We start from the raw sequence: 110,415 nt of genomic DNA, 5'->3' as shown, positions 1-110,415 counted from the left end.
TTCCAAAGCTTCAAGAAAGAAGAATGCCATGATTGTTTACAAACAAAAGGAGGTTGAGCAACAAGCTTATAGTGGTAATTGGCCAAAAGTGCTTTACCTTGAAATATCATGTTCTTGTTCCCCACCTCAGCCCTATGTCTTGCAAGCATTGCACATGAGCTCTTGCATCAAGAAAAGATCCAATGACTTGTAAAACCATGGGAGCCACTTTTGCTTTTCGACTACAATCATATTCACAATGACTTTATAAGACCACATAACATGCACTAACGATGATTCAACACCACCCAAAAAGTCACCCCCTACACTGCATGAGACCCAAACAAATATTTAACACCACCTAAACTGCCTCACCTTCGAGTTCCACTGAGCTCATCATAGGAATATCCCTAGAAAAGAAGAGATGCAAAACAATTGAAACAAACATTAAATTTCCTTCTCATAAGTTATCCCTAATATAGAATAGTATAGAAGAACTGGAACAAGCATTAGAGTTCCTTATTCAGGATTTTCTTTAATGGCTGGAATGTGAGCAGTAGCCACTCACAGTTCAAACCTAACTGCAGCAAATTAGCCATGACAAATATAAAGAGAACATCTACTCAAAACTGCAAGGATGTTTTCTTTTGTTATTGCAAATGCTTTTCAAACTAGCCCAGACAATTTTCAAAATCCTGCATTGATGACTCGAAGACATTCTTCTCAGTGGACTATCTATCATAGCTTCAGCTTTACGGCCCAGAACAAAAGGCTCTTTAAAAATGATAAAAGAAGCCTCAACAAAGCAGGCCACCATGTTGACTGTCAATCCGTGACAATTTCCATAGTACATTAATGCCATCTCCTTGTCGAGAAGTAGATGGATCTTAATCTTAAAAAAGACGAAACAAAATGGAACCGGTAGATAATTCTAGACCATGTTGTCAAGACAAGGACATATACAACAAAAAATAATTTTACAAAAATATGAACATCGGCACCAATGGAAAACAAGCAGCATATAAGCAGGTTACAAGGGAAAAAGAAAAGGTAGTCAAAGCTCTGAAAGGATGGCAGGAATGTAGTGAGAAAGCTCAGCTGTAAGCGACTGGAACCCGTTTACAAGCTGCGTATGGAAGTCCTGATCTTCTTCACCTATCAGTCTAAAGTGTACCCTGATTGCACGTTTGCAAACAGCCATAAATTCAAGCAACGCGGCAATGAGTTGCTGCAGTTCTTGCGACCGAAGCCTTGTAGCAGGTTCACCAGATAGAAAAGCTTTGCAAACACTTAAAACACCGCTGTTCACCTGTATCAAAAGGTCCAGAATACATCATCGAAAGGATGTCACGTGAGAAGAAAACTAAATATCAACAAACCAAAAATCTATACAATCAAAGCATACAGATTGAGACTAACAAGACCTACTATAATCTATAGTGACCAGGAGACTTCAATCAATTCCTAACAAAACAAGTACTTTTACCTGTAGCAAAACAAGCAATCTATAATCTGTAGCAAAATAACTCGTTAAAGAAAAAATGTTTTACCTGCACAGCGACACTGCCTTGGAGTATCCTCTGTAGACTTTGAAGCCTCGGGAGATGGTCACCTTCCGAGCTACGAGGCTCTTCTAGCTCGTTTCTTAATGCCGCTGTCCTGGTTTCTATCATTCCAATTGCATTTTCTACAGGAGAGAACTCCAAGGATTCAGACTTGACAACCAAAAGCCTATTCACCAAAGCAGGAAATGAGCCCTCTGTTTGGAGCACTGTTCGTCTCTTCCACTGGTCCTCTAGGCCTCCTTGTGTCTTTCCATTTTTTGTAAATGGAGTATCAAACAAGAATCTGTCAAAAACTCGGGCACGTACGCTACCGGTAGACAGAGAGAAAATTCTCTCCCTTCTACTGCCAAGGTCTTCATCCTCCATAACAGGATCCACAGCTGTAATTTGTAGATAACAGACATCAGGCTGTAACTCTTCGGCATTGACTTGTCGAGAATCTGGTATGATATGCAAGGTATGACTGCCATCCATCCTGGACTCGTATATGTGGCTTAGTTTTTCCATTATGTCACCTAGACGAACATCTCGTGGCTCCCGGTATACATACTCCTTTCTATCTAGCTTTCCAAATCGATTTCCATAAAATCCAACTCGGTAATAGGTAGCATCTATAAAGGGTATCGGACTCGACTCTTGCTCAAGAATCGAGTCATAGATGCTTGCAAGGGATGTGTGGCATTTTGCGAGTTGGCCATATGCCCTTCTGCTTTTATGGACTGGAATTATAAGTTCCAAAATATTGGCACAAAAATGATAAAGCTCAGCTTGCGAGAAAAGCTTATTTGCTAGCTGAAGGTATTTAACTGCAGAATCAACAGTGAGCTTTGATGCACCATATCCTTCCACCTCAGCAGCAGATGCCTCAGCAGTAACTGCACTGCTGACCATTGGGCAGATCTTACGCAATGAAGCCACATGTTCTCTGTTCCAAACTGCATCATTCCTTCCAACAAGGGCCTAAAGACAGGGACAAGCCAGAGAGAACACAAAGATAATAACATGAAGCTGCATAAAGACAAATGAGGTTACACTTCAGAATCCTCACCTGCATAATGACACCAGCAACAGCTACTGCACATTGAGCTGCTTCTGCCCATGATTGCATCTCCTGATGAGCATCACACAGATGCAGTAACCACATAATGTGAAGATCAGGAACAGATGCATAAGCCATTGCAAGCTTATAATAGCTCTCGGCAGCTGCATATCTATCTACAGTCATAATAGAAGCCTGCAACCAATGAGAACTGCATGAAACCTAAAGATAGGACTTCAATAATCAGGAAGACAGGAACACAGTTTCAAAAAGCAATTCCAAGTTGTAATTAATGATTAGCAAAATATAAGCCCACTGTAAAGAGTAAGACTGGATAAAAATTTAAAGCGAGAAAAAATATTTATTGTCCTGACTATCATTAAAATTTTGAAGTTAAAGAACAAAACTACACTATGAGACAAGTCAAAAGACATTGAAACACTTTATTCTTTTCCCATGTTCCCTCTGAAGTTACAGAAACTTTACAGTTTAACAAATGAATATTTGGTAACTTGAGCATCAAAATAATTCGAAAAAAACATTAACGTAAAACATTAACATACCACACATGTTTAACATGGGCAAGATATCCACATTAATTCTAGATGAAGCAAAATGTTAATTTCATAATAAGGTTCCATGCTAAAATAATACATATAAATTTTACCAGAAGTGCATGTTCAAGGCCTGCATCAAGTGCCTGAAGAAGACTGTCCGATAGATATTTGACCTCTGACCAAGACCAAATATTATCTGTTGAACATTCTGGAATTGCCTCAAGTGCATTGCCAGGAAGTCCACAATCATTTATTAGTTTTATGGTCGTACTTTGATCTGCCATTTCCTCCAGTGATTTTCTGAGTCGTCGAGCTTCGCCACTCTCTTCAAGAGAACCATTAGGCCTCATCTGACTTACTTGTACATCAGACATCAACTCTGACAAGGTGATTGTCAGCATGACCCTCAGCCGTGTTGTGTTCGTGAAATAGTAAAATGAGTTCTGTAGGCATAATGTAAATATTCATATTTTATACTTGATGCAAATTCTTCAGAAGATGTCATCTGAAAAAATCAACATCCTTACCCTAACAAGTATCTGCAGACCAAGGACAGCCCTTCTCCTGATGGAGTCATTGCGAAAAACTGCAAGCCGTAGGAGGTGAAATGCAACTTGCTTCAAGAAGCGATCATTGTCTCTTGCCATCAGTGTTGCACCATGAACACTGAATATATGGCTGAACACAGGAAAGAAAGCTTTCCAAAATGCCAATGGTTGATACCGAGAAAAGAGGCCCATCAATATAGATGTGATACAATCTAGCTTTCCATAGTCAGTGGCAATGCTTTGAGATGCTGCAGCAACTGAGAACTTGTCAATAATCTTCAGAACCTGAAGGCTGATTGCAGTGCTCAAATTTTCTTCCCAAACTTCCTGCAATAAATTTGAAGGTGTAAAACCCATTCTGTGATTTTGGAATTGAGAGACATTAATTCAAGAACCTATGAGATGTACCAATTTTTGCCTCAGTATAGGATGGAGAGACTCTCTTAAAGCTCTGGTTGTAGCTCCAACTCTAGAAGATTGTGCTTGTGCAAGAGCTTCCCTTAAAGAATATGGTTGGTTAGGTGAGCTTAGCTGAGGACTGACTCTGTGCCACAAATATCCATTTTCAGGTGTCCCCTGAGGAAGCAACACATAGTCATAGAATTCAATGGTCAGAAAATAAGGCATCATCATTACTAGAAGATTAACTGAATTGGTCTTGACAGATATAGCACACATTGCTTATATTTGTCAATGAGCTTTGTACAAGCCAATACTTTTTAAAAATTATGTGAAGTAATGTAATGTCCATAACTAAAATGAACTTTGTGAAGTAATACAAGACAACAATTAATTTTCATGAGTAGCAGTTATAAATGGAATGTGGCTAGATTCACTTAAGATCTTAAAAACTACATCAAAATTAAGCAGACCATAGCAATAAAGCATGTCCATACAACATTCTGAGATTCAGATATCAACGTCAGATTGATCAGATGAGAAAGTAAAAAGGTAGGCATGAGAGTAAAACATAGGAAGTAGGCATTACAGATGACGTCAATTTCAAGCAACTAATATACTGTCAGTTTGCTGAGCTACAAAGACTGGCCTCAAAAGTAGCCTGGGCCAGACAACAACCTCAATGTCAGACATCAAGAAATCAGGAGAGAGAATTAGAAATGAAAACATATGTTAGCAGTGGAGTCAGACAAAGAGAGAACTGTTCCACGCTTTCCTCTACCCGACTTCCCTCTACGAGAGAGCTAATACCCCAGAAGCCCATTCATTTCACCTTTCTTCCAATTTTTATCTCTCTTCTCTTCAGATGATAGTGTCCTTCATGCTTGTTAATTGGCCATCAGAGGCTGCTTCACATCTTGCTTTTATTTTCTTTTGGCCCTGAATTAACAATGATGTGATCCAAGTTTGGTAGTCGAACACACGACACTCAGGCTTGCATGTCAGTCTCACTGATTTTATGGTGGCATAAAATCAACCATACTCTTGAATCTGTCACCATTGATCTGTCAGTATAAAATACATTGTAAAGTAACCTACAATTAAACTTGCAAAGAACTACATTGACATAATCTTGGGCCTGTCACCATTAATCAGGGCTGGTTCAGAATAGTTACTTGTAGCCAAAATTCTACTTTACAACAAGAAGTTGACAAAAATGATAACTAATTTGTATGACCACACCCTTTGACTATACAAATGACTAATCTTTGCCACGCTAAAACTTTCTTTGTGCAGTAAAATAATCAACAAAATCTGTGAAGGTCTATTTTAGGTGAGCTTGAGGAGATGAGTCAAAATTAAAACAACAAAGTGCATGAAATTAACGAATAAATACTTATCGCTCAAGCTAGATACCAAATTAGAGAATATAAGGTGCATATTAACTGTGTAAAAGTGGGACATACTCTAACTTCTTGACGGGAAGCCTCAGAAAGATACGTATTAATTGCAGGGGAAAGACGATCAGAGTACTTTGGAGAAGCATGTCCTTCGTTGTCAGGGCTGCGTGAACTACATCCCAAAAGCAAGCTGTCTGCTGGCTTCTTATGCTACCAGATGAAACAATAAAAAGTGAAAAAAGTGGAATGATGCACATTACAACTAAACTCCCATCACCCACCCTCCAACCCAACCACAGGAAAGAGCTCAATGAAATAAATAACACCAGCAAAGAAGAAAAAGAAATCGATAGTTTTTTCTTAAAAGAGCAAATGAGTGGAAAATTTACAAAGTAGGGAGGCTAAAAAACTTTGATAATGTTGGAATATAATTCTAAAGAAGCAGCCAGGCTAATTGAAAGATGGACAAGCATGCATCACATTCAAACAGCTACCAGCTCTTCTGAACAACAAGGAAAAAACAGTAATGTGGTATGTCTACAAATCGGGAGGGCTTAAAAAAATAGTGAAAAATTTGCACTGCGGCTGAAACGAGAGCTACTAGATCTTCCCATGACAAACTTATGCATGAGAAGATGCAATACGAACCTCAAAGTGCAAAAGACATTCTTCAAGGAGTTTGAAAAATAATCTGGTTCGAGCAATACTCTGTTGCCATGCTTTAACAAGTGATGGATCATCCAAATTCCTTACAATTTGCAAAATGACAATTAAGACCTCACGTTTTTCAACAGCATTTAAATTATAGAACACGGGCATCTCATCTAGTATCTGCAATATATAAAAGAAATGGTGTTATCACATTGGTGATCACAAATATGGCAAAGAAAAAGGCAGAGCCAGAGGATCATATTCTGCAGAAGCTTTTTCTTTTTATTTAGTAAAATTTTAACACAGAAAACATGAAACCATATACCTCAGCTATTAGAATTAAAATTCTTAACAATGCATGCATGTTGCTACTAGAAAGATTTATTTGTACCATTCGCAAAGCCTAATTCAAAATAGAGAAAGTACAACTTAATACAGAAATTGCTGTATTGTGAACATGATTGACCAATCACAAGGTAATTGCCAAGTAAAACAAAAATCATAGCTTCAAGATCATAAATGATTGAATAATCACTGCAAACACATGCACACATCAAATATCTTTGAACATTCACCCATGTAAAAAGTATTGTTTGCCTTACTAGTCCGTACCGATGTACCGACTAACTATCGGTATGGTACATAACAAACTGTACCAAGCTATACCGAGCATACCAACACATGGTACATGAGAGCGTACCAATGTACCACCTATACCGGTCCCCTGTAGGACTAATACATACCATCCATACCGAGTGGTACACTGCAGTACAGCAAAACTTAGTAAAAAGAACATAAAAATAATAGGTTACAAGTTGGACTTAAGATTTTCTCGATTTCGACATAAAAACTGCAGGTGGTTATCAGCATAGTCTATAATATCATACAACTGTCACTTCGGCGACATCAAATAAAATTAGAACGAGATGGAGAAGATAATATCATAAAACTAAGTATTAAGAGAAACAGGCAAAATCTAGAAAAAATTTTAAAAGAACCGATCCACAAACTGCCACAAGGGTTTTTTAAATGATTTCCAAGGATGGCAGTAGAGGTTGTTTTAGTTTTGTCATCAATAAAAGAGAAAAATAGACAAAAATCACCAAAGTGCTACAAGGGTTTTCATACTAAAATCTCCCCTAAGGTTGACAGTAATAAATTCAAAAGTTATATTTTGTAATTATTAACAAGGTCGTAAAAGGGAATCAGGGCCCCATATTTTGTGTTATGCATGTGATTAACTATTCTTCTGGAACAGGTTCAACATCACTTTCCTTCACATAGAATACATACAAGCATTTATAATAAAACACACTGACACAAGTCATGTAACATTAGTCACTATGACAATTCAGCAGGTTTCATGCTTGTGAGTGGACTCTACTATGAGTGTTTTCCCATTACACACGGCTACGTTAAAATCAAATACAGAATATAGATAACTAGTGTCAGGTTTGTAACTTATAAAAAGTGCTCAACAAATATGGGCAATAAGAAAATTTTTCATTAGTACTAAGTACTAACACCGTGGCTATGTCCATAATTTGGGCCAAAACTGCCTTGACGATCAATAGATTAGGCTTCCCCTGGAACAACAGCATCAAGATTCACCTCTTCTTATTTAATAGGCTGAATAGCATGCACTACTCAGCGGATTCAGGTTTCTTGGGAGTAAAGTATCAGCTAGAGCACAGAATGGCTTCAATGATGCTGTGCTTGAGGAAAAACTAGGTACCCCCCCTAAAGTAAATACAAGTTGGACCTGAAATACCTAAGCACAATTGGTTATCAGATCTAAACAACATGGCTTCATATATCAGTTGAACCAATACGTACTGACTGAAATTTACTGGTTCAACCCCAAACCAGTTCCAAACCATAGAGGTTGGCATCAATCAGTATTTAATCTTTTTACTTATTTCTGACATACAAGATAGTAAAGGTCAGTATGATATACACTAGTACCGTACTAGTCAACTGATAGCCGAAACCATGGATTGCAAAACCATGGAAGTTCATACTGACCAGTGTTTACCAGTCCTAGGCTCCTAGCGTGAACCAGGATGTGGACTGCCCCTTTTCGGGTGTCCCAGTCCCCTTCTTTTTCACAATACCCTGTGCATAGGTTTTCTTAGTATCTTCTCACATGCTGCAGATGTGCAACTCCTCAGACACCACCTGCCTGCCACCTTCCATTGCCAGACTGATATATCTTCAACACGTCATCCTCCGTCTCCTCTTTCCAATCAGAAATTTGGTACTTCAGTACATGCCAACCGAGTCATACCAGTTTAGCCATGGACTGATACAGATCCAGTACTGGAAATTACATTCCCTTGTCGAAATCATTATCGCACTGGTATTCAAATTTTGCTACCTAAACTCCATAGATGCTCAGTTATATTCAAGTTATCGAAACATAATACATAAATTATTCTATTTATGAGTCAAAAGCAACCAAAAATTGCATATACTGACAAAGATGAATCTACAATGAGTAATTTTTTAACAGAGCAAAATACAGTGTTTAAACTCTATTCAAGCTTCTCAAGCAACAACCCTGAAGAAAAGCAACGAAATAAAAAAAAATTGTCTCAAATAACACCATGCTTAACCATCAATGCAGTAACTAGTCCTGGACTAGGATACAAGTTTATCTAAAGAAGAAAAAACTACCCAAAATGGAGAAAATGGAACAAGAAAGTTTGGCCATTTACCCTACCTGACCAATTAGTGGGAAATATAACTGAGCTATATACAACTTATCCTCACTTTTTTGGTAACGAGAATCAAACTCATGCTTGCACATTAGGACCACCAAGATGCGAGCTGCCTATGTTGACCAATACAAAAGTTTTAGAAGTTCAACATTGTAAGGAGAACCTGTTAAATCATCCAAACACACAATGCACAACATCCTACCTTTGCCCGTTGTGATAAATCATCGTGATCCAAGGTGAGGAATATTTCCTGAATTAAAACGGATGAGAGATAATTTCTGTTCAACAAAGAATTACGTGAGAACCATCCACCAACAAAGGCAAAATGTAACCTCTAGAAAGGGCACCTTGAATAAATTGTTCACATTTGAGAAAATTTTGACCTTAGCATATATTTCATTAGTAAGTAAAACAGAGAGAAAGGTTAAATCAGCTAAGAAAGTTCAAAGGAGAAATGGGCATAAAATCATAGTAACTATATAAATTTCAAATGCAATAACCAATCATGGTTATAATCATGGTGTTTGAAAATCTATCAAGATCACAATATGTCCCAAGCTTTTCAGAGATGGTTCATCATAGTTCATTAGCATATAACTTCTTATTCTGGGTAGAATATCACATTTAACACATTCTGATTTTTCACAAGTTGGATAAAGTCTTGATACACATTACAGCCAACAATAAGAACATTTAACAATGGGACCAATGCATCTCCGTGCATCCATCAAAATCTGAGTAATTTTACTTATACTGTGTGTGCATTTGTGCAAAACACATACACATCTCGAAAAGTAATTTAAGTTGCAAAAATCAAAAGGTACACTGATAAAATCATAAAAACAAGAACCTATTCCAAAATGTTCATTTGGGATTTCTACAATTTTTTGCATTAGTGCCAAAAACAAATGCATAGTTACTTTAATTTCCAGAAAGATATTTATAAAAGACACGCCCCTAGCATTAGCATTCTTCTGAATATGAAGCATAAAAAATGTTAGCAGTACTATAGACGAATTAGGATTCAACATGTTAACTGCATTAACGACTATAATTACTAATTGGACAAAAACAACTTCCAAATCTACCTATCTGAAGGATCTCTCCCAGGCATTTCCACAAAGAGATCATGATCACATATTATTTGCAAGAAGGTCAGTTTGCAATCATGCAAAACTGATTGGCAAACCCCAGCAAACTTGTCCATATACAATGAAACCTGGAAAAAAAGATCATCAGCCTAGATTCTAAAAAGCTTAGCTTGTCTATCTCAATATATGTCACAGCAAACAGAGTATAGATATCAGAAACAAGTTATAGCACGTCCATTTCAAGGAGCTACTCATGTACAACTTTTGGCCTTTTAACAAAAAAAAACCTATATTTAATAAAGCGAACCTTGCAACAAATTATGGAGATAAGATATGCATGAGAAAAATAAAGAAATAAACAAACATCATCTAGAATGTCCTACATAAAAGACTACAAGTCACCGGTAAATAATCAATTGCAGAAAGAAAGTGATTCAATGGTGGTCGAGCAAAGGAAATTGTAAGGCAAGAAAAGATTTAGGCCCTAAAAGATAGATTGATTTAAGCAAAATAAATTTAGTGAGAATAAAAAGGAAAACAAAAAAGTGAGAAGATGACTTTCCTTGCACTTTGTACAGGAATGCATTTCTTTAAATGTAATTATGTATTAAGCATTTCAAATTCCTATAATTTCCCTTTCATAGATATAATAGTGGATGTATTTTCTATTAATTAGGAGTCAGGACTCCTCATGATAAAGAAAAAGAGAAAACATTTACACTGCACTTAACTTTTTCTATCATCTAAATTAATGAAAATAATCCAACATAACAGGACTCCTTCTATGGCAAGAGACAGATGCTGAGTTTCCATTCAATCATACACCATACTTGAGTTCATTTAGGATTCTTAGGGGCTATTTTCTTTGATAAAAGCCAAAGTGACCTAAACTTAACTTTTGTGAAACACATGTTGTGTTTATATGAATTAAAGTTACAAACAGATTCAAAGTTTGTTATGGCACAAGAGAAAATAAGACTGTGTTTACACATTGCTTTCACTTTCTTGTAAGTAAAAACCTTTCTGTACAAAGTCAAAATTGGATAGTCATGTCTTTGAAGATGTGCAGTTTCATTAATATATGTCTCTTTCACAAATAACAATCGTTAGTAGATGCCAGTTCAGGTATAAGACCACACTGAAAGAGGCACTTTCATCAACAAATGGAACTAAAACTGCACTAAACTTGGGTCGTATCTAATAGATAACTGAGTTAAATATCATCTTGTGAAGCTCTGGTATAGCTTTTGGACATTTTAACAATATTTACAACAACAATATCTCTCTTTCTTTCTTTCTTTCCACCATCAAAATTTTGCTTGGGAGGCTTCTACTTCTGTCATAGTGAAGTAACCCCAGTTAAGAGATGAAATCCCTAAAAAAACCGCTACATAACTTGAGACCTTTGGGCAGGCTTCCAGAGTACTCAATTGTTCCAGCAACACCCATGTTTCCCACTATTTGCCATGGTAGCATGTATTTCCTTTTTCCTGTTTCTAATAATCTGTTTCTATTATATTTGAAGGCATTTTTTAATAACTTCATTAGTATAATGGACTCCAATAAAATGTTCCCGACTTCTCACACCTTCAAGCTTGATTAATTTTCTTCATTCACAAACATAACTTTTTAGCAAAATGTGTATGAAACAGAAAAGGCCTTGCAACAGCCCGAAAAATGTCAATGATATCAACTATAGAATAAGATATGCTTTAAAAAACAAATCCTATCAAGGAACTGCAAAGTAGAAGATAACATACCAGTTCAAAAACTTGGCGTGGCTCAATGATCGACAACAGATCATAACAAAAGAAAGCCAGACTACTATTCAAGCGTTTAGCTAAGCTTAAACCCTTCTTGCACCGTTCATGAACCTCTGTTAGAAGGCAATCATAAAGCTGCATGATACATCGGAATACACCTTCCTTTAACTGCAATGGTGGAATGTCTTCACCTAGAGGAAAGGAATCATAAAGTAAAAATAAATACAAGTGAATAACACTAAACTCAAAACTCAAAAGTGAACTGCTTGTCACATACATCTCCATCAACACTGATATTGAAACCTTTAATGCAATAAAGTGATAGGATTATATCTAACTTTGAAAGAAAAAATGTGAAAATATTCTTGCAGTCTCAAGAATATATGTAAAATTTGAGTTTGAAGAATTATTTAATGCTTCTCAGTGGCAAAAAAACAGTTTTCCATTTTTGTGCAAAAATTGTAAGAAGACAGCCGAACAAGAATCACTAGATGCTTTTTTTTTTTCAAATGAATACCACCTATATCATTATTGTACCTGAAGGAAGACTGTGGTAAAAGAGACGATTTTGTTCTAATGCCATTGACTTTACAATCAACTCCAAAAAGAACCATGCCATTGCCAAGACATCATCATAAACAGGCCCGACTCTATATCCCTTGGCCTGTCAAACAATAAACAAGAGAATTCATAAATTAATAAAGATTAAATAAAGCATTATACTAATCTCACAAAAAAGTGCATCCAAAGCATAATTACAATCAAGGATTTTAATTTCAAATGATATCGCCCGTAACAGACGGTAGCGATCGATTTCGACCGTCGCCACTCACTACGGGGCGGTATCAGCCTAGCTGCGGTGAGGGAAGAAGATGCGTCGAGGGAGAAGGCGCTCGGAGAAGAGGGAGAATCGGGAGAACCACGACGCTTCCCGATCCGACACCGCCTTCCTCGACGATCTCGATCTAGGAGGTAACGGAGAGGTGACAGCTCGGCTTCTTCTTCGCCGCATTCTTCGCCGAAGGCCGAAGACGTCTGCGGCCTTCAACATCTTCGTCGAATGCCGCAAGTGAGGAGAAGATCACTGTTAGAACCCTTGCAGATTCTAAACTTGGGGTTGATCTCTTTAGGAGATCGGCCTCCTTGGAACTCTATAGGGGTTCCTCCCTCCAAGTTGCTGCTCAAAGGCTGCAGAAAAGATTCATCTATTGCTTATCAAAAGAGAAGGAATACATGGCTATTTATAGGGCTTCTAAACCCTAACTCCTAATAGGACTCATACTTAAGACTCTTACTTCTAACCAACTCCTAATAGGACTCCTAGTCAAGACTCCTATTCCCTTACAACTCCTAATTCTTCTCTAAGAAAACACCTCCTACATGAATGCCCCTCTCAATTAGGACTCTCCTAGCTAGAGTCCTAACAAAATGTCCCTCTCAATTAGGACTCTCCTAGCTAGAGTCCTAACAGTTTTACATGAATATCCCTCTCAATTAGGACTCTCCAAGCTAGAGTCCTAACAGACCCGCCCTCTTCAAATCAGCCTTGTCCTCGAGGCTAATGATTCATGAATTCTGGGAATTTGATCTTCAAGTCGTCATAGTTCTCCCAAGTGGCATCTTCTATTGGTAGGTTCGCCCATTGTATTAGAACTTCATTAGTGGGTCGTCGTCGTCGAGTCACGATTCGTCGATCAATAATGGCATTTCGCTGGGTCTGGAGTTCTCTTTGGGTAGTCATATTTGGTGGGTGGCTTTAGGCTGTCTCCAAGCACATATTTACAACTGTCTCGCCGTCGATTTGTGGGTGATATGCCATACTCCTTTTCAATTTAGTACCCTTATAGTGTAATTCTTTTGAGTCCCAATTGTAATGAGCCACGGAGCTTGGTGCTTCCTCCAATTTTTTTATAATCTTACTAGTCTCTGAATCTTCCTACCATTCCATCTTAATATCCTCAAGGAAGTCGCTGGTCGGAAGTGAAACGGTCGAAACTTCAACTTGCTCGGGTAGCTGCGAAAGCGCATCTGCAAGAACATTCTCTTTCCCCTTTTTGTAAGTTATTTCAAAATCAAATCCAAGAAGTTTTGTTACCCATTTTTGCTGCTCGGGGGAAGATATCTTCTGCTCCAAGAGATATTTTAGGCTTTTATGGTCGGTCTTGATTTGAAAGTATCGCCTGATCAAGTACAATCTCCACCTCGTTGCTGCGCGCACAATGGCGAGCATCTCCTTATCATATGTTGACATATTTTGATCGGAGGGAGATAATGCCTTGCTAGTGTATGCGAGTGGTCGACCATCTTGCATGAGAATGGCTCCAATTCTGACTCCAGATGTGTCGGCCTCAATAATGAAGGGTCGGTTGAAATCTGGTAGTGTTAGCACCGGCGTCGTCGTCATGGCTGCCTTAAGTTTGTCGAAGGCAGCGGAGGCTCTGTCCAACCATTGGAAGACATCTTTTTCTAGTAAGGAAGTAAGTGGTGCACTGATCTTTCCATAATTTTTCACGAACTTGCGGTAGTAGCCTGTTAAACCTAGAAAGCCATGTAGCAATTTTATATTTCTCGAGGTCGGCCAGTTTTGCATTGCTCCAATTTTGAAGGGGTTCACTGCCACACCTTCCTCTGATATGATATGCCCAAGATATTCCACCTTTTGTTGAAGAAAGCAAAAATTCGTGGTTGTTGTGTGTTCAAAAGGTGGTTTTCCGTATGTCTTCTTCGCATGCTCGTATTTGATGATACCCGGATCAAAGGTCCAGCTTTGTAAAGATTTGTGCTCCCTTTCATCTAGCAATTCATCTACTATTGGAATAAAGTATTTGTCCTTGATGATTATGCCATTGAGAGCTCGATAATCAACACATATTCGCCTTGTTCCGTCCTTCTTGCGTACAAGTAGCACCGGCGAAGAGTAGAGGTTGCAACTTGGCCGAATAACTCCTGTTTCGAGCATCTCTTTTATAATCCTTTCTATTTCATCCTTCTGGAGATGTGGATACTGATATGGCTGAGCATTTGCTGAAGATTTGCCTGAAAGAATCATTATACAATGATCATGCCGACAGGTAAGAGGTAGGTTGCGCGGTTCGTCAAATATATTTGAAAATTCAGCAAGCAAAGGAAGTAGATTTGGATCTTCAAATTCTATTGGCTCTCCCTTAGTTTGCTGCTCAAGTTGTATCAAAAAGCCGCTGCATGCTTTATGCAAAACATTCTCCATTTGTTGTGTGCAAATCGTTGTTATGTCGCCCCCACGTTTCCCGTGCAATGTCACCTGTTTCTCCTTACTATAAAATTTCATAATTAGTTTCATAAAATTTCAAGAAATATCACCTAATGTCGTCAACCATTTAATTCTGAGCATGGCCTCATGATTGTTAAGAGGGAGAAGGAAGAAATCTGCAATTATCTCTTGATCCTGCAGCAATAGTTTCTCCTGCAAGCGCCTATGATCACAATTCAAAATCCGTCCGTCGGTGACCTTAACATCAAACCTGCAGCGATTCTCGATAGGTAATGATATCCGAACAGCAAGCTTACTATTTAGGAAGTTAGTAGTACTGCCCGTGTCGATGAGAACAGTGATTGGTTGTTGTTTGAGAAGGCCTCCAATTTTCATCGTTTGCGGGTTTGAGTAGTCAGCTAGTGTATGTACCGTAACTTCAGTCGGTTGTGGCTCTTCTTCTGCATCTTCTTCTTCATGTTCAAGGCTCTCTTTTGGATGTTCAATGACCTCTTCTTCTATCGGTTCAATCATAAGAAGTCCCCCTTTACGACAGCGATGCTCACGGCTCCACGGCTCGTCACAATGCCAACATAACCCCTTCGCATATCGCTCCCGAAGCTCTTCTCCTGTTAACCTCTTTGGTGCAGGGACTTGGTCGACAGTAGGGGGGGCTGAGGGCTTCAATATTACTGGTTGAGGAGCGACCCTAGTCCTCCGAGCTTCATGGTTCAATTGCTCCTCTTGATGTCGTGCGAAAGAGATGGCTGCCATAAGCGTATACGGTTGTCGCGCTTTAACTTCTCCTCGGATCTCCGGCTTGAAGCCCTCAATGAAGGTCCTCAATAGCTGTTTTTGAGACCAATCACGAGTTTGATTAGATAACCTTTCAAACCTGGTTTGGTACTCCTGAATGGTGGAGGTTTGTTGGATCTTTGCTAGTTGTTCGTCAATATTCTCGTAATCGGTTGGTCTGAAGCGAATCAGCAGTCCTTCTTTGAATTGACGCCATGAAAGGACTCCATAAGTATGTTCAAACCAGTCAAACCACTGTATAGCATCCCTTCAAAATGTATAGCTGCAATTTTCACCATAGATACATTCGCGGTTTTGTGGTACCGAAAATATCGCTCCGCGCGCGAGATCCAACCAATCGGGTCTCCTTCTTCCCATCTAGGGAAGTCCACTCTCATGCATGGATAGTTGGGGTTGGTCATAGAGTCTACCCTCCCTTGGAAGTCATCTCTTCGGGCTTGGTGTGATTGGGCAAAGCTTTCTCCTTGATATGATTTCTTCGGGCTTAGTGGTCGGCCCAATCTGAGTTCGGTAAAGAGCGTCCGAATCTTATCCTCCATTCGCGCCTCCAAGGCTTCGAATTTAGCATTAATTGCCTCCTTAGATGCCATAGTATATAGCCCCAAATCAATGATGTTAAGATCTCTCTTTTGCTGTTGGGTTAAAGGCATGTATAGGTTGAGAGAAGTGATGGTCGAAAGTGTTGGTGGATTGGTGGATGTAGGCTGCGGTTTAGGCTTGTTTTGTGGCTGTTTTGGGTACAGTTTGAGGGTGTGGTTTGGTAGAGTTTTAGGGCTGTGGATGAAAGTTTTGGATCTGTGGTAGATGGTAGCAAAGGTTTGACAGAAATCCGTGGAAGTTGCAACAAGTATGTGCTGTCTTGTAAGAGCAGAATTGTCGTCGAAGAAACAACGGTTTCTCAACGTAATTTCCACCAAAAACTTGAGAGAATTGAGGAGGGAATTGATAGCAAAATCACAGTTTATATGACAACAAGGATATCTAATTTAATCAAGAAAATTTCGGCAGTATAACAACAAAGAAATTGGTGCAAGTTGCAATTGCAGAATTATCGTCGAAAAATTTCAGCGGGTTACGATGAAAATTTGTTTTTAGAGATGAATTTCTTAATAGATCAATCTTAGATGGAAGCCAAGATAATCTATGAAGTGTATAAGAAATTTCATTCAAAAAAGATTGCAAATAGATGGGTTAAGGCAACGATATACAGCTGAAATTTTCTGCAGCATAGATTTTCAAGTGCAGCAGATTGGACATAAAAGATCAGTAGTTTATATTGAGAATTTTTCGATGAAACCAAAGGGAAATCTACTGTTAGGAAGTGTCAAAGATGTCATAAAAATTTCGTAGAAATTTGGATAGAAAAAGCACAGTAGCAAGATCAAACAGATGGTGCTATGCGGCTTGAATTCTGCAATTCAAGTGCAGCAGATTGGACGTAAAAGATCAGTAGTTTATATTGAGAATTTTTCGATGAAACCAAAGGGAAATCCACTGTTAAGAAGTGTCAAAGATGTCATAAAAATTTCGTAGAAATTTGGATAGAAAAAGCACAGTAGCAAGATCAAACAGATGGTGTTATGCGGCTGGAATTCTGCAATGTATCTTTCGTCGTAGAGATGAAAACTTTGTGACGAAAAGTTTATGCAGCAATATAGGAACGACTTTTTTTTTTTGGATTTTTGAATAAGGATAACTAAATTGCAGCAGCAGTAAGGTAGGAAACCAGAACCTGTTGCAATTCACGGAAAGATCAAAGGATGATCCGTGGTGGTGGAGATGATGACGGAATTCGGTGACGATCTTTTAAGCAATTGTGGGAATTGCTTTGGATGGTTGTAGAGGGTTGATGGATGGCTGTGGAAGGGCAGCGAGACGCCAAGAACGCTGCTCTGATACCAGGTGTTAGAACCCTTGCAGATTCTAAACTTGGGGTTGATCTCTTTAGGGGATCGACCTCCTTGGAACTCTATAGGGGTTCCTCCCTCCAAGTTGCTGCTCAAAGGCTGCAAAAAAGATTCATCTATTGCTTATCAAAAGAGAAGGAATACATGGCTATTTATAGGGCTTCTAAACCCTAACTCCTAATAAGACTCCTACTTAAGACTCTTACTTCTAACCAACTCCTAATAGGACTCCTAGTCAAGACTTCTATTCCCTTACAACTCCTAATTCTTCTCTAAGAAAACACCTCCTACATGAATGCCCCTCTCAATTAGGACTCTCCTAGCTAGAGTCCTAACAAAATGTCCCTCTCAATTAGGACTCTCCTAGCTAGAGTCCTAACAGTTTTACATGAATATCCCTCTCAATTAGGACTCTCCAAGCTAGAGTCCTAACAATCACGTTCTTCTCCTTGTTTGACGAGACAAGGAGAAGAAAAAGAGGCGACGTCACCAAGGCAACGTACACCTCCTTTTTCTTATTATATATTTTTTATATTCATATATTGATTTTTATATTATATTATATATATATATATATATACACACACACACCGAGCAATACTGATGTATCGCTCGATACGCTCGTACTGTACCATACCGAGCAAAGCTTGATATGTCGGTACGATATGAAATTACGAACCTTGATTACAATTGTGATATAAAGAGTGAACTCGAAGACTTTAAAAATTCTACATGAATTTTAAGTTCAGCAAAGAACATAATTTTGGAGGTCATTCTAATTATTCTGTGATTAGTTGTTCATACTCATACAATATATGCATTTAATTCATAAATACATCAGTGTCAAGCGTGAGTACCAGGCTCATCATTTCCCTATAAAGAAGTCGCATAGACAAAGTCATTGGAACATGGATGAATTGTTATTATATAAATTTTCGAACAAACAATTCTATGATAAAAACACCCCGAGGTATTACTATAGTGCCTATTACAATGTAACTTCCAACCGGTATACTCAGCATAATTCTATGCTGATTATTGAGTACAAACAAAACACAATTGCTAACATAAATGCTATATATTATACAGAGTTACAGACAACCAATACGTGCCCCCTGATCTTTCCAAACTGAATCAAAACCCTATTTCATTTTCGCCCAGTTGGGCTTGGTCATTTAGACCAAATGCCAAACACCCCTAGTTATATGGATCAAATTTCCTATGACTTGTTATATTAGTAGAACTAAGCAAAATAGAGACTCCCCTAACCGCAATAGTTCTCTCTTCTTTACAACCCTGTTAAACCAAATAGCAAACCGAACCAAAAGGTTTAATTTAGCAATAAATTGACCTGCCACCAAATTGATTATACTGGTAATTGGTGTTTGGTTCAACTGCCCATATCTTTTTTCCTTTTTTCGCAAATGGCTAAATGAATTGTTTCAGAAAACAAAATTTAGCACAATTACAAACCTCCAGAACCTACCAGCAATGAACAATTACACAGAGCAGGTTTATGATACTTCACAAGTCTGACTATTGCAACTACCATTATTATCTGAATGCAAACCCATAGTGGAGAGGCCTGAGAATAGTATGATAACCAACCGTCCATTGGGTTTTTGTGTCTCCTTGATCACATGAGATAGAGAACGAAACTTAAAACAACTCTTTACTTGTATATAACTCGGAAATGCAAGATCTATTGCTGCTCACAGTTGTCAGTTTATACATATCATAAGATCCAGCATTAATAATTCAAATCCTGTATGACTGCTAGAATTTAGTCACATAGTCCAATCAGAAGAAAATATGAGTAAATCTTGACATTAAATTAAAATCGAGTAGTTTATGACTAATCCAAACAAAAAAGTTCATTCCAAGTTTAGAAATTCAGAAATTGTAGCTTTCATCTTACACATTGCTGGCTTGCTCACCTTACCAATGAAGAAAATATAAATCATGGACCAAGGAATGGAGAACAATAAAAGATGAAAGACAGCATACTACTTGAAGTTGCATCAAAAGTGAGAATTTCTCACTCCAAAGGAAAAAGCATATGAGATGTAGACAATATTTCCAAACTCCACTATAATGAAAGCACAGAAACATGCACAGGTATAACAAACATCACATAATTTAAGAGGAAGATGTAATATGGATTTATTTCATAGGCAAGTTAAAAGATTAAGCTTCTGTTGGCATCAGTTACAATAGGACTTGGAAACCAGAAGATAACTCGTTTCCAAGAGACTGCGAAAGAATGACTCTAAGATGAACAGATATGCTCTGTCCCAGGACATTGAAGCATACTTGGACATACGAATACCCAAAGAAAACATACCTTACTACGTGCCAAGCTGCCCCACACTGTAGATAAACCAGGGTATACAGGTGCTTGCCTACCGCCAAAGTCATCAAAAGCATAGTCAACATATTTAACTAGAAAACGATTTCTGTCAGCCCCATCAGATGACTCTTGTTGTACCCTGCATGGTGGTCATTAAATCAAAAGTAATACTTCACATATGTGACTTCAAAAGAAATGAAAGTGGTATCTTGTATTCTATTTGCAAATGATTTAATTTATTATCAGTTAACAAATACTCCATATTCAACTGATGAACCTAATACAGAATAGAAATTCAAGAAATTAAAACAATGAACAAAGTCTAGTGCAGCCAACAATCAATCACAAGTTGCAGTTCAGAAGTGCCTACGAGGTTAATAAAAAAATTACAAGCATTTTCTACATACCAATGTGTATGAATAGACATACTCATCCATGAGGACATAATATGAAATTATGAATCATACATGCATCATGTACATTTATGTATCCCAAGAGCCAAAATAGAGATAGATATATCAAATATCATCTTGCTTTTCTGAGACTAATTGACTTGAATTAGCAAGCATATTTGAGTGGTGGAACATCTGGGAGTATCTATTTCAGGTTTAATTTATGGATGATTCATCCTCTTGTTTACCTTTTAACTTCTTTAATATCAGCAAATTCTTTTCTTAATGAAATGAAAATGTTTGTGCTTAGAATAATGAATTTTTTTAGCATACATTGAGATAAAACCAAAAAATAACACTATAGAAAATATCAATGGAGATGCATACCTGGTCAAAATATTGACCATAGCCCGAAATGCTGCAACCTACAAAATTAATAGTAAAGAAACAAGAAATTGCAATCAAATTAATTCCAGGGCCAAAACAAAAAATAAGAAAACTTGTACAAAAAGAAAATTGGCACTTAGCTACAACAAATTTTGAGGAACCAGATGACCAAAGTGAAATTTTCGTCTACAAAAGATGAACAGAACCTGCAGGGTTTCCCCGCCATCACCAATAAGATGAAGGAGCAAGTTGAGTATTGGTTGGAGAAACTGCAGTAAGGCGGTAGACTCAACATTCTTCAAGCTGTTAATCGCCTGCATAATCAGCATATAAATTGTGGCCTTAGGAGAGAAAATCCAATTAGATCCTCAGACTAATGATCGACAACAGCAATACATGTGACACTCATACACCTTTTTGGATGGAACTATTTAATAGTTCAAACAAAATGGAATTAGTAATCAATTGATCAACACAAAAATCATATGTAACCATAGACACTAAAAGTTGTCCAGCTATTTAAGGCGAATCCATATCTGTTGAAATTTCCTTCTAAGGCCACTTGATCTTGAAAATCACCCTTTTTAACTTCTCAGCTATTTAATAGTTCAAACAAAATGGAATTAGCAATCAATTGAGCAACACAAAAATCATATGTAACCATAGACACTAAAAGTTGTCCGGCTGTTTAATAAGGCGAATCCATATCTGTTGAAATTTCCTTCTAAGACCACTTGATCTTGAAATCACTCTTTTTAACTTCTCAGAGGGAGTGCAGAATTGTTTATATGCAGTATGCACAAGAGGATGTTAAACTAAACAGCCAGGAGAAACTTGGTTGCAATGCCAACCAACCAATAATGAGAAATCCACATAGTTAGCTGGTTCAAGTTTGTGTTATATGGCAACAGTTATCAGATGATTGACATGATTAAAACCTTATTAATAAATGAGAAAGTCAAAAGAGTTCTTAGCTCTCATTAATGACGCCCATCAAACTAACAATATTACAGAAGGTGACAGGAGAATTTCATCATTCCAACTAAATGATATTGAGGTAAATTTTACAACAAAAAAATATCAAAACCTTACATGTTATCTAGAAAGACGGAGTTATCAAATTGCTAGTAGCCCAATAAAGTTCAGAGGAAAGTCAAAAAATAAGGATCCTCCATGATCTATCATGTAACTGAGTAATTCAAAGCTTCTCATAAGCCAACCTATTCAAACTTAGAGTGTCATCACACTCCCAACCAGAATTTCAGAATCCTGTCAGATTGATACCTATTGATCGATATTTACTGGTGTAGTAAAACAACAATATTGGACTATATAATTCAATATCAGTCATGTCTTTTTTTTTTCAAAACTTTCAATGACGTCGAGCGGTAAATGTTGGTATGCAGTCCTGTATACCACTATCATACCCATCCTACAGGATTTTATAGTCTTGTATACCACTAAGTCCCTATTAAAATGGCCAATTTTTATTTTTCAGATAAGATAATACAGAATTACAAGATTTCCTTACAAGTAAGGTTTCTTTCCATAAAATCTTTTAGTATGATTGGATCTTGAGTAAAATATGTTATAAATAGTAGTGAAATCTTGAGTCATAACATAATCTGATGACTTATGAATTGAATATTTGGGTTCGTTTGTGGCCTGACAGTTCAGCTGTTCCTCTTTTCTCCCTTAAATAGTAATCAGAATTGAAATCCAAACAGGGATTAAGTGAACAATTACCGAACATCATCATCATGAAAGTTTCAAAGGTAGAAACTAAATAAAAAGCACAATAAGTACCTCAAGAAGCTCAGATCCCCAAGGTGGACTTGTCCGAAGATTATGCCGATCATACTCGAGAAAAAAGTCACGAATTCGTTCATTGACGGGAATCAAAGAGGAGCACAGCCTTAAACGTAATCTGAAGACATTTTTCCCATCCTCTAGAAAGTCCAGTCTCTCCTGAAAAGATAACCCAAAAGTTAAAACCATAAGGATAAAGTATGAATTTTCAATTTATAAAGGATCAACAAGCCACTTTGAGAGAATCAGCACATTTAAAACAAAAAAGTGTCTAGAAAGAGACATTTGCCTTGGAACTTCCCCATAATGAATGTACAAGTAAAATAGATACCTTGCTACTATCTTGGAGATAATGAGGAACTAGCTCTCTCAAAATAGGTAAAGATACATCAGACAACAGCCTGAAAAGGGCAAAATCAAACTACTTAAATGATGAAAAGCATTCTCTCATCTCAAAGGAAACACAGACACATACAAGCAAACCCATAGTTAAAATTTGACGATATGGCACACTCATTCAAAATGGCAAAGAAAATGAAAACAATCCATAATATGCAATGTTTCAATCAACCCAAAACTGTTTACAACTTTCGAAGGGTAGAACACCATAAAAGCTGGTATAACAACTCCTGTGTAATGTGAACACAAATAAACAAAATGAGTATAAATGAACAAGTTCGCAGATCTTGGCATCTGCCTATCATACCTAGTGCTTCATAACTTGTTAAAAAAAAGTTTGATTACCAAGAGTTGCTCACTGCAATTCCATGCTGCCTAAGATTAACCCAGACATGCGTGTAAAATATTTAATATCTATAAAAAACCATAAAATCAACTGCATTTCATTTTGAGAAGGAACCACATGTGAATTTATTCATTTAACAATGGTTGGCAGGATCAGGGATTTCTGGACTAGTAAGGTTGATCTGGATTGGAATATGCTGATATCAAATGCAGATAACACCAATTTTTAAGGGGGAGCCATCAGCTTTAATAAGAAATCAACCATAAAGGAAGCTGATCCAACCAACACTATTGATCACAATGTTTTCTAGCCAAACTCAGAAGTCCAGGCAATTTTCAGATATTCCACAGAATTTTAATCCCATTATCTGATTTGATCAAACCACTTCTCACGATCCTAAATCTGAAGACCAATCCAAAGCACAACCTACTGAAAGCCAGCTCTCATTGGATAAAATTAGTAACTTCTTGTCAGATTACATGATGCACATGGATCAATGACCAACTAGCTCCAACCAAACAAGGGTGCATTGAAAAAAGGTCCGAGCCCATATGATACTCAATCAGACTACTGATAGTTCAGCGATTGAAAGATCACATTTGTGGTTAATTGAGTGCAGTTTGAGCCATGTAAGTTTAGGATTTGAATAACTCCACTAAGCAAAGTTTTTTTTTACTTTTTTATAGTACTTTCAAAAAGACTTTTAGTTGTAATGAATTAAGTGCAGAGTCAATGTAGCACAATCTCTTAGAGATATTTTAAGTAAAGGCATCTTTTTAGTAGATTATTTATTAGGCATATTTGCCAAAAAAACCATTGTGTATCTAAAATCTAATATAGCCTGTCACCACAGGCCTCAAAGATTTCACCTTCTTTAGCTACATGGATTTTTTTTTCCCAACCTTTAGTTTCATAAAGGATAACATACTTGAAATATTTCATTGTCACGATGCAATTTCACACACTTTTCTCTGAGCCTTCTTTGGCTATCATCCATGATAAATTTCCTTCCACTTAACTCACTTTTCCTTGCCAGCACTCTACAAAGTTTGTATGTCATATGTCTGGTCCACCTTAGTGTCTCCATCGCAATCTTTTACCAAGCCCACACACATGGTGCTTGCATCAGTAGTTGGTAAGCCAAGGTGAACTTTGGATCCTTAATTAAAACAATCAAATCTAACTTCAATATTTACAAAAAAAAATTACCCGTACGATAAAGGAATCAACCCCAGCATGCATATCAGCATCAGCATCTATCATTATTTATCACAGATCTTTACACATTAGCACGTACATACGTTTCCATCAAAGAAGATACCTTCATTTCAATAAATCTTGTGTTAGACACACATATATTCAATGCCAGTTTAAACCAAATGCCTTCGTGTTCCAAATCAATTCATTACAATGGTTCAATATTGTATTTCTTGGTCACAATGGGCTTATAATAAAATTGCAAATCACAACTTCAAACACCAAATAACGTCAGCTACACCATAGCCAATATACAGGATTGTGTTGTCTCACCCAAAATAATAGTTTAAGAGCACAAGATACCAAGTAACTAAAAGTTCTCAAAACTAGATAGGGAAGTTTTTGCTCTTGGTGTTACCAAGTCAGTATCATGGTGTTACCAAATTTAGAGGAACAACTGGTGAATCCAATTCCACAAAAAGAACATGTAGGCATCAGTTGTACAACATTACCACCGCCAACTATCACCTTTAAATTATATTGACATACCACCCATAATGACATTGCAATATATAAATACTAATAGATGCAACACTTACTGAATGTGTGTGGACAATGGAAGTACAGCATATCCAATAATTACCTGCACGTGTAAGCAACTATCAAACAGAAGTACATGTAGTTTGTTCCACATGTCAAGAAGTTATGTAGAATTCACATAAAATCAACCAAAAAGAATGATAAGCACGTACAGGCTTGGGAGCTTCAAGTTTTGTTTGAAGATCAACATGAAAAAAAGTGAACAGAAGATGATGCTGGGTTGTCAAAAGAGCAGGGAGACAAATTTTTATCTCATCATGATAACAGGCCATCCTAGCACCAACTGCAATTTGTGTATGAGCACATTTTTGAAGAGTTGGACCTAAGTCGTTGGGATACACAGCCTGATCAACAAAAAACAACAGCAGCACATCAAGCTTAAGCAATGTGAACTGAAATTGATATGACGAACCAAGTCAGTCTCATCAATACAAACCTCTAATGGCTGCTTTCGTATGTCAGCATCATCCTTTCTCATCTCGACTTTTATAAACAAATTTCTTTTGCGGCTCAAGTTAACAGTCAAGGGATACACGTGTAGACAATGGAAAAGTTGCGAGAATGGTTCATTTCTAGTCATCATCCGAAAATCAAAAGCTTGAAACTGCCACAAAACAAAATTTTGAAGTGATTTCATTAATGCAAGACATCAAAGTTAATAAAATTCAAGCTTAAAAGGAATAATTACTTAATTCTCTGGCCCTGAGATTAAAGTTAATTTACAAGCATTAAAAAGTTCCGAAATGGGCAACAGCTTCCTATTCAGAAAGAAAGTTCCATACAACTTGCCTTGGAAGGAAGCTAGGAGAGGAGGCAAAGAGTATAATAAATATAATTTGAAATATAGTTCATAAAAACAGTAAAAATATTTGCACCTTGTTTAATGTTCTAAAAGTCCATGATGGCAGCAATAATTACTATGGCAGTTCAGCCAGCAGCATACACAATCTGACATGCATCAAAATTTTTGGAATTTTAAGTTTGTAGCAGACAACTTAGCAAGCCGAGGGCTGCAAATGACATATTATACACATATTCCATGTAACAACCCACAAAAAACCATGCAAGTCAATCAAATATAGTGCCCACTTTGTCATAAATAATTAGATTTCAACTGATAGGATATGGTTATCCAGCAGACAGATGTTCTTATCTATCTGTGCTTGTGTTTGTATGGGTTAGAAACAAAGCAACGATAGTAATGAGTAAACCACAAATGGATTCTAGGATCACTTCCTTGACAATAATAATCTAGGGCATGGAATATTCCATTGTTTTTGGTGATATTTCTTCTATTTTGTTTCTTTCATCTATTATGATATCTAACAATTACATTTTCCACAAATCCTACGTGAAAAACATCAATAATGATCATTATCAATTTGACTTTATTCAAATTCGTAAATTAAGGTACTGGGCTTTAATGGGCTCATGGCATCTGTTATAACCCTGCTATATACCTCATATAAAATTAACATCTCATTATCTTCAAGAACTCATGCAGTTAACTATTCAAGCAAATCAGTGTAGTGTTTTTTCAAAATTTGGCACCAATTGACATTTTTAATCCTTTAAAATAAATACTTCTCTTCCGTCCAAGAGCTGGTGCCACTCAAACTCATGAGACCAACAAACTAGTCCCATGAAACTGCTGTACTTCTAGCTTAATGTCCTGCATCTTAGCCCACATAGTTTCTCTGGATGTAGAGGCATGTGTGGATCCTCCTGTTGTCATCCACCAACAATTCCAATGCCTCATTCATAACAAAATATAGTGGCTTGCATTGAGGATTTAAATCTCAATCCAATACCAGTTTCAGTTATTTGTCATATGGTACCGATCTACCGAGCGGTATACTAACTCATGCCACCTGATATCACTATAAAATACAATATAAATTAAAAAATACTACCAGCCCTTGGTTGGGCCAGCAGATACTGATCTGTACTGACTAGTATAGCTAATATTTGATTCCTCCGTTTGCCTTCCCGTTGATCCAGTTTCCAAAGCCATGCTGTCCTTGGATCTTAAAAATGGCATGTTTCCAATCAGCTTAACCCCTTGACAGATTTGGTTGCTCATATTACTTCATTCATAGAGTTGCACAGAGACTTAAGTCCATGGAAAATGGCAAACCAATACAAAGCAAGACGATGGACTTCAAATTAGTACTCCAATATATATTACCCTGTGTTCCAGGCACATCGTACTAGACAAGAATAAACACGATGCTAGAAGTTCACTACATTAGTCCACTCTATTATTTTCTTATTCTGGACTCCCACAATCTCCACCAAAGCATATTCTTCAAAAACTCTATATTGTAAAACTTTGGAGGATGACAAACAGATCGACAACCAGAACTTTTGATGACAATATTATTTTTCATAAAATTAATAAAACAACAGTAATTGAGTGAAATCTCCAATAATTCCAGATAAAGCTTCCTAAAACAAGTTCATCCAGCAAGTCAGTGGTAAAGCAGTACTATTGATCATAGAAGGATAAGTAGAACTTGACCAAAAAAAAAACTTACATCATCACCAGAAGAGTCAGGATGATCTTCTCCCACCGGTGTTAAAGCATTAACACGAATGTCTTTCCGGTCAATGCCAATGAACTTCGAATGACTACTCCTAGATCCATCCAGACCATTGACGTGATGCTTTCCAAAAGAAGTTTCAGCCTCATTTGAGTCAATAATCATACTTCCTCCTTCAGAGATATTATCAATATCAACAGAGTTTGCATGAAGCTTTTCAACCTCCAATCTCAATACACCTTTCACAGGCTTATGTACCTTTCTCTTAGGGTCCTGAGAAAAACAGAAAAGACAAAACAAGGGCTCACCTTGAATGAAACCAATAAAAAAACATTTAAAAACATCTGAAGCTACCCATTTTCATCCAACGCCTCAGAAAACTGTATTTGTCAAGCAAGATATCAGCAAACAAGATCTTAAAGAGAGCTCCTTTTTTTTTCTTTCAAAGCACTTAGAAAGATATGCTTCTACAGAATTCCTTCTGGGAAAATACACTTGAATGCTAAATTCACTACAAAGCAAGAAAAGCGACAGGCCAAGATACAGAAGTGGGAGAATAGGATATAAATCCATCCATGTAAAAAAGTTGTTAAGCAAACCTAAAACACAGACCCACTAGAAAGATTTCTGTGGCAAGTTGTCAAAAGAAAATACCAGAATTCATCATTACATGCGTTAATATCCAAGATATGTCGGATTTTGCAAACGGTACCACATCACATTCTTGTCTAAAAGTAAAACCTAGTCTAATACAAGATATACAGTGATACTTGGAGTGCAGAAGCTGACAAATTCAATCTATATTTCAGGTAACCAATTCATCATTTCTTGACTGTCTCTTCTCAATAAGGAATGCAATTTCATCTGGTTCGGTATGATACGGCAAGTATTTACTTGTCTGACCACCAACCGGCATCCAGACCAGTCCAATTTTGGGCAGTTCAGCACAATACAAGGCTTACTGCATGGTGAGCCCAGTAAACCTGGCATTAAGGCCTGTGAACAGGGCTTACCACCCAATTCAAGCATGACAATGGGCCTGGACCAGGTAAGCCCAACTCATTTTTAAAATTTTAAAAATAAAAAAATAAAACTTAAGTCATCTCCTGTTCTCCCACGTGTCCGAGTCCACCCTCGCCTCCCCACTTGCTGCCTATCCCTGGCCACCCATCGCCCACATTGCTCACGTACACCTCCTCCTCCACCGCCTCCTCTTCTTCTTCCTATTTTTCTTTCTTCTCTTCCTCCTCTTCTTCCATCTTCTTCCTCCTTTCCTTCATTCTTCATCTTCCTCATTCCTCTTCTCCTTCTTCTTCCTCTTCTTCCTTATTCTTTGCCTTCCTCTCCCTCCCCCCAACAATTCATGGTACATTCTGACATACTGACACATGGTATGCCGGTCGAACTAGACCTAAATTGGTCCGGCCATCGACTAGCAAAAAGCTGGTAACCGAAACGGTGGACCTTGAGTTCTCATTATGTGGGGATTTACATAAATAAGCTCTTCAATTCATCATAACACAATAATCAAACACCAAAATTATTTATTCATATTGCACTAGTATCACAAGTACTTGCACGCTCAGAAAGTTTATACACATTGAATCACAAAAAAGAAGAAAAAAGCATGCTATTAAATACTTCAAGGTGCATATTGAGAAAGATATTCCAATTAAAACTATCAGAAAATAAAAAATAAAACTATCAGCAGATTTGTGCTGAGAAATCACCTGAAATAAATCCTCTGTATAGCTCTCTTTAACCTTATTTATGTTTGATATCTCTACAATAACTGAGCTCCCACTTGAATAGTGGGGCAATTTGCCATCCAAAGTCATTTTTGAAACATGCTCTGCAACACTATCTTGAGAGCTTGACCCAGATACACTGGGAGCAAGAGGACTACTAGGAGAGGCAGCACCACCAGCAGCAGCAACATTGTTGTTTTCAAACAGTGGAACAATGGTCCATGCAAACGATTGTCTGTAAGGCATGATACGAGACCAAACTTGGAGCTTCTGCTTTTCTCTTTCTGCCATGTGAACCTGGCACATAAAGTAACTTACATTTAAGTATCAAAAACCCTTCATTTAACACTAAAGCACTACAAAGTCCTTGAGATTGACAGAATGATCAACATAAAGTAACTAAAAAGTACAAATGAAGATGGGTATTTGGTAGTTGATTCTTTAGCACTTATCAACATGAAATTGTTTTGAGTATGACAATATCTTTTTAGATTACATTTTAATTCCTAAAAAATGTAAAAAAATCATATCATAAATTCATTTTAATCATGTTTAACAAAAAATTGTGAACAATAGCAACACGATCTATGAGACAAAATAGTAACATATTATAGACCTTAACTTACAGGTTCCTTGCGAGAATAAACAGATGCTGTAACCCCCCCTTCCTCTGTAGCAGGCTTCTCAAGTTGGATGAGAAGGCAAACAGATGCTGATGGAGCATCTAACGAGAAAACAGCCCGACGTATCAAAGAAGCATTAACCTACAAAAAAGAGAGTGGGAAAGAAATCAACCTTCTGCACAGAGAAAAGGAAGCACTGTCAAGATTGACATGGAGAATAATAACCAGACAAAGCACATCTTACATCCTGCCCTTCGGTAGGTAAAACACAAAAGTGAAAGTCCTCCGACAACTTTTCTCTCCTATCTCTGTTATATAAGCAAATTGTTCCATAGAAAGGCTCTACAAAAAGAATGGCAAAATGATCACCATACAGTACTCAATTATTGAAGATGGCCTTTATTGAGTATATATGTATAATTGCATATAATGGATTGTCCAATAATGTGCAGAACGATACTCACCAACCAATCCAGCTTGAAATGACAATGACAACACCTTCACAGTTATCTTCAATCCACTAAAGTCAACAACACAGATTTACAAAACAAGGGCCAAAAATGAGAAGCTTAATAATGCAGATTTAATACTAATTTCTAGAAGGCCTTATATATCGACCATAAGTTACAGGTTTTGGAGCAATGTAAACCTGCTATGTGTTGGAAGAGTTTCAGGAGTTCTTTGACCAAAAATCAGTGACCTTTCATTTTCCCAGTCAAAAGCTGGCTCATATGCCGGCAGTGGAGACTCACCAAAATGCTGGAGAACAAACAATGACCATAAAGAAAAGAGATGCTTAACAAATAACCATATTCCACCAAATGCATAAAAGAAATCAATAACAAACATAAAGGCACACTTTTGACCAGCACTTCAGGTAAATATAATATCATGTAGAGAAGGCTGATCTGAACTTTCACTCAGCAAAATTATAATATGCAGAAAGTCAAAAGTCCAAACAATATTTGAAAGAATATGTTAAAACTCAAAGACCATGATGACCTGAATACACCTTATTACACGATTTGTGAAAGAGAACTTCCACCCTCATTACTTCTAGTTTACTAGCAACTAGTTAACCAGTGAGAAAGAATATTATGTTTTGTAATTCTCGAAGGCATATCTGCATACAGAAATGCACTGAAAGAAAACAGAAATAACAAGATAATAGTTCATTCACAGTTTATGCTTTCTTGCTTAAGAATGCAAATCCTTATCAAGGATCATTTAGTCCAGAATCCTCTTTCTCCATGCACAGGAACTTTCAATATAGCAGTGACAGTTTGCAACACCAAAAACTCATAACCACCACTCACCAATCCCTACCATAAAAATTACACCATAATAGGATCCAAGTTTCCAGGGATTTCCACTGTATCGTAAGCAAGGTTCGCCATACCGATGTGTACCGCCCGGTACGGGCGGTACGTACCGGTCCGAGAGGCGACCGGTACGCGGACCGCCCTCTACCGGGCGGTACACCAAAAAAAGCCTGTATCGGGCGGTAACGGTCGAAATTTCGACCGTTACCGCCCGGTACCATTCGGTAACGGTCGATTTCGACCGTTACCGCCCGATACCACTCGGTAACGGTCGAAATCGACCGTTACCACACTGTAGCAGTGCTACAGTGCTCCAACGGTCAAATTGACCGTTGGAGCCATTTCTCCTCCTATTTAAACTAATCTTCTCTCCCCTATTTCATTATACACTCTTAAACTCTCTCTCAAACATTTCTTTTCTCTCATAAACTCTATAAAACAACGATTTGTGAATTCAATCGAGGTAAATTTGGGAAGATTAAGAGGAAGAACTTTCTAATCAAGAGGTATGAGTCAAACTGCTCGAGGAACTACCGATACCCAACGGTCACACTCGTCCGCCCAACGTGCAAAGGCAAAGGGGAAGGCAATAGCATCAAGTTGCATCGTTGGAAAGAATCGAGTCGGGCGACGAGACACCTTCACAATCACATTCTCTTTCTCGTTCGGTCCAGAGACATGACAGCAACACAGACAGCAGTGCCTCAACAGATGATGGCGGTGATACCGGGCAGTCGTTGGTCTCGTCTGCACAACTTGAGGGTGGTGAATGGACTGAGGAGCAATATTTTACACATGCCACTCAAGATTCAGATCATGGAACTCGACAAGGTACTGGTTAAGTTTATGCGCGGAAGGGAAAGGAGAAGGGGAAGGCAGTGGATGAATATGAACAAATGCGACAGAGCATACATGATATAGACACAGAAAGAGACTCATCGTATTCACAGCCATCGTATTATGAAGAATCATATGGACAACAACAGTATGGTGATAGTTGGTCATCCTTCTCTGAGCAACAGCATGATACAGAACAACACCAATATATGCCTCAAGAGCTGCCTCGGACAAATATGATTTATGACGATCAATCTACGATCAGTATCACATTGATGCATCAATGGCATACGGTGTATCAATACACTATGTCATGGGATCAATTTCATGATTGGGTCCAACAAAAGTATCATATTGATATGTATCGGATCGAGGACCCCGATCCACCACCCGTGGAGGCCCGTCGTTCGTTTTGGTGGTAGAATTAACAATCAGGTATATCTAGATATATGATTATTTAATTCATTTGAATTTTAGAGTTTATATTGTAACAAAATAGTCTAACAATTCAACTGATTTTTCTATAGATATTTCAATCTATAACGAGCTGAAATACGAACCTCGAACAAGACTACCTCAAAGCCCGAAAAAGATATGTGATGCTATTTTTATCAAATTTACATTGATTTTGCTAAACTTATACTATTACTATATTTATTTGTAACTTGAAAACTCTATCCTAACTTTTTTTTTAATTTTCAGGTATTTTCGGAGGGATAAATCGGTGAAATCAGGTGTACCGAGCGGTACACCTCGGTATACCGCTCGGTACGCCGTACCGTACCGTACCGAGCCAGCGTCGAAACGCCGATACGGTACGGTTCGGCGAACCTTGATCGTAAGTACTAACCAATAGACCAGGAAAGGACCACCCCCACCCCCCCACCCACCCCCACCCCCCGCGCGGGGGAACCCCCCAAACACCCTAACCAAAAAAAAAAAAAAGAATATATATATATCATTCTTTAGATATAACTCAAATGAAGATCATTTCACTATCAAATTCTCAAAGATTGTAATATCTTAAGTTACCAAAAAGAGAAAATAAAAAAATGAATGGTTGAGACTCTTTCAGTCTTCAGGTATCAACAACAAGGTTATGTTAATTATCCCATGATCATTAAATGACTGCACGTGTAGGTCGCAGAAATACATGCTAACAAACCACCAGAATATTGTGCAAGGTGCATTCTACATATATAACCAGGTGTGACTAAAAGTTAAAACAAGCACAGACACCATGGAATAAGCTTGCATGAATCAGCAAAATGATTAGAACCATGCACATGATCACCATGAGAATCACAGAAAGTGCAGCAAGTGATACTCTAGTGTGGAATGGAGTGGTTACCTCAGGAATAGATCATCCCCTACATGAAACAAACTAGATGGAAACAAAGCATTGAAGGAATGAGCATGATATCTTTGTTTATTTTCTAATGTTGTTCATGGGAACACTAAAAGCTACTTCAGTTAACCTTTCCAGCTTGTTCACCGAATCAACTAAGGTGTATGACTAAGCTTTCAACAGCTTTTACTCTTAAGCTACAATGTGAATCCCCACTCTAAATGATGAAAGAAAGCTTCAAAATAATTCAAAAATACAGGTTGCCATACGATATTAACAGCAAAGAAATTTGATTAAAATACAATATTCTGAAGCCATATTCCTGGAGAGCATGCCTTACATGCCACATGATTCTCAACCCTAATCAATGGGGCTTGCAGCTAAAATGGGTAGCAAGCCAGTTCACCTTATGGCTAGAAAGACGATAGACTGTTAGAAAAAAAAACCAGTTACTTTGACCAACACCATTCAAAACAAACTTTAGGTGTGGCTGAGCTAGATCTTACCAGAGACACAAAGAACATAAATATAACTATACTACATGTCAGTAAACTCCTTAAGGCATCATATAACTTGGTTGAATCTTATATGAATATATACCTCTACCAATTTCAACATAGAGCAAGCCAGTCTCCTATAAGTGCACAAGATATTTTCCAACTTGAATGCCCGAAAGAGCAAAGAATGAGTTAGGATATCACTTGGAAGCAATCTTCAGTAGAGTTCAATGACAGGAAAAGGTCCATACAGCCAGACCCAACTAATTGAAAAGGTATGGATTTATGTTGTCCATTGCTCTCCAAAGGAATCAAATAAGCAACACCTGAATCAATATCTAAAATGTTATAAACATGTTCCAGATATTTAGGAAGCGGTTTTGAGACATCTGCAAAGACCAGTCTAACTAATTGTACCCAGCTTTTTAATTTTGACATTTTCCTTTCTGCTGAAAGCTTAATTGAAGAAAAGAAAGCAGCTCAGCAATGTTACAAGAGATTTTTGTGAAAAGATAATAGAGTAGTCCTCACCTGTATGCTTAGCTCTAAGATTGTCTTGAAGATACAAACCATCAAATCTAGAAGTTTCACATGCATTGTGACAAAAACTTGTCTATAATAATGCCCTGGGTTTCGACAATTTGAAAATTCTATTTATAGTAGACCAAAACTGATAATGACATAAATTCAAGAAATAGTGAAATAAGCATGAACAGGAAGAACCTGCTCTTTGGCAACAAGATTGTAAAACAAAAAACATTTTTTCCATGACTAAATCGGAACATTATCTAGTAAAGCATAGATCTAGACCAAAATTTACAAAAGGTACCATGTCTTGGGTTTTGGAGGATGACTTATATAAGCCAGTTTCAGGTAGTTGCCTGCCTGACGTACTGGGAACATCATCATCTGTAGCATCTTCAGTCTTAGAAAGCCTTGCACTAGCAAGGCGTATTTCTGTAGCAAAGATTATAAAAATTTTAAAATGAAAAATGAAAAGCAAATTTATTTAGTTAAAGGATGTACCAGTTTCTATATCTGTATCAGGCCCTTCAAAGATCTGACTTTGAAAAGATGGTGTTCCAATGCCTTCATAATGTCCATACTTGTTTTCATCCACCACCCAATCAGCCTTATAGCACTGTACCAACTCATTCAAATGTGGCCACTGGTCCATGTTTTCATTTATCTGACAGCAAAAAATAGCATGTTCTTCCTCACATGACAACAGAACTTTGTGCCTTATATAGTGCGGTAACAACAAACAATAAAAGCACATATTAAATTAGAAAATTCATCACCAAATTGCAGGATTCATAACAAAAAAGTTTCTTGATATCATAGCACATGCCCAGCACTCATCATTACTCGGTTAAACATCAGTATGCTCAAGTCAGTTGCCATGGCTCTCTTGCAAATAAACTTCTAAGAAATTGTACTAACACCACAGGTTGCTTGATAAGAACAGATTTTTAACGGCAAGTATTGTAACATCTAGTATCTATTAGTAAAGGAAAACAAATCTTGAACACAGATGATAGAAAATGTTGATTATCATTCTTGCTGCCAATTTCATATGCACGATCAAACAGTTAAACTTTGTATCACCAGCTCAGGTCTCAATGCATGCTTTGGCAAGTTAGTGAATAGTTATCTTATGGATACTATCGTTCAAGAATGCATCTATGAGACTGCATATGCAATCACGAAACTGCCCCTCGTAAGGCTATACAGCCTCAATATGCCCACTCATTGCATATGTGAAATCTACCCTGATGACAATGTCATTTCAACCATCACTAATATCTTGGTACCTCATAGAGGTCTATGATAATCTGACAATCATCGCTCATATCATTACTCAATTTTGATAACTTCTCGCCCAGTCAATTTCTTAAACGAGAAGAGATGTTATCATCCAATTTTTTTATTTGATCTTAGCATTATTTATGAATATTTTAGACCTGGTTGTATTTTTGTTTAATACTTAATTATATATTATTATGAATATCTTAATAGAATTCATACTTATGTACACTGCATAAGAGCTATGTGGCAGCAGTATAGAAAAAATTATATACAAAGACACTGAATCAATCTGTTTCTCGCTTGGATCTGGTATAATAAAAAAAATTCTAGCAAGCAATGTGAGCAATTAATCAATGAAAAGATTAGACAAACCAAAGGTTCCAGCTCTGGATTAGCAGCAAACAGTGGGCGTGGTATCCTTTTAAAACGATGGCCATTGCTTGATGTATAATCTTCCATCGCCTAGATAAGCATTGTTGAGAATGTCACAAACATACATCAAAACAAGTTAATGATTTACCAAAAAAATGATATAAATTTATATTAAAAAACATAAAAATTCTGCCCCATTTAACATGTTCTTCATAGAAGAAACTCAAGAACTATACAACTACCAGCCTACCAGGCTATAATTAACAAAGAGCTTTTGGTACAAAGTGTTTTTAAATAGGATTTACTCAAGCTCCACTCTTTGTCAAAAGATTGCAACATCAAGCGTAACAGAGATCCAGACTTGTGGGAAATGTTTTGCGAAAAGCAGAATTTATATTTTTTTAATAGACAGTAACAGTAACCGTAGAATGAGCACAAAGAAATGTCAGATGAGATATAATTTTAATTTGAAATTACAGATTCCTCGAATCTCACCCAAGTTTGTTTCAGCAAGGGGATACAAATTGGTCACTAGTTTAAGTAGATTTTTTTTCTTTTCAACAGAGGAGAGTTTCCAAAGGCAACCATTTTTTATCAGCTCTATAGCTAACTGAGCATGCAGTCCACATTTTTAATCACTAAATGCTTTATTAAAGATATCAAAACTTGCTTTATCAAAGCAAATGTTGTTTTCCATCAATTTCTTCAAGATGCATGTCTAATTCAAAATTGGAAACTCTTCAAGTAACAAGCATATGCATTATATCACATGAGGTTGACACAGATAAACGATGAATATACAATTATAAAATACTACATAAATTCAGGTACCAAAGAGGGGATATGTGTTCAAGAAGAAATTAGGTCAGAACGAGCCATCCATTTATTTGAGAATAGTATCATCTTGGAAATGATCCAAATACCATGTACTAATTTATGAGAATGCATCCAAGATTTTTGTAGTAATATTATCATACAATTAGTTAAAAAATAACCATATTAACACAAATGATATTGAATATTTTCAAGAACAATAAGGAGCAGGAAATGTAGCAAGACATGGCTGCAACAGAGTTTGGGGGGAGACACATCTGTGACCTCTTTGTATGATGCAGATCAGCAAGCTAATATCATCATCTTACCACCTCCACAGCCACACATTCAATCTTTTGCAACATTTCCTAGCATTGATCTGTGCAGTCAAGGTGTTTCCATATTGGCAATCCTGCTAAACTAGTTCTCATATAGATCTTAGGAGTAACAAGATCAAACTTACCACCATTTCCCAATATCAAGATCTACTAATTCACCAGCTTACCAAATTTCTAGAACCCATACATCAAAACAAAGTTATACTTTGTTGCTCGTTTATACTTCTTTTGGCATACACTTTTATTCTTCAACTATCATATTCTCACGGAGAATGGAAATGACAAAAACCCTGCATAGCGCCGGTGGTTGAAGGGGAAAATTAGTTAATGCAGAACTTTTTGGCAGTCTCTTTGAAATTCAATGACAAAGATATCCTAACACAGCTCTGATCCAATCTCCAGATACAACATTCATGAACTGCATAACCACAATAAGGACTCGTAAGTAGGTTCTTTCCCTTAACTTTTTCTATTTTGAAAATCTTTTATGCCTCTTTACATACTCAGACATGCAACCATATGAAAAGATTTATTTGTTATATCCATGCATAACACCATCTTTCATCTAGAAGCTGCAAACATGTCATGGTGATCATTTTCGCTCAAGTCACCATACCATATTTGTGATGCCTCAATCATATAATAGCCAAAAACACTTGATGAATACTAAGGGTCTATGTGACCAGCTCTAAGAAGCAAACTAGTTGATATATTCACACAGAAATGCCAACAATGTGCTAGAATAGATCTCTTAAACTAATTCTTGATGCTTAACCTCTCCCTCCTGCCCCTCTTTCTACAAATAGGATCTCTAAGTCTAACACAAACCATTCTATTAAAGACCAAACCTTCCAAAAAACAGACTACCACCAGATTTTTATTGTATAAAGTATATCACAGTGACTACCCCTCTCTCACTACCTATCCCTGTTTCTACGAATGTAATCTTTCATTCAATCCAAAACACTCTGAGGAAGATTAAACCTTACTACGACCGCAATACCAGCAGAGTAGTACCGTATAAAGTATATTCTTAACACTAAGACTTTCTCACTCTCCCTATCCCTCTTTCTACAAACGTGAACTTTCAGTCTAACCCAAACCAGTCGGCGAAAGATCAAACCTCCCGAGGCCAAGAACACCGCCAGAGTTGTAACCTTTGAAATATATTCTCGACAAAACCCTCTTTCCGCCCCCCCCCCCCATCTTTCTTTGTACAAACATCATCTTTCGGTCTAACCCAAACCACTCGAGAGAAAGATCAAACCTTCCGAGAGCCAAAAATACAACCGGAGTCGTCCCGCACACGGTCTACATTGCCTAGTGTTACAAGAACAGGTTCAACTAAGGGAAGAGCAAGAGAAAGAAAACGAAAGAAGAGCAATCTTAGAAGAAAAAACACCAAGGAACTGGAAAATAACCCACTAAACCAAACAAAGATCGAGTCATTCAAGCAGTTGGCAACTCCGCCCAGCAGGAGCCAAGCCTCGGAGCCCAAGAAACAGCGGGACACATACCACGGCAAGCGAGATCCCGCTAGGGCATCCAAGAACCGCAGATCCGGCCGCAGGAACTTCACCGCGGAGGTTCCCCGAACCCTAGGAACCCGAATCGACCTCCCGGACAGCAATGCCAGAGGGGGAGGGGGAGGGCGAGGGGGAGGGGTTGGGTTTGGGTTTGGTACCGGGGAGGAAGAGAGGCAGGCAGGTGTACTGTGGGAGAGAAAAGAAAATATAAGGAAGGTGGATTGGGAACCCTATTTTTGCATCGCTTTCCAATTCGTCGAAACCCCGAAGCTTTTTGTGTGCACTGTTGCGAACGACACCAATTACAATAATAATTGCCTACGAGTAGCAGCAGCTGCTGCGAGCAGTACGGTGAGGTGTGTGCAATGATACTAATAATATATGCGTTTGCTTGGTAATAAAAATACTTGAGTCCAAAGAAAAGAGAGAGGAGTCGTTTTGCTTTTGTTTTGGGCCCCCCCCCACACACGCAGAGTCTTGCGGTTAAATCCCTTCGTAACCCAGCAAGCGGGTGTAAAGTCGGTAGCTTTTTGGCGTGGATGAGTTGGGTGTGTGGGCGCCGTAGGTGGGCGTGGGGCCCGCGACGGGGCATGTGAGCGGTGGGGGCCAGCTTCGCCATTTTTTTCCCAAAAAGGAAAAATGAGACCACAGATAAATATTTTTAAAAAAGAATTATTAACTGATAAATATATTAATTGAAGAAAATGATGAATAATTACAATTTTACGTGTTTTATTTTTTTTTGTATTTGTGTTTGTTTGTTTGACCCTTAATTGTTCCTTTTTCTTTTCCCTGTAATTTCTCCCCCTTCCTCTCCAGATTACACTCCCAAGTCAACTCTGGTCAAAATTGCTGACCTTTACATTACCCTGAGAAATCCATCGACGGTCAAACTCGTACAGGAGTATATATACGACGTCTTGGCACACACACACACCATTTCCGATCCTACATGACTGTGGTCCTCTTTTTCTTCTCCTCTTTTACTTCTTTACTCTCTCTCTCTCTCTGTGGAAACCTACCCGTGAACCAGACATGTGAGCAGGCACTGTCGTGACGTACCCAGCTCAGACTTATCTTTTCCTCCCTTGCCTCCGTTGTGGGCCAAAGCTCTGATGGGAATCATCGCTTTCGGGAGCACCATGGATGAAACCTCTCCGGTCCATGCATTGTTTGCAAGCCAAACGGAGGAACCATGTCTTCCTTGACATGATATTTGACAGCCATTGCAAGTATGTGTGTGTGTGCATGAAGAAGAAGAAGAAGACATTGACCACCTCCATCACAAGGCTTCAGTTTGGGAGAGAGGATGGTGTTGATACTGACATGTTATAGCTACGGCATACAAAACTTTGGCAGCTTCGAAGGATGTCCAAAGCCATTGACTGCAGCTGAAGTACTTGTTTCTGTTCATGTTGCAGTTAGCATTAGCATTGAGGATTAGGTTCGAGCTTGCAGATGCATAGCTTCAGGCCAGAAGCATATGCAGCACAAAATCTATTAAGCTTGGGAAGAACCTTTGATGGAGCTCTCTGTTCATCTGTTCTCGAGTTATCAAGATCCTGCTATTCGATTCTCGATAAGTGAATCTAACATAACTAATATAAGAAATGTATTAAGAACAAAACCATTATTTGGAAGAAAACAAAAAAGATTCCCTTTTTCACTCATTAATTGCTTAAAAACTTAATCTAGGATAATGAATATGGATCCCCTGGCAAAGGATGGAGCCAAGACTGATCATTACTGAGGGGCCAACAATGGATTTGCCACTAAAATAGAAATCATGCATTTCTGTCAGTGAAAAGGAAGAACAAGTAGTTCATCTTGGTTGAACTCACAATAGAAAAAACAGGGGAAACCAGCAGTTGGGTTACATACGGCAACACTTGTGAACAATTCAACAATCGAGGCATATCTTCTTCTTTCGTAATGTCCAGTGTATGTGTTTGCAGCTGAATCGGATGCAGTGTCTATAATTTCAGAGCTAAACCCTCTTGATCTCGTCAGGTTAAATGGATCACTCATCCAATTAGATTAGAATAGCTATGCAAAATTGGACTGCTTCAGTGCAGCATTGTGTACCTGATCATATATATGCTCCTCGAAAGAGAGCTTCCATGCTTAACACAATCTCAAAGAGAAGAAGGATATCTGACACTGGATTTGTTAGGATCGATGCATCATCGGTCATATGTTCAGCAAAGGGCCTTTGGAGAAGAATCACATGTGGGCAAGGAAGGAAAAGTTTCATGGCCCATTCTAAACCTCAGTTTTCCATGGCAAAATTGGCTTTAAAGGTTGGAATCTTTCTTATTCATTTGTTTCAAATCTTCTAAGCTATTTGTTTAAGCAATTAATTTACTTGTCGGCCTCCATAAAGAGATTATTTCCTCGACTCGAATAGATGCTTAAATCTGGAGAGAGAGGGAGAGAGAGATCCATAACTATCGAGCATTGACAGTCATAAGTCAGATTAAGCCGTACTAACAAACATACTAATCATTGAGCTATCACTGCATCTCCATAGCGTGATTGACCAAGAAACAGAGAGTTTCCATCTTCTTTGAGAGATCACAGGCACATGACAATGGAGATGTTTGACGGGCACTACTACTGATCACTCGCCTACTTTCTTGTGCACTTTGTTCAGCTGTGGTCAAAAGAAGCCGCCACTACAGAGCTTGCTTTGTGCCAGTGGCCAAATTCTTTCCCTCCACCCGGCACTCAAACCTCACTCCATCAAATCAGTATGTGCTTGGCAGCAGATCAGCCTATTCCGATGCTTTGTCACAAAGGGGGAATGCCTTTTAAGATGTTGAATGATGCGCACGGTTCAGAATCACAATTTGCATCTCCCTCGGAAGAAAACAAAAGAGAAGCTCTTTTCAGTGTACCTAACAAGTCAATGTACTGCAAAGTAGACGTAAGAAGAAGAAGAAGAAGAAGTAGGAGAAGAAACTAGCTGGCAATGTGGGTTGGGCAGCAGTCGATTGGATCAATGGCAAGAAAAAAGAGCCAAAGAAATCTCTTTTCTTTCGCTGCATGTGCTGCTGCATGAGATCTCCCTGCATGGCACAAGCCGAAACCTAAAACCAATCTCCGATCATGCACGTAAAGGCAAAGCAAAAAGGAGGAGTAGTGTGTGCTTCGACTTCACACGGTGGTCTCTCCCTTCTTCGAGCTTCTAACACGGAAAGGGAAATGGCATGACGACCATCTGTGCAAGTGCATGTGTTCTGACTCTCACTTTATTCTGAGCGCGACCTCTATCTTTTCTTCAAGTACTCTTTCTTCCTGTTCTTCTTTTCCGGTTGATCTTGACTGGGATTTGATCACTGTGGCTTCAGCTTACGCTGAGGCGAGGATGTCACAGTCCACTCCATGCTGCGAATGGAGATGAGCATAGTGTTCGTCCTCATCCTGTCTGCGATCAGATGTTTACGTGCACCATGGAGAACAGTGATGAAGCTCCATTCATGAGGTCCAGGTAAGCGCAGTAGCCCCAAAGTCATCAGAGGATAAGGATCAACCATCGGAATCCAATACCAATGCAACACAGCTCCAGTAGAAGTTGTGGGGGAAGAAAGAAGAAGCATTGTGGACCTCAGATTTACATGATTCAGCATTGCTTTGATGGTTTGTCATGCTTTCTCTCACATTTTTCCAAAGAAACTCATCAGAAAATACAAAAAGTGCTTATTTTACACATTCCCTGTGAGATGATTAGATTTATATTCATTGGATGAATTCCTATATTTTTTACTAATATTCTAATTCATGAAAGGATAATGACAATGATAGAGTAATGGTTGGTACAAGATTTACATGATTTGATTTTTTTTTATTTATATTTTAAAAAATCATGATATGTTAATAATAAATACAACGAATAAGATTACCATTATATTTTAAGTTAAATCAAATTGAAGTCCACATTATTTAGATGATTTTTTTAGAAAAGATCACCATTTTTGTTTTTGTTTTTAGTCGTAATAATAAAAACACTATAAAGTTAAAATATGTTAGAAACCATTTGATATATGATGATAGGATTCGAATAGGTATTTATAATAGTTTAAGAATACCATCGCTTAAATATGAATCGAAAATTAGCTTGTCATAATATTTTAGTCACGACAATAAAAACACTCAAATGAACTCCTAACATCAACCATACGCCTAAAAATATTACATCGTAATAGTCTTTAGGTATGGCAGATGGTAAGATGGATATTGATATGTTCTTATGACAAAACACCAAAATAAATAGTTTTTAGTAAATCAGTGGTTCCAAAAATGATGTTATATAAAATATTTTTTTAATATATATTTTGAAATTAAACTCACGATTTTCGATGTTGAAAACAAACAAAAATATACTAATTTGATCATTTGAGAATTTTTATCCTTTTATCCTTTGTAGAAAAGAAGACATGGATACGAGATAAATGATATACTATAATAAAATTCTCAGCTTTGGATCATTGATATGAATTATTTTCACTTGTAAACACAATAATACTATCGATTTGGATTAACGATGAAACTTAATCGTATCGTGAGCTAATTTGTTAAGCAAAATAAGAACAACTATAATACATATTATTTTTCATCCTCTAAAGAACACTAAAATTTGGTTAGTAAAACACAGCAGGTGTGCAGGAAAGGTGAGAAACTCCATCACAATTTCTTAGCCATATAATTTTGCATGCCTAATTTTCTATTTGAACTTTTTCCCAATTCTAATGTAAGAATAGTTGGATTCGATTTAACGAGCAAAATATGCATGCTCCATAAAATCCAAATTGTTGTCAATTGTCATCTCCTAACATAATATAAATACCCAACAAATCTTTTATGATACTTAAGTGAAATATCGATTAAATGTCGAGATTTATAAACCCAAATGCATAAAGAAACTTATACTTTGCTAGTTGAAAACAATTACACACTTCTGTTGGTTCTAATAGAATCGTGTCAATATGTGATAGTTATAATATAATTGATATCATCACTTTCTTATCGGTCACATGACATTAGAATATCAAGAATGTATGCGAAGCTAAGGTGTCAAACACAATATTAAACGGTCGATATGTGAAGTTAAGATATCGATCATCGTAATATTAGAATATCAATCACATAATATTAGCGTGTCAGAGGACGTAACATCTCAACACATCATGATAACGATCATATTATTATTATTATTTTATATTAAAATCAAGTATAAAAAAGATAAATCTGATTATTGGCTTGTATATCTAATACATTTTTGACCTATCAACATTGTTAATAGACATTTATGCAGCATATCACACACACACACACATATATATATATATATATATATATATATATATATATATATATATATATATATATATATATATATATATATATATATATATATATATATATATATATATATATATATATATATATATATATATATATATATATATATATATATATATATATATATATATATATATATATATGAAGGCTTTTATGCAACCTCTCTTTTGTCTTTGTCTTAAATGTAAAAAAAAAAAAAAGATAAATTCTTGAAATAGCCCTCGACACTCGAGATATTCCCGAATCGGTCCTAAACACCATCCCCCACTAAAGGACAAAAATGGGCCACAATAAAGCCAGCCTTCACCCCCATCAAACTTAAGCTGAGACGACGCGGAGCGCCATGTCCAACCCGGCGTCGCTTCCACCCGGATTCCGCTTCCACCCCACCGACGAGGAACTCATCGTTCACTACCTCATCAACCGAGTCTCCTCCTCCCCCTGCCCCGTTCCCGTCGTCGCCGAGGTCGACATCTACAAGCATGACCCATGGGACCTCCCCGGTTTGCATCTCGCAACCTCACAAAAAAGGCCACCGACACCGCGGCGACAAACTGTTCGACGTTTTGTGATTGTGCAGCCAAAGCGACGTACGGCGATCGAGAGTGGTACTTCTTCAGCCCGAGGGATCGCAAGTACCCGAACGGGCGCCGACCCAACCGCGCGGCCGCGTCGGGGTACTGGAAGGCGACGGGCACCGACAAGGCGATCCACACCAGCAGCGGGAAGAACCAGAGCATCGGGGTTAAGAAGGCTTTGGTGTTCTACAAGGGGCGGCCTCCCAGGGGACTGAAGACCAACTGGATCATGCACGAGTACCGCCTGGCTGAAGCAGCTCGCAGCAGTTGCTCCAGGCCACTGAAGTCGAGCCACTCCTCCATGCGGGTATGACCGAGGACTTTTTGCCTGAGAAGAAGAGCGATGCCCAATTCCTCTGCTTTTTCTCATGTCTTCTTGTTGCTGTTCCAAAAGTACAGTTGGATGACTGGGTGCTGTGCCGAATCTACAAGAAGAACAGCCATCTGCAGCCCGTGCCACCGCTGGAGAACTTCGAGCGACAACGCTCGCTCAGGCTGCAGGAATCTTCGTCTGTGTCTGATACCCTCGAAGACGACTCCACACTCTCACGCCTGTTCGACACGATGACCCGACCGGAGAACACCTCTTTCGTGGCTCAACCAAGATTAACTCGGTTCTCGACTGGTAGCAGCAGCAGAATCAATGGCGACACCAACACAGCTCATCGACAACAAACCCAAACGGAGCCATTCGTCCCGGCGACTGAGAACTCCATGAAGCGCATGATGGAATGTTATTTAGACAGCGGCAGACACTTCTCCGGACAGTTCGATGGCAGCTTACTCGAGCAACACTTGTTCAATCAGCAACTGCTGCTGAACTCTCACTTGGGATTGCGTTGAGCGAGCTTCATAGCTTCATTAGAGCAGAGAAAAAAACGTGCCTTCAAACCAGTGAAACAGTAGAATCCTTTGAGAGGGAGAGATGAGGGAGGGAAGATACCGCAGACTAAACCAGTAAACCATTCACGTTCCTGTAAGCAATAAACCAATCTGGAACAGCTTCTCATTATGATTACTATCAAGAATGTTATGGTTGGCTCTTCCTGTCAGTGCATCAACTTCCATCACAAGCTGGGCTTGAATCTTCCAGCTGACCTGTGCATGATAGAGAATGCTAAGATACATATACTGAACTTGGAGATCAGCTCAAATTTATGCAGCAATCGACAAGAAGAACTTTGGAAGATCAAAAGGCCTTTCCTTGGTTTAATAAGTGAAATAGAAGCTGATAAAGACCACGATTAGTTCATTAGTTTATGCTTGAGATCAAGTTGGTATTAATCTACACAAATGCCAAATACCTCGATGCATGAAATCGAGATTCCTATCTAAATTTGGCCTCGAGAAACATTCATCCCTCCACTGTAGAACACAAGTAGAGATCATTTTTCGCCACGGAATGTTCATGAGGCAATTAAATAAACTAGAGAATATACCACGGAATGATCATCTTTGTGCAGGCTCACCAGTCATTTATACACACTCAGTAGGGAGGTTATACATATTCAGTATGGAGGATTTTTCTCAACTGCTGAGAGATTTCCTCAACTGCCTTGAGGAAATCTTATCTGCTTCTCAACTGCTGAGAGATTTCCTCAACTGCCTTGAGGAAATCTTATATGCTTATCATGCCCTCGCAAGATTGAGCTTCCATCAAGGATGCCGATCTTGGACCGATGCGATGAAAATAGTTTACGGGCGAGAGGCTTTGTGAGTGAGTCGGCTAGTTGATCTGCTGTATGTACATGAGAAACTCGGAGTTGATGTCTGGCAACTTGATCTCGCACAAAATGGAAGTCGATGGCTATGTGTTTCATGCGGGAATAGAACACTGGATTGGCACATAAATAAGTAGCTCCAACATTATCATAATATATTGTAGGAATAACCGTGGAGTTGACGTTGAGTTCCTTGAGCAAATTTGTGACCCAATTGAGTTCAGCAGCGGCGGTGGCGACGGCACGGTATTCAGCTTCAGTTGTAGATCGTGCAACCGTCTTTTGTTTTTTAGAACTCCAACTGATTGGAGTAGCTCCAAGGAAGACAATGTATCTGGACGTAGATGTTCTATCATCAAAGTTCCCTGCCCAATCAGCATCAGCAAAGGCATGGAGATGGAGTGAAGTATTTTTGCGAAGAAAAATGCCATGATTAAGAGTCCCTTTAAGATACCGCAAAATTCGTTTGACCGCAGACCAATGCGTAGTAGATGGTCGATGCATGAATTGCGATAACTTATTGACGGCAAATGAAATATCTGGACGGGTGAGAACCAAGTACTGTAAGGAGCCAAGGACTTGTCGATACTGAGTCGAATCTGTAGCAGGACTTCCATCACATAATTTAAGTGATTCACTGGTAGAGAGAGGAGTTGTAACCTCTTTCGCATCCTGCATGTTTGCCTTTGATAATAAATCTTGAATATACTTTCTTTGTGATAGGAAAAGACCTGAAGATGTAAATGTTGCTTCCACTCCCAGAAAGTAGCTTAAAGTTCCTAGATCTTTGAGGGAGAATCGATCGGCCAAGTGCTTTAGAAATGCCTGAGTCTTCAAAGGATTATTTCCTGTGACAATAATATCATCCACATATACTAAAAGATATATTATGCTTCCATTGTGCTGGCAAATGAATAACGAGGTATCAGACTTTGAATTGATGAAGCCAATTGAGGTCAAAAACGAGCTAAGCTCGTTATACCAAGCCCTTGGAGCTTGACGAAGTCCATAAATAGCTTTTTGAAGTTTGCAGACTTGCCTCGGATATTGAGGATGAACGAAACCAGGAGGTTGTTGCATAAAGACATCTTCAGTAAGTGACCCCTGTAAAAAGGCATTGTTAACATCCAATTGTCGTATGTGCCAACCCTTTGAGATAGCCAAACTCAGGATAAGACGGATTGTTGTGGGTTTAACAACGGGACTAAATGTCTTTGTGAAGTCGACACCAGGTCGTTGATGAAACCCTTTGGCGACTAGACGTGCTTTGTATCTGGCAACGGATCCGTCTGGGTTCCGCTTAATTCGAAAGACCCATTTACACCCGATGATATTTTGTGTGTGATGAAAGGGTACTAAGGTCCATGTAGAGTTATGGAGGAGAGCATCATATTCGTCACACATGGCTTTACGCCAGTGAGAAGATTTTTGAGCTTGAGTGATTGTAGTGGGTTCACTGGCCTCAGTGGAGGAATTTGTTATAGCATGTAAGTCAAGGACTTGACGTGGTTTGAAAATACCACTTTTGGAGCGTGTTGTCATTGGATGTCTAGGGGGGGTGGAAGTGGTAGATTGTGTTGGTGGTATAGCCGAGGGCGAGTCACTGTCATGGACCGGGTCAACCGTCGGCACAACAATGTCACTAGATCTAGGAGAAGGTAAAGCCAGTGGCAATGTTGCCGAGGGTATGACTTCATTAATAGGGGAAACTTGTGAGGAAGGGAGTGGAGGAATAGAGGGAGTGAGAAGCTGTTGAACTGGAGTAATAGTAGTATGTGAATCTTGAGAGTAAGGACTGGACGGTGTCATTGGAGGTTCGTGTGATGAGATCGGAGGGATATTCCAGTGATGTATGTTTATCGAAGTAGTTTGCATGGTAGGATTATTTTGAAAAGGAAAGACAGACTCCTCAAAGATAACATGACGTGATATAAAGACCTTTTTAGTTTGGGGTTCATAGCATCGAAAAGCATTATGTTCAAGAGAGTAGCCTATAAAAGTGCAAGGCTTAGATCGTGGTGTTAGCTTATGTGACGCATAGGGACGGAGCCATGGATAACATAAACAGCCAAAAACTCTGAGTTTATGAAGGTTTGGAAGTTTGTGGAATAATTTTTCAAATGGTGACCGGAAGAGCAGCGGAGTTTTCAGCGGAAGACTTCGGTTGGCAAGGGAGCAGCAGCCGACGGTAGAAACAAAGGCCGTGACTGTGCTTCCTTTAGGATCTGATATTAGCAGCCGCAAGTGCTGCAGTAGGCTGCAGCGAATGGCTACGGCTGAGGGGCGGAGGCATCGCCACGAGAGGGATGGTTGGACTCCGGAGAAGAGGGCTTGCTCTAGGCAAATAGCTCTGATACCATGATAGAAATTAAGCGAAGAAGATAGAAAGATAGAAATTGTAGAAGAAACTATGAAATGTATAAGATATAATTGCCTAATACATTTTGATAGTGAGTTCTTGACAGTCATTTATACACACTCAGTAGGGAGGTTATACATATTCAGCATGGAGGATTTTTCTCAAGAGATTTCCTCAACTGCCTTGAGGAAATCTTATCTGCTTCTCAACTGCTGAGAGATTTCCTCAACTGCCTTGAGAAAATCTTATCTGCTTATCAATTCCTTCCGGTCTATCCCTGGTAATCTCCACGAAATGGCCAATCATTTCATCGAACTGCCTCGGACCAGACAAGGGAGGGATAATTGATGAGCGATCAGCTCCAGCAATAGGCATGCGAAAGCGGAATCATGGAACGGATTTAGAGGTCAAACTATGGAACTAGCAAGGGTTTGAGTTCTCCATCTGCCTCAGAAATCCTCAGGAAATGACCCCTGTTGTTGCTCCCCAGATCAAAGAGAAACCTCTTCTGATCTATCCTGATTGATCGTCTTAGACATCCCCATGCCTCCAACATCATCATGTGTGAGCATGTCAACAAGTCCGTGACCATTCAACTGTGCCAGAGGCTAATTGGGCACTGTTGCCTGATATGAATCCAGCTCTAACATCATCTGAAGGCCCTGTCCGACATTCTGGAGGTTCTATATGTTGCTGTTGGTGGTGCAACACTTATCAAACTTTTACCTAATCTAGTATCCTGAACAGTCATGAGGTCTCTTCATGTATCTCTTGTAAAACATTCTGAAATGCTGTCGATCCTTCTTCGTCAGAACTTCCTGAAGGAACAATAATTGAGCTCTGATTTCTGTTGACAGAGGCCTCTGAGGTCTGCAAAGGAAACAGTTTCATCAGCTCCACATGACAATGTATGAGATCACTAAGCTCAAGGTGAAAACTAGCGTTGTCATTTATGATCGGGCAACAACATGTTGGCTGATACAGAGATAATGAATGATATATGGTTACCATGAAAAATTCCAACAGTTCATATGTCCATTCCCAAAAAGCAAATTGCCCAAGGGACAGAAGTAAGAACTATTGCTGACATCTAGACCTAATTACACAGGATGATTTCACATGCAGCATCTGGTGCTGTCTCCCTCTTGTTAACCTCAAATTCAGTATCGAGCTTTATATACAATGGATCCTCCATGCTGATCAATATATCTGTCAAATTGAATTCCTTGCATAAGTTATAACACAATAATTGTTTCTAAGGTAGTAGTTATTTAGGATATATTTATCAGCATGGAGGATCCTGTCAAATCTTATTTAGGATATCCCATCAAATCTTTACCTTGAACTTATAGTTATAACAAAATCATTGAGAGTAGAAAAAACTTCATCTTGATGACTCAGAATATCCTAAATAAGTTCAAGGTAGCATGAAGCTTTTACTGCTCTCACAATAGTTAGATTGTAATATATAAAATATATTATTTTAGAACATAAGACCATCGATATGATTAAGTCCAATGTAATGATTCTCAGCCAATCAGAACTCAACATGTAAAGCCCAACATGTCTAGAAAATGACAAACAAGCCAACAAGGCCTGCCACATCAGTGATCCCTAACCACTCTGGGCTACAAATAGGCATCTCCAGCTGTGGTCTAAGCACTATAACTCGGTGATATTTACTTCCAACCTCTTCGGTCTTCAACCTCTCACTTTAGACGTTTACTAACTTGAGACCTCAGTGGCATGCTCCCGACACAAAATTTTGTGGGTGATCTCGAGGACTGCCCAAACCTCAGGCTAATCCAAGTTGGGATTTCCACATTGGATCCTCACTTTGAAATTTGTGCTACAAGCTAGTTGTCAAGTGCAACAAGATTTTGAAAACGAGATATCTCATATCAATTCCACCATATAGGATTGGCGACCAAATTCAAGACTAATAACGTACAAATTATACACCAAAAAAAACATCTGTAAACTATATGATCTATATATATCCCGTCAACTATCAAGGCCTACATTTCTACGGTCATTTGATTTATTCGAAAAATTCCAATAGTGGACTCTAAAATGTTCAATAATTTGTCATTTTGAGTCCTATCAATTAAAGACCACTGATCCATTATTTGATTTATCTGTGGTGTTATATTCAGTATATTAGCTTCAACTGAGTGGCTTACTTAAGACTTGGTTACTAAATAGATCTGTCAGCAGTTGGGTATGAGTTATGGTTTGCCTATTTTTACTGTTAATAAGGTATTTTACGATCGAAATTGATTCAGGTTTCTCAATTTAAGCACCAGTGGAAGCAAAAGCAGATTAATCCAGTGCATCAGCCACTTTGTGTCCTCACAAAGGAGACCAATCTCCTATGAAGAGGAACACAATAATTAAAGCAGATCAAGACTATCAGTTTGCCTTTTAGAGAACGACCATGAATTGACTTGTAACGTTGTCCCAAATCCTTAATTTCCCCTTCAGTAAATAAATTCATGAGAACAGCTGCAATTCCCTTCTTCGAAAGAAGTTATGTTGGACCGATATGTTATGATTACAAAGTAACAAGAGCAGGTTAACAAGTAATTTCCAAATATATTAGGAATCAGAACAAGATTCAGATAAGCTTGAGGTTCAAATATAAGAAACATATATACAGCAGCAGATTAGGCATTTAGGTCATCACCTCATCAATTATATTTATTTTTCCTGTCAAATTCTTAAACCCCCAAATACCATGCCTAGTATGTCGTCTGATGTGTATAGTTGCTTTTCTACGAAAGCGATAGTGTGGAGATTATCTTGCAGCAGCTCTTTCAACAATCATAACAAGCTGTACAGAATTTGCAGATATCAGATTAGGGTCTGCTTCAAAGTATAATACTATCTGTTTATCTATTGTTTTCTTTTCTTTCTCAAAATTCACACCCATTCTTTTGCCTAATTTTGTTCCTCGCAACCTAAATTTTCTAGTCCTTACTATCATCATACTACAAAGTACCCAACTTGAATTATACAACTAAGCCGAGGAATAACCAGTCAACAACACTGTTGAAGGTCTTAGTGCTAAAAGGAATCTAGCAGCTTGTAGCACATCTCTCAAGCACAGGAATTGCCCTGCATCATGCAATGCCGGCCAGGGAACTAAGATAAAGATGCTTCAAAACGTCAATCTGATGGGCATCATTATTTGCAACAGTAAACAATTGATGCATAATAGTCTCAAGAAAAACAACCCTGTTTTCAGGCAAGCTATAAAGTGTGGACATGGCAAATCTAAATACGTATATGTTCAATATAGACAACCACTGATGGATATGAATAAAACTTACAAGAAGTGCGACAACCATTACCAAATATATGAACATTCATAGAAGTAACTGAATGATATATACACACGAAGTATGAAGTCAAAGATTCAACCAATTTGAAGAAGAAATCGATCAAGAAAAAAAGGATTAATAATTCAGAGAGATTGGACAAAGAAACTTCGTAGTAGAAATGAATACACTCAAAAGGCGACCCTTTTACTCTTACCAGTGTCAAGATAGAACGCCTTTCCCCAAAAACAGCAAAAGCATCAGCCGAAAGGTTCAAAGATCCAACCTTTACACGACAAGAAAGGGAGAGTGCAAGAAACGATTGGGTAATCCAGGAAACCGACCTTGGAATCAAGCTTGAGCACCTCGAACAACTCGAGGAACCGGACTATGCCGTCGACGGGGACGACGATGGTCGACCCTGGGATTCTCCTACGGATCGAAGCAGAACAGCTTGCGCTCCAACTGCAGTGTCTTCAAGACCAACTCCACCTCGCTCCCGCCTCCATCACCGCCCCCACCTGCCAATCCCCCACCTTTCACTAGAACCAAGGCGTTAGATTGTAAGGGAAGAACCCTAGTGTCGAAAGCAACCAATCGTTAAATGAAGGAAAAGGAGGAGGAATCGAGGACTGGGCGAGGGTGGGTTTAGGGTTCGGAGCGTGAAGGGTTTTTGGCCCCTGCACAAGTCTCTGGAACACTCTCGCCTGGTTTCACTCACACAGACCTCGTGGCACGTGAATGACACGTGACCTTCTCTGTCGCCCATCCTTACCTGCATCGATGCAGCCCACGTCGGCGAGCCGAGGGTGGGTGTGCTTCCCATTCTGAGCGCAGAGACGTATCCAGTCACGAGTACCCCCATCGCCATTGCCTTCGACCACAAAGCTGCGGCCATGGCTTCTTTCCAATTCGCCATCCACCAAACCCTAATCTCCATCGGGTATTCGATCTTACCTCCGGGAATTCGGATTCAAGAACTGTGTTTTTGACATTTCGGCCAGGTCGCATCGAGGTCATGTTTCAGGGCCGCGAGGGTGAGCGTGTGAATCTAGTGGCAACCGCAGCAAATTGAGGGTGGTACAAAGAGAAATGATTCCCTCCCGGTGCGCTGAATGGGAGGCTCATCGATGAAAAACCAGTTCAAGAAGCAGTCTTGCTTCAAAGGGAAAATGCTGAAGGATCTAACTTGTTGATTCGAAGTGGACATACACATTGTTTTTCGTATATATAATCTGTTTTAGGGCTATCATTCATGCCTAAGGTTCATCAACACATCCATTTTCCTTCATCTTACCACCAAGGCATTGAAGATGAAGGCTGATATCAGCATCATTATTATTCCATTTCTTGTTTACTCCTGCTTTTAGGGTTTCATTGGAAAAGCTAGCCTGCTGACTTTGGAGCCGACGATCCATGGGAAAGGCCGAGTAGCTCGATTCGAGACCGTCATGTGGGATTGGGAACAACATTGACTTGATCCAAGCCAACTCCTCAGGTTCACTCTTTTTGTTCTTCTGAAAATGTGTCTTGTTAAATCTTGTCAATATGATCTTTCACTTTGTCTAATGAAGTTACAACCTGTTCTTATCACTCTAATAAGAAATGTTCATTGCTTGTTTCTTGATCCTTGGAACAAGTTGCTACTGGTGTAACCAGCAGCATCAATCAAGAACCTTTATCAGGTTGCCACCAAAGATTTACTCTTTGGAGTAAATGATACTGTAGCTATTAATCATGACAAACAAGTAAAGTCATTAGTTAAAGAGTGTCAGTAGGTAAGATTTTTAGTAATGTTTCTGTGATATCAACAACTGTTACAGCTGAAAGTTGATACTGTTCATACAACCAAAAAAAGAACCCCAGCTCAGTGGGATTGTTAAAGGCAGGAATTTTTCATTCGAGAAATCTTTAGGAGGGTGTTGATGCAGTTTGAAACATATGAAAATTCTTAAGATAAAAAAAAGAAAGAGCAGCTTTGGGGTGAGATCCTACCAACTAGTGAAGATAGTACAGAGGCTCATTGTTCAATGAAATATACTATATTTGTTAGTAAGAAAGACTTAACTGTTGTCTTTGATGTTGCTTTTTGTTGTTAATGTGCACTATGACTAGGCTTAGCCGACCAAAAGTAACTCTATCATTCTTAAAGAACAATGGAGTAGTCATCAATGTCCTTTAGCCTTCTTGAGGGTACCACAGAGTATCAAATGTTAGGAGGCAGTGCCACAGTCTACTTTGGAACTTGGATGCGCTTAAACCTATCACATAGTCAACAATGCTTGTGCTTCCCTGGCTCTGTCAGTTGTACTGTTAATTAATATATTAAATGGCTTCTTCTAAGTTCTTTCTAAGTCAAAAGTTGCTGCACATTTAATTAATATATTGAGTGCTCTGAGAAACGAATGCTGACCTTTTTGAACTTTCTGGCTTTGAGCAGTAGTTCATAGTTGCTGATGATGTTGTTGTGAGCACAAACTTTTTCACGAGTGCATATGATCTTTGTGCTTTTAATCTTTTTTAATGGTAAGGTAGCTACTTTGATTTATAAAAGAAATAAAATATGGAATTATTTAGATTTAAACTTGCATTAACTTGTTCTGTTTCCAGAAAGAAAATATGGAGTGGTATTGGAAAAAAAAATAAACAGATGGTGGGTGATCTTGAGAGTAATCATGTACTATATACTGTACCAGTGACAATCTTGGAACACAGGAGGTTGCCACAACCTATGGTCGGCCAATTTTTAGTACAAAGAAGAGCTATTTGTCTCATACACACATGCATTCTTTCCTGGTGATGAGGCCAAGATACATAAAATTAATGGATTGGAGTGCACCTTTTGCTTTCAGAAGTCCAAGAAGAAAATGTTTAAATATGTGCAAACTGTACACAAGACATCAAAATGAGCATAAATATCACCATTGTGTGATGCAACCTTTTATTTATTCTATTGGAAGCACAAACAGCTGGTTTAGAGTCAATGGCTGAAGCTTCACATCAGAATGATGAGTTTCATTTTTGTTCTTGGACTGTTCTGAGTTGTTACAGTTGGTTTGGAATCAGTGGCTGAAGCTTCACATCGGAATGATGAGTTTCATTTTTGTTCTTAGACTGTTCTGAGTTGTTACAATTGATTTAGAATCAATGGCTGAAGCTTCACATTGGAATGATTAGTTTCATTTTTGTTCTTGGACTGTTCTAAGTGATTACAATTGGTTTAGAATAAGTGGCGAAGCTTCACATCAGAATCATGCACCTACCTTTCTCCAGATAAGTTTTCGTTTTGTTCTTGGACTGTTCTAAGTTATTGCAGTTGCTGACTCAAGAAAATCCACAGGTTTGCAGTCTCTCTTTTTGGATGTTCCACGGAACAGTTTCCAGTGCCCATCAAACTTGAGTCACACTTACCACTCGGGTTGCGAAGGCCAGAAGCTGTTTCCACCCCCTCCCTCTCCCCCTTGAATCAAGGCCAAAAGTTGGAGCTTCTTTGGATGGTTTGAGCTTACCCTAAAAGAAGAGCCATTGAGCAATCTTTTTCTCAGCAGAAGTTAGCACTGCCTTCTCAACTGCTTGCAGACTCCCACGTGCCTGCAGTCAGTGGCCATTGTTCTTTCTCCTCTCCTTTGATTCCATAATTGACATCAGATCCACCTCAAAAGGATCACCAAATCTCACCAGTGTTAATACTTGGCCATGGTTATGAATCCTATGGGTTCTGGTTTGCCTGTCCCATCTGTCACCTGCTCCTCCCTCCCATAAATGGTGTCTCTTCGGTTTAGTTTGATGGCACCTTCAATCCTCTGATGGCCTCCTTAGAGTGGGGTCAGACTAGTAATGATCATGGATGGCCAGCACTGCACTTATTATTGTATTCTACTGTTTTTTTAATGTATATTTCACGATCTTGAATTCTAGAAGAAAACACAGTTCTTACTGTTCAAACCACTGTATAATATTCTTCTTCTAACTTGGTTCTGTATGCAGAAGACCAGCCAGCTTGATAGTAGAAGGCGGTTTGCATGTAATCTGAAGCTGACAAGAGGAGACAAAACATAAAGTGCAAACTTTTGTATTGGGGTGAACATGTGAGCTTGGCTGCTTGTTACTGCTTCCCTGCTATGGGTTGGCTTGAGCCTGAACCATCCTGTCACCACCCTGTCAAACACTGTAAACAGTCTCTTCTCCCTCTCCTATTTCTTTCTTCCTAAAGATCAAACCACTTCATTGGGAGTTGACTGTTCACCACCATGATTGCAGGCTTGGGGAGGCAGTCTCCAGTACACTGTGATCACCAAATGGCCCTCAGAGTTGGAAAAGAAGACAACACTAGAGGTCTTCTCCCCTGCTTACCCAGGTTTCTCTCTTGCCATTTATGGGTGGTGAAGCCATGGCCCCACCCTAGAATTCTGGGCCAGAAGAGCTTGGAACCTGTTGCTGTGAAGGGGGGTCGTTACTCACTGAAAGGAAAGCCTGTGATGCAGGACATTAGGTGAAGTCATGTCAAAACAAGTCACAGTGGCTTGGACAGTTCTCAGGGAAGCAGTCTGTGTTCCACTGGCGAGCTTTGTGCATCTCCCTTTTAACCTTTGGAAACTGCAGCTTCAACCGGAGAAGAGGGTGTTGTGGTCAAGGTGGAAGCTCAGCAGTGCAAAATTAATGCTCTGGCCTTCAAAACCAGTCTCTTTGATGGCTTGGAGAGAGTTAGGTTTTTGTCTGGGAGCATCTAAAACCTCATGTGTTATTGTTAAGAAAAGAAATATATATCTTTGTTGTTTTTCTTAACTCCAAAGATATATAAACTATACTGTTTATCCTGCATGAGATTGACTTATTTGAGGTTGGAATGTTTAATGACTTTCATCAGGAAGAACTTGTATTTTATCAGATTTTTCAGTACTTTAATTCTCCATATCAATAAAAAATCTATCCTATGGAAATGGGAATCAAAAGAATCCTCTCAATTGCTGCTATATGTTTAAGATGCAAACAAAAGACTGACCACCCGAAAGGAATTAACATCATCTTCAGAGACTAAACTCCAAAAGAAACAGCCGAAAACAAGCTTAAAAATCACATTCTAAAGTCTGCAGTCATTCTCATTGGCAATTGGATTCAAGAAAGAATCGCCAGGTGCAACCTCTGAATTATTTTGCCTGAAGCTGTCCTAATCATTATCTTGTAGCAAAGAAAATGATGTTTCCTATTAAATCTATTTTTTCCCCCTCTGCATCGAAACCAAACCCAGTAAATCCGTGATCGAACGAAGACAGACGCAGTAATGTCGTTTGGAATCAACAAGAACGCTCTGACTGTTCCTTAATTTTAGTGTGAAGTGTCCGAACTGCATTGGATTGATTCAATGACATTTATTGCAGCCAAATGGTGTCGAGTTGTAGTCATCAAGAAAAAAATCTGGGAAATGAGGCTTGGAATGGTCATTGCACAAACATCCATGCCAACATCTTCGCATCATCCATCCTGCTTCAATCATTTAGATTATGTTACAGCAGCTCATCTGCTCCAAAGATTGACCACTTGATTACGTGAGAAATCTGACAAGGCAGCAGCTACCTCTCCAGAATCATCTCCAAAGATTGAGCTGCCAGAAGTTTCTCCAGCAAACCAGAGAGGATCCATTGACTGTGTCTGAAGACTGTTCTAACTTCTAAGCAGGAACATGTCTTATATCAGTGCGGGTAGAATGAGAAGATTATGTATGTTGATTAGGTTAGCAGTAAACACCAAAGCAATCATGAGATTTTCCAAAGCACAAGCTTGAGTTCTGAACCACCACTTGCACTATGAAACGGAGTGGCCATGCAAACCATTTTATGTCTGAGATTTGGACAATGAACATGGAATCTTACTAGGATTAAAGGTCTCAGTAGAACTGGTTTCACAAAATTTCCAATCTCTTTCATTGGACTCTCCTCCCCTGTCACCCTCTTCCTATGTTGCACCAACACCTAGGAAATCTATGAAGGGTATCCTAATCTTCTCCCTTCCATGATCAGGTTCAGCTTGGGGCCAAGCATTGCGCCTGTGGTAGACCACTGTGCCACTCGCTGAGGCCTCTGTGGTTGAACAAGAGTAAGCAGCTTGATCAGCCCCAGGAACCAACTCCATGGGAGCAACTCCAGAGAAAAAGCCACGACCGGCATCACCAAACTTGTCGTGGCATCCATTCCTTGCAGGGTGGACCTTCCCATCCTTAACTGCATGTAGAGTCAGTGCCATCAGATACCTAAAGAGAAACACAAGAAACAATCTTTTACAAGAGAAAGGACTTGATACCAATGGAGATATCACAGGGATGTGTTGGCTGGTGGGTTGGGCAGGATCTGTAGAGGAGGTTTGGGAAAGCCCTGCTGGTAAAGGAAGTGAGGGAGAGGTCTGTGCAAGTGGAAGCAGATTCATCTCTGGCGCTCGTGATGGTGGACTCACCACTGCAAGCGTGGATGATGGTGTTCACCTCCATCCTCCTGGACAGGATGGCCTGAGCTGGGGGAGGGCCAAGGGAGGGAAGGTTGGAGGCCTTCCGCTTCCTGCAAGCATTGGACTGCTCCCTGTGCTTCCTGGCCATGATGACATGCCAATGGTTCTTGACTGCATTGTCTGTCCTGCCAGGGAAGAGCCTAGCAATCAGTGCCCATTTGTTGCCGTAAAGCCTATGCGCAGCCAAAAGCCTCTCCTCTTCTTCCTCGCTGAAGGCACTCCTGTTGATCCTTGGGTCCAACTGGTTGAACCACCTCAGCCTGCAGCTCTTCCCTGTGTTGTAATCCAAAAGCAAGATGAGGAAGCAGAGGAAGATCATCAAAAACACATCTAGATACAGCACAAATCAGCAAAATGTTCACTCTGGACGAGTACCAGATCTTCCTTCTAGCTTCTCAGCAATCAGGTTCCAGTTCTGGGGGCCATACTGAGACACGAGCTCCTTGAGCTTCGCATCCTCAGCAGGCCTCCAGTGACCCCTAACACAAAGCTTGTGCTGCTGGCCACTCTCATGGTTGGTGTCATCACCACCTTCAGCTTCCTCACCTAGGCTGCTGTTCTGCTCACCTTCATGATAGTCTTTCCCCCCTGCCAAACTCTGAAACCCCCAAGCTCGTTCACCACCCAAACATTCCATGGCCCCCGGAGATGGAGGTGGTGGTGGAGCAAACAATCCCATGTCACCTATGGATTTGGGTTCATCAGAAGCCATTTCTGGTTTTCTTCTTCAATCCAAAAAAAAAAAAGGAAAAAAAACCAGAGTGCAATGAGATCCTTTAGAACAGCAAGCAAGGGTTGTTGATGCATGCTGCAAACATGGAACTGAGAGAGAAACATAAAGATGGAAAACAAAGGAAGAGTCAGCTTGCCTTTGGTAGAAGAAAACCACAGACCTCTTTATCTTTCTCCTCCACTATCTTCTTTCTCTTTCTATGCTTCCCTTACTCTTAGACTGATAGCACTGAGGGTGTGGGCATTGGGGGTTGCAAGCACAGGGTTCAAAAGAGAGCCACTCGTGTGGGTTGGAAGTCTGAGTCTCTCACCATTCTCCTTTATATCAGAGCTGCCCTCTGTCTCTCCAGGCCTGGGCAAAAGCACCAGAACTCTCTTGTCCATTAGCACCCACCACTCCGACCTCAGCTTACTTTGTCAACCCCCATAAGAAAAAGAAAATACAGAAGATTAAAAAACCCACGTAAAAGAAGAGAAAAAGAAGTAATTGTTTCACACAAGTAGAGGCAACAGTACAATTGCTTGTTGGCCATTTCATTTTATGTTCTCTCCTCCATCTTTTATTTACTGGGCCATGTACTCCCTTCCTAACTCTTGTCCTTCTTCACTGCCTCATCACAACCCTTCCTTCTTTCTTCAGCTTCACTCTTCTCCCAAAGTTGATATATTCTTCCTTGGGAATTATAGTCATCAATTTTGTGTTATAAGCATGCAGTAATCAGCCACACTTGACATTCATCTTTTTTGTGCTGCAACTGAGAACAAAACTTTCATGTATTATAATCCAATTAGCTTGCTTTGCTTTGCTTTAAATTCCACTTTGTTGTTTGAAAACTACTGGTTTGACAGAGTAGCCCAGTTGAACCTAATCGTACTCCCACCATCTGCCTTTTATGAGTCAATATTTGCTGCTTAAAAGAAAGGGTTAAATGCAGGAATGTTGACTGATTAGATCACATCAGTCTTGAAGCTGTCATCTTCATTTTGTTGCTTGTGATATCTTCTTTCCTTCAGAGATAGCACAGAGGCAATGTGACATCCATGACATCACTGTAAACCTTACAAATCATGGGCAATCTTCCTTGTTAGAATGACAAATATAATTAATGAAGGTGACCAAACATGCACATTGAAGGTGTACATGAAGTGGCTCGTCTAGTGTCACACTCAGTGTTGTAGTCGAAGAAATCTCATCAAGGAGAACACTTGGTGTTCCAACTCTCATGTCCCCACAGAATAAAAGAGCTTAATCATCTGACTCTTCAATAGAACACACAACCTTAACACACTTGGTTTTCCTTCCATCAGAACTTATATGTGTCACCTTAGACCTTGTCATTTTAGGTACCAGCAAGTAGGCACTCATCTCCCTGCTGCCATGAGTAGGGCCATGATGGACAGCCACTTGTGATGGCCCTTCACAAGGGCAGCTGCAGGTGGGCAGGGGGACAGCAGAGGGAGCTGCTTCCCTTCTTTCCCTCACCCCACCCCTTTTTATCTCTTCCCGAAACCATTTTTTTTTTTTCCTGGCATTTTCCTCTCAATCTATTTTCTCTTCTTATCCATTTTAATCAGATCATATATGACAAGAATATCCCACAAAATTGTTTTCCTCTCTACTCTTTTTTCCTTTTACAGCCTGCAGAGTCTCTCAAGAGCTCTGGCAACAGTGGTTGGAAATCTTCATGGCGCTTCCCGGGGGGTGGGGGGGGGAGCGGGAAGAAAACGGCCGTTACGGATGGCGTTAAATTGGACGTACACGACGCATGTCTCGGTCACGGCAGGGCATCGTAACGGAGCCGTTTCGTAACTCACTTCCGTTACGCATTTATGGCTCGCCTTTCTGTTCGTTTCCCGGGGCGTTTCTTTGGCGTTTCGGGTTCTCACGCTTTTATTGCGTTCCACTGTGACGTCGACGCGACAGGGAGGTCGTAACACGTGCGTGGGGGCCGTTGGTGCATTGACCAGGACACGTGTACGATTGGGGGGGGGGGGAGCGTACGATATTGGAAGTTCTCACTGTGAAGAAAACGTAAAATAATAATAATAATAATAATTATTATAGGAATAATAATAATGAGCGATTTCTCCATAATTTTTTCCTCACAAAGTGCCATATTTTTCCTATTTTCAAACAATTTCAAAATATCTCTTAATTTACATATTACGTCATAAATAACTTTTTTCGATGTAAAAAAATTTGAAAGGTCTGGAGAGGGTCAATATAAATAAATTTAAAAGTGAAGGATAGCTTTACGAAAAATAAAAAGTGGGGTATTTTTTAAAAAATAATTTAATAATAATTGGATTGCTATTTTTTGGATGATAATAAAAAATAAAAAAAATCCTTGTTTAAAGGATATATATCTATATAAATTTTGCAGGAAAGTCGAAGGAGAACAGACTATGTCTTTGACTAGGTTGGGCTGGGAAGGTCCTGTAGTAATATCTGCTACATGACATTTGCATGTTAGCCCATGAAGCTCATAATTAAGCTGGGTGGCTTTCTAAATGTGAAGTCTTCATAGCATTTGTTCTTGACATGATGCATATTATTGGACCGTCATCACTAAGAAGAGTCGACAACACTCGATCTACACACCGATCATATATTGGAAGTTCGTATCAACATCAGAACTGTGCACCTCAGCCGACCAAATCTTTGCCGACATCACTTGTTAGCAGTCTAGGGAATCAGTGGGTGCAAAGGAATGCACAACACCATGGCCACCCACCGATCCAAAGATCTCATCTCACCACTCCATGCTAGTTTATCCACTCCATTCCACGCGTTTATGGCCCAAAACCCTAGACGAGACCTTGTGAAGTACAGCAATCACCTTCCAAGCGGCAGCAATAGCAGCAGCAGCAGCAGCAGCAGAGAGAGAGAAGGAGGGAGAGAATATATCAGAGAAACTGCTGAGAGACACCGACCAAGAACGCATGGCTTGGCTTTGGGGGCATGCACATGCAACAGGAAGAAGGGTTGGCTTAGAGAACGAAGAACTCCCCACTGCACCAAACTTTGTCGTCGTCGTCGTCGTTTGGTCCCATCCCTGCTTGGACTACTGTGCTGCTTGCTTGTACACAAGAGCTGCGTACGAAGCAGAATAAACTTGCGTCCCAATCAGTCATAGCATTGAGTTAATTATCAGGGACTTGTACTTGCCCTGTGCCTCACACTATCATCATCAACTCGAGGTGCATGAACCTATCCAGGGATTGCTTCCTCAACGAATCACTTGCGTATGGTGGATTACATTGATGAAGCTGCAGCGTGCATGCATTCCATCAGTGCAGGTGGATGCAGCAGTTGATTTGCCGCATAGAACTTGGATGATCGATGTGCAGACCATTTCAGTAGCTCAACTGATAGCGGCTTTTCCGGCTCACAAAAGACACCGAATTGTCTGCATAATTATGATGTTTCATGTCCTTTATGGAGTCGTTCAATGTATGCAGTCGACATCAGAACTATTCCGAAAGCAAAGGGGATCAGAAAAAAAGGTTCTTTGCATCCACTCCTCAATGATAGTACAAAACTTGTATTTTTTTTTTGGCCTTTCTTTTAGCATTACAAGTATAGTTTTTATTAGGTGCATGATCATAGATCACAGATCTGATCTAAAGATCTAATCGAGCAGATAGAAACAACAGAAAACCTTAAAAGACAGAGTGCAAACATATTCTAAGATCGACTTAGAAACGAAGAATGAGGCTGCACCAAAAAAAGTGTAGCACATGGAGGGCCCATCTGAGAATCTTTGAGATAGGAAACTGACGCAGCTGCAGCATCAAACATTGACATGCAACATCTTCGTTGGAGAGCAGGTTGATCACATCCTCATCATTGATGGTGCAGAATGTATAGTTCAAGTGCTTAAAAGAAAGGCGCAACCTGACAGATGAAACCCCACACTTCACTCTTTTGACTAATGTCACCAACCAAAGGTAGGTTTCTTTTCCATTTGCTCGATGAATCATCACCTCCGGTCTCATGCCCTAGTTTCTAGGGTGCTGTTAGTACTAAAGGAAGCGCATGGAAGACAGAATTATTCCCAGAGATGAGTCTCTGCACCAAACAAGGGGTTAGGCAGGTTTCACTACGTGATGGAAAGAGTTAGCGCACGTAATCAAGGATCAGATTATTCCACCGGGCGGTTTGTCCTTTTGCTGCCTTATAATTAGATCCAGAAACGACATGCTAGTAAAGAACTTCGAGGAAATATTCCATGGTAATCAGAGCAAGACTGTCAGAAATGCTGTGGTTCCATTGGACCTGTGATGACAAGAAGAAGATAGACTCCGTTTCACGTGATGTGAAGGTAGAAGGCCATCTAAATGCCTTGTTTTCTTGCTTGTGATGCTCTGCATGCATGGAGTTGCATGGTTTCTGGCTATCGCAGCCAAGAATGTGAAATGGTGAAGGGAAACTACGACGGTCCTTCGGTGGCCGTGGAAGGGAGAGAGGGGACAATGGTGAGAAAGCCAAGCAACACCATCAGGCCTCCGCAGTCTCCGATGTCATATCGGTTTCTGCTGTGATAAGACGGCAAAGTGAACCGAACTTTGGGCCAACCCTTTACCTCCTTCCTCTTCTTCATCTGCTGTCATCTGTGGGTTTCTGTGCCCGTCCACACGACGTCAGCCCTAATAAATTAGCGCTGTGGTTCTTTGACCATTCCTGGGAGCGTCCCACATCCCCATGCATCACATGCTCCTCTACAGTGCAGAGCCAAACCCTTCCTTGCCACCCTTTGGACCGTCCACACGAGAAACCTAGGAAGAAGCTCACACAGTGTTTTGGAACCATGAAGTAAGATGTACATAGGTGCCCTCCCTGATGAGGGTCAATCTGTTCGATGCATGAATTGTTGGGAAGAGCATGCAATTACATCAGATTAATCGCATGAATCTAAAAGACATGGATGATGTCTTTTTAGCCATCTTAGTCTGTTCTAATTAGATCCAGAGAATTCTCCATCTATAAATAACTCAGCACACGCTTGTTGTGTTGTGGAAGCATTGTGTGGTTGGCGATCTGTGCACATAGCACTGTTGATCTCTCTCTCTCTCTCTCTCTCTCTCTCTCTCCTCCTCCGCCTCCTCCTCTTGCACTCCGATTGACTTCGGTCTCCCACCATCACCTACCTCACCATCGCCATGGATGAGCAGAGGAACAGCCCAAACCGCAGCTCCACCGCCGCGGAGGCCGTCCGCTCCCGTTGGACCCCGAAACCGGAGCAGATCCTGATACTGGAGTCCATCTTCAACAGCGGCATGGTTAACCCTCCCAAGGAGGAGACGGTGAGGATCCGCAAGCTGCTCGAGAGGTTCGGCTCCGTCGGCGATGCCAACGTCTTCTACTGGTTCCAGAACCGAAGATCGAGGTCCCGCCGCCGCCAGCGGCAGCTGCAAGCTTCGGGTGGTGCAGTTCTGTACGAACCAGCCTCCTCCAGCTCGTCGAGCACATCGTCCAATAACTCTTCCGGAGGAGGCAGCTTCTTTCCCTGCTCTTCTTCTGCCTCGTCTTCCTTCTCTAGCTTGGTGGTGCATGACGGAGGTGGTGATGATCTCTTCTCGATCTCACGCCAGATGGGCTTCATGGGCAGTGGCCAGAATCCTTATGTGTGCCCTTCCCTAGACCATCAACCTGGTTAGTGCATGGTTATGTGTTCGCCCTTTTGCACAAGCTTTCTATCGAGCATTGATGGTATTTAGTTCAATTAAATTAGACCAATGCTCTCTTGGATTGAATTCATCAAACTGGAATTCCTTTTTATCAAGCTTTTTACAGTATCAAAACAAGAACATCTTTTTGATCAGTCTAATAGATCACAACTAAATTCGGATTACAATCCTTGTACTCACTTTGTCGACCATAAGGAAGCTTTGTATCTTCTTTGAGCAAGAAGAGAAGCAGATCGTCAAGCAATTTACTGCATTGGTTTTGGTTTTTCCTGTTATGTTGATGAGACCTGCTATATATGCTAGATCACAGGAAAGCATACATGATGAGCATAAACTATGCATATTAATCAGTTGCTCCTTCATGAACACTGCTTTTCTACTCACTGAATTATGATTCTGAGGGGAAAATTGCAGAGATAACATGCATTAATTTCATTATTAGCTGCATGAATGCAGGGACTATTACTGTTTTCATCAATGGCATCCCTTCAGAGGTTCCAAGGGGTCCTATAGATTTGAGGGCTACATTTGGCCAAAATGTGACGCTCGTCCATTCCTCTGGGGAGCTTCTTCCGATCAATGAATATGGAATTCTACTGCAGAGCTTGCAGATGGGTGAAAGTTATTTCTTGGTGAGCTGCTCTATTTAATTCATGTCAATGTGATTGGTAATTGTACATAGAAATGTTATTTAGTTCATTTCATCTGATGCTCAGAATCATTGGTTTCGATCTCTAAACACTATTATATATACTCATGCAGGAATTTATCTTGGTTTGATGCTTCTATGTTATTTATCATTTGGAATTATATTGCCAGACAGTAAAACAATTTGTTTTCTTATCCTACTCTATGCAAAGGCTACAAATCTGAAGACACATGATTTTAAATGAGCATGCTCAAATTAGTTGTATCCTTTGGCTCTCTCTCTCTCTCTCTCTCTCTCTCTCTCTCTCTAATGTTTGTGTGTGTTTTGATGTAAACCTAATGTTTCTGAAAAGGTTCATATGATTTCTTGTCCCTTGACAGGTATCTCAATCTACTTAGTGTAAGACAGATGGCATCAGCAGAATGAAATGACTTCAATGATTTCATTGACCAGAACTTAGGATGGTTCATTGATTTGGATCTCAGAAGAAGAGAGCTCACCTCTTCTTGACACTTCAATGAGCTGCCACAACATCATGTGTCTTATTCCACTGTGGCTAAAGCTGCTGTAGCTTTTCTACTGTTATGGTGTTGAAGAGTCTTTTCTTCAAATAGATTGAAGAAAGAGGGTGTTGAAGAGTCTCAACTTGTGTGCACTTGCTGGTGTTTGTATTTGGGAGAACAGGAAACAAACATATTGTATTTGTATGTTTGTTTATCCAATTGCATTTGTGGAGTACAGCAGAAACAGTACTTCTTGGAACTATGGATTCCTTAATTATTCTGAATCTTACAAGATGGACATGACTGAAAACATCTCTCAAGATATAATGATTTCCCTCCAAATCTATAATGGACAAGATGAAGCTTGCAATACATGCCAAAAATTGGAATATAATATATGTCAACCAAGGAATACTTTTTCTTTGGTTGAGCAAGGTATATCATGATCATTTTCTAACTAGGAAGACAACAGCATTGTACAAACTATTTTTGCTAATTTCTAAAAAAATATATTTTTCTCAACCCGATCGCCAATTCGGTCAACCAAAAAACAAAATAAAAACACAATTGCCAAAAAAAACTATTTTTCTCTGCTGATATCCTTGTTATTGTAAATTTGATGTCAAGGAGAAGCACTACTGTACAACAATCAAAAGAAGTCATTCTTTTTTTTATTTAATGAATTGATCTTTTGGTGCAACCAAATGATTGCTGCTTCCTCCTTTCTTCTTTTATGACTGACTCTTCTGCTAGATCTTACAAAGTACAACCAAAGTTCATGTTTCTTTTATATCTCCTTACATCTGATTGTAATATTACTGAATACTTATTTCATGTTATACAAAACTTGTTTCTCACATTCTGAATGACCATGAAATCCTCATCTTTCCAGACATCAAAGCAGGCATTTCAACTATACCCTGTAGCTTAGAGAATCAGTGGATTTTGACATTAGATTTGCACTCAAACTACTTCAAATCTTACCCTATGAGGGAAGACTAAAGTGATTGTGTAATTCATCTTAGCAACTATCATTACAAAACTTTGTGTATCATATACCTCTATGAAACTGCTAGTTGGTCAATTCATGCTAAGGTTACATGACTGATGTAACATAATAAATACAACAATCATGTCAACCATATAATGTCAGCATTTTTTGACCCAATCTAATCTGCAGACAAAGTAATAATGGCAGCAGCTGTGTGCACAAACTAGTGTTTTCATCCTTGTAATACAGACAAAAAGCATCAAAGCAATGCTGTTAGAGGACCAAGAGACATTGTGTCCACTGAAGTGATAGATTCACTGTAGAACTCTGCATGGAGACACAACAAAACAGAGCCTCAAGTATGTACTGAAAGGTTGAGAGTTCATCATGGAGGTTACATCAAAAGTGTAGGCAGATTCTAGATGAAGATTATGAGGCCAGAGTTAATGAACAAGATCTGACAAGAACTTAGTGTTCTTATGTCTCCCAAACACATGAGCCTACCTTCATGTGTTATGCTACCTCAACATGCAAGAATGGGAGCACAATGAGGCATGTGGACAAGATGCACTCAGCACTTTTCCTCTCATTGTTGGAGTAGAAGGAACAGCAGTGTAGTAATGAAGGGTCAGTTTCATCAACCTCATTTCCTGGTCTATGAATGATTGCAGTAACTCATCTTCTTTGGTCTTTTGAGAGGAAAAGCACAACCGCAGATGCTGGTAAAGACGATATGTTTGTCCAATTAATATTTGAGCTCAAATAACAGTAAAGGATCTATGCAGACTATTTCAGATAGCTGGAAACAACAAAACAAGATTAATTATCTAAATCCAAAGCTAGTCTATGGTCCATGCATCCAATATAAGACATGCAGGGCATAATACAATCATGCCTAATTAAGATGTCTTCTTTGCATGTGGCTCCAATTCCAACTCAAGAAAGCCATGTCTGTTCAAAACATGTGTTCATTGATCACCCCAGCTTTCAAAGATTTGTCTTCCCTTCCATCATTAGGATCTGATATGATTTCACCTGGAATCTTGAACATATTGGAAAGAGCAGTATTTGCTGGTAAACAAAGCTTTGAAGTCACACTGTAAGTATGCATTCGTAATAAAAAGAGTTATTAGATAAGAGAAGAAAAAGCTTTAAATTTGTTTATTTGAACTCTATATAAACCTCTCAATGGCTTCAATCATCTGCTGAACTATTCAGTTTTCAATCATCTTGTTTTCCTCTTGACAGAGTTAGGCGGTGTGCGTGTGCGATGGAGAGAGACAGAGTAACTACAAGCTTTGCTCGGAGGCCAAGCAGGGACTCCGCCACCTTCGCCGACCAAGGCCGCCGCATTGGCCGTTGCGAGCTGAGCATCTTCGACGCCGACCGCTGCTTTAAAGAAGAGCACGACGCCATCAGGCGGACCATAATTCTCAACGGACCCGCCCAAAAATGCAACCTTTCTGCCCAACGGAGCGGCTTTTCGCTCTCCTTGGTTGATGGTCATGCGAGGCACGGCCGGACCTGTTCGTTCTACGCGACGCCGACCGCCTCGTCGGAGGTCAGCTGGAACAGCCATTTGGGCCTTGCCCTTGACGGGTCCGTCGCCGTCACCGCGAGTGCCTTGCGCTTCAAGTGGCCCTCCTCCGTCGCCCGCCGCCTATTCGGTCGCAGCTGCCCGTGCTCGGGGATGAAGTCCGTCGTCGTCGAAGAGAAGTGCTCCCAGCCCAGAAGCCCGATTCGCTCCGGTTTGGATTTACGGACGTCGCCGTCCTCTAAAAATCTCAGCTTTAGTACACGGGAAGTGGGTCTCAGTAGCATCCCGGAGGCCGCGACGCGGGAAGAGATCGACAACGAGTTTGGCTCCGGGAAGACGATAAAGGTGAAGATAACAACTCCAGGGAGTCCACCACAAAATCCGGACCTTTTCTCGCTAGAGACGCCATTTTCGGCGGAAATTGGCTGCCGGATGGCTAATTCCAGCAACCTATTCTGCGATTCCGATGGCTTCTCTTTCTCCATCTTGAACCCGTCCTTTTTCAACCTCGCCGAAGAGCCACCACGAACGCCCCTGGAGGCCTTCCAGCCATCAAAGGAGACGGCAGTTTTCCCGTTCTCTGACCATGCGCGCATCCCGAAGCCACTGCCGGATGACGATGCCGCAAGCGACGCCAGCTCGGACCTTTTCGAGATCGAGAGCTTCTCCACCCAGACGACGTACCGCCACCGCGACTCCCTCGACTCCCGCGACCACCTCCTCGAGGCCCCGCCGCCGACCGGGGTGAGCGTCACCACCGCGGAAGGGCTCGACCGCGCGAGCCTCGCCAACTTCCCCAGCGCCGCCTCCGCCTGCGGCGAGCTCCGCTTCGCGGCGGCCGCGGGCGGCAGGTGGAGAGGCAGCGGGCTTCTGAGGTGCCGAAGCGAGAAGGCGGTGAGCGTGGGGCCAAACCCGGTCCGAGTGTCGTCCCCGGTCGGGTCCGACCCGCATCGTCGGGCGGTTCGAACGCGCTAAACCGGTCTGTGATGGTTCCGAAGCCCACCGTAATACAGCCCGCGTGTTGTTTTCTGCTTCAGAATTCTGCTGCCAAAACGTTTTGGATTCTTGCAATAATAAACATAATACATGAAGCCAAATGAACAATCAACATTCTCAAGAACGATTTATCACAGAAATTATATAACATTTTGCTGCGCAAAACTCGGTGATGCAGCCAAACGAGAACTGCTTTTGAGTCATGTTGTTGTCTGTTCCTCTTCTTCCTCACCACCAATGATCATGGAATATGCAGCATTGACAAATTATGATGGTGGCGAGCATGATGTAGACAAAATCAACTCAAGCCTCGTGAAACACTTTTGATTTCTTTTTTGATCATTAGAGGACATAAGGGATATGTTTTGTTATGGAATCTCCTACAAGAAATGGCCTGCATGTTGTTGATGTTGTCCTTATTACATTTTAGAGCTAAAGATTGTACCACCTTTGACCAAGCTTTCCATCTTTGTTTTGGAATGGATTCCTGTGAATACATATGCATTTTATTTTCTTATATACTTTCAATATTAATCTGATGATGATGATGATGATGATGATGTATTATATTTATTTATCAAAAATTGAGGATTCAAAATCTCAATTGACATATTTTTATACCTTAAATATTGGTTTGATAGTGGTGTATTTTTATACCTTAGGTAAGATCGAAAATTCGAAGTCTTATTCGACATATTTTGAATATGTTTGCTAGTGTATTTGGCAAAGATTTTGATACGTTATCCTAATATGCTGAGTTCAAATTTCGTCTTTATTATTTATCCTTCAAAAAAATGTTTCTTACATAAAAATATTTTAATGTAGGTATATACAATTTTTTTCCATGAAAACAGTGACAGCTATCATCTTTTATCCTAAGGAAATATTTTTATCTATTTTATCTCATATAGAAAGTATAATGATTTATAGGAAAAAATATTTAATCTTCATTAGTTGTTTCTCACAGGAAACAAATCAAACAAATAGATTGTAGCTAACCCCTAAAACATGTATATTTAGATTCATCCTGACTTTGCCACATCACTACATGTGTGTTCTTTTGTCATCACTAAATATTTGTAATTTAGAATATGACTATAAAATTTGAGTAAACTCATTATCTTTGAGGTGTAGCATAAGCATAGTAGGACAATTGTGCTTTCCATCCATTCTGCTCAAGATGAACAGTCCCCAAACTCTCTCTATAGATGATGCAATTTTCTTAGATTTGTAGATCTAACAGATAAAATGGAAAATAGATCTATATGATGGACAAAAAGATCTTATTGATAAGGACTCCCAGCACTGGCCACACAGAGTAATAATAGCTCTGCAATATATGAAAGCTAGTATGCTGCATGATGAACTTACCATTCTTTTAGGCCTTCAGAGACAAAGAGGCCCACAAGTGCTCTTGGATTGATGTTATGCTTAGAACAGTTCTTGTCCATGCAGAACAAAATATTTGACCTGGCCTTGTGTTAAGCTAGTTTTCTGATCACATTCACATCACATAATTGCCTGGAAAATTACTCTGATATCTAATATATTGTCTTATACCAGTGGTAACTGAGATCTGAGGCTGATAACAAGAATGGCTCTTCTCTGCAAAGTGAAGAACATCTTTCCTGCAGATGGAGAAGGAATGATATCTGAGTCTTGTATACATAAAAGTATGGATTTGGGATTGTAGTGAATATACTGAATATTTGAACTCTTTGAGAGTTACCAAGGATTTCAAATGACACTGATTTAGCAGTTACCTTAGTTTTGTATGCACTTTCTTATTGAGGCCATATTATTGTCAGTGAAACAAGGGAACTCAGCTCTCCTGTTAGGAAGACTTATCTGATCATTATGAGTATAGTAATGTCAAGGTAGATGTATGAACTCATCCTGTCAAATCAACTATAGTACACATTTAGTTGTGGCTGTGAGAAGATCCTTGATGAGCTCAGGGAGGAGTTGATCCCCCCCCACACAGAATAATACCTAGTCAAACACTGTCTCTAACTCAATACTGTTGGTTGTGTAATTGTACTCTTTGAATCAGTTAACAACTGTTGTTTATGGAGCAAATTAGTGCTCATTACTGACTAAGTCTACATTGTGGCAGTGATTCATGCATTCATTTCCACCCAAATGAAAACCCAATCTGAGACAAGAAACTTAGCAACAACAACTTCCCATATCTGAAGGCACTAATTCTTGCAAGATGCAGAGCCAAAAGAGTTGGTCTGTAAACATATGAGCCCTCAGCTTTTACATGAGCTGATGCACCTAAACCTGCAACAAGCTGCTGCCTTTTCATTTTGTGTAAACAGTAAAAGATGCAGTTCTAAGAGGCTACAATCCTTCTTATTCTACTACTGAAAAAATGACAAAAGTATCTTGCTATTTTGTGTAAAGTGGTGTTGACATGCCCTCCTGAATGGGAAACATTGGTGGAGAATTTTATACTTTTTCTTATTCTATGTCAACTTGATGGGCTAATTGAAAATGGCAGAGATTATAGCCCTGGAGTGCCACCTTGAAACCTGCAGTCCTTAATTTCAAGCTGAAGACCGAATGTTTCATGGTGGAGCTCCTGGTTGTACACAGTGAAGGCCACTGAGATCCATAGTGACATTGAAAATAATTCAAATCAGAAACAAAAAAAAAAAGAAGAAGAGATAATTAACGCAAAAATAATAATAGGTTTAACTCTTCTTATAAAGGAAACACTGAGTATCTAAATCTTCCACTAATGCAAGGCCTGAAGAGGATCAATTTACGTAACTTTATCTCTATATTTAGAGATGTTTTCATGATTTGAATCATCTCTCCTAGGCTACAAAGGAATAGCTCGTCTTTACTGTTTCACTACTATGATGTTGACAAAACTAACAAGGATTAACTGGTGCAAGAAGTATACATCATCTTATGTTTTCTTCTTCAATGTTCCTCTTATTGAGCTGGAAGTACCATTCAAGAATGCAACTGGAGTACTAAGTGCAAGGAAATGACATTTCCTGCAAATGATTCTATCAGAAACATGAAGCAAGACAGCCCATGTTCACTCGAGCAACAAGCAGATTGAGGAGGAGGTGTATGTGCTCATTACCCTAGAAGGATCCCAATTCCAGAGCTAACCCTAAACCCAAACCCACATAATATTTCTTAGAGATTGGATTAACTTTCCAGTACTGAACTTTGGCATAGATAAGTTCACATCTTTCAATTGGACCCAAGTTGTTGATGCTAAAATTTCTCTGAGACAGTGTAAACCAAGAACAGATGCATGCTACAGAAGCACACTGAATTCAGAAGTCAGAAACCCATACAGTTGTGGAGAAGGTGGGCCGAGGGTTCTGAGAAGAAACCAGCGGCTGTAGTGAGTGACAGAAAGCTTCCTCTCACATCATGAACAAGTGGGACTTGGATGGGCTCTCTCACTTGCTACATAGAGGCTTGCGTGAAGAATCTGTCTTCCCTTGTATAGGCTTAGACTAATCTGTGTTATCTCTTTGGACCAGTCTCACATTTTGATCAGGTTTTGGCTAAAGTCCTTTTACTATATAACAAAAGCTTGACATGACCTCCATGGAAGTGGAGTGTGCATCAAGTTGAGTCAAATAAGATAACTAAGTGTCATCCAAGAATCATGTTCTTATCAGGCTCAACCTAAGAGTCAATTCTGATATATGCTCATCTACATCTAACAGATCAATTCAAACTTTACCACTGACTACAGGCAACAAAAGTCTACTCCCTAGTTGGTATAGAATATGTGCCGTACAGCAGAACCATGATGTTTCCATTGATGTCAAACTAGTACAGTGCTCATTTTTTATAGGCAAGCAAGTTTTCTTGCACAGGTTTGTTCCTTCCAACTATAGTTTTCCATGTTAATGAGGTCAGGGTTAAAGCTGCTGACTTGCTGTTTGCAACCTTGACTCAGTCAAGATGATCTTTAAGAAGATCATGAACCACAAGCAGATACCAAAATCATGTTCTTGCTCTATCAAGGACAAGTGGAGTGAAAGTGTTTAAGCTCATTCCTTCCCAATGTTGAAGCAATGTTGTGCCTCTCATGGTAATCTCAACCTGTGCATTGCCCCTTCCATAGCATGACCCATGAGTCATGATCTTTCTGGCTTTTTGGGTATGGTTGGGCATGTGAAGAGTCACAAGTGGAGAAATAGTTTGGGATGGGATGTGTCACCATCCAAAGGAGGAAGGTGAGACACCTGTGTGCAAGAAATGGAGTAACACCAACTGGTAGGTTTCAAAAGGCACTTTTTTCCTTTGATCTGCCTAACTTTTTTTTACCAACAGCATTTGCAGAACAGCAGGAACTGCAGCAGCAAGCACTTGAAGTTGTGCTTTAGAAGGTCTCAGATTCATGTCCAAAATTGTGCTTCAGAAGGTTTTGGACTCTACTCTGTCAACTAATTTCAGCTGGATTAAGCAAAATAATGGAACTATCATAAGGCAATTGTAATCAGAGCAAAGTAGACATCAAAAGATGCACAAATAACATGAAACTCAATGATCTCATATAATAACTATTAGATCTTTCTAGGTTCAATGGAATATGATGATAAAATGTTGTAATGAAGGATGCAATGGAATAAGGGTTGTTCAGACAAATATAACTTCTGATACACGCATTTTAGTATAAAAATCATATGTAAAGAACACTAAAAGGCAATAAAGTTGCGCAAAATCATATTTTAATTACCACAACACAGAGTTTAAACATAACTATCCTATCAAGAATCCAACATGAGGATGGATTAAACTACCCAGTTCATCATTCTACTATACATACTTTTTAGGCTAAGGATGCCCCACCCAGAGCATCTGATAAGTGGCTACCCTATGGAGCACCCTCTGAACTGCTAATTCTTTCAAGGTTTATAAAGAAGAAACTGGAATAAATTGCAAGGAGAAGATCACCCGAATAAAAGGTTTCTATAAAATCTACTCCAATACATATTGCATGATATCATTACTACGGCTTCATGATTCCTTGGCTAAGATAATCTGGATCAGATGATGACCGCTCATTTCAGTAGAACCAGTTGGATCCATCGTGCTTCTTCTGCAGCATGCCCCTCTGTGATGCAGCATTAGAGTAATCCACAGCAGGTATGTTTAATCCAGACGTGAACCTGAAGCCACCACTTGATTCATTGGGTTGATTGCTGAATTGTTGCCCAAATGGCATCATGTCCTCACGGACGAAGAACTGTGGTTGCTGAACCAAGCTGCCCACTTCTTCGAAGAGACTACCACCCATTCCCGTCTCCTGCCCAAAGAAGGTGTCTTCCATCTGAATTCTGCTCTGGAAAGAATTTGAACCTTCCAACACGGAAGCACTTCCTAGAGTCAAGCTCTTGTCACCACTAATGTTGTTGTCGTAGAAACCCATCAACTCATTGATTGACTTTTGCCCATCAGAAGGAATACCCAAATCAGAGACACTAATAGGATTGAGGCTTGGACCAAGTGAAGTTGGAGTCGGTTGAGCGGTTGACGACATAGAGAGAACCGGGGGCTTGTTCTCATTCACCGGGAAGTTCTCAGCTGACAGCGCACCAATAGATTGAGGAAATGTATTCTGATACTTACAGAGGTACTGGTGACTGTTTCTGGCATTCCTGTCTGTAAATCCATGGCAAAAATCATGATGTGGACACTTTGCATTATCGCAGGTGTAAATGCGCTGGTTCAACAACAGTTCTGGCTCAGCAGCAGTTCTCTTTTGAATGAAGGCACAATCAGTCTCATCCTTCATCGGTACGGACAGAACAAATTTTTCATTCCCAACAGTTGCACTCAGGCTAAAAGTGTTACCATCAGCAGGAGGATTGTGAAGAATCACATCCTCGCTCTTGTCTTCATCAACACCTTCTACATCATAATCACCACAGCTGGTGTTGAAGGAGATGGCTCCTGTGAGGCCACTCCCAGAGGATGGGGGAAGGCAGGTGTCAGGGTGCAGCTTCATGTACATGTCCTCTTCCTGCTTTACAACAGCAAGCCACGTTGCAATCTCCTTGGCAGTCATCTTGTCTTGAAGGCATTTGGACTGCCTAACCAGCCGACGAATCTTTTCAATATCAGGAGAGATATGCTTGATGACTGCAGTCAAGACACTAACTTTCCAAGCCTTTTTCAGATCATGGGGTTTCTTGTAAGGTGGCGGACCTTGTTCGTTTGGAATGCCCGATTGAGGCCACCACTCCTCCCTCCCGGTAGGCCACCATGGTGGTGCAACTCCCTTCTCCAGGGGGAACCTCCGCTGCGGTGGGTCACAGTGCTGCATAAGAGCTGACAGAAGAGATCCCAATGTGGTGTCCTGAAGCTCCTGCAAGGAATGAGGACTCACAGTACTAGAGACCACTTCATTGTTAGATCCAGGGATGGTGTTATCGGCCTGGTACTTGGCGATAGCAGCAGGCCCGTTCCTGTCAAACCTGACCTTTTCTTTCCACCAACCTCTAAGGTTATCAGAGGCACCACTAACCGGCTTGCCCTTCTCTGGAATAATACCATAAACGAATCCCTGAGCCTTGCACACCTCCATCATTTTCAGCATGTATTTAAGGATGCCATCCTGTGCACGAGACATCTTCTTTCGGCGGGCTTGCTCTTGTGACTGCCACTGCTTTGCTGCATCACCTTGCTCCTTGTTTTTGTTCTGTTGTTGCTCCTTTAAACGCTTCAAGCGCACCCGGTCCCTCCACATACGTCGTTCGAGTTCTTCTATGTCAATATCTTCGTCACTCTCTTCATCACCAACCTCTGCAAATTTTTCGGGAGGAGGATCTACCAGATCTCCCTCTCCCATTATGCATTCACCCATTGAAGGCTGATGGAGGCTACCATAACAAAGATTTTTTTCATCATTTGAGGGGAAAAGTTGCACATAATTTGGACCTCCAGGGTACACCATGCCTTCCATTAATAGACCCCCCATCACTACTAGCAGCACAGGCAATCAGATTAATATCCTCAGTGTCAAATGACAGATGCAATATTCCCTGAAAGAGCAAGAGCATGAGAAAAAAAGTTCAGATAGTGGCATGTCTAAACAACAAAAAATAACTTCAAACAGATTATTGATCTTCAATTATGCCATGCTGTTGGAAGATATTATTATTCACCAAACATATGATGGAAGTAATATCATGAGAAAATGATGAACTTTCTCAACTTAGGAACAGAATCTATTCTCAATTGTGACATTTAAGACACATTTATTAGATTCATTTCAGAGAAATTCGAATGAGATATTTCACAACCAATATAAGTGAGCATGCTCCATGAGTGTAAACAAGAAGAAATACATTTATGAATGGCATTAATATGCTCTTTGTCTATGTTAACAAGCAACAAAAGCTGTACAATTCAAGTTGGATTATCTACATGTACCAAGCAAGCACCTCACTTGGCATACAAAGGATACAGACAGAGGAAGAAAATATTTATTAGACCGATGTTACAGACAACCAGCAAGCTTTACCGCTGCAGTCTGGAGATCTTAAGCTAAGAATTTTCTCACACGAAGAACACAAATTCGAATCGGACACAATCCTTGCAAGCAAATTAGAATCAGATCATAACCCAACTGAAGATCTAATCCAACAAATTCTACATGTGAAAGTTGAAGACTTTATCTAAGATCAATCGAAAGCCTTCCTTTAGCAATTCAGCAAGTAGATGCCCTCAAATTAATGAAACTAGATATTTTCAGATGAATCTTTGACGAAAACAACACATAGTTTGAGAAACATTATGGTCAGCCAAGGGAGTGACAAGCAAACTAAGTTCCTTCTTTGCTGCACAAATATAGCATGTATGTTCCAAAACTATGAAAAGATAGGCAATATTTCTCCACATATTAGAAAACAGAACAACCAAGACCGACATGAGTTCTAGTCTTCTTGCTAATATCAAACAAGAAAAAGAATTGTTTCCCAAACAACAGAACTCGAAGAAACAAAAGGCCAATTTGCCTGTTTCTCTTGTTCGTACAAATTCAACAAGCATCTACTTTGTATAAGAAAAAAACCCCAATATGTGCTCTTTAAAACAGATCAAAGTCACTCAAACACAACATCCAAATTTAGAAACAAAATAGATGAGCACTTTATTACTTACCGTATAACATGGGAAAAAAGCAAGAAGAGCAGATATATCAAGAACGGAGGCAGCAAGAGACACCGAAGAGGTCAACAACGGAAAACCAAGGAAACAACCTCCAAATCAGTATCAAACAAAAGAAGGAATTGAATTTATCCACAGTACACACACACACAAAAGAAAAGGTTCGAAGTTGGAACTCCATCCTTATATCTTTTCTTTTGGCCGACATAACTAATCTAATCAAAGCAGCCAAAATAGACCGCAGATCCGGTCATCAACTTCTTGAGCTGAGTGAATCTTATTAGATGTTGTCTCCAAGATTGATGAAGAATTGCCCGTGATAGACAACAGGAAACATCTAAGATACCGATAGGAGAAGCATAGACTAGTCAGAGATCATCATCAAACTTCTCTTCATAAAAAAAAAAAACCAGAAAAATCAAAGCCGAAAGAATAGGAGGAGAAGGAAAAGAGAAGAAATAACATCTTCCACTGGTGGCGACTGAAGCACTAAATGGCCGAAAAATCAACTTTTTCTTTGTAAACGATCGAAAAATAGGAAAAATGATCGATCTTGAAGTATTTTGATACATTTCACCACTGCTGAAGAATTACGTACAGCAATCGAGACAGAGAAGACAAGAAAACAAGAGAAATGATTGTTATGCAGAATAAAAGGGGAAGAAAATGCTTGGAATTAACGATCAAGGATAGCGACACAGCCTTTCTTCTTTGAATACCACGAGAGACCTTGTGTGCCACCCTAAGAACAAGCGATTGTAACAGAGATCAAAGCAGGACTCTCAACCAATCTCCAAAACCGAGAAAAGAAGAAGACCTGACTGCCATGTAGCGGAAACCAAACAGAAGCAGAAATCAATCAAAAAAAGGAGGCGCCTTTAACAAGCCAAGAGGACGAAAAATCGCACCTTTTAGCTTCGATCCCCGCTTATGGTCTCCCTCACCCCAATAATATCCAACCTTTGCACATCTCTGACTCCGAGCAAATTTTAGATGGGCTACAGAGGTTAGAGATTCAGAATTCCTGCAGAAGAAGGAAGCAAGGGACGAACGAAGTGGCGAAGCTGGTCCTCCTCTTATCTTTTCACCTCTCCTGCCTTCTCCCTCTCTACTTTCGCCTCTCGCTTTCTCGCCTGTGGAAGGTGGCTTGTCGGGGTGGCATGTGAGGTTATACAGCTCGTTGATAACGAGCGAGAGAGAGAGAGAAAGAGAGAGAGAGGGGGGGGGGGGGGGGGGTGTGGTAAATGAGGTGAGGTTGACTGGGGATGGAAACAAGACGTGCGGTAGGAGAGAGAAAAAAAATGATGGAAGACTACAGAGGGTGGGGTTATTGCTTCTGTTCCTCCTGTTCTTGTTGTGATGCCTGCCTGCCTTCCTGGAGGTTTCCCCTGATTCATTGAACGCCATGGCTCTTGCGGTTTCTGTTGATTCCCCATCGGGAATCAAAATGAGATTGGCAGTAATGGCAGACACCACAAAATCGTCTAAACTTCACCTATATTGGTATGCATTTAGACACAAGCATCAACAAGCAGGAAATGGAATCTACATGGCATGGTCAAACCTGTGAAAAGTCAAAGGTCACAGTAAATACCATGCTCTTTTGTTTCAAAACAATGGCTGATGTGATTATAATGTTGATTGCAGATGCATTTTTTTTATATATATTAGACTTGAATAATAGGCAAGAATTGTTAACTGTGTTCATTGAGTTGAATCATTAGTATAATTTTCTGACTGGGAATGCTGCATGGGTGGATTCAAACGAGAACTTTTGAAACAGTGGTTTGATCATCAATGATACACATATTGAGACACAAGCATTGTGCATAAACAAACATCAGAACTGATTTGGAAAAAGATGTCAGGTTGGGAGTTTTTCTACGAGTCCAAGGAAATAAATCTTAGGCTGTGGTGCAGTTACTATAAGGAATTTTTCTTCATGGACAAACATTATTTTCTTCACCATCTTTTGGCTCTTAGCATTTGAAATGAATGCATGGACTATGATGCAGATGGTTTTACTACAGACAAATTACTGTCTTTATCTTTCTCATAACACCCAAATGGTTTTTCAGATTTGCATTTCTATGCCTCAAACAGATGAGAAGAAAATAGTGTTGTCCTGATGTCTGCTGATTCAGAATATAACACAAGAAGAAACAAAAGGAGAAGATCTACAAGCTTAGTTAGTTCTTTGTGGGTTTGATGCCATTCCCACCTGTCTCTGTTGATACATTGGATACATGATCTTGGGACATTATGCAGTTGTCCCAATTGCATTAAACAGTTGTACAATTCATTAAACACAAATCTTGGGACATTATGCAGTGGTAAAAAGGGGAAGAAGAAAAGCTGACCAGATTTTGACTTGTGTGTCCTGCCTGCCTCATGATCAATGCTTGGCAAGAATGGAAGCCATGTGCATCAGGACTCTCAACAGCAACAGGTAACTTCTAGACATTGACACCCAGATTAAAAAGTATTGCACCGGTGAAGTGCTGTTGTCTCCCATGTCATCATATTGTAAGCCATGAACAGAGTCATCTCAGACTGATTCAGCATGAAAGATCAAGGCTAGACTTTGAGAAGTCATTTTGGTCCCAACTGGGACAAGAGGGAGGCTTTAGTGCCCTTAAATGAGCTGAGATTTGGCCTGCAGAATTGACTGTTGGTCCCAGTGGCTTGTAGTGTTTGTACTGCTGCCATGAGGAAGATTAAAGGCAGAGAGTACACTTTTGGTGGGGAATAGTAGATTACCCAACATCATTATGAGGTTCATCAACTCGGGAATCATATGACCCTTCTTTTGTTTCTGTTCTTGAGCAGGTAGATGTGATACACTGTTACTGCAAAAACAAGTAGAGATTTAGGTGTCGGCAGGAGCTAAAACTGGTAGCATTGTACATGTTCCTTATTTTTACATCATCAGAAGATAAATGATAAATTAAACATAAAGACCAGGATAGTAAAGAAAAGATCACTAGAACAGATGCTCTGCATTTGTCATGTTGCAGTGACATTAATGGAGTGGCCCTTTCTCCAATTCTGCTTCCTTCCCATTTACTGCTCTCTGATGCAGAATTAAGAGAGTGACATAAATAAAAAGGTTGAGGTTAAATTGAACAGGCTGGTCCTATATAATTCTCTCTGCAACCACTGAGTATGGAATGTCATCTTTCTGTTCTGAGCAGTGAAACTTTTTCATCGCAAACTAGCTTCTTTCTTTGTCATGTTCTTCTTGTCAAAGCTGGCAAGAAATGATGTCAATGCTGTATAATTATGCTTGATCATGTTCCGATTAAGCGTCGTATTTCCGATCTACTTGAACCTATAAGATATAAACAGAAAAAGTACACAATTGTTGTCCTTAACACTTTTCTCTTATAATAAAAAATGGATGGCAAGATATCTTCCACTCCATGAAATCATCAACCATCATGCATTTCTCCACTGATAAATAAATTTAAAATGATACAGAAACTTCATGTATTCATCAGCTAACAAAAAGCATTCAGAATAAGAATGAAACTTCCATGAGATCCTGGAGTGTTAGTGACATGAGCAAAGAAATTAGTGTTTAAGATTCTTTACCTGTTTTATTCAGAGTGAGACTGAGATTAAACAAAATTAGTGTTCAATAGTGATCTCTTTTTTCTTAGGTGAACTTACAATAGAAAAGGATCCTTAGTTAATTTACAGTGCATCTACAATATAGCAGATTACTCAAGTTCAGCTGATTTCTGGATGACATATGAGATGACTGAGAAACAATATATTCTGACATTTAGACATACCTTCCCAACAAAAAATCTGCATGCATTATCAATTGCATTTATGTACACAAACAATGCAGTTGGAAGTTCAAACTGTAGCAGCTTCACATGTTGTTCTGTCTATCTGTTAAATTGTAAACCACTGCAGGCTCTGAAGATCCAGACACGCCATCTTATCCTGACAGATACGAAATGAAACAGAGGAACAAGATTTCGGGTAACTAAGGTTTTGCTTTCTTAATCACATGATTTCCTATGGTTAAACCTTACAATACGATAACCAGAACAATAAGTTCATTTAGAAATACCTTCAGAATGCAATCCACATGCATTTATCAACTGCTAATGTTTACATATAATGAACTAAGATATTTCAAGTTACAATCGTATAATGTAATAGTAGATGTACTGCTACCCAACATGATCTCACAACTCGGAAAAGAATACAGGGAAAGTGATGAATAAAGCATACAACATGCCTCAAAACTGATAAGAATCGTTTTCCAAAATGCAGAATGAGATGTTCTTGCCTACATCAAGTTTCAACTTGCTATTAAAATATTTGACAAATATTGCACCTGATCAATCATTTCAACAGTCATCTAGATATTCAAAAAAATTTGTGAAAGGAAAATGCAACATAATTTTATTCTGAGTTCTTTGTTGTATAACATCTGTCAGCTGCCTGTTGGATGGATCTGTACACATAGCAGACATGACAAATAAATTCAAGGGACCAACCATGTGCAACTAAAAAAAGAGAGAAACCTTCATTCAGTGCTGTACATGTGCAGCTAAAGAAGAATAATTCCTGTAGTGCTGCACCCTATTCATGGCAATGCACAAATAATTAACTACTTTGAGTGCATTTGTGACAAGTCATTGTTTTATTAATGTCTAAACAAAGAGCAAGCTTCATGGGATGAGTTCTGTTCTTGAGATTAGAGACATTTTAAACAGATTTGTTCAATCCCTGCATATCAAGGTTATCACAGTAAAAAGATTCCCTAAAATGGTTACAGTTACAAGTTAAAATCTGATATCATTCTTAAATCCTTAATCTAGAAAATCTCTCCATTTAACCACTTGAATTTGGTTTTAAGTTTAAAGAGAAAACCACAAAGCTAGTTCTTGGTTCAGCCTGATGACATTCACTTTATTGAAAGTTAGCCTTATAATGAATTTGAGGTGACCTTTCTTTCTCAGAGAATAAGATGTCCTATCCAATGTAGGTCAAGGATCATCTATGCAAAAACATCACCATAGCTTTCTCTATACTTGGTCATTTGACACAACTTTAGAGTTAATCCAGAGACCTTGTTGTCCAGGTAAAACCTCCATAATGACATATCAACAAAATACTCTGTAGAATCTTGACGAGTGATCCTCGCTGATTTTAATAACTGGGCTTTGAAGTGATGGTCTAACGGGAGCATTTTCTAATCTGCAACTTGAGCATTCTGTTAGTATTCATGGTAGCAGTTGAAAGGAGGTACTAACTTCTTTTGGTTGACAACAATTTGTTAATCTGAAAATAAGGACAGCTAAAAAAAATTGGTGCGTATGCATCAGCGCCTATTTTTGTTGCAACAACACAACTGGTCTGTAATTTAATCCAATGAGAAAAATGAGTTTTTTAATTAACCATTAGGCAATTTGTTTGGCACAAATGTAGAATTCCTGTGAATTCCTTAGATTATAATGGAGAGAGTGAGGTGGATTCAGGTGCTCTACAAATCCACGCAAGAGGGTTATACTGTAAAAAAGATCGAAAAAAATGTTAGGTCAAGGATGAGCTGAAACAACAAAAACAACAACAGAACATGGAAGAAAGATTGATTTCATACATTTTTGAAATCAATAACCAATGTTTTCACATATTTTTCTTGGGATAGTGAGGAGTAATAGCTTTTATTGATGGCTCTTGCTTAAAATTTTTCCATGGTCTTTGTACTTAAATGAGCATACTGTGTTGAATTAATCATCTGCGGCATATGTTTCCTATAAATTTTGGATCTATTTCGTTGAGAATCTCAAGGAACTCTTAAATGCAAGTGAGCACATGCCATAGACTTGTTCCAAGCTCTGGAAAATTTGCTAAGAGTAGATTGTAAGTCATAAATTCAATTCTATCAAAGCAGCAACATGTTATAATTACTGTCTGATCCTATATGATGGTCTTGCATGTTTAACTGAACATGTGTGCAGAAAGCTAGACAAGCTTGCATGTTAGCAAGGAACAATTTTCTCCAAGAGACTGATAACAATTGTGAGCTCTTTGATGCTGCCTGCCACCATAAGAAACAAAGTTTAGTGCATGTGTGCACCCAAATTATAGTTCATTTCATTGGCACACTGCCCCAGAAAACTCACGTTACACCCTACTCAAACAAAATGGCACATGCCATGGTACCCGAACAAGATGCAAGACCTAGAGATACTGGAGAAACAAAGGCATGCGAGAGATGGAGAGTTTAAACTAAACAGGTGATGGATAAAGATTTCACTGAGCTGTGAAATACTGGGTATCCAGAGATTTCACATTAGATCTCTCAAGATTTGTCTGTGTCCCTGTTCCTTTGGCCCATTGCAATTGTCCTAAAGCTTTTCTATGGCTTCAGCAAGCAGACAAAGCCATGTTTGAGTCCACGTTAATCCCCATTATGTTGTGACCTTTACCCAGAGAACACCAAAAGTATGTAATGATGGATGGAAACACTTCCATTCTAAATTGCAGAATCACAAGGTGATATCTTGCTTTCCAAATTATTAAGGGATTGGCCATTGACATTAGTCAGGAATGCTTTTTGGGTACTGGTATCAAAGAAGAGAAGGTACTCCACACAACTCACACGTCTCAAAGGAATTTGATACTAGCATTAATGCATTCCACCTTGTGGAACATAGGCCTAACTTTAGATTCAAACGTCTATGAAATTTGTCATCCATAACTTGTCTACACCTACTGGTGATTTGGTACAAGTGGCTCAGAGTAGAAGATATGATGGAAATATATGGATTATGCATGGGACTTAAAACAAACCATTTCATGAAAACAAAGGGTAAAGTCTTAGATTTCCTAAGGAAGAACAGTCTAAATTAATGAATCTTTATTACAAATGCGTCCAACTAGGCAAAAGTGAAGACTAATATTGCCCCAGCAAGCTAGGAATTTCTTGAGGAAACTAATAAGCCAAGAATTAGGAGACCTAATTTCTCTTCAGCACTTTTATGTTTATTTTTGGGATCTGTTCAAGGCACCCTATTTGATGGAATTTAGTTCACTACAAATCCTTTTTGTTTGTCAGAGAATATTAGAAGGATATGTATGTATGCTTGCATGCAGTAATAAAAGCTACTAATTAAAGATGGATCACATGCAGTTCATGTGCCAAACATTGACATGCGTGCGTATCATTTGCTTGTTGAAAAGCCTGTAGATTTTGCAGACTTACTGTTCTCCCTTATCTTTTAGTCCCCGATCTCCGTCGGCTCTTCTGTGACCGGGCAAACGTCATGGTGGGCAGCAACGAGTAGCGCGAGATGCAGAGGTTGGTGCTTCGCAACATCTCGGGGCCTCACCGCCTCGAAATCTCACTCCACCCTACTGTCCTGGTGCAGGGTCGCGGTGATCACCGGAGCCAACAAGGGGATCGGCCTCGAGATCGCCCGGCAGCTGGCGCTCCATGGCGTCACCGTGGTGCTCACGGCGAGGGACCAGAAGAGAGGCGCCGGCGCGGTGGAGTCGCTCCGCGGGAGCCACCAAATCCCCAACGTCGTGTTTCACCAGCTCGATGTTCGAGACGAATCGAGCGTCGGAGCGTTGGCCGAGTTCGTCCGAACCCAGTTCGGGAAGCTCGACATCTTGGTAGAAGCGAAGCCCTAACGACACGCCACTTGAGTGCTTGAATCCGTCTCACTTGGCACTGCAACTGCAGGTGAACAATGCAGGGGCGTCAGGGATTTCGGTTGATGTCGAAGGACTGAAATCTCTCGGCATCGATCCAGAGGCCTGGGTAAGTCCCTTCGAATTTTACGGGGGACGAGGAAGGGGAAGAAGAAGCCTAAAGAGATGCCTTCTCTGCCATCGCAGCTCTCCGGGAAAGCTACCAACCTCGTCCAGGGAGTGCTGCGCCAGACCTACGACGGCGCAGTGACGTGCTTCGACACCAACTACTACGGCTGTAAGCGAGTGACGGAGGCGCTCCTTCCTCTGCTGGAGCTCTCAACCTCGGGCGCCAGGATCGTTAACGTCTCCTCTCTTAGATCCGAGCTCAGGGTAAAAGACTCCTTCCTCACACCCCTGTTCTTGGTGGCGATGAAGAGCCGCACAAACTGACTCCGCTTTGCACGGCAGAGGATGCCGAGCGAGAGCATCAGAGAGGAGCTGAGCGACATCGACAACTTGACGGAGGAGAAGATAGAAGGCCTGCTGCGGAGGTTCCTGGAGGACCTCAAGGAAGGGAGGCTGGAAGCGACTGGGTGGCCGATGATGTTGCCGTCCTACAGCGTGTCTAAGACGGTGCTCAATGCCTACACGCGGGTTCTGGCGAGGAGGCACCCCAGCATGCTCATCAACTGCGTCCACCCGGGATACGTGAAGACGGACATTAACTGGAACACCGGGGTCATCACCACCGAGGAGGGAGCCAAAGGGCCAGTGATGCTGGCTCTGCTTCCCACCGACAGCCCGACCGGTTGCTACTTCGATCAGACCACGAAAGCCGAGTTCTGATGGGCTCTCTGCTTCTTGTGTTTTGCTAGTTTGTGTCCTTGGGCATGCATGCAGATAACGTGTATGTTGCTTGGTCAGGTTCACACATTATGGCAATCGATGCATCAATTCTACCAAATAAAAGACAACTGAGACATTCATCTTGATACAATTGCAATATGACCTGTTCCATCAATGATGAACCAAAGAATCATGTCATGGTCTCAAGATGTCACATTATGCGGTGGCTGCTGAAAGATCCGCTCGGCAAATGTGTCGTCAACCAACTCAGAGGAGAAACAAAAAGAGAACCACCTCTTTCTAACAGACTCGGAAGATAGAACAGGCGGAAGAACCCTAAAAAGGAGAAGCCGGCAAATCCGGTAACCAGGTGGCAAAAGCAGCGGCAATTCATCTCCTGGTAAATGTTACGAGCAGTTCTACTCTCCTACCGTCATGCCAAACCCAAATTTGTAGTCTTTCTTCGAATGATCAATCTGCAACCATAACATGAATTAGTTTAGTGGTGTTCTACACAGCAAATTTTCTCATTTAAGTGGTATTTTCTAAGACACAAAGACTGGGGAACACAAATACAAAAGGCCATATGCATAAAACTAGTATGATTTAAGCTTCTCTGAAACATCACGTTCGTTCATATACCCCTACGCACCTCGGCGGAAAGAAGTAAATTAACACCCATATTAAGTCGTTCCTCCAAAAATGCTGCCACAACTCCATTGGAATCGAGTTTTCCCCTCAACCGACACTGCAAAAGTTGGGCATCAACTATTCGGAATCAATGGGCATATTTCACCAGGAAGCAAAGAGAAAAAACCAAACTTTCAAGTAAATATCCAATAAATTGATTGGTATTAGGAAGTTACCTGACGAAGAATGTAATCGTAACCAAAACTTGATGTAACATCTCTTGTCATGTGATTGTACATGAATTCAGATGCAAGAGAAACCTGCAAGATACAGCTACGGCAAGGCTTGTAAGATGAGTATATCACATAAGTTTTCTTATAATTATTAGAAATCTAACCTTCTCGGATACTTTCTGAACGTAGCTCAGCGCAACAATTCCAGTGCTTGCGACTTGCCCAGTTGTAACCTGCACAAAACATTCATAAAAGCCTACAATGTAAGCTTCTAGTCATGATTCTGATCCCACAAAATTTCATTGGAGTAATGAAAAATAAAACAAAAACTATTACACGATAAGAAACAGCCTTCATAGAAATCTAAAATGTTTCCTTTGCATTACTTAAAGGTAGAATTATGACTTGTGCCTACATTGAAACTAGAAAGCAAGTAACCGACAACCAAATTGCAAGCACACCTCCTCTGTTGGACTTGCCTCAACAAATTTACCAAATTTTAACTGCCGGTGGGTTCTCCAGACAGCAAACCCAAATACCAGAGCAGGTAAGATCATCCAACAGGAAGAAACAAAGAGAGAAGTGAAGAGAAGGGAGCGGCAGATTACCATCTTATCTGTGTTATAACGAGCAGCGAAACCAATACCAGACTTCCTTTGATGCCCAAGCCAAAAGACTTCACTGCCAAGGGATAGATGTGGTGAGACACTCTGTAGAATGAACAGTAAATAATTTGGTCAGTGTTCCATATAAGTATAATATGAAGAGAAACAATGAATACAAAAGCCCACTTCACTGCTGCATTTTCGTCAAAGTGAAGCCTTAAGACCAAAAAACCATGTTCAAGATTCAAAACCTTAATGACCAAGCATTGGTTTCTGCATCTCTCATGCATATTGTCTCAGATTCTAAGGGTGTGTATGCAAATTGATAATTTGGAAGTGAAAATATGCAAAATGTTCTATAAGAGTATACATGTAAAATATCATTCTTATGTATAACAAAGTCTATATCAAAATAGTCCTAGTTTCTTGGATTTTTTTCTACCATCCAACTTGCTTCAATAAACAAACTATGCTGACTCTCCTAATATTTTATATATATATAAACAAGTATTAGTCTTACTTGAAAAGTCTACACTCCAATAGAAGTTTTTTTTCACTTGTATTCATTTAGAAAAATAACTATCCTAACTTAACTGCAACCATATTTCCCTGTAGATGTGGTCCAATGTGGCCAGGGATATCCTTGTTTACTATTGCATCTTACTGAAGCATTTAAATGGTAAAGATGCAATACAAACATCAAGAGATGCTCCTTCCTGTATGAATGGAACAATCCCTCGGCCACTCAAAATGAAGAAGTAATTAGATCTCATGTCTATATTTGTTTGACAAAATAGATTTGGAAACAATATCTGATAACCCATATCACGCTAGAAGGGGAGTGGCATTCTGTTAGTTTTTATTTTGTCGATTCAGCATCCATTATGACGATGTACAGGAATCTGGCAAAAAGATTTTCGAAGAAATGTCTAGTTGAATTCAATAGTTATTCACATGATGGTTGAGTGATGTCAATTCTCTGTTGCTAACCTTTGTAGAGTTTGAAGGATCAACAAATTCTCTAGCATGTGGTTTCATTTCTTTTCTACTTCAAGCAGAACACCTAATGTGACTTCTTATTCCTCCTATTCATTTAGAGCACCAAAGTTCGGAAAAACCTTACATTATTTGCTAGCCATGTTACAGAATATACTATTTCCAAGTATAAACCAAAGAACAAAGATATGACAAAGCTACAAAAGTAATCTGAATCACGACCATGCACATGTAATGTAAACTTATAAAATGACAACTGATGAAAAAACCATATGATGGAAGTGGGCTTCCTATATTAGAACGAGTGAACCCATGAGTATAAGAGACTTCACCAGATTTTTGTTACCATAGATAAAAGGTGAATATGCATAAGCATAAAGCAAGAGAATATTCAAATTGGTGCATAACATGCAGAGGCAGAAAAGCATAGCCACACTTTTATAAGTAAAACCAGTGTGCAGACATATAATTAAATGAACTTATAGTAGTTAAAGGTGAGGGAACCATCTCAACCTAACAAAGTTTAGGTGCTGAAACCACAGAGAAGTGCAGCACACTAAACATGAAGGATACATCAAGTAGTCAAAGTTATACTTATACGTTGCAGGTAAGAGTAGAATAGACCCTTGGGTGACAAGCAGCTCCACTGAACAGGAGTTAAATTGAATTTTCCTATTTTACTTAGCATGACGGAACTATTGTAGATCAAAATGGGATGCCCTATAAGGTAGGCAATAGACCATGCTGAAACCAAAAAATATGCTGCAACCTTCACCAAGCTTACCTGGATATAATTGGCACCATAGAAGGCATTGTTGCCTATTTGAAATTGAGACCTGAAATCCTGTCCCTACATATATGAAAATAAAACTTATTGATGATAGAAAATATATAACTGCAAAATGTTGAAAAAGAAACTTTTTCATCAGATGAAACCAAAAAAAAAGTGCTAAAAGCAATACTAAAAGTAAACTAACCTTATAATCGAAGTTAAACATTCCTTGAGAGAAATGTGGTTCATTTGTCAGCTGGCAAAAGAACAAGAAGTTACTACTTACTAGTTGATCAAACCAACAATATATTTCTTCTTCAAACAATACAGGACTATCAAGAATTTTAGTAACAAACCTGAGCATTTATCTTTAAAGTAAGGTTATCAGTCAGATCACATTTGACTCGTGCATTCAGCCTTCCATCAGTCAGTATTCTTCCGATAAGCATCATCTATAGTTGATATCAAATCATCCATGAGAGTTACATGTATATCTAAGATTTGTATTATTCCAAAAACACAGCACAAGAATGCCAACCTTAGGATCCAGAAAGTTTGCACCAAATTCATAGTGTGCAGTAGGAACTTTAATAATGTCAGAAGACTGTGAAGGAACCTCCATTGATCCCATGAAAACACTGATCAAAAGTTGTCAGCTCAAAATTAATAAGGCAACAACAAATTAATGGTCGAGCAATCAATAATTACCTGTGGCTGAGAGCAAATGTCTGATTTATCCCCTTTGTAAAGTCAAAACGCAATCCTTCAAAGAGCTCTGGCTTCAAGGACACTGAAGACCACATTCAAAAGTATGTTAGAACCCATGCAAAAAATATTCTTTTTTGTTTTTGTTACAATTGGAGTATCAGTTTTATTAGTTCAATTTTCCTCAGTCACTCCTTAACTAGAAACTTCAAAGGCCCTTTTACCCCCTCATGAAAAAGTTTATGCATCTAAAGACAGCTCAGTAAGGTCTAGTTGTATCTACATATAAGTTCTAAATGGAACAAGGGTTAGTATCACACAAAATTCTGAATCCAAACTTTTGGTCAAGAATGGTAGAAAAGGAGCTTTGCGTCAACCACTCGTCAAATTACCTTCTCACTCTAAGGTGAGAACCAAACCAGCCATCAAATCCACTAATTTCCAATCCCATTACGGCCCCTCACTTTCGGCTTGCAAAAATAGTTAGCTCACAAAAGAGATCATGTTATCTTATATAGTTGAACCACAACTGACATATGAATCAATACACCAAATTCTCAAATAAATATAGTACATTGGACAGAAAGCATTTTTTATTAGCTAGGAAAAGAGATCTGTTTAAGGAAGAGCCAAGATCAAAAGTTCACACATCAGCACACATTAACAAAGATGTGTGTAAAAGCACTTCACTGCCCAGAATCGATGAACTTCTTCACTAGTTAGCCTTGTCCACAAGAAAAATACCAAATTCGAAGAAAAATAAACTTAAATTTCCATATATGTCTCTATACGGTTACATATTTAATTTGCAATGTTATGATCTGGGAAACCACATTATGAGGGCCTCACCTTAATCCATTCGGTTGGATTTCTTCATTTCTATCGTCATAAGTTATTTTCCTGTTATCATAAGTTAGAATTTGAAAACATAATTTGATGATTCATAGGATGTTGAAGGCTCAGTCCTTAGAACAAGCAAAATAAAACCCAAAACCTGATAACAATAACAACCATTTATCATGGCTACAAGATCCCCCAAAATACAAAGGCTGGCCAAAATACACTATCCTGAATCAAGCTCATTCTTAATTACAGAATCCAATTTCCACAACAATCAGCGACTGACAAGTGTAAGTTCAGACGAGTCTGAGTACAAAACCTACCTACCCTAGTGCCCAGAAAGCACATGGACAAGAATATACGTTAGAACCAGTTCAACCGAAAACTAGGATTCGTTGAATTAGCCCAATTAGCCCATACCTACAATCAATGCCTCTGCTAAGCAACACAGAATACTCATGAGAAAGAAACAGGGTTTCAAACTACTGTGAAGTAGAATCTAGCCAATGGGGCTTATTTTCTTGGATTTCCTTTCACAGACAAGAGTTCAAACATGGCACTCGTGAGGTATACTAAGATTTCCAGGAAATTTAACAAGCTCCCAACCGTGTTCTATCATCTTATCACACTTTGTAATCAACTAAGCAGGCCAATGAATTCAAAATGAGACACGGCTACAGCACAAGATCGAATAGGACTCACTCAACGCCTCGCGTTGGATCTCCTCGAACGCAACAGGGCAGGGGAGATTCAACCAGTCGACCTTCTCCGAGACGCCCTTGGCATCGCCCTGCACCTCCGTATTCGGGGGGAGCGCCGCCGCAAGACCGACGGGAATCGGCGGAGGAGGAGCCGCGGCCGGCGATGGCGGCGGGGCGCCGGCGTGACTAACGGAAGATCCCATTTCGCTTGAGGGTTTCCAAAGACGAGAGAGAGAGAGAGAGAGAGGGGGGGGGGGGGGGGGGGACAGGGTTTAGGGCTAAGTAGGAGAAGAGGCGGCGCTTAACACCGTTGGTAGTATTACACTACGTGTATAAGTTGCGCGGGTAATCATACGCTTCATCGTCGCGACGACGATCTTTCACTTTTCCCGTGTCCTCATCCAACGGCGAAGAAGGCTAGCGCCTGATCACGTGAGATCTGCGGGTTTTTTGCACTTACGGGCGAAGAACATTAACATTTTGAGTTTACAATCCTAAATATCTGAACTGGTATAACTCGTATAACCCCGTACAAGTAAAAAGTTGAGTCACTTGTTATTGAGCCGGACTTCAGCCCAGCAGTTTAGAATGCGTTCGTTCACTCTCCAAGCCCTGAGAGAGAGAGAGAGAGAGAGAGAGAGAGAGAGAGAGAGATCCCGGGGTGAAGGCGGACAGGCGAGATAGACGTTGAATCAGAACCATGGCATTTGTTGATCTGTGATACGTGCAATTTCTTAACATATGGGCTTTGTCCAAATGCATGATAAGAGCAACCCAAAACAGCTTCGCCCAAATGCCTTGCTTTCACTATAGTGACCATGCCGGAGACAAGTGAGGAGGCATAAAGGTCGAGTATCTTGTAAACTAAATCGACTAAACAAGCATTTTTATTGATAACATGTCAAGAGACGAGTCCAGCAGCTAGAGCCACATCTACTCAAAAGACAATTCTGGTCGTTCACCGAGTGGGGCATCATGGAATTGTTGCCCTTAACAGTTAACAGCCTCTTTTTGTCGGGTGATCTGGAAGGGGCAATTTAGCAGACTTGACAAGTATCAAAAGAGCTGGTCAAATTACTCAAAATGTCACTTTCATGCACATCCAGTTTTAAGTAAGAAATATCAGATGACATAATGGGCACCCAGTGGTGTGAGAAATATATGACAAGAGTATCATCATCCTAGATATATCCAGAAAAAGGAGTAGATAGATAAAAAGTATAAAAGGTCTGAGGCAGCCGATATCTTTAAAGTTTTGGTAACCAGTGGAACCTTCAAATTTTGTTGTCTTGGTAACGATTCACCAAAGCATCCAACACTGAAATGCCAAATTTTGTCTGCTGTTGAGGGCCGTTGAGCAACTTTGGTCACTGTCAAGATAATTAATGTCAGCATCTATTGTTTAATTATGCTTGCAACTTAATTGATGAAATGGATATTCCTCTCCCATTTTGCCATAATAATATAAGAACGATTCAATTGGCTCTCTTGTGGACTTGAGAGACATTAGGGTGAACAGATAAAAAAAAAATGTACCTTGCTGGCTATGTTGCTGGAGAGCCAATCAAGTCCCTCGTACAAGCCCTCACCAGATGTAGCACAAGTGCTCTGGATATACCTGAGAATTATAAGTGCACAAAGGCTAGTCAGAACTATGACATCGTTAAATATTTTAATCAATCATCAGTTAGATCAACAACAAAAAGAAAGGGTGGCATAAATGGAGTGACCGGGAAATCCAATTCAACACAAACAAATTTAACAAGATAGTATATAAGAGAGGTTTGGGAAAGGATATCAAAACTTCTCTTAACAATCACCAACCATGATAGTTGAAACACTACCTCCAAATAAAAATGGGCAACATAGCACGACTGATGTGTAGAGACACAATCAGAACTGAAAATCACAACCAGACCATAGCAGTTTTCCAGACTTCCATCAATAGAGATAAAATAGATGCTCCGCACACACATGCATGGACACATATGTACAGCAAATGATGCCAAAGATACTATAAGAAATCGAGATGGAGCTCGTCCAATCAGCAAAGATGACAGGCTGAGGATTGGCAGTCAAAAGTATGCAAGATAAAGCAAGTTTTAGAAAATAAAATGAAATGCATTATTCCCATTGTATTTCGCCAAATGTAAAGCTTTGTGTGAATTGCCCCTCTCCCATACTACCTTATCCAAGAGTTGGGCTGAACCATGTGTCACTCTGAACTTGCAAGGCCAAACATGAAGATATGGCAAACAAAAAAAAAAGGACTTGTGTTCATGACATTCAGAAACAAACAAGACATGTTCTCCAGCTTCAGAAAGCATGGGATTTGAATGGATCAATACTTTTGGCATGATCTAAAAGTTGGAAAGTGAACTAAATAATCTAAGAGAAGAAAAATCATATTAACTTGGAGCTTGACAAGTTCATTGGATTAAGTACACAAGAAGAAAGACGGATGCATGCCGGATCTAGATCCATGAGAAAGAAGACAAATGGTCAAACTGGGGAGCAACAAATGGCCAAGTGAAGCCACTAAGTAGCTTGCGCTAATCTGTCTGGAAGACAAACTGCACTTTAGCTGGGATCAATTAAAACTAGCACAAATCTGATTTCAAACATGGGGATCAAAGAATGCCAAGCTTGAGGATCCTAAACTAAGCAAGCCAAGCTCAACCAACTAGTCATTGAATTTCTTGGCTCTTTTGTGGCGTAAACAATGAAAAGAGAGCTGATAAAAGTAACATCTTAGAAGAGAAAATCAACAGACGTTTCAGATATCAAAGAAAATAATCACTCTTTTAGATAGTTAAGACCATGTAAAAAACGTTTGAATGATAACACATGGTTATAATCAGTAACTGTTTTATTCCCACAGAGACCTGCATCAGCAACTGCTACTATTGATTAGGGCCAATTTTAAGGAGATCACCAATCTACATTCCATGACGAGCTTAGATCAGCTTATCTAGCTCACAATCAGCCACTTTCATTAGTTACAACATCTCAACAGCAATAGTTTTCTCTTTCCATTTTTATATTTAGTAATTTTATATTTAATAAATTCTCCCATTTATATTTTGCCTATCAAGGTTCTCTGAAAAGTTATTCCGAACCCACTTTTTAAAATGTTGGAAAGGATGAATCGGTGCAAATCAAGGGTCCTTTACAAAAAATGTACAAAAATAACATTAGGCTATACAATGTCAAGTTAATCGATGTAACCATCAAATATATACATGATCTACTCATTTTCCTTCCAGAACATCCAATTATACTTCTAATTATGCATAAGCTTAAATGATCATGCAAAGAATCTCTTATTGTATTTATAACCTGCTTAAGAAAAAGGTTACGACGCCACAAAATAGTTCTTAAAAAATCTGAGTATTTACTTGACTATAGCAGATGACCAGTAAAGAAGTATTAGTTTCTCAATCAAATATCTTACCAGTGTCGCTGGCGCAAGGAATGCAGACCAAGCTTATCAGTGATTTCAGCAGCATTCATTGCATTCGGAAGGTCTTGTTTGTTCGCAAACACAAGCAAGACAGCATCCCTTAACTCATCCTACCAATGCCAGAATACATAGGAAAACAGATGAAACAGTTAATCATAGTAAATAAACAACGGTTTCAAATGTCATCCGAATATAGAAAAGTTGATACCAAAAACCTTCAAATCAGGCTTGTAATCATCACAAACAGTTACATCAGTATAATGATTATAATGACATGAATTTTACTTCAATTTCACATCCCATTGCAGCACCAACATCACATGTCGGTACTTCATTATTCCATTGGATTTTAATGTGAAAAATACAATTAAAAGTCAAGTTCAAGTGTATTATTATGAAACACAACAAGGCATATGTGAACTTTCAGTTCTGTTTTATGTTCAGCAGTAATCCTGAGCAAAGTATTTTAATGAGAAGAGGCATGATTCAATGAATTGTTCAGAAGACATATCTACTGAATTATTTAATCTGATGAACTTCAGCCTCATACAACTTACACCCAAAAAAAGGATCAACTCTAGCTTTTCTTTTATTTATGTGATGCATACATATATTTTTCTGATCAAGTCTCAAAACACAAGATATTCCATAAGCATATGCATGTAATATATTTTTTGTGGCACATCACCAATTTGGATGGCTGTACTGTAGGGTCACAATTATTTCACCCATTTGATAATTATTTAAGCTATGTTTTGTGGAAGTGTATGTAAAAAAATCATGTGCAAGAACATAATTTTTACTAAAATTTTGATACGACAAGTGTTACTTCTGAAAGAGGTTACCTCATTCAGCATCCTGTGGAGTTCATCCCTTGCCTCAACAATACGATCTCGGTCATTGCTGTCGACAACAAAAATAAGGCCTTGCGTGTTCTGGAAGTAATGCCTCCATAGTGGTCTGATCTGTTCTTGCAGACAACAAGATCACCAGAACAAAGGTATTTAGAAATAGCGAAACAAGTTAATTAGTTATTAGCAGACTAACATACTGATGTAATGAAGCCATATCTGCACATAAAGCATCTGATATGCAATGCAACTTTTTAAGATGTGTTCTTAGAGTGCCCAAATGTTCAATCAGCTATACAAAGTCGAACAATAATTTTACTGTGGGCAACTTGGAAAATTAAAAGGTTCACTAGCATAACCACAGCATTACCTTATCCTGACCACCAACATCCCATACGGTGAAGCTAATGTTTTTGTACTCGACAGTCTCCACATTGAATCCTGCATTAGAACACACCATAACAATTTAGAGAATTATCATAAGAATTGTAATCCTATAAGGACATACTGGCAACTGCTTTGAAAGACCAACAACCCTTCGAAGTAAATTCACAATTTTTTTACAAAAATCATGTTTCAACCGCCAACTGGACAAGAGTCATGCATAGTGCCAAATTATCCTAACCGCCCATGTACAAGTTAAAAGCACAATTGAAATGAATATAATCATCACCATGGGAAACCTCATAAAATTGATCATCAATTTTTAGAAAATCTCCATGAGTATTGGAGGAAAAGATGCAAAGAAAGCATGTCAAGTTTAAACAAGAAAAAAATGAAATTAAAGTACTAAACTTATTTAATTTTCCAGTATGGAAAAACATGACCAAAAAGCTCCAGAAGATAGAATTGTTAACACTATCACTGTATTGAATGTATGCTCTAAACTATATCCAATGAGTGCCCCCTACAACATTTGTCAACCATAAGCAGTGAGACAAAAGTAATAAATAAAAAGAAGGTTCATTGTAAACCATCACTTTCGTGGTAGCAGTTAAAGAGACAACCAAGTTGCTAGTGTCCAAGTTGGAGATAAATCATGCATAGGAATCATGCTCCAAGTTGCTAGTGTCCTATATCATCTTCCTTGAGAACATTTTCCACACGAAGAAGCTCATCTCGATAGGTGCAATAGACAGCACTATCATGAAATCTGTGTCGAAACTGTTCCACTCAAATTCTTGCACTCATTAGCAATATGATTGCATAGAAAGTTATAACTATGTTCTAGAGCAAATAGAAACATAATTATCATTACTAAAGAACAAAACAATTAATGTTCATGACCACCTATTACAAAACAGGTCCACATCAAGTTAATCAAATAGTTAAGGTAAAGCACGATCACCAATTCACCACCGAAACGTGAAACAAAAAGCACAGCTCTCCGACAAATCCAGCAGCCATCACAAAGAATATCAAAAAGAATCATCGGATTCCAGAACACAATATTAAGGAGAACAGCCAATTTGGGAAGGCGACCAATACTCACCGATGGTGGGAATGGTGGTGACGATCTCTCCGAGCTTGAGCTTGTAAAGGATGGTGGTCTTACCGGCAGCATCAAGCCCGACCATCAGAATCCTCATCTCCTTCTTCGCAAACAAGCGGCTAAAAAGCTTCCCAAACGTGAGCCCCATCGTTCCCTACGCTATCAGATGCCAAACATAAAGATCGATCACGTACCCCAAAAAAAAAAAAAAAGATCCACAGAAGAAACCACGGATCTGAGCAGGAATAAGCATGGCGTTGGATTTGTACTAATTAACCAACAAAATAAGAGATCCAGACATTAAGTGAGCACAAAATTCCAAGATCTAACATACAGGTTTCCGGTCCGAAATCCCCAAAGAGAGAAATCTATCGACAGACCTAAAATCCACAGCAGAAACTGAAGGAGACTCCCAATTCGAGAGGACGCTAATCGATCGCCGATGCGATCTTCTAGATCCGAGGAGGGATCGGGATTACCTGTAGATCTTGACGGGGCGGTAGGCGGAGGGGGCCGAAAGATTGAAAGGAGCGAGACAGGTCGCCTCTTCGCCTTCTCTTCCGCGTGAGAACAGAAAAAAAGGCGAGAGGGTCGTAATAAATAGGGAAAGGAGAAGCATTCTCGTCAACACACTGAAACCCACTTCTCTACTCACGACTTAGGCAACGACTGGCGATGTGGCAGGGGGCGGTGCGTTCATTGGACGCCACATCCTTCCGTCGTATTGTAAGTCGGGTCATGGCATTCTTTCTTAATACGTCACAGAACACGTTACACCAAACCGGCATTTTCGGGGTTGAAATTAAATTAAATGAAATAATTTGCATTTTTTGTCTGAGCGAATTGCTGGAAAAAGTTTTTATTTTTTGAAATATTTTTAGTTAACTCCCAACATCTAAAAATTTCGATCTTCTTTTTATAATAATATTATCTCTATCAACCATCACGTACACCTAATATTGTCGAATTTGCTCATGTATATCTCACCTTCATTGTTCTTGCTCATAATACGAAAAATCTTTGATTTAGTCATCATAATTTTCCTCCCCTTTATCTTGTCGGACTTATACTTGTCTTCATAATCATAGCTCCCTTTATCGTTAGTTACTTGTGTAGTAAGCAAAAACGACAAGAGCGAGATACGCAAGGACAAATCCAAGAGAACTAACGAACTCTACAAAGATATGGATGAAAATAAAATAATCTTTTCACGTAAGAATGGATATTGTATGAGAATTTATAAAAGTTGAAACGAGAATATTTTTAAATTATTTTTTTTAATTCATCCTTTTTAGATTACCATGTCAATTATATTTATCTAATAATTTTAGGTCAAACTAGATGATCAATTGAAAAAGATAATAAACAATAAGAAACAAACCTATGTAATATTTACCGATACTAATAAGGTCTTATGCAATGGATTGTATCATTTTGTCAAAATAAATGCACCACCTATCACCATGAACACAAAAACCAGTACAATATTCACTTGATGGTTGAAGCTGATCAACTCTCCCTTTGGTCACCAATGCACTCTACTCATTGCAAGTTGCACATTACCTGAACAGCTTTCATTTTGTCCATGCAAACATGAGCAGGATCATAGGATGTGCTTGTATGTGTTGCTGGCACAAATGAAATCATCCTGGCAAGGTCAGACAACTCTCAACCAAGGGAAGAAGAAGAAGAAGAAGAAGGGTCTATAGCAGTATCAAGACGCCAGTCTGTGCAAGCAAGTTGCTAAAAAGGTAGCACAAGATTCAGGTTATGGAGCTCATTTTGTACAGATGCAGAAACAACAAGTGGTGTATACTCTGCGATCAAACAATGGATGTTACTGTAAGGAAGGAGTTTTGTCAAACAGCTGGAGTGCATCAACCAACCAGTCGAAGAAAAATTTGGGTCCCGTGAACCGATTTGATCGGTTGTGATTCCTTATCACGGGGATGACCTGATCTCCGGATCCGACCGTCCAGATTCTATCAATCTTGTTGTTTCCGCAGCCAACATTTTGTGTTATTATTGTGGGAGCAGGGAATATCCACCAATATATTCGCCTTCCTCTCCCACCAATCCGCTTAAAACCCTACCCACCTCTCCCTATCTTTTAGTATCTCAAAGCTCTCAGACCGTCTCCTGCTCACTTCTGATCCGTGAAATTTCTTTACATTTATTGTCTTTTCCCTTCTCACGGAACCGTAGGCGAGATCGACTGCACGAGGAAAAAGGTAAGATTTTTACTATGCTGTTCATCGGTTCTTATTTTGGTTCGTAAACCCTAGACAAAAGTTTCTATGTAACCTCCGTTGGGTACTCCCTTCTCGTTCTCGTTCTCCTTTTTCCTGTAATTTTGCGTTGGGTTTTTGTCTTGTGTTTTTTCTTTTCACCTCGTTATCTGAGCTAAATCGGTAAAGGTTGATGATATTTTCGGAGCTTTTCGGACGGAGTGGCGAGGTTCGGTGTTTTGTTGTTATTATGAGAACCTTCCATTGGATTGTTGCATAAAAGGTTGTAATATTTTGAGTGATTATGTTGCTCTGCAAAGACTTACCAGTTCTGGATGGTCGGATGGACAATGGTTTCTCAACATTCATGGCGGTGAAGAGGCTGCATAGATGAAGATTATATCTTCATGAGCAGCGTGGCTTGTGTGTCTTTGATATCAACCTCCGAAATTGCTTCTCTCTGGAGGAGGACTTGGAGTTTGTTTGCTCACCGCATGTCCTACCTATATCAGCATATCCTTATTGTTATGGTGCATAAGGGTGACAGCGGTTCTGGAACCAAAACTGTCAGATTTAGACTAAAGTAACTAAGATTCAAACCTAGGTCAATAGGCTTTAAATCTAAGGTATTAACCACTATATGGTAGATCCTATTTGTGTTTTTTTTTCTTTCTTTCATATTTAGCCAGTTTGGAGTTGGAACCGATGGTTCCAATTTCTATGAACTAGAACCGAACCTTTCCCCGGTTCCAAATCGGCCAAACCATTGACCTCGTTTGGTTCCAGTTCAATTACGGTTTGAACCAAACCGTGGTCACCCCTAATGTGTAGATGGAAAAAGAACCAGTTAGCTCTATGCTTGTAGTTAATTGCATAATCAAGCTTAATATGGGTGGCCCAATTATATTTTTGAGTAAAAACAACTAACAGTTTGGTGAAATAAGTGTTTGCATGCAATACGGTTAATATGGCAGTAAATTATAATTAATTCATGAGTTCATTTAAGCAATCTTTTAAGTTTCAACAAGAACCTTGAGGGGTATAAAAGAGGTTTAATATGTATTAATTTGTATACAACAACAACAACAACAAATCCCTATAGTCACAACTATCCCAACTATTTGGGGTAGAGTACGTGGATCTTTTGTGTTGCCGTTAATAGTATGCATTAATCTATATGATTGTAAGATATAAATGTTTCTTGAGTTCATCCAAGCAACTTTTCGCTCCAACAAGGATCTTGAGGAGTACCAAAGAGGCAATCTACATTGATTTATTTTGATGTGGTACTATTTCTACGTAAAGGTTGTTTTTTTTTTGTAAAAATGCAACGGAACTGAGAATCCTGTCATGTATAAGTGATCAAATACATTATGATGATCACTTAAATGCTAACTATATTATGAGAACAAGTATTTTTAGTTTTACCATATGACCATATGTTTGAGCCCATCAACCTTGGTATATGTATCCAAAAAGTAACATTGTTCTATTTTTTATAGAAACAATACAGTAACACTAATATGAGATACTGTGGGGACATGTGTGATCAGCTTGATCATACATAATATAGCATAGAGAAGATATACAGATAGGAACAGCTAGATCCTGTTTGATGTGAAGAAGACCTCCCAACTTGTTTTTTGCCCCCCATCTGTTTTGATAGGCTTCAGTGGGCTCTGCTTAGTAATATTTTCACTTCTATGATTTTCATTGCCACCAGGCGGTTTGTGATGTATCGATGGCATGAATTGCATAGGCCTTTGTTTGCGTACAGGCTTTTGTTCATGATGTCTCATGGAACTGTTTCTTCATAAGTTCACTCAATGTTCGTTTCTATAACATGTCTCATCGTATTATTCAATTTGACAAAGGTGCTGCACACATATATACCTGTCTTACTTGTTTCTCATGTTATAGTTCTCCATTATTTTATTAGTTATTACCAAATGGCAGAGTGTTGCTTTAACTGCTTATTGCTATTTTATGACCTTGCTTCACAAGTTAAGGCATCATGGCATAAATATATACATCAAATGAAGCTGTTTGTCAGAGAGCAATTGAAACTTACATGTGCTGGATGATAGTTAACCGTACTTGTGCTGGGACCAACTTGTATTTGCAGGTTTTCTGGTTACAAAATCTTCTCCATACTAGGAAGAAAGCAGTGGCATTCCCATGGCACATTCTATCTTACCATGTTGCAGCATAAATTCCTGTCTCACAACCAAAACCTATCTTAAAAATAATAATACATGTTCGGCCATCTTCTACAATTCTGTTCCATTACAAACCTGCAAATATCCAGGGACAGTCCTTCGGTCATGTAAGCTGAGACCACGGAGACAGTCAATTATTTATGCTACTGCTACCCCTATGAGCCAAGAAATTGAGAAAAGTACATTGACTGGGTCACCCCAAAGTTCTAGTGAATCATCCGCCAAATCCAAGAAGGTAATGATTATTGGTGGTGATGGCTATTGTGGTTGGGCAACCGCTCTTCACCTCTCCAACAAAGGTTATGAGGTGGCTATAGTTGATAACCTTGTCCGTCGCCTATTTGATCACCAGCTTGGGATTGACTCCCTTACCCCAATATCTTCCATCCAGAATCGTGTTCGGCGTTGGAAATCTGTCACTGGAAAATCAATCCAGCTCTTTATTGGTGACATATGTGACTTTGAATTCCTCTCCGAAGCCTTTAAATCTTTTGAACCTGATTCTGTAGTCCATTTTGGTGAGCAACGATCTGCACCTTATTCCATGATAGATCGGTCAAGAGCTGTGTATACACAGCATAACAATGTGATTGGTACACTCAATGTCCTCTTTGCTATTAAGGAATTTAGCCAGGAGTGTCACCTAGTGAAGCTTGGGACAATGGGAGAGTATGGAACTCCAAATATCGATATTGAGGAAGGTTACATAACCATAACACACAATGGAAGAACAGATACATTGCCTTATCCGAAGCAAGCAAGCTCCTTTTACCACCTGAGTAAGGTGCATGATTCACATAATATTGCTTTTACATGCAAGGCTTGGGGGATCAGGGCTACAGATTTAAACCAGGGTGTTGTTTATGGAGTTAGGACAGATGAAACTGACATGCATGAAGAGCTTTGCAACAGGTTTGACTATGACGGTGTGTTTGGGACAGCACTGAATAGGTTTTGTGTGCAGGCAGCAGTTGGACACCCACTTACTGTATATGGCAAGGGTGGTCAGGTAAGATAAACATATTTCCATCATTTCTGTTATGATTGTTATCATACAAGTGAATGTTTACCAACTCTTGAAGTGGATATTTTGTTTCTATGTTTGTTTCTCTGATTATTACCATTAAATATTGCATATAAAGGTATCAGCTGGTCTTTTTTTGCAGCCTCAAATGCAATACTTCATGGAGAAAATTGATAGCTCATAGATGACAAATAATAGGTGTTAGCAAGTAGTCCAAACTTGTATTTATCAGACTAACATCACACACGGCCATTGGATTAACTTTACATTTTCTGGTGCTCTCTGTGGTCCCAAATCATTACTCATTTAGCTTTTCTTTCACTTTTCAGACACGGGGATATCTAGATATCAGGGACACAGTGCAGTGTGTTGAGTTGGCTGTCGCTAATCCAGCCAAGCCAGGTGAATTCCGGGTGTTTAACCAGTTCACGGAGCAATTTTCTGTTAATGACCTTGCCAGGTTGGTCACGACCGCCGGGAAGAAGCTAGGACTGGATGTGCAGACCATATCCGTGCCAAACCCGCGTGTGGAAGCAGAAGAGCACTACTACAATGCCAAACACACCAAACTCATTGAATTGGGTCTCCGACCACATCTGCTCTCCGAATCGCTCTTGGATTCGCTGCTTAATTTCGCCATCAAGTTCAAGGACCAGGTCGATCCAGCACAGATAATGCCCACCGTTTCGTGGAAGAAAATTGGTGTGAAAACTCAGACTGTTTCGGTGTAGATGGTGGGTTTGCTTGAATAAGAACCTAATGTCAACATCTGAAAGTTGACATTATTCTTTGTAAATATCATCCTTGCTAGCGAGGCAACTTAAATTGAGTACATGAATATTGTGTTGAGATAACAAACACTATATGCCCGAAAAGAATGATGTAGCATATCCGATTCTCTATCTATTTTGAGGTGCTTAAGAGTAGCATATTCAATGTTTGGATTCCATTCTCATTTTATGTTCAGTAATGATTGCTCAGAGGATTTCTTTTTTCTTTTCATAGTTATCATTTCATGTGCCTCATCTCTGTATATATTTGATTTCCTGCAAAGTGCATTCAATGGGAAAGAAATAATAACCCAGAGATCATCGCCATGATGTTGCAGGTGATTCTTTCTTCGTTTAGGAGCAACAGAGGCTGCCGCACAAAGCGTTCATATGCAACAAGACAAACACGGATCGGTCTCTGCACTCGGTGCAACAGAGGAAACAGGTGCGGCGGCATCCCATACCACTGCAGCAGCAGTGCTCGTGCAGTAATTACCCAGAGAATTAGTCTCAGTCGACTTCAAGCCTCTTCAGCACGAGCGAACTCGCAAACTCGACGACAACTTCCGCGTGGTCGGATGATAATAATGGGTTGAAGGGACCATACCATCAGCTAAGTTTTCTGCCTTCGTTTCTCATGAAGAAGACAGCAATGAGAGATATGTAATCTTTCGCAGAGTAAGGAATGACACAAAGTTGCGTGTTTATTACACACACCCTACCCCATCTCTCTACATTGAATAGCAGTATCGGACAAACAGGAATGGAAGTGCCATCAATGCTACATCAAACAATGTCCGGGCACCAACCGAAACGAGGGCCCTCCTCTGCAGCAGCATTGCTTGCATCTTCTACACTGGTAACATGGCCTATGGTACTCGTCTGCTACCCCAAAATGATAAGCAATTTAAGCTGCTACTGTGGTCTGCATCTTATCCTGATGCACTCGTTCTCGTCTTCCCCAGATGTGGATGGAGATGGAGAGCTGGGAGAGCGCCATCCATCCATGTATGGATGCAGAATTGATCATATGTATGGGCTGCTCTGTCCAGTTTTTATCGACTGCAGATGTTGCTCTGAGACTTTATTAGCTCACTGATATAATGAATCAGTTGTTGGTGTGCAGCCGTTGTTTTCGTACGTGCGTGCGTCGGTCCTCATCGATTCACCTGCGCAACCAAGGAGCAACCCATGGCCTGAAAGATGAGGAGAGGATTGAGTCATTACTGTAAATTGCTCCAGAAATGAAGGTAACATAAGATCAGAGCATTTATTCTCTACGTAAAAATAGCTGATGATTAAGTCAGTAAAATTATAGGACATACACAACCATGGATTTGAGTTTGCAGATTAAAGATCTGAAAAAAGAACATAGTAGCAGCATGATTAACAAGCCACAACATGATTTAAATCCTTGTAGACTACTGAACAAAAGAAATGAACTTGTTTGATACTGATCATGTCATCTTTGGAAGAAAATAAGCATCAACAGAGTAAGAGATCTCATTATGGGGCTTCACAAGTATTTGCTGTTTGGTAGTTGACTTCATGACTACTTCAGTAACTTCTCATCTACCAGGAAGATTAATTCCCATCTATTGGGTCATCCCAAACTGACCAGTTTCGGTTTACAATTTAAGTACACAGAATTAAGTTCTATGTCCAGAGGATCTTGTCTTGTCAGTCTGCATCAAACATATGTTTCCTTGACCTACCCAAACATATATATACATATACATATACATATATATTTATACATATGATCCAATATAAATTTGATCCAGGTTAGTAAATCTTCATCTGCTAGTTAAACTAATCAAGTTTATGAACTTAATCACTTTAATCAGATCAACTACACAAATAGGAAATCAGTAATTACAGAAGAAATAGAAAGGGTGTGGCCTACTCCCCACAATTTCAAAGAAATAGGAAGGGTGTGCCCATCTACCTCCACTGCAGGCAGATAAGAGTGACACATAAGCTCAGATGTAAAGAAAGGATCATCTTTGTTTGTTTTTTCTCTTTACTTTCTCAATCACATCCTTTTCATGACTAACAAATTATCAGTGTCTACTACTGCATGTGACATGACATGCATTAGCCAATAAATGCCTCGATAAATAGAGTTAAGCAATATCTTTATTATGCACATCAGAGTAGTAGCAGTCATCTCTACTATTGTAATGTTCCTAGATTATCCTCAAATAGTGTTAGCAACTGACTCCAAATAGAAGATTGAAATGCGTATGTGAGTGCATTCATAATGAAACTGTACTACATGAATGTTAGTGTGTAGACTCTACATATTTTCATATTCTACACCATCTTCGTAATGTCCACAGTTAAGGAGGCTTGTTTAGCTCGAGATGTTCAACAAATGCTAAATAAGTAATTAGATTATGTACTGGTTAATGCATAAACTATGGTTATAGTCCTAGTCTTTTGTCAAGGAACACACACTAAGTCACATTATTGGAATCAAGCCATGCATTGCTGTCTAAACTCTTAAGATTGTTTAAATTGTCAAACCATGTGAAAAACACAGGAAACAATAAGTTATCCACAAAATTCCAGCTGTGGTGAAGAATGAGGTTGGAAGATGTGTGGAATGAACCTAAAACCCATAATTTCAGAAAAGGATATGTTGAATGCTTACCAAGCTCTCAAGTGGATTGTCAAGAAGTTTTGAGTGTCATTCATCCCCTTTAAGAGCTTTTACTTCTCTAAGAAAAAACATGTCTCAAGTGGGAGCTAAATATGATTAATCCATGTAGAACAAGGTCTGCGAAGCAACTGCCATAAGCAAAATATTTCCAACTTAAGTTTTCCTGATTAGCTATAAAGATTGAGATGTCTTCAGAGCAAAAATGAAGAGAGAATTCAAAGCACAGTAATAAAAATAAAAAAGATCGCAACTCAAGCAAATGAAGCAGATGCTCTAACAAAAGTGGAAGTACTTCAGGGAAGTTGAAACTGTTGCACTTCGGAAGTGGCTAAGAAATTGCTTCACAATAACATATGACATCCCAAGATGAAGCAGAAAAATACTACGTAAAACTATCATAACTAGCATAAAAGTGTTCTTTTCATAACTACATGTGCATGAACCAAGAGCAGTACGATATAGTTTCGGTTGAGTAGTGGCTCATCCTATCTCCAAATATAGTACATGCACATAATAGATTTATTTTCTGAGGTATCACATAACAAGCCAAAACTACAACAAACGCATTGTTGAGATGAGAATTTTCACAACTGATGCTCCATTTTACACACCATAAAAGAAAATAAATAAAGCCATACACTCTTACTGTACAGAAATGCAAGGAGAGATGAAAATTTTGATAGCTACTGCATATACACCGAGACCTCATTCCTGTAGTAATGACACTCCGCAACTGGTTCCATGTAAACAAACAAAATGAACCATTGCAGGCCATAAGAAGAGAACTAAGCCAAAGAGGCTGAGTTGATCTAGAAACCATTCATCTCTAAGAGGTAAGTTCGCCGCTTCACTAACGCCTTGACTGCAGCCCGAAATGGTCCATCGAATGCCCCACAAATAAATGCTTCAGCTTCCTTCCTGCTACTATTGCCACAGCTAGTGCCCTCTCCTGCAGGCTTGATAGCCACTAGTGTAACTCCCTGCATTCCCATTCCCTCCGCTAGCTCCAAGTATGGAGCATATCTCAGCTTCATGTTTGATGCCGGCACCTGCGTCCTATTTGATGACAGTGAGGCTGCTAATGGCTTCTCCCTGAACTCTTTCAGCTGCTCTGCTCCCATGATCAATGTCCCCTGACCATCGGCATCTGTCAAGACCAAGCTTCTCAATGTTGGGTGATCATTAATTATCTGACGAAGAAGATAGTGCCTTGTGGATGCAGCGATCAAAGAGCTGATAGTCCAAACAACTCGCAACTTTAGCCCTCCATTCGTATAGAATGACTCTGGTATGCTCCCATTGTCTTCCGCTGACCCATCTAGATTGGCCGAAGCAGGTCTACGTTCCATCCTGGTTCCACCCAAAATCACGCAGTTCTGAAGTGTGCTTCCAAACTCCGCTGTCCACTTTAAGAAGACCCCATCCTCCGTTCCAACATCACCGGCAGGGAGCTCGATCCTCAGGTTGCGGACATGGGTAAAATTCTTGAGGACTCGAGCAGGGGAGTGACGGGAGAGTTGGGGCAAAAGAGGCTTATTTCCATCGTTAATGTTCTGAAGGTTCTGGAAGGGCCTGAGAAAGGCAAATAGCAATAGCCTCAGGAGATGGGCGAAGAGGTTTCTCGGCTTAGGGGAAGACAGGCTCAAGGCGTCGTCAGATTCGCCGTCGACGGACACGAAACGGTCGAGCTTAACAAACACATCGTGAACCAGGGGGACGAGGGCATTGAAGCGCTTTGACACGGTCGAGGAGCGGCCCAGGGACTGGATATCGGCGAGCTTGTTGAAGATGACGAGGACCAGCGAGTCGGGAATTCGGTCGAAATGGTCCCGGTAGAGGGAGGGATCCGACTGCATGTTCTCTCGCCCCTGACACTCACGAGCAAGATCTACTTGTGGATGTCCTTCTGTTCAACTAAGATACCAAGCTTTCAATGAAGACGAAAGCAAGGTGGGCTTTTTTTACCCTACCAGGACAAAGGAAAGAATAACACTACCAAGAAGCCAAAAGGCCCCAAGCTCACCGTTTCGATGATCTGCAGAACAACAAAGACGAACAAGATCCCATCAATTTCAGCCGCAAAAGAAGAACTTTGTCACAAAAATCAACATGATGAAACGAAGCCTTTCTCAGGTTTAGTGGCATATATAAGATTTCAATTTTGGATGCTGAAAAATCGAGTTTTGGATAAAAAGCATAGCTCTTATAAAACAACTAATCATCACATCTCAGGAAATTAGATCACCAGCTATTTTCTTTACAGGAAAGATCAAATCCCTTTAAACCGAACGGACCAACATTAGACATCTGCTCGAAGATTTACCAAACCAGTTCGGCACTTCACCGCTGGCTCAAAATCCAAGAAGAACTGACGAACGAAACATAGCCACGCTTCCCAGGAATTACCTCAAAATCGCCCAAAACTGCAACCTCCGAAGCTTCACCAAAATCCAATCTTCGGCCGGAAAACCACTTCCGCGAAGATCCAAAACCACTCGAACGAAACCAAATCTCCAACTGATCTCGGAGACTAGCCGAAGGAAAAGGATGCGAATCCAGCGATCAATTTCGGGACCCGGGACGTGATTCCGCCGAATGAAGTCAGTAGGGTTCGCGGAGGAGACGCTCGCAATTTATGGCTCCCTCCCTCACCGCACGGAGACGCGATTTCTAGTTACGCCCGTTCCTCCTCGGTGCCATTATTAAAGGGGAGAGTTAACGGCGCCGTCGAGTGGGCCTAACGGGAGACCGGAGAAACGATACGGCGTACTAGAGTCACGAGGTATCGTACGAACCCATCATTGCACCCATCTACAACTGTCACTTCGGTTCCGGCATGAGGCATTTATAGAGGGTAACAAAGTGGGTGCTTCCGATTAGTCTTCGATTCTTAAAAGCTTGGAGCAGTACAAGTGATGGCGGCAGATTAGGTTAATGTGATGGGCTTTGATGAAAATAGTAAGATTGCTTTGATCCACTAATATTGGCTTAAACTCATTATCATTCTTCATGAATTTAAATCCAAAATATATATTATAAACGTAATAATTAGGTAAAAATTTCCTTTTTTGGTAAATATCTGAAAAGAAATGCATGTCCCATTGATAAGAAAATGTGAAGGTCTGTAGCTCATGTCCACCAATATTTAGTGCCTTAATTCCACATCAAAAACTACTTGATGGTTGCAGATGAGAAAGGTTAGACCATCACATCTTTCGAGTTGTTGTGTGGCTGCTCAGAATCCAATCCTAGGAGGAGTCAGGGAATGAATTCTACCATTACTGCACCCAAATTGAAGGACAGCCATTGTCATGCAGCAAAGCAGATGCAGTCCTCGTGACCAGCCCAGGCAGCATCACTGCAGCTCTCTCCAACACCTTCTGGCTGGAGCAACTCAAACTGAAAGAAATAGAGTCATCGAGTTGCAGAGCAATCTCATCACTGCACCACACACGCATGGACCACCGAGAGGAGTGGACGCAGCGGCGGAGGAACCAGGACTGTTCCTGAAGTGGTGGTCACTGTCCTCTTTTCTGGGCTCGCACTTGGGAAAAGGAAGAAGGGAAGCTTGAGTTGGTTGTGAGAAACAAGGCAAGGCTCATCCTGATGCTGTAAAGCGAAATCATCTCGGTGGAAAGAGACTGTTGAGACTTCCCATCTCACGTTCTTACTATGGTGTCCCTTCTCATTTGTCCCC

At 39.6% G+C, this 110,415-nt stretch overlaps 11 protein-coding genes and 2 long non-coding RNA genes across 20 annotated transcripts; 6 read left to right on the top strand and 7 right to left on the bottom strand.

Annotated features, from left to right (window-relative positions):
- Positions 1 to 762: 762 nt before the first annotated feature.
- On the bottom strand, positions 763 to 39,206 carry LOC104000767 (guanine nucleotide exchange factor SPIKE 1). Of its 2 annotated transcripts, XM_065170964.1 has the most exons (31): positions 38,912 to 39,206; positions 36,244 to 36,333; positions 35,089 to 35,251; positions 34,892 to 35,019; positions 30,708 to 30,817; positions 30,523 to 30,578; positions 30,303 to 30,400; positions 30,062 to 30,199; positions 29,418 to 29,732; positions 27,682 to 27,960; positions 25,581 to 25,748; positions 25,297 to 25,488; positions 25,144 to 25,187; positions 22,934 to 23,003; positions 22,600 to 22,761; positions 21,000 to 21,107; positions 20,794 to 20,831; positions 20,009 to 20,153; positions 12,250 to 12,376; positions 11,710 to 11,903; positions 9,947 to 10,077; positions 9,061 to 9,136; positions 8,861 to 8,971; positions 6,136 to 6,318; positions 5,554 to 5,697; positions 4,097 to 4,264; positions 3,668 to 4,015; positions 3,251 to 3,583; positions 2,593 to 2,778; positions 1,530 to 2,504; positions 763 to 1,288 (listed from the first exon to the last, which is right to left on the bottom strand). In XM_065170964.1, exons 2-31 carry the CDS (start codon positions 36,328 to 36,330, stop codon positions 1,034 to 1,036), a joined length of 5,532 nt encoding a protein of 1,843 aa, XP_065027036.1. In that variant the 5' UTR covers positions 36,331 to 36,333; positions 38,912 to 39,206; the 3' UTR covers positions 763 to 1,033. The 2 variants fall into 2 exon arrangements, with proteins under 2 accessions (XP_065027036.1, XP_065027037.1); XM_065170965.1 differs by lacking the exon at positions 8,861 to 8,971.
- A 5,381-nt stretch (positions 39,207 to 44,587) lies between these two features.
- On the top strand, positions 44,588 to 45,911 carry LOC135651136 (NAC domain-containing protein 58-like). The gene is made up of 3 exons (XM_065170966.1): positions 44,588 to 44,784; positions 44,862 to 45,166; positions 45,259 to 45,911. Exons 1-3 carry the CDS (start codon positions 44,625 to 44,627, stop codon positions 45,700 to 45,702), a joined length of 909 nt encoding a protein of 302 aa, XP_065027038.1. The 5' UTR covers positions 44,588 to 44,624; the 3' UTR covers positions 45,703 to 45,911.
- Positions 45,912 to 48,976: 3,065 nt separating this feature from the next.
- On the bottom strand, positions 48,977 to 52,743 carry LOC135651081 (uncharacterized). The gene is made up of 2 exons (XR_010501728.1): positions 52,604 to 52,743; positions 48,977 to 49,809 (listed from the first exon to the last, which is right to left on the bottom strand). It is a non-coding gene; the product is annotated as an uncharacterized LOC135651081 (long non-coding RNA).
- Positions 52,744 to 53,434: 691 nt separating this feature from the next.
- LOC135651080 (uncharacterized) lies at positions 53,435 to 57,164 on the top strand. The gene is made up of 3 exons (XR_010501727.1): positions 53,435 to 53,757; positions 56,247 to 56,429; positions 56,520 to 57,164. It is a non-coding gene; the product is annotated as an uncharacterized LOC135651080 (long non-coding RNA).
- Positions 57,165 to 58,037: 873 nt separating this feature from the next.
- Positions 58,038 to 59,901, bottom strand: LOC104000597 (transcription factor CSA). Of its 4 annotated transcripts, XM_065171079.1 has the most exons (5): positions 59,627 to 59,901; positions 59,133 to 59,482; positions 58,707 to 59,030; positions 58,557 to 58,627; positions 58,038 to 58,477 (listed from the first exon to the last, which is right to left on the bottom strand). In XM_065171079.1, the coding sequence occupies exons 2-5, from the start codon at positions 59,467 to 59,469 to the stop codon at positions 58,238 to 58,240; spliced, it is 972 nt and encodes a 323-aa protein (XP_065027151.1). In that variant the 5' UTR covers positions 59,470 to 59,482; positions 59,627 to 59,901; the 3' UTR covers positions 58,038 to 58,237. The 4 variants fall into 4 exon arrangements, with proteins under 4 accessions (XP_065027151.1, XP_065027152.1, XP_065027150.1 ...); XM_065171080.1 differs by lacking the exon at positions 58,557 to 58,627 and having other exon boundaries at positions 59,627 to 59,900; XM_065171078.1 differs by having other exon boundaries at positions 58,557 to 59,030; positions 59,651 to 59,899.
- A 3,828-nt stretch (positions 59,902 to 63,729) lies between these two features.
- LOC135651359 (WUSCHEL-related homeobox 11-like) lies at positions 63,730 to 66,606 on the top strand. Of its 2 annotated transcripts, none has more exons than XM_065171417.1 (3): positions 63,730 to 65,145; positions 65,637 to 65,812; positions 66,210 to 66,606. In XM_065171417.1, the coding sequence occupies exons 1-3, from the start codon at positions 64,653 to 64,655 to the stop codon at positions 66,225 to 66,227; spliced, it is 687 nt and encodes a 228-aa protein (XP_065027489.1). In that variant the 5' UTR covers positions 63,730 to 64,652; the 3' UTR covers positions 66,228 to 66,606. The 2 variants fall into 2 exon arrangements, with proteins under 2 accessions (XP_065027489.1, XP_065027490.1); XM_065171418.1 differs by lacking the exon at positions 66,210 to 66,606 and adding an exon at positions 65,943 to 66,202.
- A 1,987-nt stretch (positions 66,607 to 68,593) lies between these two features.
- Positions 68,594 to 69,835, top strand: LOC104000769 (protein PHYTOCHROME KINASE SUBSTRATE 4-like). The gene has a single exon (XM_009422903.2). It carries the CDS (start codon positions 68,594 to 68,596, stop codon positions 69,833 to 69,835), a length of 1,242 nt encoding a protein of 413 aa, XP_009421178.2.
- Positions 69,836 to 74,554: 4,719 nt separating this feature from the next.
- LOC135650635 (protein ETHYLENE-INSENSITIVE 3-like 1a) lies at positions 74,555 to 79,223 on the bottom strand. 2 transcript variants are annotated; one of them, XM_065170125.1, is made up of 2 exons: positions 78,922 to 79,223; positions 74,555 to 76,887 (listed from the first exon to the last, which is right to left on the bottom strand). In XM_065170125.1, exon 2 carries the CDS (start codon positions 76,821 to 76,823, stop codon positions 74,910 to 74,912), a length of 1,914 nt encoding a protein of 637 aa, XP_065026197.1. In that variant the 5' UTR covers positions 76,824 to 76,887; positions 78,922 to 79,223; the 3' UTR covers positions 74,555 to 74,909. The 2 variants fall into 2 exon arrangements, with proteins under 2 accessions (XP_065026197.1, XP_065026198.1); XM_065170126.1 differs by lacking the exon at positions 78,922 to 79,223 and adding an exon at positions 78,008 to 78,030.
- A 5,960-nt stretch (positions 79,224 to 85,183) lies between these two features.
- On the top strand, positions 85,184 to 87,037 carry LOC135650507 ((+)-neomenthol dehydrogenase-like). Its single transcript, XM_065169913.1, has 5 exons — positions 85,184 to 85,340; positions 85,411 to 85,657; positions 85,728 to 85,805; positions 85,883 to 86,068; positions 86,147 to 87,037. The coding sequence occupies exons 1-5, from the start codon at positions 85,333 to 85,335 to the stop codon at positions 86,522 to 86,524; spliced, it is 897 nt and encodes a 298-aa protein (XP_065025985.1). The 5' UTR covers positions 85,184 to 85,332; the 3' UTR covers positions 86,525 to 87,037.
- Positions 86,643 to 92,252, bottom strand: LOC135650506 (mitochondrial import receptor subunit TOM40-1-like). Its single transcript, XM_065169912.1, has 11 exons — positions 92,008 to 92,252; positions 90,469 to 90,550; positions 90,299 to 90,398; positions 90,117 to 90,212; positions 89,966 to 90,016; positions 89,773 to 89,838; positions 87,996 to 88,097; positions 87,552 to 87,620; positions 87,391 to 87,474; positions 87,177 to 87,272; positions 86,643 to 87,000 (listed from the first exon to the last, which is right to left on the bottom strand). Exons 1-11 carry the CDS (start codon positions 92,207 to 92,209, stop codon positions 86,944 to 86,946), a joined length of 1,005 nt encoding a protein of 334 aa, XP_065025984.1. The 5' UTR covers positions 92,210 to 92,252; the 3' UTR covers positions 86,643 to 86,943.
- Positions 92,253 to 93,060: 808 nt separating this feature from the next.
- On the bottom strand, positions 93,061 to 98,412 carry LOC104000602 (ADP-ribosylation factor 1-like). Of its 2 annotated transcripts, none has more exons than XM_009422684.3 (7): positions 98,292 to 98,412; positions 97,813 to 97,971; positions 96,691 to 96,761; positions 96,315 to 96,434; positions 95,461 to 95,579; positions 93,543 to 93,624; positions 93,061 to 93,376 (listed from the first exon to the last, which is right to left on the bottom strand). In XM_009422684.3, exons 2-7 carry the CDS (start codon positions 97,958 to 97,960, stop codon positions 93,374 to 93,376), a joined length of 543 nt encoding a protein of 180 aa, XP_009420959.1. In that variant the 5' UTR covers positions 97,961 to 97,971; positions 98,292 to 98,412; the 3' UTR covers positions 93,061 to 93,373. The 2 variants fall into 2 exon arrangements, with proteins under 2 accessions (XP_009420959.1, XP_009420958.1); XM_009422683.3 differs by having other exon boundaries at positions 97,813 to 97,966; positions 98,292 to 98,400.
- Positions 98,413 to 99,875: 1,463 nt separating this feature from the next.
- On the top strand, positions 99,876 to 104,232 carry LOC104000603 (UDP-sulfoquinovose synthase, chloroplastic). Its single transcript, XM_009422685.2, has 3 exons — positions 99,876 to 100,043; positions 102,166 to 103,268; positions 103,613 to 104,232. The coding sequence occupies exons 2-3, from the start codon at positions 102,219 to 102,221 to the stop codon at positions 104,012 to 104,014; spliced, it is 1,452 nt and encodes a 483-aa protein (XP_009420960.2). The 5' UTR covers positions 99,876 to 100,043; positions 102,166 to 102,218; the 3' UTR covers positions 104,015 to 104,232.
- Positions 104,233 to 107,206: 2,974 nt separating this feature from the next.
- LOC104000605 (F-box protein At4g18380) lies at positions 107,207 to 109,389 on the bottom strand. The gene is made up of 2 exons (XM_009422686.3): positions 109,125 to 109,389; positions 107,207 to 108,753 (listed from the first exon to the last, which is right to left on the bottom strand). The coding sequence occupies exon 2, from the start codon at positions 108,572 to 108,574 to the stop codon at positions 107,528 to 107,530; it is 1,047 nt and encodes a 348-aa protein (XP_009420961.2). The 5' UTR covers positions 108,575 to 108,753; positions 109,125 to 109,389; the 3' UTR covers positions 107,207 to 107,527.
- Positions 109,390 to 110,415: the final 1,026 nt, after the last annotated feature.

This window comes from Musa acuminata, chromosome BXJ3-10, assembly GCF_036884655.1.
Source record: "Musa acuminata AAA Group cultivar baxijiao chromosome BXJ3-10, Cavendish_Baxijiao_AAA, whole genome shotgun sequence".
Lineage (NCBI taxonomy): Eukaryota > Viridiplantae > Streptophyta > Magnoliopsida > Zingiberales > Musaceae > Musa > Musa acuminata.
The sequence above is the reverse complement of the archived record's forward strand: the minus strand, read 5'-3'. Positions and strand labels throughout refer to the sequence as shown.

Excerpts from the sequence above, each read along its gene's own strand:
- LOC104000605 (XM_009422686.3), bottom strand. The coding sequence starts at position 108,574 with ATGCAGTCGGATCCCTCCCTCTACCGGGACCATTTCGACCGAATTCCC.
- LOC104000603 (XM_009422685.2), top strand. The coding sequence starts at position 102,219 with ATGGCACATTCTATCTTACCATGTTGCAGCATAAATTCCTGTCTCACA. Across the intron at positions 103,269-103,612 it reads TATATGGCAAGGGTGGTCAG|ACACGGGGATATCTAGATAT; the intron begins GTAAGATAAACA and ends TTCACTTTTCAG.
- LOC135650635 (XM_065170125.1), bottom strand. The coding sequence starts at position 76,823 with ATGGGGGGTCTATTAATGGAAGGCATGGTGTACCCTGGAGGTCCAAAT.
- LOC104000602 (XM_009422684.3), bottom strand. The coding sequence starts at position 97,960 with ATGGGGCTCACGTTTGGGAAGCTTTTTAGCCGCTTGTTTGCGAAGAAG. Across the intron at positions 95,580-96,314 it reads TCCACAGGATGCTGAATGAG|GATGAGTTAAGGGATGCTGT; the intron begins GTAACCTCTTTC and ends TGGCATTGGTAG. Across the intron at positions 93,625-95,460 it reads TCCTTGCGCCAGCGACACTG|GTATATCCAGAGCACTTGTG; the intron begins GTAAGATATTTG and ends TATAATTCTCAG.
- LOC135651359 (XM_065171417.1), top strand. The coding sequence starts at position 64,653 with ATGGATGAGCAGAGGAACAGCCCAAACCGCAGCTCCACCGCCGCGGAG. Across the intron at positions 65,146-65,636 it reads TTCCCTAGACCATCAACCTG|GGACTATTACTGTTTTCATC; the intron begins GTTAGTGCATGG and ends GCATGAATGCAG.
- LOC135651136 (XM_065170966.1), top strand. The coding sequence starts at position 44,625 with ATGTCCAACCCGGCGTCGCTTCCACCCGGATTCCGCTTCCACCCCACC. Across the intron at positions 44,785-44,861 it reads TGACCCATGGGACCTCCCCG|CCAAAGCGACGTACGGCGAT; the intron begins GTTTGCATCTCG and ends GTGATTGTGCAG. Across the intron at positions 45,167-45,258 it reads CGAGCCACTCCTCCATGCGG|TTGGATGACTGGGTGCTGTG; the intron begins GTATGACCGAGG and ends CCAAAAGTACAG.
- LOC104000769 (XM_009422903.2), top strand. The coding sequence starts at position 68,594 with ATGGAGAGAGACAGAGTAACTACAAGCTTTGCTCGGAGGCCAAGCAGG.
- LOC104000597 (XM_065171078.1), bottom strand. The coding sequence starts at position 59,469 with ATGGCTTCTGATGAACCCAAATCCATAGGTGACATGGGATTGTTTGCT. Across the intron at positions 59,031-59,132 it reads GAAGCTAGAAGGAAGATCTG|GGAAGAGCTGCAGGCTGAGG; the intron begins GTACTCGTCCAG and ends ATTACAACACAG. Across the intron at positions 58,478-58,556 it reads TCCCTGTGATATCTCCATTG|TTAAGGATGGGAAGGTCCAC; the intron begins GTATCAAGTCCT and ends CTCTACATGCAG.
- LOC104000767 (XM_065170964.1), bottom strand. The coding sequence starts at position 36,330 with ATGGAAGATTATACATCAAGCAATGGCCATCGTTTTAAAAGGATACCA. Across the intron at positions 21,108-22,599 it reads GGGGATCTGAGCTTCTTGAG|GCGATTAACAGCTTGAAGAA; the intron begins GTACTTATTGTG and ends CTGATTATGCAG. Across the intron at positions 8,972-9,060 it reads ATTTATCACAACGGGCAAAG|GCAGCTCGCATCTTGGTGGT; the intron begins GTAGGATGTTGT and ends TGGTCAACATAG.
- LOC135650506 (XM_065169912.1), bottom strand. The coding sequence starts at position 92,209 with ATGGGATCTTCCGTTAGTCACGCCGGCGCCCCGCCGCCATCGCCGGCC. Across the intron at positions 88,098-89,772 it reads ATGGTGCCAATTATATCCAG|AGTGTCTCACCACATCTATC; the intron begins GTAAGCTTGGTG and ends TTCATTCTACAG. Across the intron at positions 87,273-87,390 it reads ACGATTACATTCTTCGTCAG|TGTCGGTTGAGGGGAAAACT; the intron begins GTAACTTCCTAA and ends CAACTTTTGCAG.
- LOC135650507 (XM_065169913.1), top strand. Across the intron at positions 85,658-85,727 it reads TCGGGAAGCTCGACATCTTG|GTGAACAATGCAGGGGCGTC; the intron begins GTAGAAGCGAAG and ends CTGCAACTGCAG. Across the intron at positions 85,806-85,882 it reads GCATCGATCCAGAGGCCTGG|CTCTCCGGGAAAGCTACCAA; the intron begins GTAAGTCCCTTC and ends CTGCCATCGCAG.